This window comes from Cebidichthys violaceus, unplaced genomic scaffold (assembly GCF_023349555.1).
Source record: "Cebidichthys violaceus isolate CVI_PGR_0920_01 unplaced genomic scaffold, fCebVio1.0.p SCAF_17, whole genome shotgun sequence".
In the NCBI taxonomy this organism is placed as follows: domain Eukaryota; kingdom Metazoa; phylum Chordata; class Actinopteri; order Perciformes; family Stichaeidae; genus Cebidichthys; species Cebidichthys violaceus.
The window spans coordinates 9,050,519-9,159,160 of NW_027176340.1; the positions used below are offsets into that span (position 1 = coordinate 9,050,519).

Consider the following 108,642-nt stretch of genomic DNA (forward strand, 5'->3'; position numbering starts at 1 on the left):
CTGAGGCCGAGGTGCCGCTGGCAACATTTGGGCTGTCACAGCGGATATATAGACCCACAGATAACGTCTGGAGTATCTGTGAAACATATGCAGCGATTTTTATTTCATTTCATGCATATTCAGAGACGCTCAGTCCCATTCAATGATGTCTGCAGCGTGTTAACGTGCCTCTGAGACCGCTGTTTATCTGCAGAGCTCATCTGGCCCTGTTGGAGAGCTCCTGCCAAGGTAAGACACTTGACACACAGACACTATGCACTTCTAACGTCTAACACACGTCACTTTAAAAGCAATTGCTGGCATAAGTAGGCTATTTTCAATTCGGATACTTGTGCTTTGTCAGTGTTCTAACAATACAGTACTCACTACGCCAGTGTGTGATTTCCCTGAGCAAATATTTAACAAGCTTCCCTCATTTATAATTAATCAGACAAATTCACCAGGTCTAATAAGTGGCATTAGAAACCTGGGGTCGTAAAAGACCCCGAGCATGGCTGCAGGGAGAATGAATGAAAACTCTTTGGCTCGAAGCACAAACATTAAACCAAAGATGTAAAATTTCATCTTCATTCAACACTATTCCGGCTGTTTCTATTGTGATTCCATTCAATCTTAGCATCTATTTTTACTGTTTAATTCAGTGTGGTTCACTTTTCATCCAAACACAAAATAAATCTGAATAAATAAAGAAGAAGAAATGTTAAATGTTAAAAAGTGGGGGGCCTTGAATGCACCACATGGATGGTGTTTCTATATGGAGCAGTGCTTTGCCTCCGATGTCCGTCAGCTAATGATGGTCAAGTCAAGCAACATGGTTTCATCGCTTCACATAACAAGCTCAGGGTGTCAAACAGTGACTCGCATTAGTCAAATTAATTCCAAAGAACATTGTTTCTTTTTGCAGTAACACCAGCTCCTCTTGTGTCTCTATTGTTCTCTGCTGAACAGACCCTGCTTTGTGCTGGAATGTCTGCATTGTCAAGTGGCACTTTGACTGCTTTATTTAGATCTTTACAATGTGATGGGGGTTAGCGTAGATGCCTCTGCCCATATGTCTACTTATTTCATTCTCCGATACCTGGCTTAAATGAATCAACTTTACAGTTTTTCGCTCAATCGCTTGATGCTTTTCTCTCCATTTTAGAGCCAAGCGATCAATCCTTAGTGTGAAATTATCCGGTTTATTCATTATTCCTGTGGTTTTGATGTTTTATCCGGAGCCCTGTCTGTCTCAACTCATTCCTCCATTCATCATCTGAAGTCAACCACTGAATTTTTCATTCTTTAAAATCACAGCGCCATCGCTGCAGCCAGTTAAGAACATTTGCCCGGCACACTGTCCTATTTGAGAGGCCGCTTTCTGGATGCGCAGTGAGTATTTTCAGACAGTGAAAGTCTGCCAGCTGACCTTTCGTGTAATCGTGCAGGTCATACGTTTCCAGAGTGGGAGACTTTTACTTCACAAAAATCATGTTCATACTTTAATGTAGCCTTTGTTAGACAACATAGATACAAAGCAAAGCTTCAACACAAAAAAACGAGAGTTCCACTGATATTTAACTATTAACAGTGACAGAGGAATGTTCTTTGAAACCAGGAGGAGGAGGTTGAGGAACAACAGCTCGTAGGTATCAATTAGGCTAATGTTGTAACAGGACTAGACGGTGGTGATTTCTAACCAACCTAATCATTTTAATTGAATGCATTTAACACCGTGGAAGGATGTTACAGATTGTCTAGATACAATAAAATACATGTAAATTACACGTTGTATTTCCTTCTTAGGTCAGAGAAATGCTTGTTGTTTTTCCCCGACCATCAGTCTTTATGCTAAGCCTGGCTAGCTACCCAAACAAGTACTCAACACACAGATTGATATCAACCTTTTTTAAGCAAGTACAAGCACAGTTCACCAAATGGTTAACTTTCTCTTTTAAGTCGTCTTTGTCATTAGCAAGCTTTTCTTTTTCCTTTCCTGGTCTGAAAGCTGCTAGCTTAGTGCAGTTGGTATCTGTTGGTATGTAATGGTTTGTCTTATAAATGTGGAGGCTGTGGCCAAATCCCAATGTCCCCCGTAAACCCTAAGCCCTGAACCCTCAAGGACTTAATTGACGTCACCTGGTAAGTGGTTGAGTGTGAGAGGCTGCAAGGGCTCAAAATGGTATAAATATGAATGGGACAGCACTTTGCTGCAACATATCACGTTACCATGAAAACGACAACAAATAAGATGTATAATTGTGAGTATTTATTTTATACTTTGTACTCCCTGATTTGAACGTCTTCAGGCTCTTTCCTCACAAGATGAGAGGTAATTTCATATAATCTATTTACTTGTTTTTGTCAAAACATCTTCGATGACAAAAATCAAATATTTGATGGATAAATAAATAAATGTCCTCTAATTATCAGTTTATTTTTTGTTCCATCTTTAACCCTTAATGTTTCTGTGTAAATATAATAAGACAGGCTGAACACACGTGAGCTGTCCTCTTTGTTTACTTTTTTTTTTTTTACGTCTCCATGCGTCCACTGGTTACCCCGTGTTTAACGTCACATTGCTATGACGTGTGGGTAATTCCCTTAGGCTAAGTCAGCATACCATGCTGATTTACGGAAAGGGTTCATAAAGGGCTCAAAATGTCTGCCAGAGAACCCTCAAACACTCGATGATCTGACAGTGGGACATCCCTAAACCCTCACGGACTTCGCGGGAGCGCGCCTCAAAGTCCGTGAGTCCGTACAGGGGGACATTGGGATTTGGCCTGTGACAATCAGCTGTTGTTCTTAACAATTCTTAACAAATATCTAATTATTCTAAGTGACCCTTAATATCTGTGTGAAAGGCAGAAGCTCTTATTTCACCTCCATTACCTATTACATGTGTAGAATAATGCAGGAGGGACATTTACAGCTGCATAGCAGCAGCTAAAATCCCAGCTCAATAAAAGAAAAGTTCTTTAGCACATTAAATATTCACTACTATTGGCTCATCCAATACGTTTTCAGAGCACTAAACCAATTCATCAACCAAATCAAGTCCTACTTTGCTGAAAAACACTATATCATGAGTGTAGCCCTGAGCTATGCAACAGTGTGAATTCTTCTAGGGTTCATGCTATGATCGATGTTTTCTCTGGATAGTCCCCCCTGTGTAGACAATACAGTTAGTTGTTTGACTCTTTTTCATCACCTCTAAAGTGGGATCTCAGCGAGTGGGAGCTCAGTAAATACATGCAGAGAACAACTCAAAGCAAAGCAAGGCCAAAAGAAACGGCATGCCTAATCTTAAACTCTCTCTTATCGAGTTGGGGAAACATTTTGAAACAAATCTGATTTCTTTCCAAAAACGCATGCGGGCACCAGCAAAGCAGAGGTACTCAGAGGTACTTACAGGTCAGAGGAGGGCATGTACTGCATTTTGCACATGTTGAGAGGGAATTTATACAGTAAGTTTGGTCAGTTAGTGCTGAAGATGAGGCACACAGCATGAGACAGATGGAAAAAGACAAAATACAGACAACAATTAGCATAGATATCTTCTGCATAGGAGGTGAAATATTTTTTAAAAAGGCCAAACAATGTGACAACTGGGGGTTAAAAAGATTTATAAATGTGTCTATAATTGAAGAAGAATTAAAGGGTGGAAACAGTTCCACTTATTCAGAAGGAATTGTGTTATACGTTCCACTCATTTTTTTTCATTGTCTCTTCTCCACAGCTTTGAAACATTTTCAAAACAGCAACTCTTCTCAGCTTTGTATCAGATTTGCAAATGAAAAACCTTCAGCAACAGTTAAACTGGTATTTGTTCATGGTCATTGAATCACAACATGCACACCTTTGTAGGAGGAACCTAAGAGTTATGAGGGGATTTACTGGGGGGGAAGCTAAAGAAATCGATTAGTCACCTTGAGGATTACGAAATGAAACTAAAGTGAAGATTCATTGAACTTTGAAAATAGTAAAAATGGATCCCATCTGAACCACAGATCACAGCTGTGATTTTTTTCTACCATCATGGAGATGGTTTGTCGGCATGCAGGTGTTAGCCAATAAGAACTGCTGTTATGTAACCAAACAGACTACATATTAACAGTCTAACTAACAATATTAGCAGACCTTTGCTACAGAAGTCACCTCAAGTGAACTGTTAAGGATTCAAAGTAGGCAAACGGAGAAGTAAATGTTAAACCAATTGGTGAAAAAAGTTTTAGTTTTACTTTCTTTTATGACACCAGTATAAAACATCTTTGTGAATTCAGCAATAACATTGATGTTATAATTGTCACAAAATTGATTTATTATGTTTTTAGTTTCTTTAATACCACTTTTTTATTATCCAATTAGATATCGGTTGATGAACGGCTTCATAACCACTTGCAAGACTCCTTATGTGTGACAAGATCCTCTTGAGTACTAAATTAAACTGTTGCTGACGTTTTCCATTCACAGAGTTGACACAAAAATGTTCAGCACTGTTGATGTCAAATGTTTCAAAGCTGAGGACAAAATATCACGTATAATTATATTGATAGACTTTATTTATACGGCACCTTTCATACAGGTGGGAGTAGTTCAAAGTGTTTTACTGCGATGTGAAGGAACAAGAGAATATATAAAAACAGATTAAAATGTGCAAATACTGCACGATAAAACCAAGCAATAAAACAAAGGAAGGCACTAGAACAATAAAACATGTAAAAGATAAGTATAAAACAAAAGAAAAGCGATAGCTAGTTAAAGGCAATACGGAATAAATACGTTTTCAATTGTCTTTTAAAAATGAGCTTCCCTCTCTTATTGCCTTGAGTAGGTAGTAGGGTAATAGTTTTAGTATAAGAAGGCTGAGCTGCCGATTTGCTTATTAAAGTAATAGTTTTAAATTTTTTTAAAGTCAGCAGAGGATCTAAGCGGCTGTGAAGGGTCATAAAAAGAAGAATTAGTTATGTGAGCCGGTCCAAAGTTATCTTCTTTGCTGTTTTGTTCTCTCCTGAACAGATCCTCGTCTCTGTAAAACGTGTCAAATTTGAAGCGGGGTTTTGTGACTGAACATGGCGCCCGCCGTCGGTGGTCCTCAAGGCTACATGCCACCCGAGGGTGGCTGGGGATGGATGGTGGTGGTCGGGGCCTTCATCTCTATTGGCTTCTCCTACGCGTTCCCCAAGTCCATCACTGTCTTCTTCAAAGAGATCGAGGTGATCTTCGATGTGACCAGCAGCCAGGTATCCTGGATCTCTTCCATCATGTTGGCGTGCATGTACGGCGGAGGTGAGCCACGGCCCAGAATTCAACCTGTTGAACGTCGCTTCACACTTGACATTCAGCACATAAAGACGATTTATAGATGGAGTCAGTCACCGGCTCTTAGCGCAACTTGTAAAAGATTTACTCCTGGAGTGTTAAAAAGCCGATCCCATTGCTCAGGTACAGACTTGCTTTGTAGCCTTTCAGCCTCAGTCTGTCCACAAAGAGGCCACAGATCCTCAAAGTTATAGTCAATCAAACATTTCATACTGAGATAACACTGTAACCCCTCTGTTGAACATTTGCTTACCAAAAGTGCAACATTTTCTGTGTCTGGAGCACATGAATGGGTTTTGAGCCGTGTTCCTGCACTGATGAGGTGAATTATCTCATCAGTCAGGTGACTGAAATGCTCCATTCATGTGCGTGATATTCAACACGGAGAGAACCGAGTTCAAAGGAGCTCCCCTTGTCCCTCAAGACCGTCTGCTCTGAAATCAAACCGCCGCACTTCTCTTTTCTTGTGATAAACCGGGGGAAAAAATTATGACTTGGGCATCTTTTTCTAATCTCTGGGAAGTTTTTGGAAAGTTGCTTTAGTGTGCCAAAGTGATGTGAAGTGGAAAATATTAACACCGTATAAAACTACTGTATATCACATTTTCTGTGAAATATATTTACAAGATCTGCAAGCAATAAAATAAAAGTGGACACAGTATTGTATTGCTAGTATTGCATAATGTTGAACATATTACTCTTCGTTTTGTGTAAAAGCAAGTTGCGCGTTACAGTACTGCATGTCAAAAGCGAGTAAAACTTCATGTTCAAGTTCAGCCCTCATTACTGTACAAAGTAAGTACGCTAATAGAACCAATGCTGCTTATTGTTCAGCAGCACATTCCCTGCAGTGATAAAAGGTCACAGAGTTGCTCTATGAGAACATCCGATTGTTCTTCATTCGTCTGTCACTTCAGTGTGTTCAGTAGCACTGTTTATTAGCTTTACTCACCTTTTCTCAAGGCTGTAAAAGAGAGATATGTGCCTGTTCTGACACGTTATGAGTCCTATTGGACTCAACATGCATATTCAGGTGTAACATTGTTAATTCATTCAAATGTTGAGATGTAAATATACACAGATGAAAGCAAGCTATGCATGGTAATTGAAAGCTAGGTGATGGAATGTTTGTCCGCACCGCGAGCAGATGACAGCTGAGTCTGTTATCGTACAATAAACATTCCGAGCACATCAGCGGGAGAAGTTCGTTAACAACCTACTGTTGCACACCTCTGTACTCCTTCAATGTTTGATTCATTACATTCATAATATTCTACATTGGTTCGTCTCCAACCTTTTTATCCCGAGCAACCCTTCCTGCAAGGCGGAAGGAAAGAACTCATTGTTAGTGTGGAGACCGGCTGCATTACAATTTAAAAACCCTTTGTCTTGCACCGTGCAGGCAAATGAGTCTGGACAACCTCTAAACAAAAACTGTCAGTTTCTATTTAGGTCCGTTGGGTCGTTCAGGGATTTGGCAGGAAGGCAGAAGTGTCTTCCGTGTGGGTCCTCATACTCATTTAGGCCGCTTGTTAGATGCTGAGGATGGAGATGGTGTTTTTGCAACGTGAACCCTCTGCACATTTTAGTAATTTGTTTACAAGTCATACTGATTTTACCTGAAATTGATGTTGAATCCAAGGTGCGTGCATATTAATAAGTTGATTTACTGTTACCTCATTCTGTCACTTTTTCTTTGGAGCTAATGTACCAGGTAAGGTACTAAAATTGGGAAAAACTGTACGTAATAAGATACCAGTTTTCAACACACACACACCAGTCCCTTCAACCCCCCCAATCAATCAAACACACACACACACACACACACACACACACACACACTTATACACCCACCCACTCAACTAAACTGAGCTTCTTCCAATAATCATTTCAAATGCATTTAGAGTCCATTTAAGAAGAATCCACCAACAAATTATTCCTCTGTCAATTTGTATGAATCTCTGAAACAAATAAATGCTTATTTCATTAGCGCCGTCATGGTTTTTCTGACACATCGCATTATTAATGGCACGAGAACACATCTACTGCAGTGCAGCACTGACTAAAATGATTGCAGAAGTTGTTTGAATTTCCAGGAGCCACAGCTGTGGCACTGGAGCCCTCTGGTGGTAAAATAGAGGCCTGTGCATTGACGATTACATAGAAAATCACCGTCGTTCAGCATATAATATCTGTGTGTTTTTGCTTTTCAGGTCCAATCAGCAGCATCCTGGTGAATAAATATGGGAGTCGTCCTGTTATGATAGCGGGAGGATGCCTGTCTGGAACGGGCCTCATTGCTGCCTCTTTCTGCAATTCGATTCAAGCACTGTACCTTTGTATTGGTGTGGTGGGAGGTACATCATTTAACTTTATATATTTCTAAGTTTGGTCATGAGTCACTTTCTTTTTTTTTTCTTTTCTTCTTTTTTTTTTTTTACTGTGCACTGTTGCCATCTAGTGTTCTTCAAAAGTAAAAATACCAGGAAGTAATCTCCAAACAGTTAAATGCTCAAATCCCTTTTATTTCAACTAGATGTCAAATACACTCACAGGTTTTTCTTATTGATTATTTTAGGTTTGGGATTAGCCTTCAACCTGAACCCTGCTCTCACCATGATTGGAAAGTACTTCTACAATAAGCGGCCCATTGCTAATGGCATCGCTATGGCTGGCAGCCCCGTCTTCCTGTCCACCATGGCTCCTATGAACACCTGGCTTTTTGAGAAGTTCGGCTGGAGAGGAAGCTTCTTGATCCTCGGCGGCCTGCTGTTCAACTGCTGTGTCGCTGGTTCCCTCATGCGTCCCATAGGACCCAAACCCAAACCCGCAGAGAAGAGCACAGAGAGGAGGACTGTAGTGTCGACCTTTAACAGCTTCATCGACCTCTCTCTGTTCAAGCACCGGGGCTTTATTCTCTACATTGTGGGCAACATTGTCATGTTTTTCGGTCTCTTCGCGCCGCTGGTGTTCCTCAGTAATTATGCAAAGAGTAAAGACATCCCTAAAGACAAGGCGGCTTTCTTACTGTCTGTGCTGGCTTTCGTGGACATGGTCGCCCGGCCCTCAATGGGCATTGTGGCGAACACCAAGTGGATTCGGCCCAGAATACAGTACTTCTTCGCTGCCTCGGTGCTGTACAACGGTGTTTGCCACCTTCTAGCGCCAATGTCGGTAGACTACAAAGGCTTTGTGATTTATGCCGTGTTCTTTGGGTTTGCTTTCGGCTGGCTGAGCTCGGTGCTGTTTGAGACCCTGATGGACCTGGTGGGAGCCCAGCGCTTCTCCAGTGCCGTCGGGCTGGTCACCATTGTGGAGTGTGGTCCTGTGTTGTTGGGACCCCCTTTGCTTGGTGAGTACATCGCCTTCTAAATGAACTAACGAGTTCACCGTCACCTATTTTAATTTGTTTCCTTGTCTCGACGGTGACTAAACGATCATGCGATGTGACTCTTTTCTCTTCACAGGGAAGTTCAAAGACGTGTATCACGATTACAGGTACACATACCAGGGCTGCGGCATCCTTCTCATCGTCTCCAGTTTCATCCTGTTTGCGGGGATGGGACTCAACTATCACCTGCTGGCCAAAGAGAAGGAAGAGGAGGAGAGTAGGACCAGGGTGGGAAGCACAGAACAGAAGCCCTACAGGGACATTGGACACAAGGAGATGGCAGAGGCGAGGAACACAGAAGACACTGTCTAACATTCTGTACCATGTTATGTGACATTTTTGTTATATTGAATCTTGTCAGTGAGGCATTTATACATGAAAATAACCTATTTTCAGTTCTCTTCTGTTTTATAAGGAATTGTTTTTGAAGACCAAGCCCTTTAAACTCTAATGAACAATCCACATAAAATACTTCTGATATTCATTTAGCGACTGTTATATGTGTTGAGTAGACTATTTAGGTTTGCTTAAGTTCTTATGTCACTTATATTGTATGGCTGTTTTGAATTATTTTAATCTCAGGTGGTATCACTATAACCTTCCTGCACCACACAATTTCTGGTATTTTAACCTTCTAAAATGGAGCTCAGATAATAACATTTTTCAATAAGGAACATGCAAAGTGCAGTGCTCAATTAAAAAAAGAAAATAAGTAATTGCAAACACTCTCTGTGAAAGTGCATAATTAGTATAGTATAGTATTCACCTCACCATGCTTGCCACACTACAAAACTATTTCCTGCTCTCAAGGACCGTCTGGTTCTGTGCACTTTTAGAAGGTTTGAAAACATCCTTGGTGCCACTTTCACGTCATATATTCCACAAATATAGTCATACTAATTATCTAAGTATTTCTCTTTTAAACAAGCTTTGGTTGGTCCATTTGTGATGATGAATGATGGGAATTATCTATAGTTCTGAGGGCGTTAAACCTTGTTGCAATGATATAAAAATGTGCCACTGACCGCAAGTTACTGTATATTAACACGTTATAAAATCCAATAAACTGTCATTCGACAAGAAGACGAAAGTCGGCTTTATTCTGTTTCTTAAAAATCTGGGATCAGAAAAATGTTTGTTCTTTAGAGCACTAACTACACCAGTAGCATGCCATTAACCGTTATTAAACAGACTGGCTGGAGGAATAATTTGATTATTGGTTATATTTATTGTGTTGTTAGACAAATGCCTCCACAACATTTAGTCAGTTTATCAAATTATGCTCTTGCCATTATATAACAACCACAGTCAAAATAAATAAATAATATAAAGTAGGCTTAATAGAATATTTGCATGACAATAATAACTGCTGACATTATTTTTTGCTGGTTGACCATTGTAATCTTAATGTGCAAAACTGATTATGTATTGTTGTTGGTATCAAAGATACAAATTGGTACAATACTGCGCTTCTCATTTAACAGAATGACATTAAACCAGCAGAACCAAGGCTTCACTTGGTGGCAAAGGTCTATGAATTAGGAAGCAGCTTTTCAGCACTAATCAAGTCCTCTTGCAGCATAAATTAATTTAAGAAAATGTGGAAATTGAGAGAATAGTCCAGAGAGTGTATCTCTTGCCTAATACGAACTAAGTTCTAGTAATTATATAACAACATATGGCAATTTGGGTTGCTATAATGTTTGTAGAGAATGGCAGTAGTAGTATCTTAGACAAGACTATGGTGCAAAACGACCTGAGCATCGGTCCTACGAGTAATGTATACAAATATATCACCTGCAAACTCAATCTGATGCAACACTCTATATTAAACATTAAACAGTCATGCTTTCCCCATTTGAGGATTTTAAAAAAAAAACGGAATTTCAGGGACACAGACAGCATTTCACGTTTTCATTTAATTGTTGCCTTGGATAATGCATGTCCTTGTAGTAATCCCTAACCAAAAACGAGGAAGAACCAAGGAGCCCCAATGTGTTTAATGAGACCATCTAATGACTCTGGAACCTTCTCTTCTTCTGTTTTTAGATTTTACTCAAGGTTACATTGATTATTTTCAAGTGACATGGCCTGACACTTAAGGAATGTATGATCATGAACCTCCAGGCCTCACCTCATTAAATATTTGCTTTTTTACAACTAACTTTTACACTTCGTAACCCACAATAGGCTACATATGTAGTTCAATAGTTTATATGGGGGGGTAGGCTTATAAACCACACGTGGATCCTTTGATGGACCGTCATTGATGAGACAGCCTATAGGTCCCTTATCTTACAGATAGAATATATGCTTTTTGTTCAACAACCATCTGCGGGCAGTTGAGCATCTGGAGAACATAATTTTGACCTGGGACTTGGAAGAAATAACAATCTGGATCTAGCCAACTAACACATAAGTTCAAACGGTGTAATTATGGATTCAGACCTCAACCTCAACAGCCATATCGAGACAATTACAAAATCAGCCTACTATCACCTGAAGAATATATCAAGGATTAGAGGACTTATGTCTCAACAGGATTTGGAAAAACTTGTCCATGCATTTATCTTCAGTAGACTGGACTACTGTAACGGTGTGTTCACAGGTCTCTGTAAAAAGTCAACCAGAAAGCTGCAGCTCATTCAGAACGCTGCAGCTCGAGTCCTCACTAAGACCAAGAAAGTGGATCACATCACTCCAGTTCTGAGGTCTTTGCACTGGCTTCCTGTCCAACAAAGAATTGACTTTAAAATCCTGCTGTTGGTTTATAAAGCACTGAATGGTTTAGGGACAAAATACATCTCTGATCTGCTGCTACCTATGAACCATCCCGACCCCTTAGGTCGTCTGGGACCGGTCTACTTTCTGTTCCCAGAGTCAGAACTAAACATGGAGAAGCAGCGTTCAGTTTTTCTGCTCCACATATCTGGAACAAAGTCCCAGAAAGCTGCAGGTCTGCAGAGACCCTCAGCTCCTTTAAATCCAGACTGAAGACTTTTCTGTTTGCTGCTGCCTTTGATTGAACCACATTCAAGGATATTAATCAATTTCTGCATTTTACTACTAATGTATTTTATTTATTAAACTGCACTGCAACTATTATTCTGTTTTTAGCTTTTTAGTGTTTTAATGACTGTTTTTAATGTTTCAATGAATGTTCTTAATTGTTTTTAAATCTCATTTTCTTTTGCATTATGTTTTGATGCTTTTAATGGTTTTAGGTGAAGCACTTTGAATTGCCTTGTTGTTGAAATGTGCTATACAAATAAACTTGCCTTGCCTTGCCTTCAACGCTAAGAGATAATCTGAATTATGCCCTGTTGTCCGATAATGGATATAATCTTCCAATGTAACACACAGGTCGAAATAAACCGTTAATGTAACGTATTAGAATCCAACAGGACGATTCTAGCACGCGCCCACATAAGGTCGTCAGTTTGAAACCGTTAGCAGTTAACCAACGGTTTGTCATGGTCATAGCAAACACCACAGCGGACTAACGGTATCGTTACCCGGCCGTTACTTGCCAAAAGAACGTCCTGTCAACTCTATATGGTTTGCCGGAAAGATATTCTAGTATTATTTCCTAGGAATTACTAAATTACCAGGTAAGTGAGGTTAGCTAACATTAAATAAGTTAATTTCAATTGACGCCAGTTAACTTAATAATGTTAGCTAGTAAACGGAATTGCTAGGAACAAGTTAACGTTAATTAGCTTAACGTTAGTTCGCCTAGCCAATGGGTCACCGTTAGGTTATATATGTCATACTTTATATAGCTTATATATGTCATACTTTCCCTCATGATAATGTCCAAATTTGCAATAAGAGTTAACGTTACGTTACGTTACAGCTCGGTAAACTGTGACGTCACTTCACGTTGGATAATAAACTCTTGCTCGTTTCAGGATGGAGAGACCCCGGGGATTTAACTTCAAGCTGTTGGTACCCTCCAGGGGGAATAACGGACAGGTATCTGCGGTTCGACCTCAGGAGATCGTAGAGAACGGTGGTGATTTCATGAATACATTGCAGCAGGTAACTTTAACTTAATTAGCCAACATTCAACCACCAGTAAACATTAATAAATACCGACAAGGTAAAACACTGCTGCTAGCTCAGCACTGACACAGTCTTTCAGCACGGAAATAATTAAGCCACATTCTTTTCTTTCAAGCAGTGGGAGTCTTTGACGTACAGTATGTGTTCTTGTATGCACTGTTATCCTTGCAGTAGGCTGAATGTATTAATGAATAGATGCAGCTGTCTGAGAGGCAGTAACCATTAACACAGAATACAGGTGATGACTAAGCATTTTGCTGTTTTCCCCTAGGGTAACAGTACAGGTTTTGTAAAAGAGCAGAGCATGTCTTTCACCCATACAAGTGTGGTTGCTCCAACAAAACCAACTAGACCAGGTATTTCCTATGAAACAAAAAGTTGGCAATCTATCACAAAGTCTTATAATAAATTGATTATTGTCTCTCCTCTAAAGAAATCCCCAGGATGAAAGTTGTGCCACCAATGGAAAAGGGCGAGGTAATATTTTCATTATACAAAAAAATGAGAAGCATGAATAGGAAAGATTTGGCCTTTGCAAAGTGTTAATTCAAAAGCATGTCAATTTGCTTTTGAATTAACTTAATTTGAATATTGTAAATATCCCCCAGAATATTTGCAGTCCCGGGCAGCTGTACTCCAAGCTGTTTGATGAAATGGACAAAATAAAGTGTTGGAAGGTTAAAGTTGACTCTGACACTGTGCAAAAGGAAAGGAAACTCCAAGAAAACAAAAGAACAATTGAAACTCAGCGCAAAGCCATTCAAGAACTGCAGGTATGTATCCTCAGCTGTCATTCTCTCTCTCTTCTTAATCAAAGGATTATTGATAAAAGAGGAACAGCATACTCTAACACCCCTTGATATCTATAGTGGTATGTATTACGTCTGTTCTGTCTCTACAGTTTGGAAGTGAAAGTCTCAGCGTAAAGCTGGAGGAACAGATCAGTGAAAATGAGGAGTTGAGGAACAAGTAAGTGTTTTGTTTGAAAATGTAAAATCCAAATAGACATGATAATGTAATTTGTAGATGTATAAATATTTTGTTTATTGCACATTTTTAATACAGAAACAACGCCACGAGGAACTTGTGTAATATACTCAAAGACACTTTCCAGCGGTCAGCTGAGAAAATGCATTTATGTAAGTAAAAGTGCCTCAATAAGTGTCTTAACCAGCCATATTATTGAAGTGTTAAGAATTAGGTCACATTGCTGCATAACAAATTTTACATTTTCCAGTTGAATCTGAAAGAGAAGAAACACATCACCTCTTAACGGAAAACAGTGCGAGTATTCAGGTAAAACGCCTCTATTTCTACATCACAATTAAGTTTTCATTAATAATGATAATTTGTTGGACAGGAGTCAGTAAAACAGTGTGACAGAAGGTTTGATGGTCAGTTTACATGTAACGTTTCTTCTGTAGAAAGTGATCGCAGCATTTGAAAGCCTTCGTATTCAAGCAGAAGCTGATCAACAAGAGATGCAGAAAGGTTGTTTTTTACTATTACTGTAGCTTTTTTACTGCAGGATATTTGAATCAGTCAGGAATAACTCAAAGGACGGAAGAGACATTATTCATTGATTGGCAAGCAAGATAACAACAACCATTTTTTTCTTTTTCCAGTCAAAGAGGATTTACTGCAATTTGAAGATCAAAAAGAAAAATATCATCAGGATTATACCATAAAGGAGAAAGAGGTCAGTAAAATAAAAGTCTTTTCAGATCAGTTTATTTGGGAACTTCTGAAACAAACAGCTCAGGGATTGACGCTCACGTTCACAGGCTGCAGTGCTTCAAACACACATTAAGGAAAAGGAAAAAGAACTACACAAACTCCTGCTTGATCTCCGTGAAACCCAGAAGCACTGCGAACAACTTCAAGAGGCATCAAGTAAGATCATGGTTAGATTTCAAGGTTAGGCGCTCACAGCTGTATACTTTTAGAGTCTTTTATTTTTAGGTTTTAGGTTTAGTTAAAGATAATAATAGTTGGTAAGCAATATGGTTGAATGAACATAAAGGTTCTCCAGGTTTTGTCTAAAACGTTAAATAATCTTTGACTGAACTATTACTAATGTTATAATGGTTCTTATGTCTTGTTTGTCTCAATATTTCAGCATAACTGCTTATTAAAATTACAATACAAGTGGAGAAATTAGGCCTGACTATAAAACATATTTGTTAGTATTAGTACACTTTGTTATTTGAAGGATCACTAGAGAATGATCCTGAAGATGTGGTCATTAAATATTTACTGATTTACAGATGAACAAGCTGAACTTCTAAAAAGCTCAAAACAGGAACAAGAATCCCTTCTCCAAAGACTGAACGCTGCAGAGCAGCACTCTAAAGAAACAGAGGTGAGTGTGTTCAGATTCTTGTCTTTTTCACTGAATCTTTACTCCTTCGTGCATTTTCTGCTTTGATTAAACACAAGTCCTTTCCCTTCAGAAAAATCGTGAAGCTATTGCTGCAATGCTGGCCCAAAGCAAAGAAGAATATGGAGAGATGATTCAAAACAAAGACTTGAGCTTGCTGGAGCTCACTAGAGTTAAACATCAGCAAGCAGACAAGCTGGAGGAGATTCAGACAACCCTTCAGGAGCTCCAGAGTTCACTAGCAGCAGAGATGCAGAGGTAGAAATAACTTGTGTACATTCAGAGCATTTTTCTGACCAAATACAGCTTCTCCTCATTCCACTTTGTTCCTGTCACAACCCACTTTAAAGGACCAAGGAACTTGAGGATACTCTCATGGCAAACAACAAAGAACTTGAAAGGAGAAACACACTTTTAGGTAAGCCTCACTGGGTGAAGTGTGTAGATATTTCTATTTACTGCTCTTTCAAGCTGAATAAACATGTTTTACTCAACAGGAGAGAGCAGGAAGCAGAGTGCAGACAAAGATGAGCAGATCAAAATCCTTGAAGATAAACTGGTAGGGTGGATGTTAGTTTTCTCAGAGAGTGCATCCTTTGTTTCTCAAGCAGTCATATTAGCTCGAACACAAGAGACGAGAACTTAAAGACACTCACAGTACGCTTTCGTTGTTCTTAGGAGAGAGAATCCAAATCCGCTGAGTCCATGAAGGGTACGATTGAAACCACTGAACTCAGAGTGGAGGAACTCACAGCTGAGCTGTCGAGGGGAACTGAAGAAGTCCAGCTATTGAAGGTGATACACATAGATACCTCATGTCAGAAGGAAAAGTTATGTCCATACCATAGTCTAGTACAGATGCACGAGATAACATTTTTTGTCTATAAAGGATGAAGCAGAGATGGAGAAAGCAGAACAGGATCGACTGAAGAAGACCTTAGAAGCTGCTGAAAATTCACAAGAGGATTTAAAGAAGAAGGTCACAGTGACAGAGGTTTTTACGTGGTTTACTTCTCATCATCTTTTACCCACAGCTCACATCTGTTTTTGGAAAATATCTTTATAATAGAAAAATATTGAGTGATATTGTGTGTATACACAATACATGGCTTCACCATGTTATGTTTTTCCATTTATTCTCAGATCAAAGTGCAAGAGCTGGAGGAACAGTTGAATACTGAAATAAATAAGAATAAAGAGCAAACCTTTCAGATAGAACAACTGAGGAAAGACTTCACGCAGCATAGGTGAGTTCTTTATAGCCATATTTCATTCCATTAGCATATCAAATATTATATTAAACTGTTGTAAGTTAATGTCTAATGTTTCATTTATGTATTTTTAAGAGTAAAGTACAAAAAGCTTTCATCCACCTTTAATGAGCTGCAGTGTGAGAAGAGAGCCATTCAGCGGCAGCTTGATGTCAAAGCTATGGAGGCAAACATGAAGATCTGAATTATCCTTTCATTTGCTTTTGTACATTAGCTGTTTGCATTAGCTGTACGCTTTTGTTTTTTATTACTGACTATCATATGAATAACACATCTGTTTTGACTGATCAGGTGAGTGAGGAGAAGGTCGTGAAGCTCACAAGAGAAATTCAGAGACTGGAAGAAGAAAACCAATGTTTACAGTGAGTTTCTCACTTTAGAGACAGAAAGAGGTCTGACATTGTGTCGTTTTCACGGTTCATATTTTTATATTTATATTAAATAGAGAGGAAGTAAACTCCTTTAAAACCAAAAGCCAAGGGACATATCAGGAGACCGAGACTATGCAGAAGAAAATAGAAGAAAATGTAAGTATGCCAACTAACCCAATCATCAACAGTAACACAGGTTGTGAAGTGTGAAAGGATGATTTATCTGTGATCTTTGTCTATAGTGTGAACATCTGCGGGAGGAAATTACAGAAAAAGACAATCGGATCAAATCTGTGGAAACAAAGGTTATTGAAAAAGTGAAATGTGAAAAGCTAATATTATCGATAATGTTGTGGAAATAACAAGAAGTTGTTTGTTTCTTAGCTGTGCAAGCTCAGGAAAACATTTGAGATTAAACTTAAAGCCCAAGAGGGATACCAGAAAAAGGTTTGTGACTGTAAAACTAGATTTACAGGACAGGAAATGGTGTTGTATATTTATATATTTTATTTAACAGTGGAATTGTATATTTTCAGAATAAAATACTTCAGAAACAAATAGCAAAGGAGAATGCGAAATCCTGTCAACTTGAAATTGTGGTATGTTTTTTTTAAATTTTCCAGTATGTAATATTGATATAAAACATTGAAATGAATAAGTATAGCCTGGTATGATGTAAATGGTTGTTTTTGTCTTCAGATCAACAGTCTTCAGGAGGAGTCCCAGAGCCTCAAACGACAGAACGAAGACGACCATCAGAACATGCTGAAGGCTCTTGAGTTCAAATCCTCCTTTGCAGCAGAGCTTGAGAATGAGGTTACTTATACAATGTTATGTTATTTACCACATTTTAAGTTCCCCACAATACAAAATTACAATAATAACACCCTTTTTTACAGCTCCAAAAGCTCAGATTAACTGCAGTAGAGGCTGTCAAGAACAAGGAAGACACAGAAGTCAAGTGTCAACACAAGATAGCCGATATGGTCGCACTCATGGAGAAACATAAGGTACGCTCATTGTGCAGTGAAGGGTCTGCCGTCTGAAGATGGTCTTTTCCAGCATGACAGTCGATCCAAACACATGTTGCATTGTGTTAATAGAGCCAGTACGACCGGATGGTTGAAGAGAAGGACGCAGAGCTCGATGAGAACAAGAAGAAAGAGATGCAGGCTGTGGCCTCCAGGAAATCTCTGGTATGTTGCTGACAAATTATGAATTCATGTTTATTTACATATGAATTAGATCAAATCATAAGAAAAATAAAATTGTGAATATCAGGAGTTGGACTTCACGAAGCACAAGGCACATAATGATCAGCTGAAGCAACAGCTGAAGACAGAAATAACAGAGAAGGTACGTCCCTGTTTGAATCAGTTACATCTTTATGGGGCTTTTCACGCGTTGTACTTAACTTTTTGAGAGACAGTTTATTGTTTGAGAAACACTTTTCATTGCTTTTAGGAAACCGTGCAGAAGGAGCTCATTAACCTGAAGAAAGTAATAGCATCAACAAGAGTCACTCAGCTGTCAGAAGCAAGGACCAAGCAGGTACAGCATCTAACAGGAACCGCTGATGACGTTTGTCATCACGTGTATCTGACCAATAATTCATCTTTACATCCCAGTCACCCGCCTCAGACTATAAACAAAGGAGATGTTACAAGACCCCAAAAGACAGCTCTCCAAAAAGACACATGAGAACTCCCTCCTACAGCAGAGAGGAGGGAAGAGCTGCTTCTAAGAAGAAAGCTGTGAGTTTAATCTAGACAGGTTGAGAAAACGTATTATTATTTAAGGCACTTTCGTACATTTTGAGGCGAGTCGGAAATCAAATCATCAAATTGTCTTAACTTGTGTTGCATTCTTGTATAATTGTTGCTGGCAGTTTAATGCATGTCCAAGACAGGTTGAGTACAAATACTGTGGACGTTGTGTATGAGCTCACCTCATCAAAGAGTCCCACTTATAACCGTTAAACAGCATATTAACATAAACTGTGTGGAGAAAAACAACGAGGGCTGTTTTGATGTGTGTGCATGTGCATGCAAAGACTGTGTGTGTGTATGTGCACTCATGTGCAGGGGGATCTGCCCCTCAGTATGCACTGCATGTCAACAGTGAATGAATGCGGTGTGAACGAGTCACTAGAGGTTATTACTGAGCGATAGCTCGCTGCCAAGAGATAAATCTCACTACGATAACATTTTATGTCCTCTGTGGTGAAGCAATCTGACACGGAATCCATCAGAACATTGTGTGGAACAACCCCGAAGACAACCGTTTAATCTATTCATAAAGTAAACCTTGATAAGATGATAAAGACCAGCATAACATGAGAGTTTAGTCACTATTGTAGTGTTCAGAATCATACAACTCACACTGACGCTGACTTTGTATTGAAGGAAACTCACAATGAAGACGTGAAAGCCCCAAGAAGCTTTGCAAGCGGAGTAGGCGGAACATCAAACATCAAAGTAATATTCAGTATTTTTCTGAAATGTTCCAAAAATGAATAAAAATAGGAATACTTTTGCTGACATTGCCTCTTTGAATTCCTTTACAGTCGTACAGAATAAGGACGCCTCCTTCTGCTGTGAAGGCAGAGCGCTGGGGGAAGAGCACCATAGAGCTCGACTTCAAGTCTGACAGCTCTGATCAAAGCGATCTCTTGGTGAGTTCTTCTATATATTATATATATATGTGTATATATCAGAAGAATACATTGTGATCATTTGTGCCAGATTGCCAGTAGAGCTGATTTGGCCTTCTCTTTTCTTCTCGGTAGATCTTTGCAAGTGCACCTGCACCCACTTTCTCCGCTCCACAATGCAAAGGCGACATCTTCAGGAAGGTAACGCGCTATTAGAAGATTCGGTGTATGCATTGTATACATGGACAAAGAATAAATAATCTAATAGTTTAATAGTTTATATTTAAAAGAATTGGATCTACATGTTTCTTACAGATTCAGAGCCCTGTCACTCTTAAGCCACCAGGGAACTCCTTGAAGATTGCTGCAATGAAAAGAATGAGGGATGCTGGGTGGACTGCTGTCACTGGCTGTGACAAAAAAAAGAGGATGACCAATGAGAAGATATTTGCATGAATAGTGTTATGACGGGTCAGATAGACAGTTATCATAATAGACAGGTTCAGATGTTCATTTTCCAACTTTGTTAACATACATATACAGCACTGTTAAAGATCAAATAGACAGTATTAATGATAATAGCATGCCAATGTATTTCTTAACATGCGTAGAAAGTAGTTTTATGGATCAGTTCAACTGTTGTTAACCACAGAAAGATTTCGGTGTTCATGTTCCAGCTTGTTTTTGTTGGGTTTGGAGGAGAGTTAAGAATTTGTTGTAGCGCTGTCATGTTGTATGATTTGTCTTTACTTCTGTTCACATGCAATCTCATTTTTCTGCACAAGTTCATATTGTTGGTGTTGGAAATGGTTTATCTATGTATTACTAACTTAATATATTCACGTTTCCAAATATTGGCAGTGATATAAGTAAAATAAATGTTCACATCGATCAGCATTGTCTTTGTTTGAATGTTCTCTTCCTCTCTGAAGACAGCCTGTCATGAAGAATTTAGATTTGTACTAATTAGTAGAAAATAAGAAGCATAAAAGGAGACTGTGGGAGCTCCCGCCTCCTTAATGAAGGAACTGGAGACGAAATTGAGATTGGTCTGCTGGGGCTGTTGGCACGTTGTCGTATATTGGATGGCCGTCATAAAGTCCTCCAGAAATGACAAGTGTGTCATCATCTGCCACAAATTCATCTGCTGAAAATGAAATAGGCATTTTTAATTGCTAGTAATAGACAAAATATAATTTCCTGATTGCATGGTGAAGGGGAAGGCCTTACCCGTGTCACCAGTGTTGTTCAGAGGTTGATGCAAGTATTGGATTTTATGTTTGCATCTGTGGAACATGAACACAACCATTGCCAGGGCAAACACTCCAAGCACAACGCTGAAGACGATGGTCATGCTCTTTTCTGAAATGTTTAGTCTCAAACCTTGTAACACAGCCAAAGAATGATATCAAATTAAAGTCATTCACGTGAGTTAAACAACAACTTACATTGCGTAATAAATCATTAATAAAAGCTGGTGCTTACCTTGTGTGGTTGTGCCCATTGATCCTGAGGTTGTGTTGACAGTGTGAGATGAATTTGCAGTTGTGATCACTGTAGTATCTGTTGTACTTATGTAACCTACTGTGGTCCGTGTTGATGTTGTCAGAGCAGTAGATGTAGGAGTGTCCGGAGTCGTGGTTGTCGGTGACGTGCTGTTGGTTAGAGGAGTCCCGTTGGTTGTTGACTGAGAAGTCTGGAGAGGACTCGTGCTCTCAGGTGGAGCTGCTGTAGCGTTGGGGAAGGTTCTGTTGTCCCGGGTCGTGCTGGTGAAAGGAGTCGTGTTCTCCGTCGAGTTTGAGATGACAGTCATGTGTCCAGTAGAGTTAGATGAAGGTAGCATTGTTGCTGTGAGCGTCATGTTTAAATCAGGGGTTGTTATTGCTGGCGTGACAGTCACTTTATCCGTCTGTGTTTGTGCCACAGCAAAAGGAATGGCCAGAAGATAACAAGCCAGGGTAACAAAGATGGTGTCCATGGCCATTTAGTTCTGTACTGGGAAACAAAACACAGGCTGAAAAACACTTGAATACATACATTTATGTTCCCCTAACATCTGTGCAGTGAAAACAATACCCTAAACATTGTGTTCGACCTATTACTAGTAGGTCAAATGCGTTACATGAACAGATCTGTTGCAGGAAGTAACTTCAGACACACTAAACGTGACTGTGTGTACACACAACTCTGATGGAAACTTTTCTAATCTCCCTCTTAAGGGAGAGCTTGACAAAGTCCAAACCGTGAATAATGAGGAAATGAAAGATCTGGCTTACCTTGTTTTGTTCATATAAACAGAGACTCGGTTCACTTCCCTGACAGCGAGTCTGCCTCCATGCCACTGTCGACTCCTCACTTCCTATGAACCTGGACCAGCTCGTGCTGATTTGCTGGCAAAGTGGCAGGTGAAAGTGGGCAGGTTACTTCTCTGTGAACTTCCTCTATTGTATGTTTCCAAGGAGACAAAGGACACAGCTATTACCTAGACCAAAGCTCAATCTCTCTCTCTCTCTCTCTCTCTCTCTCTCTCTCTCTCTCTCTCTCTCTCTCTCTCTCTCTCTCTCTCTCTCTCTCTCTCTCTCTCTCTCTCTCTCTCTCTCTCTCCTCCCCCTTCTTGCTCAGTTAAAATAGATTTTACAGCCCTGAGTGGAAGACAAACTGCACTGCCAAAGCATTAACTACACTGTACATTTATTTTCCTGTCTTCCCTCTCACAAACATACAGAGGTCATAATACAGCCGCTGGAGTTTTCTGTGCTGAATGTGTGTACTTGTGTACGTGTGTATTCAATCAACATGGTTGAACTTTGTACTAATTGTTTATTAACCAGTAGCATTTATGACTAATTCATACAGGTAATTCATAAAGATTGCACAATTTCCAGATATAAATAACTAGGCACTGAACATATACTCAAAAACAAATAGCCATTGTTCCTTCAATACAGTAATGCCATCACGCATATTGTAAAATATCAGACAGTATTATAGTGTGCCTGTCATGAAATATAGGAGGGCAATGTTCAGAATATACAGCTAGCAGCCACTGGCAGGAAGAACAATTGAACAGAGGGCAATAATAGTCAGGTTGCCACATTGCTGCTCAACAGGAAATGGGAGCAGCTCAGTTATAGTGGAGCAAAAGATGTGGCAACCTTGTGTTATTTTAAAAACTCTTTTCCTTATTGTTCTGATGAATACCACAATAGCTGAAACGTCTTGGGTTTCATTAAATGATTAAAATGTTCCACCAAATGTTGCAGAACATTCTTACTGTATATACTGTATATATATATATATATATATTCCTTCTGTTGTTTAAGCACCTCAGTAGGGTAGCAACATAAATAGGCATGCTTTTGAATTTAAAAGTTATGTTTTAGTTGTGCCAAGCTTTATCACTTGTTGTCAAGCTCTTTCTTAATTTAAAATAGATTTTGTATTTTGATTTAAGCAGCATGTTTAAAACACATCATAATTCATGTCAACATAAATAGGCTCATAGCAATAATGTAGTTAAAATTGTTTGTTTTTGCAAATCAAATGTAGCAGCAGATCAACTGTGACTTATCTTCTGTATGTTTATACAAAACAATTGCATTAAAATGTCTCCACGAAGAAAGAAAAGAGCGTATCGATATCGCAGCGTTACAGTTTGGTGGCGTTTTCAACATCTTTACTCATCGGGTCAAAGTCTTTGAATGTTGAGTCGTCAGCTTTCAGATGAAAGTCTGCTGCAGCCTTTTCTGTGACGTCTGATGCCTGTAGTGGGTCGAGAACAAACCGTTAATAACGTGACAAAATCTACATATGTACATGTAATATATCCTTAATATTCTACCAGTTATCTAACAAAAGGGTCAGTCTCCTACCTCTGATTTACTACAGTAGCTGAAGCAGATCAGGTCGCTCTTTTTCACAAACAGGTTAGGGTTCATTTTTTCTTGCTTGCATCCACCTAAAAAGAAATAGAGACATATTCTGACTGTTGTATGGTATATTTAGATTATTATCTTACATATGTAGATCATATATTAATGTGTGTCTACAGTGGAAGTAGAGGTTAGTATATAATGCCTCACCTGTGATCATGCTCACCAGCAGGCCACCCACGACTGTAGTCAGAGTACCCAAGAGAGACAAGTAGAGGTAGGACAGAGAGTACCAGGAGTCTGCCAGAGGTGGCCTCACACTGACACACGCAAGAATATCATTTTAGTGATCGTCCTCCTGCCACTCTACACATGTTACACCGACATGATCGCCACTGCTTTGTGATGATTTACTGTATGAACTGCATATTCAGTGACTTTACAATTATACCAAACAGAGAAAAAAAACAGCAAATCTTCTTGTTTGAGCCTGGAACCAGAGGATATTTGGCATTTTTGCTTCATAAAATAAAATAAAAATACATAAAATTGTCTGTCGATCGACTAATCAGTTACCATAATCAACCAATTTTTGCAGTTCAGGTTTACATGTACAGCTAGACAGCGTTTTTGGATCCTAAATGCATTTTAAAGCTTATAAAAAAAATCTATTTCTGAAATGTAGTCCAGAAAAGCAGTTGGGTGCAGCAGATTTGATTACATTTAATTAAGTGTATGGATATAGTGATAGCATTGGAGCATTCATATAGGAGCAGTCTTACCTTGGTGACAACCAAATCTATTCTGTTTTTTACTGTAAAAGTTTATGATGTTTCTACTTTTCCTGACGAATTTTCTTTTAGAATAAAGTATTTTGTATAATTTTTTTAGTTTTTATTAATTTGCTATGACCACATGATGTGTTTGACAGCTTCGTTAGATGTACAGTGACTCACTCAGTCTGTGAGGTCAGAGTCACTGCACTGGTCCACGGAGCTGGCGTTGTGTAGTTCTGGCCCACTGTGCTGTTGCAGCCCGCAGTGCTGACTTGGAGAGGATTTGTCTTTTCACTTGTCGGTGGGAAAACCTGGCCTCCAATCCCCACCCACAGAGTCAACACCAGACCCAGGATCATTCCCACAAGTCCTCCCTGCAATGTAAATATGGCTGCAGGCAAATACTTCCTGGATGTGTCACAGTTGTTGTATTGTTGAAAATACTCACTATTGAATTGGATGTGCGGAATAGCATGCCCAATAGGTAAAGACCGAGGAGAGGCCCGCTGATCATGCCAAATATGGACAGAGCTGCCTGAAAACAGAAAGCTATCAGGAGGCTTGTAGTTCCTAATATTCAGCTCTGGAAGGTGCTGTAGAGCAACAACAGACTGCAGTCCTATCAGTGAATGGTGGTTACCTGCAAAACGTCTCCCATCACTGAAGCAACTCCAGCCATCCCAATACACAGGGCACCAAAGAACACACCTGGGGGATGTTAAAATCAACATTATCAAGAGAAATGATTTAATCACAAACAACCTGCAGATGTTCTTCTGTGCAAATTATACGGCAGGTTAGCTAAACTTGTTCTCAAAGTCTCATACACATTTAAATGTTCTCATGTGATCGATTTAGTGAAAGATGTAACTCAGGTCTGAATTTTGTGTAGTAAAATAGTGATTTTTGGGCTCAATGTGTTTTGAAAAGACATATTGACTGCAGGGTATCTGCCAGTCTTGAAACGTCTTTTTTAAAAGCCTTAAGAAAAGTCCTAAATATTTTCATAGACAGTAATCATAGTTCTAAAATATTTTGTATCCGATTGCAGGCTGTTGGGAGCCGTTAAACATACGTAAACTAAAAGTAGGATAGTTTCGACAGTGGACTCTGCACGCAGGAGACTGATCGATCTCAATTAGCACTATAAGACCTATAGTGAGTACTGTCACTTCTGTTGGCTACAGTAGCTTTGAAGCTTATTGTCTTTTAACAGGCTAAGTGTCAGCTTTAGCAAAACCTTAAATAACATGAACCATTTTAACCCTTTTATTATCATTGGTGACCCTATTTAATGTTTAACGTCCTGAAATAAGTCCTTGGTATCTTATTTAATGATTTTTCCTAATTTAATGTGGAAAAACTGGGTTATAGTTTCAATGTCTTGTACGCATTTTGTACAGATCAGTATATAAACGTCTAAAAGTGTGTACAGCAGCCTCTAGACCATTTCTCCTGGTGCCCTGTTTGCTCTTCCTTTTTACTCTGTCTCCATTGAAATGTACCTCTAATCAAAGGTTTTCTGCCAATGATGTTTAGTCACAGCTCTTTTACAGTGAAAGTGACAGAATGTGTTTGAGACTGAGGATGAGGTTAAAGAGGACCCTGATTACGAGGCTTCCTCCTCTGGTGAGAATGAGAGCGCTGGGGTCGACCCTCCTGCTGTCTCTCAACCCCCAGCAGTTTCTGTTCTCTCTTCGTGTCCAAAAGTGGACACGTTTTCTTCCAAAAATGGAAAGCTATCATGTTCCCTCTCCCCACTTGAGCTGAATTTGGACAGCTGGAAAGACTTGGATGTGACCCACCTAAAAAGCCCATGTTGGGTCACTCATTTTTTTTGCAGGAGCGTCCAAGTCAAATGCTGACACTGGAAGGGCAATATTTTCAGCCACCTCCGAAGACTTTCTGTGGTTTCTCCTGTGTCATACGCTTTGTGACAAACTCGCAGCAACTCAGGATGTATGGGACAAGTGGGTCCAGCGATGACCCTTTTACAATCCAGGCCCCCGCATGGAGGAATATCTGGTTGTATTTCGTGGGCGCTGTTCCTAAAGACAATATATACCAAACGGGAGAAACACATCCTCAAAGTACATGCACCGTGTGATGCACAGTCCAGCTATGCTTGGAATATACAGGTTACACTGGGAAACTGCATGGGGGAGAACCTGAAGAGAATATTAAACGGCCAACCGTTTTCTGCCCCTCGCCTTGGCCACATCATCCTCAGTGTTTTTTTACCTTACTTCCAGAATTAGTCGTGAAACAGATATAAAATGTTGTTGTGATCACAAAGGGACTGCTCTATTTAACATCTGGCACTACTCTGTAATAATTAGAACCTTGTGAACTTGTTTGAACGCATAATGGGGCTACGCCTTTGATCTTACCATCCCACATGATCCTGTCTGGGCAGGTTTTTCTGTTCACTGACGAAGATTATTGCAGTTTTAACCACTGTTTTTACTTTGTGACCTGTGAAGCCTGCTTGAAGAAAAACTCTTCACAAATAAGGATTTAATTTTGTCGTTGGGCTGTCAGGCTATCTGGTGTTAACCAGTTCATGTCGCAACTCGTGCAGTGGAACTGGAAGCACTTTTAACTACCTCTAGAATAACAAGATGAGATAGTAGTTATCTTGGTGTCTACTGGTATCTTGTGAACTTCAAGGAGTTATTCTGTATGATGATTACTGTTGTATTTAGCATCAGAATGTACAGTGAGCTCGGTAATCAATGAGATAGGGAAAGGTTTTACGGAAGAGCGTTCTTCAGAACTGTCTTTCCTTAGGGTTAGTTTGTCCCTCAGATCTTTACGCTTCTCTGATAACTATTCATTCTTGGGCGACTGTGAAAGTGTTTTGTTAAACTTACTCAGGCCCATGTTCATCCAGTACACCTGCTTCTCTGTGAGGTTTTTGAAAACTGGAAGAATTAAGTCTTCCACAGTGACAGCAACAAGAGCGTTAATGCTGGAAGACACCGTGCTGAAAACAAACAGTAAGCTATTAAGTCTTTGCACAGAACAGGAAGACTGATGCATGTGAATGGCAGATTATAGATTACAGATAGGATTAGTCTCAGGTAGCCGGCAGATGACGTGGACTTTTCACAATAAGTAACATAACCCAGGTATTGCCAGCTCATTCTTTCCTTACCATTGTACCTTATCTACAAGATCGATCCTTAGCAGACACAGGCTATTTAAAATAATGTAATTTCCTTGTTCGTCTCAGGCCTCACCTAAGAGTACCACTGTATGCGGCAGCCACAAACAAGCCGGGGATTCCAGGGTAATCTGCCAAAATATCCATCACAAGATAGGGCAGCAGCTGGTTTGCAAACGTAAGCAAATCGTAGCATTAAAAACAATACTTTGTTACACAAAAAACGGAATGATGATGATGATGATGATGGTGATGATGAGTAAACAGACAATTGCAGCTGCAGTTACCTGGTCGTGGGTGCCTACATCCCCGTTTGTAAATGGGTCACAGTTCTTGTAAATGGAGAACATGGTGAGGCCAGAAAACACAGCCAGACTCACAGTTACCCACAAGCCAACCATGTTCACGTACAACGACCTGAGAGACAAAAAGAAGACTTGTCGGTGCACGGTTCGTGGCTCACGGCCAGTAAGGTGCTGTTTGCATTGCATTCCAGGAACGCTCACATCTTGGCATGTCCCAGGGTTTTGCAGGAGATGTAGCGTTGCACCTGGGACTGGTTGATTGAGTAGATAGACACCCACATGACGCTGCCACCGACTATGATGGTCCAGAAGGTATGTCGCTTCAGAGGATCTGGGTCAAAACTGATGAAAGTGAACAGGATGTGAATGTGTTGAATGTTTGGGGACATCAACAGGACAAACGTCTGGCAGTCTGACACTTTTGAGGCAACAAGCAAACAGAATTGATATTCAATCTCCCTTCCTTGTATACTAAAGCGTTTACAGGAAACAATTATAGGAAAGTTAAGCTAATTAGTTTTGCTGTGGCTGCAAACTAATTGATTTGATTAATGATTTAAAAACAGACGAACATCAAATACGATCTGACACAACTCTGCCTGTGAACATACTCAAAAGCCTCTAGTCGGCCTCCTTGGCCGGCGTCCTCCCAAATCTTAGTCAGGCCTCCCTGCAGTACAGCTCCTCTGGCTATAACGGCCACAAAACCTGCCAGCATGATCACCATCTGTATCACGTCCGTCCAGATTACTGCTTTCAGACCGCCCTGAAACAAAATCCATGTTGAAGCCAGCTTATTATTTCCAAGTACTTCCAATTAAAAGCTAGATGAGGCTTGTGATGTTAAAATGTGTACAATTATGCGTTGTCATGCAGAGAAGACGTGGATGCTGCTATGTGCTTGGACTTGAGGACTTCAGTCTATGTTTGTATGCATTATAGACCTCTTGTAGACTCTTGGATACGCAGGTCATTTGTTCAATACAATACATAATATTCTTTAGAATGCACAATACCAACCAAAGTGCAGTAGAGGATGCACACCGCTCCTGTAGCCACCAGCACTCCCCAGAGATCAAGTCCTGTGACTGTAATCACAAAAAGAAGCTCCGTTATGATTTCAAAATAAACCTATTGAGACGTAACGACGTGTGACAGTGTTAATAACCTCAAGCCAAAGTCTCCATAACCTCTCTGAAATGGGGTATCTATCTACCTTTTTTTTTTAACTTTGCACAGGTGATGAATATCCACTTTTAAAAGAAAAACACATCTGGTCACCTCTTTCATTTTAGGGTCAATCTGTCTTTAAGACAAACATGAGAGAAGGACAACTCATGACAAATGATGTCAAAAATACCACAGGTATACCAAGACTATACCGTCATACAAAGTGCTATTTATACATAGTTGTTTGCTAGACAAACAGTATAGACTCACTTTGATTTAGTGCAAGAGCAGGAGCATAGATGACCAAACCGGTGTAGAGGGTCTGAAAACAGATGCCACCATTAGCTGATTAGGTGGGAACACAACAACCATGTGATTCATGTTAATCTTGATATCTACAATTTTACATAAAGTCAAACAGGCCGGCTTTTTACCATGTTACATATACCATGTAAATTATAGATGATTGTTCCATTCTTCATGGTTTTGTACTTTTGGTTTTAATTATCTAAATACGAAAAGCAGTTGAATATTAAAAGCATGTTTTAGTTACCGTCTGTACGATGTACATCGAGGTCCCAATTATCCGAATGGGCCAGCTGAAGCGCATCTCCAGGTACTAGGAATGAAAGGAGAAACAGTCAGACATCATTAAACTGTTTACACACATTGGTTTGGTTTATACGTTCATAAAATATAAAAGACGTTTGTTTATTGGTTCATGTTTCTCTTTTTTTAACGTCAACGTAGGCACACCTTTTGAAGGAAATACTTTTACAGCAGTTGGATTCTGTACAGCGTTTTATAGCCATTCAACCAAGATCACTTTAAATCTACTACACTGGACATATTATTTGCCACATTAACTTGTAAAAGTCATGTATTTCAGTTAGCATGCTTGCTTTGTTGATGTTTACATTTGAAGTTATTTGGTGCTGCACCATAATACAGTCTGTGACATTTCCTCACCTCATAGGCGCTGGTGATCCCCAGTCTGTAGAAAAGCGGGACGAAGATCTCGGCAGTGATTGCCGACATGATGGCATAGGAGAAGCCGAAGAGCCAGAAGGCAGTTCCGAACCGGTAGGCCTCAGTAGGTGTGCCAATGACTGTGATGCCAGACATGAAGCTGGCAGTGAGCGACATGGCAACTGGCACAGCCGTCATTTGCCGTCCACCCAGCAAGAACTCAGCGCTGCTGGTCTCCTTACGGCTCCGGATGGCCTGGAAAAGGCCGATGCCCGCTGCCAACAAAATTGTTCCGGCAAACACCACATAATCCCACACAGAGAAAGTGGCCACTGGACCACCTGTACCAACCATGATGAGTTCAGTTTTCTAACACTTCTCTTCTCTCTGAATTGTCGTTAAGGACGCTTCTGTATTACCTCAACTCCAGTTGTACAATACCAAGAGCAAAGATTAACACTGAAGACTGACTGAAAAATGATTTTCAGTGTGTTTCACAGTCAACTGTGAGACGTGTGAAAATCAGCTGCACTCATATTCAAAAGTTTCAAACCTTCAACAAAGAGAAGCAAAATCCAAGGAGTTCAGGGTTTCTATCAACCATAAGAGTCGCTCCGACTGCAGAATGAGATACTTCAACCACTGGACATCTCCTGCAATTGTCAGCAGTCTGATGTTTTCGGTAAACTATAAAGATTAGTTCACTTTAGTTAATAATCCATCAAGGTCACACGGTTACAGTCAGTAATTTCAGTGATTGTAAAAGATCCTGAGGTTTGTTTGGAGATCTTCTGTTGTCTAGATGTGTATCCATTCACCTCTAGGAGGGGTCTTTATACAACTCCCAAGTTACTCAGTAGGAGTGTTGTATCGTGAAGAATTTCAGGAGGCAGGGCAGGTTCAACCTTTATGCTTGTCACTTTGGGTCATGTGATTACCATTGCTTTACTTAGCACATCTTTATCTTTGATTATCATTCCAGCGATTTATAGGGAAGCATGTCATTTCAAACACAAAAACATGAAGGTGTCAGGGGGGGAAATGTAACGACAACGGTCAAATAAATAGTAGATGTAAGCCACAGGGACATTAATGTGAGCACAATACATAGGCATCACTACTTGTAATATTAGTAATTGAATGAATAGAGATTTTATGGATAATTTCCTTCAAGTCACTCTTGAAGAGAAAATCAGCTCCAGTCAATTCTTCGAAAGTTAATGTAAAATGGCACATGTTAATGTTTGTGAAGGGGAGGAAGACCTGGGGAGAAGCTAGGAGCTGCTAAAACGGACAAAGACTGGACTTACACTCACTCACTGTATTCTGATATTCTCTGGATGCATTGTTTCTATTCACACTATTAGAGAGCGACGACCCTTGTGATTGAAATGAAAAGAAGAAAATCAGTCTGTGCTGTTGAATGCCAAGAACAATGTGCTTGTAGGAGTCTTGTTGAAGGAGATATAAACAAATGGCAATTAAAAACAACTGCATGCTTCACAATTATCACCTAATGTATCGGAGAGACTTTGAATTGCCTTGACAATCATTAAACAAAAATAGAGATAAGGAAATCTCTGCATGTTCATTACAAGTTAGGACTGTGACAGTTTGTGAACGTTTTGTGTGCACATTGCTATCTAGATTTCTAACCCACAATGCACAAAGCATCTATGTGACATGCGCATTCAGAAAGTGCATTGGTGTTTTGCTGCTCAAGACGTGTTTTTTTCTTCAGTTAATTTTTACCCAAATAAGAGACAGATTAGGTTTGTTTTGGAAGATGAAGTAAAAGTCGGTTTAAAATTGAACGTCTTTAAAAGATATGCATTCTTCCATGCACAAATGAGGCTTTTATTTATTTTTTTGTGACATCTAGTGGACACTCTTTCAGACCGCTTTGGACAGAGTCAGATACAGATTTGCCCAGAGGCTTTCAGCTGCTGCACAATCCATTCTCTTGGTTATTGTATGGACTTTGTCCATGAAGGAAATCATTAATTCATGTCATCCACATAATGGACTTCACTTTCAGTTATTCCTGAGATTGAAGATAGCTGCTACCTTGGATACAGGTGGATTATAACATGTTTGCATAAATACTGGTCAGCGGGGATGTTGTTCAGACTCACTGCACCATCGGGCCTGCAGGTGCCCACATCTCTTGAGCAGGTGACCCACACATGCAGAAGGAGAACTCATGATATTTAAGATCCTAAACGTTTCATCCTCTCTATTCTCTGGTTGTCAGTTCAGTCTCTTTATTTTTACTTCCCATTCAGGTCCCACATTGATTGGGAAAAAACATAGCATTGCTTGACATGGAGACTGCAGCGTTCACCTGCTGGCTCCTGTTTCTGCTGTTCAGCCCAGCTGTTCCCATGTGTTTTCCCACCGACTTCACTCTGTACGTGGAGAGGCCAGAGTGTGACTACTGTGTTGCGATCAACACTACCATCTGCATGGGATTCTGCTACTCAAGGGTACGTATGTCCTAGATTGTCATTTGTTCCTTCAGATGGGGAAAAAGAACAGTGAAAAACCGTCATACAGAAAAATTGCCATGTTGTATATGATTATTGAGAAGTTCACAGTTGTGTTTGATATTAGCTCAAGTCAAATAAAAAAACACTATTCTTGGGCCCATTTCTTTTAAATTTTCAGTTGAAAACATGCCCGTAAATAAAGTTTTGTGTTCTCAAGGAATTGAAAATGTATTGTTGATTGATGTGTTTGTCTCTGGTGAGCAGGACAGCAACATGAGGACTGTAGTCGGCCCACGCTTCCTTATCCAGACAGGCTGTACCTATGACAAGGTGGAATACCGCGCAGCAATACTGCCCGGCTGCCCCATCTCCTCCAACCCCGTCTTCACCTACCCAGTGGCCCTCAGCTGCCACTGTGGGGCCTGCAGGACCGACAGTGACGAGTGTGCGCACAGGGCCAGTGTGGGGGGAGCTAGGTGTACCAAACCAGTGAGACGTGTCTACCCGTACCCTGGCCAGAGCACCTACATGACCCCTTTCTGATTCCTCTGTTGTCATCAGCTTGTTAATGTTACCGAGCTGAAACTGCATGAACAGTGAATGTTTTGAGAAGAGACAAAGGTCATCCTTTAGCTTGTTATGGATACAGTGATAACTGTCCATGCTGTCTGCTCTGGTACTTGTTGTACCAGCCTTTTTAATTGTGTCTTTGTTGCCCAGCGCGTCTGTGCTGCAGCTCTGTTTCTCAGTTTACAATGTGGGGTTTGATCCCGGTGAGCGTTTTTGTCGGCGTCATTATTTATCCTCCTGTCTCGTGTGTGTGTGTGTGTGTGTGTGTGTGTGTGTGTGTGTGTGTGTGTGACTGCCAGACGTATTATGTTTACTCTGACATGGATTCTCTGAATACAACCCAATTAAAGCTGAAGTCTCTAAATAGCTCTTTGACTAAGCTGTGCTTGACTTAATCACATCCTGTGTTGACGTATACCGTAGCTTTCTGTTTACGAAACACACACAAGGCCACGACGCTCCACAAAGTCACCCCAGGATAATTTCCTCAACAGTCACTGTGGAAGGCACATGATTGTTGACTCGCGTCCTCTTATTAAATGGATTACCAGTGGGCCACAAATATCACACACATCGCTCAGAAGAGTCACCAAACACCAGAATTACAGTGTGACTTTGTTATCTGCTGAGTAATTTTGTCTCATCTCAGAGCTTATGTGTAGTTTCCCATTCTCAAAGGGAATTTGGGAAGACAGCTGGAGCTTATTAATAGCACAGCAGTTCAGAGTGGGAGAATGCATCATGAGTTCATCATGTGGATCTCGGTGACATTGCTCTCTGCTTACATTATTTTACCATATACACTGAAAGTGTCTCTATGTTGATGAAAAAACGATTGTGTTAGGACAGTCACTGTATGTAACTGAACCCTATTGGTCTCATTTTGTTGGTTCTGCAGCTCTGACATCTTCTCGCATTTAGCAAAATATAAAATAGAATAGAAGGCTGGTTAAAATCATTGAATTTGAATGGATAGCACAAAGAGCTGTCTCACTTTTCATCAGTCAACAGGAGTGACCACCAGCATTACTCCCCATATCAAGTTATGCCGCTGATGCCTGACAGGACTTTATGAAATGACAAACCTTGAAGCAACTTTGAGGAGGAGATGTGGTCTTTGGGGCAGAAGTGGACCAAAACTAGTTCCAGCTCGCGGTATGGGGGAGAAGTGTGGATGAAAAACCTGTTTGTTAACAGCTGAGTCACTATCACCTTGAAAGGAAGCTTGTGCAACTTCTGACAACCCGACACTCTGTTTAACCTTGCAAAGTCAGCTGACAAAATGTCCGTTCTGAGAATTTTTGTCCATTGTTTATGTCTTTGTCTATCAGTGTCAATATGGCTTCTCTTCCTTTGACCCACTTGTGTTCAAATGTGGTTCATTTTATTAGATCATACACCCATATAATTTTATGGGTGTTAGTATCTTTATGGGTGTTAGTATCTTCATTATAGTGGATATATATATATATATATATATATTTTAATTGTGCAAAGAAGTGCCATTTTTCCATCTCATGAATGAAAAACATGTCCTGGCTACAAAGCTCTATGCTCGAGCAGGGCTTTACTCATAAACCCACATACCTGGAGGGCTAATTATGCTGTAAATTTTATACGAACACTTGACCTTATATAACTCTAAAATCATCAGACTGGTATGGCACAATGATTTGAGTCACCCAGCTGAAATTCCCTGTGTGTGGTGTTTTGAAAACCCTAATACCCAAATGGAAAAAAAACAGTGGATGAAATGGAATTTGCTTCCATCAGCAGAGCCAGCCATGTGGCACACATACCGATCACCCTCATTCAGACAAACCCTACAGTTTGTTTGTGTTGTGTTTATTCAACTAGAAACAATGTGAGATTCTTCTTTGGACCACGCTATGGGGACGGCAAAGTCTGTCGGTTGGTTGATTGGTTGGTCTGTCCACCACTTCAGTCTAGACTGAAATATCTCAACAATACTGGATGGATTAACATCACATTTAGTTCAGACATTCATTGTCAGTTCGTGATCCCCAAACTTATCTTTTTGTGTCTTTAGTTTTTTGTGTTACAGATATATCTACCCGATGGATTCACAAAAACATTTTATGCAGACATTCATAGTCCTATACTATGTCCAAATGACTTTGTGATCCCCTCACCTTTCCTCTAGCACCACAGTGAGGTTTACATTTGTGATTTTGAGAGCAATGTTTCCGCAATGTATCCCATGGTTTGCCATGAAATTTGGTACACACATTCATGATCGCTTCGGGACAGATTGTAATAACTTTGATGAAACCTTAAGGTTTCCTCTAGCACCACCATTAGGTCAGAATTTGTATTTGTCCAGTACTTAGGCTGATGACCAAATGCCTGTAAAACTAATGACATTTCCATCATTTGCAGCTCTAGCTCCTGTTCACAACATGCTAATGTTAATGTGTCAGCATTAAGCTCTCAGACCCACTGTGCCTATGTACAGTCTAACAGAGCTCCTAGTAGTTGGCTGGACCTTGTAACTGTGCCTTGGTGATGTTGTAACAAAAGCATACACACTATCCATGCTGTAAATGTTCTTCAGCATCAATCTTGTAAGTTTTTCTAGTGAACAGAATATATTTTTATATAATTTAGATTATCTAAAGATCCTGAACATATACAAAATGGTCCAAAAGCATTTACAAGAAAGAGGGCAGGTTCCCCAGTGTGTTTAAAATGTGTGTCAAACCAAACCAAGAAGAACCAGTTTCAACCCTAACAAAACCCTTCTTGCCTTCAGCATTTGCATTGTAGTTTATAGGTCACACCCAAGACTTAGCCAGAACAGTAATTGAAACCTCTTCGACTGACCAGATGGTTATAACATTGGAAATGCCCCTTTGAGTAATTTGATAGGCTACCCTTTGTTCCTGATTTAACCTAGAGAAGAGATAGATCATGTTCGTCTCATCACATCAATACTTTCTTTTTTAAACAAACATTCACCTCAGGTGAAGCCACAGTTGTGCTTTTTTTTTCAGCAACACTTTCCTGCTAGATTTGTATGGTTCCCAGGCAACTCCTTATACACATGGTTGCACACAGACATACCTGTGTGAGTTCAGTGCCTCACTTGAGGACACCTTAACAGAGACAGGAATGAGAGTGTGGTGGAATTTGTTCAGCTTTGTCGTCCTTGTTTTATCTCTTTGCCTATTTCTGCGTATGTGTCAAATTCCTTGTATGTGTACGTCTATCCCTCACCCAAGGATGGCATGAAGGGGTTACATCCAACTACTTGCATTGAAGTAGCAGTACCAGAATTTAAATCTTACAAGTAAAATTCCTGTATTTTAAACCCTTGGTAAAAGTTTGTATTAATATTATCAGCAAAATGCAGTTAAAAGTATCAAAACTAAAATAACTTATAATGCAGGAGAAAGGTCGCTGTAGTTGTTTTATCTTACATTATTGCATTATTATTAGGCTACTAATACATTAACATGTAAGCAGGTAAAGAGGGAGCTAAATGTAACTATGTGATGTACTGTTTGGTAATTTATCTCAAAGAATGTATTATATTCTCTAAACCTACGATGCGTATTGTAGGTAAAATAGAATCATTAAAATAAAATAGCAACTATGACTGTCAGATAATGGAGGAAAAAAGTTAATTATTTCACTGAAATGTGTAGAAGTACACGTACTCAAGCGCCTCATAATTGTTCTTTAATGCATTGGTATGCTTAGGTACTTTTCACCTTCAGAAGCATAGATTAGGATGATGTCATCTCTCAATTTTACCAGAATGTTCTTAACACCATGATGATCTTAACTGTAGATTTACAATGGGACTTGGACTATTTTAGCCTCAAGATCCAAGGAGACTGTGCCTTGATCCTTCCACCGACTCTAAAAAACCCCCATCTTTAAATGTCCAACTTTAAGCATTTGTATTTATTTGACCTTTAATCATAAAAATTTAAAGAAGTGTTCGGTGAACAATGGTTTATTTCATAGTCCACCCTTTACTATCTTTGCCACTGTCTGATTGGTGGATAGGTAGATTGACTGACAGGCCTTCCAATGAAACAAGAGAACGTTCAAAGGAGCCAATCAGCTCTGGGCATGTAAACTGGCTGAGCGTTGTAGTTCCGCCCCCCTAATATAAACTCAGTGGAAATTTCCACTCGCTCTTCTCACCGCTATATCAGCAGACAGACGGCGCCCGACTCAGACGGAAACAGAAACAGCGACTTCAAACAACCTTACAGAATTACTGCAAGACAAACTTTTTGGTGAGTAAAGTTCATACTTAGAATTTAGTATGTGTTCAAAAGTCATTAAGTTATTCGAGGTAGCCAGCTTCTTCGCTTTTAGAGTCGGTATTGCTCTCAACGGGTTTCTTTGCGAACCTAACCAACGTTAACAAACCTGAAAGCAACGGATCTTCACTTTTTCCTCTTTATGAGACAATACTGTATGTGAATAGATTGTACGGTTCATCTCTATATATTTAACTATTTAATTATTTTTTTTGCATAACATGGCGTATGAATGCAGAACAGGTTTTATTTGAAACGCGATAAAGGTTAACATTTGCAAAGATAACGGAAGCTCTTTCTAGTTGCATAATTGCATTGACTGTAGCGTAGCCCCATAAAATTAAAGTTTGCAACAAAGTAGATCTTATTTCACGCTTCAGTTTACATGTTAACGTTACTTGGAAGTCTATCTACATGAATGGAAGTTGACAATGCCCATGTATGGTGTTCCGGTATGCGAGTTAGGGCACGCCCACGGGTTGTACTACTCATTCTGTAAGTAGCTGAGCTCTCTCGTGACTCTGAGGTGCTTTACATAATCTAAAACCTGGGCTGTCGGTGGGATAACCTCCATCCATCGAAGAGTCTGAGTACTCCGGAAGCTGCTCAAGTCTTTGGAATAAATCCTCTCGTTTTCTCTTTTGTAGGACTCTATTCATCGACTGAAGAACACTTGGATATACATCACTGCGTTTTACACTTCTGTGTTTACTTATTTCAAAGTCATCATGTCTCAGAAGCAGATCAGGTGAGTCTCCTCTCCTCCATAAAGTATAATTATATTTAATCAGTTTCCATTATTGGCACCAGAGCTGAAATGAGACTAAACATGACATTTAAAGACATTACCATGGGCCTCAGGAAAATGTGATGGACATCACAGTTAACCAATGGATGGCTTGCATCTTAATCGGTGATTAAAAACATTATTGTCATTATTGATTACTCAACTGTTTTTTTTGTTGTTTTTTTTATAATTTTATATATAATATGAAAACTGTCCACTGTTTCCCAAAGCCCGTAATATAATGAGTTTACAATGCTATGAGAAAAGTATGAAATCCTCAACATTCAGAAACTGTCATTGATTGATTTTTATTCCAGGCCTTTTATTATAGGCCGTTTTAACAGTTATTGATGAATTTCCACATTAATGTATTGCCACTCTTTGTTTTTGCTGTCTCCTTTTAGCCTCCCAGCGAAGCTCATTAATGGAGGCATTGCTGGCATTGTTGGGGTTACTTGCGTCTTCCCCATTGACTTGGCAAAGACCAGGCTGCAGAATCAGAGACAAGGTCAGCAGGTCTACAAGAGCATGTAAGTGTTTTTAGTTACTTTTTGTCTAACACGACAACTTCCCGTTTGCCAATTGACATTGTAGCTACTGCTACGCCCACGTATAATCCAGCTGCTTAGCGCAATGACAGATACAGGGCATTGTGATGGATGGATTGATGTATGGATTCAGTGAAAAACTTGACTTGACGGACCATGACGACTACGAGTCATTCTCAATCCCCAAATACCTGTGAAGGGTGGAAATGTTCTGCTCCATTGACCCTCTGCGCAATTGTCTTGTGTTTACGTAGAAGAGCCATCGTTCACTGACTCTTGATAAGACAGTCGTGATAAATAACCGTTGATTTTCCTTCAAATAATCAGGCCCTTTGTCAAATGTTTCTTTTAAATCGGCCACTTTAAATGAATCGGACTGACGATGTTTTCTCTGTTTCTTGTTTTGTAGGGTGGACTGCCTTGTCAAGACAGTCCGATCAGAGGGGTACTTTGGCATGTACAGAGGTAAGAGTTATGCTCACCTGAATATTAAGAACCGGTAGGCTTGAACATGTAGGAGAGGATTAAGTGAAGGAAAGAGTAAGAGCTTTCTGTGACGAGGTTGAACATTGCTTAATTTGTTCAGATACAGTGTGCTTTGATGGCATGCATTGCTTTAAAGTATAATTATGACTTAGAATAATGGACTAAGTTATAAAAGAGAAGTGGCCAAAGCTGCTCATGTTTTTATAGCAGCGTTGATATATATTGTTTTTAATAGCATTTATGCAGTAAGTAAGAAAACACTGTTTAATTAATGATCACTTCATTGATTTGATGTCTAAAAGAAAGATAAAAATCTTGTGGACATAGTTAAATATGAGGAAAATGGAGACCTATTTATTGTGGGTCTCTGCTTGTGTGAGGAAAGCTGTTTGTTTGCATCTGTGTTTTTCATATTACAGACATGGGTCCCCCTGGGATATTGAAGGCTAGCCGATAAGGCGCAGCCACGCTGGAGGCAAATCATATGATGGTTCTTACAATATTGCTCTATTTAAAACTACAGGCACACGTTTTTGTTTTGCCATCTACTTGTTCTGTGACTTGACTTCTTGTTAATAACTCCTCGGCTGTCTCCTTCACTCTCGTGTCACCTTGTTGTAGATCCTCATTTTCTTGACCATGAAGATGTGTCCCTGCAGACTTTGGTTGATCTTAAAAATATGACTGGTGGACTAATCTGTGGTTTATGTTTTGCGCAACAGTCTTACAGATCAGCATCTAAGTTTGCTCAAAGTCTGCACACACAGAACATAGTCGAGGATTCAGTCTGTCCTTTCACTTCACATCTTTTCATTGTTGTCATTAACTACTCACTGATGTGTCTCCTTTCATTAGACACAGACTTACTTTCTTAAAGTTTTCTCTATACAAAGAGGGCTCTTTTTTTGTCTGACTCGCTGTACTTCATAGACTTGATGTTTGCATCTTCCTCTGGTTCTTCATTACCCTCATTTCTTCTCTTGGAACATGTTTTTTTTTTTAATTGTCACTTGTCCCCCCCCCCCTCCCCCCTCCTCCATTCATGTCTGAAGCTACTTTAAATTCATGATTTGTCTTGTCTGTGTGTAGATAAGCTATACAATGGTCTAATTGAATTCTATTGTTGTAATGCTAGTGGAAGGAAATGTTCATGTGCTGAGTGAAAACTTCATTGTGACTTGAATGCTAACTGCGTGTTTGTTTTTCCTCAGGCGCTGCTGTAAATTTGGCACTAGTCACCCCTGAGAAGGCGATCAAGCTGGCTGCTAATGACTTCTTCAGGCATCACCTCTCCAAGGACGGGTAAGCAGAACCATCTCATGACATCATCATCATCATCATCATCATCATCATCATCATCATCGGGAAATAAAGTATCATCAGTTCTGATACTTAATGTGTCTCTCCTATCTCTTTACAGAAAAGGGCTGACTGTGTTTAAAGAGATGCTGGCAGGTTGTGGTGCTGGCATGTGCCAGGTTGTTGTCACCACCCCCATGGAAATGCTCAAGATACAGCTGCAGGATGCAGGCAGAGTTGGTGAGGATCATATATTTCATGTGGAGTATCATTCATGCGTGTCGTCATTGTGTGTCGTGTATTAAAGCATGTTGTCTTTTTTCCCAAAGCGGCCCAGCAGCAGAAACCGGTCATGATGTCCCCCACCAAGCTTGTGTCCACTAACACGGTGCTCAGACGCTCCTACAACTCTGGCGCGGTGGTCTCGGAGCCTCGAGCCGTATCTGCCACACAGATCGCAAAAGAACTCTTCCACAAGCAGGGCATCCAGGGCCTCTACAAAGGGCTGGGGGCGACGCTGATGAGGTAAAACAGCTGATCCCTCCTGAAGAGGAACCGGGTCGACTTGTTAGACCAGTTGCTCCTTATCAGGTTTTCAGTCTGAAACAATGTTTTGTTTTATTTCTTTCAGGGACGTCCCCTTCTCTGTTATCTACTTCCCATTGTTTGCCAACCTGAACAGGCTGGGCCAACCCAGTGCTGAGGAGACATCCCCCTTCTACTGGGCTTTCCTCTCAGGCTGTGTGGCAGGTTCTACTGCCGCTGTGGCGGTTAACCCCTGTGACGGTGAGTTTGAGAGCCACAATATGCCCTGTTTAGTTTGTACAGGGTTACCTCGTGTCCTAGAAAAACTGGAAAACAGTTGACCAATTTTCTGGTTGTTGAATACCCATGGAAAATAAATTAAATTGTTGAATAATGCTGTTAGTAAGTCATTTCTCAGCTCGAAATATGATATTCCAGATGGTGATTTTCTAAATTGGAGCCATTGACTACCTGTCTCTTAAATCAGACTTCCACAGAGAGGAATATATTAGTGGCCCCATCCATTATTTTTCAATTTGCTAGAACATCTCTAGAAAAGAGTAGGAACCCTGTAGTGGTAGTGTTATGTTTCAGGAAGGAAATTAAATATTTTTTATTTTTCCAGTGGTGAAGACTAGACTGCAGTCACTGAACAAAGGGCCCAGTGAGGAGACTTACAACGGAGTTGTGGATTGTGTGAGGTAAGACGGTTCACTTGTGTGTGTGTGTGTGTGTGTGTGTGTGTGTGTGTGTGTGTGTGTGTGTGTGTGTGTGTGTGTGTGTGTGTGTGTGTGTGTGTGTGTGTGTGTGTGTGTGTGTGAGAGACTATAAACATGAACTCCTCCCTCTGGTTCTCCACAGTAAAATAATGCGAAAGGAGGGACCCTCTGCCTTCCTGAAAGGTGCTGGCTGTCGAGCTCTGGTCATCGCTCCTCTGTTCGGCATCGCTCAGGTTATGTACTTTGCCGGAGTTGCCGAATACATCCTGGACAACACGTCTCTAAACCTCCTGTCGGCGTGAGAGCATGTTGACCTACTGGCTATGCATTGGACCTTCTGAGTGTAGATGGTTGAACAACTGGCAGCTACACACCATCTGATTACTACAACAACAATAATCTCGTCAGAAAGGCTAATGAAGAGCTGTGATTTGAACTTCTGACAGCTGTGTTGCACTTGAACACTTTGTGATTTATTCAGGAGGCTGTGGCCAATGTTTGCACTTGAATCTGTTGGCCTTCCTGGGCTATGGGGACTCAGAGTTGCAGTGTTATTCTTTCTTTGTCCCTGAGACAGTCCTGTTTCCCTCTGTGAGGGACGGGAGCTCACTCCATCAAATAGATACACTTCTTCCATGTTATCACTTTTCATATTTAGTATGCTAGTTTTTGAATTACTCAATGCAGCAGCTTGTACTTTTGTATGTTTTTTTTTATTATTATTTTTTGTTCCTTTTCCAGCGCTGCCTCATGTTACAAAGCCTTCGAGTGGGAACAAAGGCTTCGAATGGGGCACACATGGGGCCCAATTTACACAATATACAGCAAAGGGATCTTTTTTTTTTTTTTAAAAGAAATACACTTTCAGTAATAACTTTTGAGTGTACGTTTAATTTCACTGATCATGAACCTTCCGACTGACATTGGACCACATGGTTTGCTAAACCATGAACGTTCCCGTTATATACTTAATATCAACCCAAGAGTTGATTAGTAGTCTGTGAACTGCAGTGTTTGTATCTTACTACCTGCAAAAACTTGAGATGCAGTCATGCACATTATATGTATGTTTGTCCACGCAACCTACATGACCTTTACAATAACGTTATGCATACTGAACGTAAAATGTTTTTTGGTTTATGCCTTAACAGAGCAGACATGTCTCTGATTGGAAAAAAAAAACATTATTACTGTGACTGAGCATGGAAATATGACTGTTGCAATGTTTTGTGATTGCTTTTTGTACATAGCGTGTGTGTGTATATACATTAAACTTTGCCATGTACTCGTTCTGTGTTCATGTATTGATTTGACTACTCATGAAATGTCAAAATAACAGTTAAAAAAAATTAATTTAAGCGAGTAAGTCAGCCGGCCTCCTTCAGATGATTCTGTTTGCCAATATTTTGTTTTAAAAGCCCTGGGTCCTCTGCTATTGTGGTCCTTTATGCGACTTTGCATTCCCCTGCATTACTTAACTCTGGTTTAGCATTTGAGTGACTGCCATTTCCTGTCACCTGACCTCTACATTCATGACACCAGCTCTGCTTCCACTGCAGATGCCTCACAAGAAGCAAACTAGTGATTCAGACCCTTCAAAGTGTGTGTGTGTGGGGGGGGGGGACACACACAAACGCATCAATAAAAGCACCCAGTATTTAGTTTTTATTACAGTTAACATCATGGCAGAAACTATATTATGCTATAATTCACAACTTATTGGCACAGCAACAAAATTTACATCCAAAATAATTCACAAAATGCAAACTAGCTCAGTGTTACAGTTCACACGGATGTACAGAAGTGTTATTCATGACCTTTAGATGAATCTGGAGATTCACGGAGTGGCAGTTTATCATCAGACCTTCTCTAACCCTTTGGGTTGATATCACATCTACACTTCCTCTATTGTGCTTTAAAGTAGAAATACTTGGCAGTGGTGGCATTGAGCCAATATGTACATATTGAAATCACAAGATATAGGTAAATAGTGCCGCCAGACGGAAGGCTTGTTTCCTGTTTGAACTAAGTAGGCACATAATGGAAATCTACTCGGCAAAGGTCTGCTAGTCCTCAAAACATTCAAGCACACAGAGTAGTATTGATCACACAAAACGGGCTAGAAAGGGCACAAATAAATCAAGTTAACTGCAGGTGCATAAAATAGCTGTCCATATTCACAGCACATTCCTGTGTCAAAGAAGTCGTCGTGTACTGACTAGTAGCTTGCAGTGCAGCGCTGTGTGACAAAGCTGAGGAACGTCGCAGAGTTGTGCCAAAAGCAGAGCATGTGTTACGTGGAGGAGTGGAGACGTGATCATTTCCTGTGCTGGTGAGTTGAGAAGGTGTGAAGACAACGATTCCAGCGTATCGTGTTGAATTTGGCCCAGTTGACACCTGGGATGTGTTGTACTCTCTCTTTGTGGTGTTCAGTGAACTCCCCCACCAGATCACTTTGGACTATGACAAAATGACATTGGAATGTAACTTTGGCGTTTCCTCTTCAGACGGGTTTTTATGGAGGGGTCAGTGAGCGAGTGGTGGGCTGGCTGGTGGGGGGGGGGGGTTCAACTCACCATCTATATAACCTCCCTGTTGTTCCTGATGGCACAACACAGAACCATACTGAAGATCATTCCTATGATCTGAAATCAGATACACATTTCGGGACATGTTAAAACACGTACGGAGCTTCATGTGAAGTAGCACAACCCAGGGCAAACGGTTAGAAAGTAGATTAGAAAAACATTTATTTAAATGCAAATTACACTTTTTGGAACTTCTCACCATCACTCCTGCAATCCCAATCCCAGTGTATCCAACAATATGCAGCTTTTCATTGAAGAACTCTGTTATTGCAGTGAGGCAGTCCTAAAAACAACAATATTGTTATGCACATAACCCTGTTGATGCAATACCATACTAATATTGAAGTGCAGCAAATCGTCTAATCTTAAACCAGCTCTATGCCGCCATCATGTGGTACAACGTGTTATAGCAGGCACAAGATTTTACCTGGGTGTCCTCCTCTGCCTCTGCACAAAGTGCGTTGGTCGTGTCTGATGTGGAACCTCCGCAACAGTTCAGCTGTAGATGTGAAGAGTGGAAAGATTAGAATTGTGACGCTGGTGGTGTTTATTGTGACAAGTTGTACTCACAATTTTGTGGTAAATGGCCACGGTGCCATTCGGAGTGGAGACGTCAGCGATGGAGCTGCTGTAAAACTTTTGGACTTCCTCAACAATCTGTTATTGAGATATGATAACAAAAACATCACTCAATTGTATTTTTTCTTTTGTAAATTTAGAAGATACATTACAATCTGCTTTTTAAAAAAAGAATGACTAAAGCGTTTTACCTGTTCCTTGTTTATGAATCCAAACACTCCAGCAGCAATCTCTGCTCCAAAGATTATTAGAAGACAAGCAAAGAACTGCAGAACAGAAGAGGCTTATTACAGCCTTATATGTCTTTACCTTCCGTACAATAAGAGTTTGCGACACTTTATTTTACGGGTCAGTCATTTCTCTCTAATTTACTAATATTGAGACTGAAAGTTCATTCTTGGTCCATAAGTTCCTAATAATTTCCTTGGGAGTTTGCTGGAAAGAAGTATGCAATTTATTACTACTTCACTGCTACTTTACTAATGGGGAATATAGGAATGTCCATTTAAACCAAAGTTAATATTAATGTATTAATAGAAACTTTATTCTCTATATTCATAGTTGTATGTTTGTCTGCTGACATCACTTTAAACTGCTGTGAACTGACTAAAATACTCTTGGAATGAATTAATACCAATACACCAATCAAACTCTAATTCCCTTATAATTACTACTGAATTGCAACTAGAGCTCATAGAAGTTACTTGGAATTTCTAAAAAGGACGATACGGCATTAGATTAAATGGAAATTAGAGACCTTTAAAAAGTCATCACCTCACAGTATAAGTTTAAAGCTAAAGGAACATCGAAACACGACACTGCTGTGTGTGAATATAAAACCACGAGAGCAATTCAACTCACCGATGCTAGAAGACACTGAGACTCACGTACAGCACCAAAACAACCAAAGAACCCGACGATCATCATCAACCCTCCTGCACCGAGGAGGATGTACACAGCTGAGTGTGGAGAGAAAAGGCAGATCGATTATCACTGTGTTTCTCTGTGGAAATAAATCAGGAAAAAATCCACCAATCCTGTAATGTTCAGGAATTAATAGCCTTAATAGACTCAAGGACACATAACTGCAGTTCACAGCTTCAACTGAGGGTGGCAGCATGGTTCAACTGTTTTCTTGAATTTGCTTAAGCAGAATTTGTATTAAAGGGCTGTTGTATCAGCAGAAAAGTGTAGGTGGAAACTCCCAAAATTCAGTCTAATCATCAGCCCACTCCTTTAGTCCAGCCACTTGTACATTTTAAAGCTTTGAGTCAAGATGAAAGACATCAGAATCTCAACTAACCTCATTTGGATTTGGATTGGTGCTTAAAATAGTTCATCTTTGTTATTTTGGTGTTTCATGAGTCTTAGATGAATGCATTAATATGTCAGATTAATGTTTAAACTGTGTCCTGGTGACGTTGTCATTGTGCCTGAATTAGGTTACTTACATGAAGTTATAAAAGCTCCAGAAAATTATTGGTTGAATCCATGGGCAAATTGTGAGACAATTGGCTCCCGGGCACAGACATGCAAAAGGCCCCACCACCTCCCCTACATAGGAGCAAGACACACCGACTTTATAGTTGTTTGGCCTCTTTTTGTAGTTGTTTTGTGTCTCTGTGGTGTTTTTGTGTCCCTTTGTAGTTGTTTTGTGTCACGATGTAAATATTTTTTGACCTTGGTAATTTTGCACCTTTTTGTAGTTGTTTTGTGTCACTTTGTAGTCATTTTGTGTATCTTTGAAGTTGTTTTTAATTCCTTTTCATAGTCATTGTGAGTCTCTTTGTGTCTCTTTGCAGCTATTTTGGTCTCAGTGTGTCTCTTTGTAGTTGTTCTACCTTTCTTTATGGTCATTTTGAGTCTTGGTTGGTTCATGTCTGTTTGAGTGACATTTTGTAGGTGAAGACGAGGGGGGCCCCTGACACTTTGGGCCTTAGGGCCTGTGCATGATAGACCTGTTCAGTAATCCATCCATGGGTTGGATGGATGAACGTTTAAGACAGTCCAATAACTGAAACCTCTAAAAATAAATACCATCTGTCCGATCCTCTCAGTGTGTCGAACAAACAATACGGTGGATTCTGTCCTGCAGCAGGCGAGCTCCAAATAGCTGGAAATTCTTCTTATCTATGTCTCAGCGGTGCAGTCAGACTGTATCACGATTTTAATTTGAATTTAAGCTGATAGAGCTACAGAGTCTATTGAGAAACAAAGCTTCCAGTTTACTCTTTATTCAGACTTTGTGCATTCATGGTGCTGCAGGGTAAAGCGGTACAACAGATGCCATCTGTCTGGTAAAAAGCCAAATCTAATTTTTCGATATCTGATTGCTGAAGAGTTAGACTACATCCCCCAACCGTCTCAGCTCCCCATGCGCCTGGATGTCGTCACCTCCCTCGGTCTGCTCCCCTTCTCCCAGCCCTCACTACTGAGCCCTTCACGCTGTAACTATACACCGAACCCGTCCCAGAGGTCCACGCTAAGGGTCTAGTCGGTGACATAGACAGCAACCACTGCAGCGATTTAATTAATCCACATGGGGGGGGGGGGGGGGGTGCAAGCTGTTGTTTTCCTCCTGCTGAACAAAAGGAGAGGTAAAGATGAGGCCAGTAGCCAAGGGCGGCTGGAAACAATGGATACGCTGCTTCAAAGCAGAGCGTAAGCAATGGAAAAAATAATGGGCCATGACAACTTCTACTGTATATACAAAGTGTCCACACAACAAGTGATCTTGGCTGGTGCTGTTTTCAGCACTTCCTCTCAGTGAGGCCGGCACAAATTAGCAGAACACTTCCTCCTTGTTAATGCTGGCAGCAGGTTGCTGGTAGCGATACATATTAGTGTAAACATCTCACTGCCTCTTGAGTTTCTCTCCGTCTGTAAATGCTCAGAATGGATATTTACACGCACAGAGCAACAAAGGTGACCGAGTGGAAAGCTATAGTCACCCATAGGGAATGCTTCCACTTAAGTTGTTATGGTGTCACTTTGTTCAGTCTCCTTGCTGGAGGTGAACGTAGGCAGCGGCACTCCACCGTCCTGCTCATGATATTTGTTTTGTTGCTAAGACTCCGCTATAAGACGACCGACCCTCCGCAGGATGTTTCAGATGTATGGATTCACTGATGACATCCAGCAATCTGCTGCCGTCTGTTGTTGCCCAATAAGGGCAGATCAACACCTGTGCAGGAAGAATTCAGACAAATGCTCCATATTATGCACTTCATACTCAATATGTGTATAGTTCGATGTACTTGGAGGTTGGAGATACGTAACCATGGTAACCTGCGCCAACCTCATGAGACCACACGTTGATTTGAGAGAATCATAGTCAGTCTGCACTAATCTCAAAATATACTACGCCTAGCAAAGTCAAATCTTTCACTGAAGTGTTGTTGACGTCCGACAGCTGTCCGCTATTATGAACATTGTTGTTATTGTATTGTGGGATATTTAAGTGGGCGTATTGTCCCTAAATAGCATGTTATTATGGAATTTTGGACGCAACCAATATTTCAGTCCTGGTTGATTTATTATTTCTATTTGAGTAAAAAAATGGTGTGCATTGTTACAATTTTTGTGTATATTAAATGGGGAAAAATTGTAATACAGCATTTCTTTCTATAAATGTCACCACAAACACAAAGTTCGTAATACTGTATATATATATATATAAATGCTGGGCAATGTGGACATTAACCTGCAAAGTGACTGTATCAGGAGTGAACTGTACACTATTTGGAATGTGTAGTGAAGTACAATGAAGTACAGTGAGGTACGTGAGTAAATTAACACATCCAAAATGTGTGTGACAAGTATACAGGACGAGCTCTGTGATATTTGCATGTCACATGAAACGAAACTGTAGAGAAATTATCTCACCTTCAGTAGTTTGCATAAATGGATGAGAAACTGTGAGAACAGAAGTGTGTTGTAGCTCAATAACATGGAGAATAATATCCTGTATGCTGTGTTTGACCGCATTTATGTCCAGTTGATATTGTTGTTGTTTTTTTGTATCTAGTAACAGGCTGTATTTGACTTTGGCTTTTATCCCTTTCCCCCACTCACATTTCTACAAGCTACTGTATGAAACATGACTTTGTTTCACACAATGATGCACTGCATAGTACAGTATTATGATATACTAAATTATATCTTATATTATACTAAAGGAGTCTTCAGGATAGACTCCTGTCACCTGCCCCACCCTGCCTGCGCCTCATGTCCCGAGGGAGGCAGCCAGCTCTGTGAAAGCACAGCAGAGAGCAGATGAAGTGAAGTCACCATTTTAGGTCATGGTGTAAACGGGAGTAACAAGAATAGGCTTCATTCTAATCATCTGCTCCTACGCAGAGAGAGAGAGAGAGAGAGAGAGAGAGAGAGAGAGAGAGAGAGAGAGAGAGAGAGAGAGAGAGAGAGAGAGAGAGAGAGGCCTATTGTATGGACTACTGCCCCACTACTACACACTGAAGGGGGTTTGTCCACTCCACTGTATGTTTTAATCACCTATACTGTATGTTTTATTGTGATTGATTATCATTAATCTAAAGCAAACCTGAGCACAAGGTGCTACGGACTTAAAGATCTTTCAGCAAAGAGTCGAGCAGCTCATTAATCAGTTAGAGGCTCCGATCCATTTGTCACCGCTTGAACATCTCTGATTGATCGTTTTGTAGAACTCTGCTGAGAGGAAAAACTAATCAATACTTGCAATTCTCTCCATAACCCATAAAACAGAGCACTACCACTAATGGTGCGTGTCGATAATCGTTTGACGTATCCTCTTTCACTTCCCCCCCGGCACCATATGTGCCGTGAGTGGCAGAGCGAGGTGGCGCATTTTAAAAAACGGGCCGAATAAGTGAGGATGTCAATGATGATCAAAAACACTCGGAGAGTGAGTTTCCGTTGTGCGATGTGTGGAGGAAGTGATTCAACATCACAGTGAGTTTAGGGTGAATAGTGCCTGTTAAGCGTTCATTACTGCTCTCTAACACCTGCTGCCCCGGAATGGTCCTTGGCGGAGGGGAATCCCCCTCGGGTAGTTTGTTGTAAATGATTATTACAGCGCACCATACAACCGGATGTCATCAGGCATGTAATCTGGTACTGCCCTGAGATCTCTGAAGACGAGATTGATTGATTTGGAGCCATTTTCACACCTAAATTAGAATCATTTTATAGCTGAAAATGTCTCTTAATCTACACAGAAATACACAGAACTGGCACTACTTAAAGTTAAATAAAATGACTTCACTGAATCAAGAAACATCTCATCCCAATACAAATAAATAAAAAAATTAAAATCATTGGATTTCTTTATCTTGCACAATATTTTAGGATCTGTAGATGTCGGGTGAGGTGTGATTGGAGGACGTACCTATGAAGAAGGTGTCGGGGGCGCCATCACCCGTCAGCAGCTCCTTTGTATCTGGGTCAAATCTGAGCCAAAGTCCCACAGCCAGCACCAACAGGCCCGACAGCTGAGGAACGATACGTTATTGAATCAATATTCATGTCATAATTACACACGTTTACAGAATATTAAAGGTATGTAACATTTGGCAGCATCTAACGGTGAGGTTGCAGATTGCAACCAATTGAAACCTCTCTCATTGGCCAAGCATTCAGAACAAGCCCCCAGGAAGAGTGCCATGCTTGGAAGAAAATTTTACAATGTGGCCAAACAGTGGAATGACAATTTTCCCTTGGACTTACATTAGGAAAGAGATGGCTGTAACTCAGCAAAGTTTTTTTTTTAAGTAAATAAACTTCCCAGTATGAACGGATGAATACACCTTACTTAAATGATTCAATCCTGAAAGTAAAAAAATGCACTAATAGCCCGGTTATTTTCCCTCCTGTGTTCATGTGAATGAGCCCGAGAACAAGGCTGGACCGAGGTCTGGGAGGCGGGGTTAAAGGAGGAGCTAGTGCGCTAGCTTTATAGGCCCATGGATGTGGAATATCGTGATGGAAGATATGGCTAATTTTATCGGAATGTTATAAGTCAAACTTTTTTTGCTTCATGCGCCACAGTGCAACTTTCATAGGAATGAACAGGGCTCAGCCTCCAACACTGTACCCAATTCTCTTTATACAATCATGGTGAAGGAAAACTATATCATATTGCATTTCTGCTCATAGATCCCCCTAAATGCTAAACACTGGTCCTTTAATTCACAATTGGAACAGTCATGAATTGTCCTTTTTTATTTTTAGGATTTTAGTGTCTCTGAAGATCAGCTCTCAGTGGTGTTGCTCAGATATCACTTCACAGTTAAACATTGAGGCCCATCACGTTTTTTTTTTTCTTTGGCTCCTCTGTTGATTAATATTCTGCTGGTAGCGCTCTCGTCTTTGTCTCGTCAACAGAGTGGCTCCTGAAGCTCACTGTCCGTGTTTTTCTTCTGTTTATTCCCAACAAACTGCTGCCAGAGATGTTAATGCATCGCCTCTTTAACGACCAAAGGTTTAGTCTAAGTTTAGTTTAAGTTTGTTTAGACTCTTAAAAAGGATCATAAGTTTCACGTGCAGCCAAAAGAACATTTCTTTTGCAAAAGACATTTTTGTAATGTTGTTAGTGGTCATACGTTGAAGTACAGCCCGAGTTGAAAGAGAGAGTATCAGGTGGGATGTGCACGATGAGTTTGTCACAACATTGAGAGGACATCGTTGCTCCCTGTTTGACCAGAAATAAACCAATCGATTGAAAGGTGTCACCCTGAGAACGTTTATCCGTCCGACCTTCTACATACAACAAATAGCATTATTTGGTTACTGACAATTTTATATCCACTTAAGATACATATGAAGGGTATTAATACTAGATGTGTATGTAAAAGTGGATATTAGAAATTCAGTTTTAAAACATTGTACACAATAAGTCTAAATGAGAATAAATAATTAACAGATTGAAAACTAAATTACAAACATTTTTCTCTTACTTATATGTGATATGATATCCGTTAATTAATTTAAACTTTAACAGTGAACAATCAAATTCTGAGGAAAACATAAGTGAAGAGACTGCAAGAAATGCAAGAGAACAAATAATTGAAGGAGGAGAACAGCAGCTCATGTTTCCATATGGACCGTCAAAATATCAGGTCTTAACGGTAGCATCTATGATCCATCTCCCATGGTGCATTTCAGCCACAGGCTGTGCCAGCCTCACAATGCTTGGGTGATGTAACTCACACTGGCATTGGCTGCTTGTTTGGCTCTGCACCCCAAAATGACAACGTACTGTACGCCCCTTTTGGCTCCGACGACAACAGCTCTGCTTTCAGTCCCCAAACTCCTAAACAAAGAGGCCGCTGTCCGTTTATGTGACACAAGTGATCGTCTTACAGAGCACAGATGAGTCAATGCAGCCGTTTAGATCCCAATATACTGTATCATTTAGCAGTAAAACATGAGCATCCATCCACGACAACTGCAGAGAGTCTGTGACAGCACGTAATTAGTCAATTCATCGCTAAAATGGATCAGCAACTACTGTGCATTGTTTAAGTCATTTTTCAAGATAAAAATGCGAAGCATGACCTACTTCCAGCTTGCATGTGCTGCTCTTATTTGTTTTATGTGATAGTAAATTTAATCTCTCTGGATTTTTGACTATTTTTCAGACAAAACTAACAATTTAATGACATCACCCTTGGCTTTTGGAAAAGGTACATTAGTCTCTATTTTCAGATATTTTATTGACTAAACGATTGTTGAGGAATCACTTAGTTGCAGCCCTTTCATTTATTTGTGATATTTATTTTAATAAATTTACTTTAACCATGTTGCAAGCTAAACTAATGCTGAAATGACACAAGGGAGCCATTTAAACACAATACATGTACGCAGAGGATTGCAATGGTTTGCAACCTGAGAGTCAAGACCCCCAATGGGTCTTACCTGTCTACTTTTTCAAAATAAAACCGCCTGGAAAAGAAGAATCCGTCTTTCACTCTTTAGTTGAACAGGTTGCATGTATGCACAACCCTTGGACATCAGCTTTGTTTTCGAGGGGTTACAAGCCCAAACCATGTTTCACAAATATTGCCATCATCTACACAGATAATATTCAGATGATAAATTACAGCACAGAAATTGAAACTGACTCTACTGTAGCCGGAGCCACAGGTAACCTTATCAGAGTAGATTTTATCAAGCATATAGACCAAAACAAAACCTTCCATGGTGTTCCCAAAACAGATTAACCCTGTCTGTTAAAAAAAAAAAAAAAACACCACCCTGCCCAAACCCTTAGACCTGATGCAGGAAAGTCACAGCACAATGCCAGATCATGAGATCAGATCACTGAGCAGTGGGTGTGTTGGAAAAGTGGCAGCACACTGCAGAGCTGATGCTGCAGGACGACCGAAGCACATTACTACATACATAAATCACATGAGCGTTAAAATGGTTAGTAGTTTACAGTCTCTCTTTTGATTTACTCATTCATTTATAGAAACAGTTCAAAAATAGAGGCCACTTTAATGGCTGTAATGGGGGCATTTACAATGGATTTAAATGATGATTGATGACATAATGAAGGATTGTTTTAAGGACACAGAACAGAGTCTGAGATGAGTTTGCGCCACGCAGGTGGATAGTAATCTGCACAATGAACTCCCCAGTTTTTTCAGTGTAAGAGCTTAATTAAAAAACATATCTAACAATAGAAAAGGACAGACTATATGAGCAGCGTGTTGACCATGTAAACACTTCAAGAAGGCGGAGCATGAGCAGGTTTTTTTTCCCATGCAAACAAAACTTGATCGTTTAAAATAAATACATCAGACGTATACGACGTGACAGACACGACAAAGATTTCAAAATCAGCAATAACGTTGTTTCCATGTTAGCGAGCGGACTTACCCAAAAGATGAAGTTGAAAACGAATAGCAGATATTTCACGCATTTCATCCCTCCCTGGACTTTGCTCATGATGTCACCTGATTTGTCGATATTTCCGATCTCTGAACGTTGTTGTTCTGCAAATCCTCGCGGCTCCCAGTTGGACATCAACCATGCAATGATGATGAAGACCTGCACAGCTTCACCATCCAAACACGAGAACATGCGCACAAAGCTGCACGGGCTGGCTGGCAGCTGCTCGCACGCTGACTTTCACCGCCCATCCGCGCGCGTGTGTGTGTGTGTGTGTGTGTGTGTGTGTGTGTGTGTCGTGGTACCCAAGGTGGTGTTCAGGGACGATCTGGGACCCCCCGGGGGACACTCCGGGAAGTCCCACAACAACACAGGGAACAGGTTTAGTTCAGTGTGTGATATCACCGCTTGAAATTAAACGCAGTGAAAATAAGGTAATATTGTTTTTCAAACGTTGAATCAAAAAAATTAAATCCAGCAAGAGCCCTGATTAATCACATGTTGTGCTATACACCTTATTTGAGAAGCAAACGTGTGGATGAATAAATACCAAATTATATAATCTATGTGGACGGGAGATGTGAAACTGGTGTAGAAACAGCCATCTGCTTGCAGTCTCTATTTTCTGTGCTACTTTTGAGTAAATATAATGAATTTAATGATCAACTGACCCCCAGAGGTCCCGCTGAATCAATCTGCATCACCCGGTACGTGCCACTGATATCAGTGTTTATTATGGACATATGGGAACTTGTGTAAATATATGCACCCAAGACACACAGCAACCTGAGATTAGTCTCATATTAACAATGGCAGTTATACCAGGGCCTTGGATTACATTTGAAAAGGAACCTACTGATGTTCCCACCTCCAGAAGAATTTGACTTGAGTTTACCAGTCTACATATGTTCAAATTATTTGAATTTTTCTTTAAAAAGAAATCTGTTAGCTATCATAATTAATCAATAATATTATCTGTGTTTAGGTCTTAAGCCTTACCTCTTAATTAAGACCTACCCCTGGGAAAAAACACCTAAAATAACACCCAAAATAAATCAGGAACAGCTCCACAACTATAAGGCTTATATTCATATGCTGGGGCTACTTTGAAAGGCAAGAAGCTGAGGAATATGAGTTGCAAGTTGTTAGTGAATTGTAAGTACCTGTTACATTATTATAGTTCATCTAAAAGTTTACTTCAAAACACTATTTAATTTCAAATAACATCTCCCATAGACATTTAAATAGTACAAACCCAATGCATAATGTATGTATGACTGAAGAGCTCTATGCTATACAGGCCAACACAGATAATGGCAGGGCCCTGCCATTGCCTGTGACATATCCATATCCACAGATTTGTCTCAGTAAGGCGAAAAGATTAATGATTGTACAATGATTTTTGTATCTTGGCCCACGCTGTCCATGCGATCACAGCTTTTCAGACATGAATGCGCAATTCGTTTTTGAATGCTTTAGAAACCAGCAGTCTTAAGAATCTACATTTGAGTGCATATTTTGCCCGTCAAATCAAATTGTTGACAGGGTTTACAACTATTTATTAACAGTGCAATACGTACTTGACTTCTTTCTTTACAGGGCTTGTATAAAGGCAATAGAAAAGTCCATGAATATGATATAAAAGTTTACAGTTAATAACAATTGCTCCTTTATGGTGTTTTGCAGGATTTGTCTTCTAGCTTCTTGACATTACATTTTGTTTGTACGCCCTCTGGCGTTTCGGAGAATAATGCAACGAACAGGCGTTGAGCATAAATGCCCTTTTCCGTGCTCGTAGCTCGCGAGCATAAACACAGCTTAAGATGGTTGCTGGCACCCAAAGGCTCACTGATTACTGTAGAACCGTAAGTAACACAAATCTGCTGTTTCGGTGAAAATAACACAAGTCCTGGCGAAGTGTGTGCATGAACACAGATTTATGTCAGTGTGACTGTAAAATGTGAAGTTTCAGCTGGAAACGAAACAATGTGTTTTTTGAGTCATGATGCGTTTAGGTGCTGTAGAAGGCTCGTAATTTCTGCTATCCAGTGATACCAAACATCTTATTGTATCTTTTAAAGAAAACTTGATGTCTAGATGGTAATCCACAATCGAGTGGTGCAGGGATGACTATTTTTTCGGCCAACCCTGGAAATCACCATCACATTGGTTCCCTCGACAAAAAGCCAATGGGATTTTGACATTGGATTTTGGATAATTGCGGAAAATAAGCTCTGAGGCAAACACAAGGTCACTTACAAGTGAAAATATCTTGTGTAAACCACAGCGCTTAATTCAGGCATCTAACCAAAAACCTGTTGACTTTGAGACGAGGGAATTGGACGTGCAAAAATGCGAACTCATTTCTGGGTTTTAGGCCTCATTCCTGCACCATTGTATTTGCAAAAAAAAGTGCAAAAATGATTGCAAATCGCTGCCTGGCGACCTCTCCTAACCATAACCATTCAAGGTCAATGCCTAAACATAACCATCCTGCGAGAGTTCTGCAAATTGTGGATTCCCATCTCATACGACTTTATTGTTTAAATACTTTGCAATAAGATATAGTTTGGACAATTGGTTTACACATTCTGAAAGCTGAAGACCTTATATTTTCAAAACAGTACATATCTGCAACATGCATATCTTCTAAAAAAAATAGATCTTCCATCTCAACTTTTCTTAACTACTGTCTGCACTGCTGTCATGAAGAAACTTGTGAAGGGGAAACAGAAATACCTTTCTGTGTTAATATGCAAATTGTACTTGGTAAGTAAGCCAGTTCCTGTGAATGAAGGCCGCATATGAAGCTCCTCTGTGTCTTCTCTGCCAGCCGGAGGGGGGGGGGGGGGGGGGGGGGGGGGGTCAGGCTGGGTTCACTCGCTCTGACAGTCAAGCTTCTCATGTTTGTGCCGCCTTTGTTTGCTGCTCTGGTGTGGGAGGGAAACAGCGACCCCCTGTTCTTCTGCCAGAGTATCAGTGAGGATCAGATCATGAGACACATCACATCACCGCCTCTTTATTTATCAGATGACAACTCCAGCAAGAGTCAGCAGATAGATGCATGGATGGATGGATAGATGAGAAAGATATGAGGGATAGAAATGATTAATAGTTTCAATGTAACCCTGAATAAGATCACTGAACTGCATCAACGATAACCTAATATCAGTTTGGTCATCCAATCCTGTCATTGAATTCAGGACTGTAATTCTCACAGTGGAACTACAACCAAACTGAAACCATATCCTCGGAGTATAATGGAGTCAGAATCCCATTGTCCCTCACCCTCCTCTGCTGTGCTTCATATGTAAATCTGCAATAACGTAACCTGATCTCCATATGGGCAAACTGTCATGCTTATGATCCAACAGACATCAGGGGTGACAATCAAAATAATTTTGGAATTTTATCCAATGAGGACCAACCATGCTACTCAATTGATTATAAATAATGAAACAGGTTTAAAATGATTGTAGTAGACTATTATGAAATACAGGGCCTGTATAGTAATTTATGAATAGAATTTTCTTGAGTCTTGACAGTGTGTAGCAACATCTGAAAACTTAAAACGAAAATGATCGTATATGTGCATCTGTATCACCGAGAGAGTGTAGCAGAATGGAAACCTTTGGACTAGACCGACACATTGAAGTATTATGGGACTACATATTTGATCAGATCAATGTCTCCGTCTAGTGGACAGATGGAGATGTAAAAGTTTGAATATATGCCATTACATTTCTTATGTTAAATTTGAATTATATTTAAAGTAAACAAACATTATTACAATTATTATATATTTGTTAAAATAATCATACTTATAAGTTATTTTGACAATGCAATCTTAGCTCAAGTTCTAGCTTTTTCTGGAGCTTTCAACCACATCTTATTGTCTTAAAGACATACAATTATTATGTCAAACTATATCCGAGGTCAAGAATCACGATCAATTTATCATCGTTGTTTTCTTTCTACGTTTGCTTTATCTTTTTTTTGTTTATTTTTTTATCCCACTACATTGATTTTAAAGCTCATTGGTCACTTTGCAGACTAATTAATACAAAATATAATCAATTTATAAATTATTATGTATTAATAAAGATGTCAGTATACAAAGTAGTTCAAATAACTCCAGCTGCAAAATTAAAATGATGAACACATTGAACATTATTTATAATCCACTTATATAATGAACATGATTCTGAAATTAGCCATTCTGCATAATGAGTCCTACTTTTGATATGATATTGAATGCAGGACTTAAGTTATACTACGCTGTGGTATTGGTATTTTTTACTTTTGAAAGATCTAAGCACAACATCTTAAAAGATAACACGTTGTGTTTTGCCTGAGCCTTGAACTCAGCAGGACGCATGCACAGTCCACATAATCACGAGCTACTAATGCCCTATAACGTGCTTAGAAACATTATCCGTTCCAAAAATAACTTTTTACATGTTTTATTAAATTGATGAAGCCTCAGTGCTATTTTTTTAGCATGAATGTACAACAATGTGTGAAATTATTCCTTTTTAAACTCTCTTACTCCATAAAGTGTCTGACCGGAAGTATTAAATATATCATGTTAATAATTGATCCACAGTCTATGATCTGATCCAATGTTATGAATTCTCATTTGAAGACATATGAGACGTGTTTCCTCCTCTGGCCCCTAGAGGGCAATGTTGTATTTTATTTAGTAGCAGTGCTTTGGAGATGAAGTTTGAACTAAACTAAGTCACAAGTAAACTAAACACGTTGGCTTTAAAAATGGTATTTATAGTTGGCAGGTACACAGCTCAAATTGGGATACTTCTCTTAAAACTCTATAGTTCTCCAGAAACAGCCTCTGCAGCGTCTTTGTGTCTGTTTTACCTCCAAGCTCTCTGACATGTCAGCTATGATACAACGATTGGGATTTTAGCCTAAAAAAAATAAATCTGTAGACACTGACAGTATTCCTCAAGTACAATTTGTTGTGCTCTGACAATACTGAAATGTCACTGCCAAAACAAAGAAAATAGCAAGCCATGATATTATCAGCTAGAGTTAGCTGCTGTATCACAGGCTTATTCATGTAAATGTCGCTTTCCTTTTGTTTCATATCTCCTGGAGAAAAAAACACAAAGCAAAGCCAAAACACCGAATTACTGCAGTAAAATGAAGCCACATGGCTTTTTCTCTTCAGGCCAAAGAACTAAATTTATTTTTCATGTTAAGGGGTTACTCAGTCCTCGGTCTCCATGAGGAACAACAACAGACTTAAAAAACACACACAGTGCATGTATGTAAGCGTTTAATAAATAACAATCAACAACATTTTAACAAAGGGTTAACTTATATCAGACCTGGGTCAAATTGTATTTCCAAAGTGTGTGTGTATGTGTTGCGTCAGTCTGCATGTAGACTGACGCAACACACCCGAGTGTGCTATAGGAATATATAATAGGTGGCGGAAAAATACCCATAATCAGCATGATTGAGTTGTGATGCTAAAACTCTGTCACTAGCTCAGCTGCGGTTTAAGGTCTCAGCTGTAAACCTGAGTCTCCATAATAACAACACATAGTTTCTAAAACACCACTGCTGTGTTATTGCAAGCTACAGTGTAAAATGCACTAGTTTAGTTTAATAAACCCAGTTCCTGTGTGTTGTAGTGGTCACTTGAATGCTAGAGGTCATCGTATGGTCTGAATTAAACCTCCTGCAGAGGTTGAAAGGAGGTTAAAGGTCATGTGGAACTGCTCTGTAAATGATTAAAATACAGACTGGTTCCGGTGGTGTTTTGAGTGTATTTCCTCAGCAGTTATTCATAATGGAAAATCTTAATTACTGCCTGTGAGTGCGTGGGGTGGATCTCATAAGGTAACTTCATCATTATACGTTTGGTTTTGGTTTAGCTGTGGTTCAGCTGAACCTGGGCCTGTATTTATCAAACCGCTCGAGTGAATGTTTGGAAGTTAAAGATAAAAGTAAAAACCTGCATTGTGTAACACTGACTGTAGCTAGATGTGGCTGTGCTTTGGTTGTTGTTTTTATGAAAATACTCTGATTTTAAGAGCACTCCGGACGTCTCTTCAGAGAAGATAGAGGACAGACACAGAGATGAGGGCACAGACTTGTTATTTGATTGTACAAAATGAATTATGATGAATAATTCGATAGCTGTAATTCAGAAAAGGGTTGTCTTATTTACACTCTATTTGAACATTTGAGAGGATATTTGTTGCCTTTTTTTAGAGGTGCAAACTAGAAGTATGAAGCTGGCTTGAATTTAGTTGGAACCCATTTTCATGCATCTTCAATGTGATAATAAATTCTCCTTATTATATGATTTACCTTTTATACCAGCATCAGATTTTCCTTCCTGCTCGAGTTAGAGTTTATTTTATGTTTTTCTATTATTCAATCCACATGTATCGATTCCTATTTATCTCTTTGAAATATATGACAATTGTTGTTAATTGCTACCGGAGATATGAAGGATTTCACAAAATCACTGAAGCGTTGCTCTTAAAGTTTACTCTTATAAACCGGAGTAAATGTGTCATATTCTTTACAGTCATTGAAGAACTATGATTCCCCTAAATTAGCTTATAGAGCATTCTTTAAATCCGCCTACTCCACTGATTTAGCGTTGCAGTCCAGATTAACATTGACAGTTTTGAAAAAAAAGGGGAAAAAAGGCTCAAAATGTATGCAGCAGAACTAGTAACATTGTCTTTTTATTCCATGTATTCTTCTTTGTTATCAAAACCTGCATTACTACATTACCCACGTGGTACTACCCACAATGCAACACTAATGTAGCCTCCAGCCGCTGGCCTCGAGCAGAGATGAGGAGCGGACTGCAGAGGTTTGGTAAGCTTGCTTTGTAACTCCACACTCTTTTTAAAAAAAAAATGTTCTTCTCTATTTTCAAACTTGACGTTTTCGACTAGCAATGACTCAAGTGACATCACACACTTTATCAGCTTCATCTGGAGCCACGGTAGGCTTTATACAACTCATTCCACATCATGCAGAAGTACTGAAAGCAGACTTTGATGTGTGAAATCGGTGGAGTTCCCCTTAAAGAGTAATTCTTAGGCGCTTGATAAATATGGGCCCTGCGTGTTTTAAACCTCTGCAAAATGAATCTGTTCCAAAACGCAGCTCAGACAGTCTGATACTAAGTGACACAGCAACAACCGCTTAATGTTTGGTACACACCAAACAGCTCAAAACAGATACTATTTGACCCAGGGCTGGTGTATATACATGCAGTCCTGATACTTTGACATAAACCAATAATTTACTTTGTGCAGAGGGTGGGAAGTCTTTGGTGATGAGTATATCTGTGTTTCTACTGTATTTGACTGTGATGCGCGTGGAAAGTCACTTCACTGCCGCCATGACTTGCGGCTCAGCACGCACACACAGGCCACGTTGATGCGTATGAGCCTCCACGCCACCAGCTTCTTGAACGAAGTCAGCGCTCGCACAAACGTGTGCGAGTTGGTGCAGTAGGAGTTCCAGTGTCGGGCATCGATTCCCAAACAGCCAGAGCTGCCCGTGCGGGCGCTGTGACACGTCGTCTCGAAGAAGTACTGCTTCTTGTTGACATTGTTGATGTTCACGTCCGGCAGCACCGTCACCTCGTTGCCCGAGATGTCCGTGGCTTTGGTCTTGTTGCCCACCCAGACGCTGATGCTCTCACACACCGAGTAAACCCCGCGGTGCTGAGGCTGCCCGGCTCGCCTGCGGGTCCTGCTGCTGGCGCCCTGCGACTCAGCTGGCTCTGCATCGGGCGGCTGAGCGCTGAAGAGCACACGGGGGGAGAGGTAGCGGCGCCTGGTGAAGAGTTTGGGGTCCACCGTGGGGATGGAGTTGGGGTTGTGGCCTGGACCCCGCTGCTGAGCTGCTCCTCCGATGGCGGCCACAGCCTGGGCACTGAAGAGGAGGAACAGGACCAGCATGGACGACCTCATGGGCACACAACCTGAGGGCATCAACAGGCACAGAAAGCACTCCATCATACACAGTACGATGTGTTCATCACACAGTGCTTTAAAGAAATACTCTCCGGGGCCTTTTTTGTGTTTCTGGTGCAGACGTATGCACATCTCGTCCTGTATTTAAACCAGGTGCAGAGGAACACTTTCAATGGAGAGTAGTTAAACACCGGAATTGAGCTCTACATACTTGTGAAATGTCTTTAATCCAAAGTGTGGCTGCTCCCCATTCTTCCTTCACAGTTTTCAAGGTGCAACATGTTGGACTGTAAGATTGACCTAACAGGAGCAGCTTCTTCTTTAAAGTGGAAAACACACCTTGCCTAATACCGAGGCTTTGATACTTAATGCTCATTGGCTTTGCAGTAACTGTCTTTACAAACAGTACATACAGATTTCTATGTCTCTTATAATTTTACAGGAGATCTACAGGGATTTCTTGGTCCGTGTCCACTTCCCAGACATATATATATATATGTGTGTACTGTTTTGTTGGCTATGTATTTTTTTAAGGTAATTGCAGCTGTATGCAGCACCATTGCCCAGGTGGAATTTCCCCTCGGGGATTATAAAGTATATCTTATTTTATATTTGGACAGTATTGTCTTATTGAACACAGTGGCAGGCTAAGACCACATGTCACAAACAATAAATTACATTCACTTTTTATTTTACAGGTACTGTGAACAAAATAAAATTAGTTTATAGTTTTTCATTCTTTTTGTGGATGAATATCTCTTATTTTCTGTGTTCAGTGTCTTTTCCATAATATTATGGATGAATAAATTGAAGCTTTTTTTGGAGAAGTTTGCTTCCTGATTCCAAAGATATCCATGATCTGATCTGAGCTCAGCTAAGCTCACAGCTTAATATCATCTTCAAACTGTGTTCACAGACACGGAAAAGGAATCAAATGATGTGTCTCTGTAAGCAGGAAACATATAGTGTAAGCCTCCAGAAACAGAACTGAATTCCCATTTGTGGAGCAGTGAAGGATATTTCATAAACAAATAGATCTTGTATATATTTAATAAGTTACAAGATAGGAAGGAAATAGGTATCACGCTACACACAGCCAATCTAAGAGATGCAGTAGTGACATCCCATCAGTTTCCCTTTGCATCACACTGTGACTCCACACACCACAACATCTGTCCTGCATACATGGACAGGCATGTTAACACCTGCGATGGCTCTGCTAGCAGGCTCTGTCAGGCAGACACATTATATGCTATGTTCCCCTCAGGGGGTCAGGGTGAGAGCTGGTGGATTTAAATTGTTGGCACAACAAATCAAAAGAAAGATCATGGCCTGTTCATAAGTACACGTTGTGAGCTATGATTATACCGATGTGAGGTCTGTTCATTTCAGGTTAGTGTCTCTCCTCACATCTCGCCTCTCTTCCTGTGCGCACGCCAACATTTGGACATGAAATGAATCATTACTGCAAAACATTTTTAGGAAGCCAGTTAGTGTAATTCCTATAAACAGAGGAGATCACTGTAGGGGAGATTGGTCTCTGTTCTGTTTTTGGATCGCTTTAGGATACAACAGGATGGTTGCGTTACAGTAGGGAGCAGGAAACATTTATCCAGTGGAAAAAAAAGCTAATTTTTTTTTGGAGACAATCAAAAGGCTGATGAAAAAGGGGAAAACATTTTTTTTAAATGAGTGCAGCGACCCCCTAACGGCAAGATCTCTTTAGAAAAGGGTACAATGCAACAAAATCACTGACGATGAAAATGATCTTGCCGTTATCTCTTTTTTTTACAGAGATTTATACCAAGTTACCGCAATTAATTTGAAAATTATTATTAAATGAATGCCTGAATCAGTGTGCCTACAGGACATGCATCATATTCATATGAACATCAAATATGTCAGCTATTATCTTAGAGGCCCACTGGAGATTTGAGAGTGCAAAAATGACAACTCTGGTATTGCTGGTTTGCTGGAATGGTTTACTGGGACGACTAATTGGAGCACAGCCTTAATTAAAGGTTATTAGTTACCCCTGTGTGTTTCCTGTGATATAAAAATATCCGCAGTGACAAAAACGAATATGTACAAAAGACTGTTCAAGGACGGCACGAGGCCCGTATTCATCAAACTGCTGAAAGTAAAAAGAAACTAATTTCTTACAGCTTGAAAATGCTTTTTGTAAGGTGAACACCTTCTTATAAAATATGTATTTTTGTTAGTGCATTTATCAAGGGAGCAATTAAGAATAACGCTTGCACGCATCTTCATTGTCAATTTGGTATTAAATTGACCTTTATGATATGATTTGTCTGATGCACCTCATCCAATCCTATAATTCCTTTTTTTCAATTACAATTTACAATACATACATATAAATACAAGTAGGGATTAAATAATCGCTTTTAAAAGCTACCCTGGAGATATTGAGGATTTCACACAAATCTTGAATTGCACAGCATTCATTTCCTTATTTTAGGCCTGAATCTGATGAAAAACTGTTCCTGCGATGACTTTTTGACCAAGACGAGTCTCCACTAAACAAAAAGTCTAATTGTGTTTTAAACGTGGCAGAAATAGATCAAATGAGGAATATTCACAACTTGTTTGATGTTGTGTTCGTGACCCGACACAATGTTTGGTCTATCTGCTCAGCCATAGACTATGAATATGTCATTTAGTGCACTTCTTCTTCTTGGAGACCTTTTCAGTGTCTCCACGTGAACTGTAGCACGTGTAGCGGCTTCTAGAGGGCGTGATCAGAGCTCACTGTGTCCTGGGCTCCTGCCATCAGGCCCGGCTGTGGCCCCCATCCAGCGCACCTCTGCCCTCCTCTGCCTCCGCTCTGTATCCCTGTCGAGAGACAAGCACAGAAAGTGTTTTCCCCGGCTCGTAAAAACCCTCTGTAAACACATTCTCTGTGAGACCAATACTGGGAAGATAAAGTTAGTTATTCCCGCTCACCAGATCCTCACATACTGAACATACCGAAATAAAGGAGACAACCTGTATAATGTAGATTATCTAGAGTGGAAACATGTCGGGTAGCTATCAATATCAATATCAACGCTGTAAATTCTGTCAGCATTCCTCAATGAGCGTTGACAGGTTTGTTGGGACTTAAAAGATAGACATACACAGCAAGACATTTGACATTCAAAGATTATTGAGGATCAAGAAGAAACCAGATCATTCAGGAATTTTGTATATGAAGCCACATACACACACCAGAGGAGTTGTCAACACTACATAAAATCTTTTAAATATATGTATTGCTGTTCGTTATCTGTTTTGTCTCTCTCTGTTAAATGATTTCATCAGACTTGATTTCTTGCTTCCAGAGTGCCTCAATACATTTTTGTGCGGTGATGAAACACAGCCACTGTTCCAGGAAGATTATCCATCACGGTGAACCAGAAGCCTTAATTTTGTCTGCTCATTTTGTTTTTATCTTAATGTCACTGTGCTCAATTGTGCTTGTGTCAGCAGACTACGTGTTATATTACACCTTACTTAGTGTCAATCACCTGACACACATAGAATCAAAAGCTAAGAAATGATCCTCGAAAACTTCTCACAAAACTCGATCCTGCTCGTGTATATTTTTTTTAAATTCAGGATATCTCTGGCAGTGGTTACTTTCAAGCATGGCTGAGGAAGTTAGAAACAGTGAGTAGCCAACGTTATGGCTCGCTTGCACAATGACAGGAATGTAAGCCGTACATAAACAGAAGTAAATGGGCTGTAAATCTAAATGACACCAGCACACTCCTGTAAAGAATCCACGCCGGCACAGGAAGTGTTCTCGCTTTACGGCACCTCGACAACGGTGGTCTTTCTGGCTGTCATGGGAATATAAACCTGTGACCTTTCAATTCCAAGTTGGGCTGTTTATCAAATGAGCCACCCTGCTTTTGAGACGCTGTTACCCGTTTCCATCTTTTGTGCAGAATCCAAAGCGTTTAACTGCTGGGCGACCACAAAGAGTAAAGACTTAGCAAACTGCTGCTGGTGTAAAACCTGATCCGAACAAGACGCCACCTCCAGCTGTGTATTCCAGGTTTCATTTTCACCACTGTACTCTTCTGATGCATGTTTAAGGAACATGACTGAACTGAAAAACTGTATTTTAAAAAAGTGCATAAAGGACATGTATGTGTCGGCAGCTGATACGTACAATATACACTTTATGTTTATACATGCATTGAATGCATCCACATTCAGTGGATGGTGTTTTTTTATGGAGATTAATTTGTTGTCATTGTGTCATTTAAAGGTGCAGTAGATGAAATCACAACAGCTACAGTGCTTGCATGTCGACAGTCACGTGATGTGGTTGGAAGCTGGATAGTTCTAGAAATGTCTCTACTCATTGGCTTTTAGAATAAAACCTCACACAAGCCAGGAGGAAAAATCCACTAAATTTACATAAAAGCAAAGATCTCACAGATTTTGCTTCTTTTTTAATCAAATTATTAAACTCATGGGCGTTTTCTCTTGCCTTCCTCACCGCGTCTGTGTGTTGCTATGAATTGAACAATAAGAAAAACTGGAGGAAAAAAATTCGTGACTGCTGAGCCTATATGTGAATTAATTGAAGTTGTCAAACTACTATATAATTATTTTAGGGCTAGTAGTGTACAAGAGTGGACATTTCTTTTGTTAAAGTCACCTAATCTTTTTCACATTGTGGTACAAAAGCAAAAAACAAGTTAAGACGTTACATTGCAGTTTTACTAATTAGAAGACAGGAATGGAGAAGAAGCATGAAGGTAAATGTGATTAATGCAAAAAATACCTGAGAACGATGAAGTGAATGTCTGCAGTGTAACAGATCCTGAACATGATAAGCGATTACGGATGATGGATGGATGAACTTAAATAATGTCTATATTTATTTGATCTTAACGGTGACTCTACTTGATCATAGGTCAGCAACTTTAGGCTACTTGATCTGCCAGTTAACACCAGCAGCTATGAGATTTACATGTTGTGTATATTGTGTCACTAAAGCTAATATCTGTGTAAAGAGGGGAGTTTTGTGAAAATGACAAGATGTGAATATTTGTGCTTCATGCTATTATTTCAAATCTGCAACATTATTGTTTTACATATAGCATGCAAAACAGCAATCGCGTTTAATGGAAAACAAATGTCTCAGTTATTTTGGGGACGAGACGGGTGTAACAGCTACTCGGTGGTTAAGAAACATGCAGTCAGCAGTCTCGTCCTGCAGCGAGAGGAGAATGGCAACATTCATTCAAGCTACTAGGTGGGCTACAAATATGCACATAATGCCGCTGTACAACATTAGTGTGCACTGGGGCATCTCACATCGCACTACTCGTTGAGCCTTGAAAGCAGATGGGCTGCAGCAGCACACGGCCACCTGATGACTGGAGGGTGGAAAAATGCTGCTTGGTCAGATAACGGTGATGCTGCAACAGGGAAGGAGGTGGTGGCACATGTTAGGCCCCTCTGTGTATAGTACTAGTGGTTCTGGTTTGACTTTAGCTTCCTGAAAACGCCTGCAGCTTCCTAGACTTAACACAATAAAACACCATCGGGATGATGTTGAACAGGATGTTTGCAGCACAATGTGCCAATGATAACACGGCAGAACATGCTCTTGATTCACAAAGAGAATTCCCAAGACCTTGTTAAAACCCTGCTGGCTGTGCTGGGGTAGGGCTCTCCCCTTTTTTATTTGAGTCAAAAGTTGAGAAATGTTGAACAGCAAAAAGCCCTGTTTTCTATTTGCTGCTACGAGTGCAACAACTGTATTTCATGCTGCTAAAACTGCACACAAGTTCCATTCCTACAAGTGCATTTTATTAGCAGCCTCTTTAGTCTATGTCTTCACTTTAATTGTGATTGTGTCTCAATATGTTTTGTAGTACATATTTATGTATGGTGTATAATGGAATTAGAATTTATTTAATACTAGATACAAGATTCATATAGTATGCACATACCGTATAATCTAGTTCTTCGTTCTCATACTTACTTTTGCTGCTGTTAATTTAAGTTATAATGGTGCTTGTGCTGCATTCAGGTACTCCATTCTCATCAACTGTCGTCCTTCAACGTCACTTCAGGCCGGGGAAACAAACATTTTGGACCACCTGGCTAGCTAACTCCCCAAAAAGGTTAATGGACTCTGAGATGCCGAAGATCATCGCTGCGCTTCATCAAGCTAAGTAACTTATTGCTGCTTATGCTACCTATGATGCTAACATGCTTATTGATGTTTTGGCTTTGTTTAGCTGTGTTTGTATGCTTGTAAATCATCAAGCTATGAGGCTTGCCAGGCTGCTTTGTGTTGTTTTGTTTGCTGACTGTTAATATCTGCTATGTTATGTTTGAATTGTGAGTTCCATTACTTGTTGTTTCTGAGCATAATTTTTTTTGTTGGTTGTTTCTGGTCTGAAAGTATTTTAATGCTGCTGAAAGATTATACTATTCGTGTTTAAGTGCTGTTTTATGGGCTGGATGTCGTTTGTCTTTGTCTTAACACATCCTTAATGTGCCTCAAAACATTTGTATTGCTTGCTGCATAACTTATGAGTCTTAGCTCTGCTGCTGTGTATCAGGTGAATATACCCTTTTTTTTTTTACAGCAGTTAATTTTACCATTAACAGGAACAAAACAGGTGAAAATAATTACATTAATGATGCTGTGTTGCATTTATGTGCCTCAGTAAGCTATACCACCTACAGCCTTGTTGTTGTTACACCTGTTTTCTTTGCTATGATAAAAATATTGAACTGTCTGCCTTGAAAATGGTCTATTACTGGGTTTAGCTCCATCTTGATTAAGTAGATAGTATAATTCTGGAATAGTTAAAGGTGTTTTAATTGGTAGCCTATAAAATAGCTGTTGCCTTGCCAGCATGTTGAAGGTGCTCACCAAAATGTCCAATACTCTCAAAGCTTGAGTTGCCCGGGTTCTCCTGTAGCCTCCACATAATAGCTGCTGTCGGCATCTGTGTCCAACACAATTTGGGGGATGAAGTTTAGAATAAGTTCTGCTCAGTCTTTGCCATACCGAGCTTGGCGCATGCTTGTTGTAGGTGATGACATCCGAGCGTAGCAGCTAAATATCTACTTTCCATTCTGTCTTCACATAATAAATCCAGTCTGTGTGAGGTAACTGACGGTAATGGGGCAAACCTGTGTGCTAGTTCAGGCAGACAGTTTAAAGTTGGACTTCTACACTCGTTCATTAGAGTGCACTCACTGCAACAAGCTGCATATCAGTCATATGCACAGTTTGCAGTAGAGCTGGGACATTTCGTTGGTTGTTGGTTGACAGAACATTAATCGGCAATCATTTTTTTCCACAAACGATTCATCGTGTTTCAAAATAAAAATGGCAAACATTTCCAGGTTCCAGCATCTCAAATATAAAGATTTTTGCTACTGCTGTTTGTTTTTCTATCATGAAAACTGAATATCTAGTGTTTTGGACTGCTGGTTTGAAAAATCAATGAATATGAATACTTTTTCTTGTTCACTAGGGAATTGTAATATTGTGGTCTGTTTAAGCTGCCTGCTCTTTTACTCTGCAACTGAGTGCTGCTGCCCATGTCCAAACTAAAAAATAAAACATTTCAGCGTCACCTCAGCATCCAACTGTAAGTCAAAGTATTCCTGGGAGAGAGTTTGTTATTATCACGTCCCAGTCTCTGTTGTTCTCAGCTTGGTGTCTTGGTGTTTTTTGGTGTTGTGCTTGTGGAGAGTGATGCATTACGCTGACATGTCTTGTTGCAGGACAGTTTGGGGCTCCCGTATAGATGCAGGTAGGCAGCAAAGGCAGCCAAAACAGTTTCTCCCTTGTCGGTGTGAATTAACCAAATCAGTTATTTGGTCTGTTAGCCCTGAATGGAGAGGCCACCCACAACCACTGACCTACAACTCATTAGCGCTAATGGAGTCAGTCTGGGATGACTTGACAAGCAGCCTGGTGGCACACAATCCAGCCTGCAGACCAAGAACAATCTACCTCCCTCTGAAAAAAAAAATGGAGGCGGCTTCATTCATATGGTAAAAGTCACACAGCCCTTCTGGTAACCTGATCCACCAGGGCTGGCTCTCATTCAAAGAGGAAGGGAGGTGCAGGTGACTTTATCTGAAAGCCACCACTGGGCTTTGAATGACATGCTGCTCATTACGTTGCTGTGGTCATTCATGCAAAACTGCATAGCTTTGTGCTGAATTCAATCCCTCAAACTCTGAGGTTACTCTGGAACGACAGCCGCAGTAAAATGTGGGGATATTTATGAAATGCATGAATACTATTGTCTTTGTACTGATGATGATGATAGAAACTAATATTTTCTTAAAAAGCTTTCTGTCTTTCTTTTCTTTCCTCTCCCCTGGTTCCATTCTTCCACAACCTGTCTGCTCCTCAATCATATATGCTCAGATAATTGGACAGTTCTCCTGTCGTTGGTGTTCTAGCAAATATCCAAACTTTAAAACAGTTAGTAAATTTTTTTTCACAAAATTTGTGCTTTTACTTTGAGGGTTTTACCCAAATGTAGGTCCAAAAGAGAACATTTCTCTGTCTGAGTGGAAATGGTCCATGACTTAGATTCTATAGCCTAACTAATAATGAAACTTTCAACTAACTTGTTCAAATTTAACCAAAACTTTGCACAACATGGTTTGATTATTAATGTCTCTTTTGGGTGTGAAAAATTATCAAAATAAAACGCACATGTCTGACTGTCAATGTCACTGTAAACATTTACCTTCATCTTTAAGGTGGTATTTATCTATTATAGTATGTGAAATCAAATCTTATAGATGGTCATGGATGTAACAGAACTGTGTCCTGGTCCGGACTGCGTGAGCCGCTATTGTCCTGGTTCAGATGTATCGGATAAAAGGAACTTTCTGGTCTTTTCGCAGTCATTTTCTTTGATGTGTAAATTAATATTACTTACACTTCGATGACGATCGCCGAAGAAAATAGACCAGAAAGTGCCTCTCACCCAATACATCCAAACTAGGACATGTGTACGTTAGTAGATAGGCTTGGGGAAACTTTCATCCATTAATCCTCAAATGTTAAATTTTGTACCAATTTCATAAAATATATGGTTTAGAAAATCAATGTTATATATATATATATATATATATATATATATATATATATATATATATATATATATATATATATATATATATGTTTTGCTTTCTATAATCCTGAAATACACTTTGCAGAATGGTTCTTTTGTTTTTTAAAGCAATGCAGACCTCAGTCATCTGAATTTAACAAAAGTTTTGAAATTGCACTCATTTCTAAAAAAAAATGCTCAAACTTTCAAATCATTTTCCCTCCTTCGTGACTACATTGCTAGACTGTCACTGTATTGCTGCTTGCCACTATAATTAGACTTAAGTTGCTGTCGTCTCCTGTTTCTTGAGTCACTCACATTTTAATTGACGGATAGGAATCCATCAATTAACCGTGCACGCAGCTCTGCTGTGGTGATTTCATAGATACACAAGGACAGGCAGGAAAACGCAGGAATGATAAACATCTCTTAACTTGAAGAGTGTTTTCAGCCAAAGGTAAATATGGCATAATTTTGTTGCTATGGCAACTGTACAGTATATTCCTTCCTGAGGGTATTTTTTTTTGTGAGTCACAGAAGTAGGTAGGCCTACATGGTAAGTACAACAGTGCAAGCAGTGGCAATAGAAAGTTGCACACAGCTTCTGTGCAGCTATTCTTTGTTAAATAAGAGGGTTTGATCACATAGTGACTAAAATACTTCTTGTCTCCGGTCCAGCTCAACAGGGTGAATGATAGTTCAGTTCTTATCCTCTCAATGATACTCCCCTCGGCCCTGTGGAGAAATGGTGCTGTCTTGCATCAGGCAGCCCTCGGCGTATTAAAATTGGAATCAGTTTGACAAAAACCCAAGCACACCCACACACCAACATACAGCACAGCATCAGCAGATGATAGCTGGCACTGGGCTAAAGACGGTAAGACAACAAATTTGTGTGGAAGATAAACTGCAGAGAGGTCCGTCTGTCACTGGAACACGGCTGTCTGTGTTCGATTAAATTGTAAAAAGTGTCATTTTATCCAGGAAATACTGGGAAACATGAGTGGACGAAGAGAGAATGCATTACTTGGGGAGTAAATTAACTGTGTTTTTGGTCAATAACTATAATTTAAAGGAACTGTATTTAACATTCTGAACATTAATGAAGCAGCTAATAGCTATATAAATGTTATCCAAGCTTCTTCGCGCTTTGTTTACATAGGCGTTGGCTGTGCGTGCTTGTAGTGCATGTGAGCGTTCCCCAGCTCACGGCCTTCGCTCTGCACTGTTCTCATACAGCGGCTACAGCTGATAACATCGTCCCGTCCGACAGCATCACCCACCCTCCGGTTCCCCCTCAGGTAAACATTGTTGGCTCTGTCAGCACTTTCACCACTGTTAGCGCTGTTAGCACCGTTAGCTATGAGCCACTGAATCGCCGTCGACATGTTGAAAGTCGTTGAGACGCAATCCAAATGCTCCCAATCTCGGACCTTGCTCATTTTAAGATCCATTTTTTAAATATCTAGTGAACATAATGTCCTCTTTAACATTGAGAATAATTGTAGTTTTTGAACAATTCACACACCAGAGCTTCAGACTTGACGTCATGCCCAGTGTTTATTTTCTTTTGTCGAAACGGGAACATATTTAAAGCCCAGCTTTTTCCTACGGATACAACCAAAAACCGCCATAACATATTCCAACACGTTTATTGTGTTGCATCATAATTTTCACATGCTGGCAGACATGCTCACACGGGGTATTGGATGGTGTGCTTCAACACCAATGTGAACATTGCAACACATTTAAGGTTACATTAAGGTTTTGAGGCATACCTGCCTCAGCTTGTCCTTCAGTTGTAGGGAAGTGAAATTTCTTATTTTGTCTTGTGGCAACTAGTCAAAGGAAACATGTTAAGAGGGATAATAGCATGCAATTGAAGCACATAATCCCCCCCCCCCCCCCCCCCCCCCCCCCCGACTGCTGTCCTGTAGTATCTAGTTGTTTTACTCTTATCAGACAACTATGTGGGAAAAAGTTTCCAACAAAATACGACCTTTGGTCGAGAAATGGGGCCTCTGCTGGCAGTCGGTTGTGATTTAAGGCAGATGTGTGAAAGTCTGCCTGGCGCGGAGACCTGAAGACCACATCGGGTCCAAACTGAGACCGAACTGAGTGAAGCCAAAGAGCCAGATCAGGGAGGGCCAATCAGTCGGCAAAGACTGGAGCACAAAGCTTTTAGTGATGCAACAGATAGAAACTTCAGACTTATCACTGAGTAGATACTTTGATTGCAACATATGGATGGCAATAGCAGGCAACTCCATTTGTTTCCTGAGAGAGGATGCACATTCTGCAGAAATATATAATGTAGCTTTGTGATTTAGTATTTATAAGCTAATCAGTTCCCACAAGAGGACTTTACTTCCTGTTGACCACACGGATTATACAGCAGATCAAACGCAACAAAATCTGTTGAACTTCACTACGTCAAACATAAGTGAAAACAGCCAGAGAAAGAATGTGTCATAAAGTGCACAACGTCTTTCTTTATATCGCCCAAACCCAAGGACGTGAAATACAACCACTGACTGACGGAAATAACCACATGAGAACGGTAAATGGCAGATTTAACAAGGACGGTTTCATTACTCACTGATGGCTGTTTGGTCTCGTTGCTCTGAGGAAACACAGCTGACCCCGGTCTCTATACACAATGTAAGTAAACACAACAGGCTTGGAGGAGAAACGGGCTCCACTCAAGTACTCCAAATCAGTTAAATACACTCCTGCAACAAGGACGAAAGCGACGTCGGCATATGTTGTTGTTCAACAATGCGGCGGAAGTTTAGTTTGTGCAGTTTGGGATCAAGCCTTGGCAGACTTCAGACTCCTGAGATGAACTTCATATCATCAGCTGCTCTTATCTAACTTTGGCCTAATTAAGAGTTGAACAGTCTCGGTGACCTGGTGCCGTCTCAAGTTCTCCTGCTCATAATAAGTGCAACCCCACTGATTATTGTTTTTTACGTATTACGGCCAATCACATTATTGGAGGTCATTTCAACAGCTGATCAGATATGGCTTTCAATGCTTGGACAGAACAGCTGCTTTGTTGTTTCTCCCATCACTTAAGGAACATTTTTTGGCCAGACTTTTACATCCTCCAGTGTTCTCACTTGGCTGATGTGGAGCCTATTACTGTCATATTAAAAAAAAGCATGCAGATCATTTCAAAATGAAGTGCCAGACACATCTTGTACATGTCAGGGATTCTGCTGAAAAACATTCAAGACATTTTTACTAGCAGTCCAACTATTTTTCTGTAAAAACATTAAAGAGGACTCATCAGTTTACACTAGGGATGCGTCGATCCCAGTAGCCTATTAATTCAATTCAACTCAAATTTTGTACAGTCCAAAATCACAAATTTGCCTCAGAGGGCTTTACAATCTGTCCACCTACAACATCCTCTGTCTATAATCTGACACGACACATTAGCTTTAACCAGTCACTCCCAAAGACTGGGTTGCAGGAGATTTTATTTGTTTCGCCAAATAAATTTGTAGAAGTTCTTCCATTGTCTTTTATTTAATATTTATATCTGCAGTACACCTTTTGAGCAACATGAAGCTGTTTGTTTTACTGATGAGGGATATTGAAAGAATGAGAGAGCCTGTTTAATTCCACCTACATACATTGATTTGATCTCATTTATAAAGTATTCAACACCTGTATATGTTTTCAATAACGCATGCTAAAAACAAAGTTGTGATTTATCAAACTTATATATTTTTGAAATTACCAAAAGATAATAAAAGGTGATGCAGAAGTGGCAGTAAAAATGGTCAAAAACGGTTAATTTTTTTTGATTAAATTGGATCTTCTCATGATTTGTAGATGAGGCCATTTGGGTAACGATGGTATGTCATTTTTGAAAAGTGTGTCAATAGAAGAAACTGCATTGTTACATAACTGAGTCATGTTGTGGGTTATGTTTTTTCTTCCTTTAGGAGAACAGAATATTTGCTTCATAGTTTTCTAAACTTAGATGACTAGGTTAACTAAAGTGCATCCAAACAAATATTGACAGTGTTCAACAGCGTAGATGTTTGAGAGAGGGAAAAGGATGGTATTGGTATTGGCAGATACTCAAAGTTGCGGTATCGGTATCGGACATGAAAAGACATCCCCTAGTTTACACCGCTGTTTGTGTCTGTTAGCAGAATTACTGAGGAGCACCACTTCAAACTGTTTCAGATACTATGATGGTTTTAAAGCATCATCCACAATATGTTCTTGGTATTAAAACAATTCAGCGGTCCCTGTGTTGTTTTGTCAGATATTGAGTTGTGGTCTGTTGTGTTTGTGGTGACTCTGTGACTTTTTGTGTCACAGAAAGTTCGTAAATACTGTTGTTTTCATTTTAACCAAAGAGGCTCATAGCTTGTCTGTATCAAAGAAAGTACACAGCAAAAGCACCACATATTGTATTTGGACTTTGTCAGATGCTGATCCTCCTTAGATGTAATATTTAATAATTCTTTGTGCAGCAGCTTCAAGTGCGAGACAGCTGGTCTAAACTATCACCTTGTGGAATGAGGACTCCATTTCCTCTGCTGGCTTTTGTTTCCATCTTTGCTTTGACATTTTGTGGCAAACTCTTTCCAAATTGATTGTTTTAAAGTCTCGGTTCACTGAGTGTGTGATACATCTGCATCTTTATGACCAATCAAACCTCTGACACCTTCGTGGCTCTGCAGCCTGTGTTTTCCTCGCTGCAATTGTCCATATCCCTACAGTATATTATGGTTTACACCATCTCCAAATAAATTCACCCCTGCCGTTATGGAAGGTAAATAAAGCGAAGCCACAGAAGTGCCGGTGTGTTTTGTAGAAATGCATATGTGGTGCTGTGTTGGACGTTTTCTGTTTCAAGCAAATTTGACTGTTTGTATCCTGTCACTGTTAGTGGTTGTCTGTTCCCTCGCCTGATTTAGTGGCTTAAAAATTAAGATTCCTTTACTCAATTAGTATATACTCTGTCTATAGAGATATTTATGTTGTTTTAATCTGCTCTCTTCAGTTATACATTTTGAACCAATATTTTCTATATTAGTGTCAAATGTGGTATCGCAGAGTGGTGCTCCTCAACAGAGATAACACTGTTGTTATGTAGCGGTAAGTTTAAATGGTATAGCTTGTTTTTCTTTCCAGGTTTTGTAAGTGGGTACCATGTTCCTTGAACTGGGCCTGAGGCTGCAAGAGATGATGGGACATGTCTGCATGGAGGGATATATGCTGATGCAATTATATAAGAAGTATGGCTAATCGGGTTTGATGCCAGTGAAGGGAAGAATAACACAAGCTTCTGTAATTGTAGGCAATTACAGTCCTGCTCTTTTAGGGGGCAGGAGAGGAGCGCAATTATCAAAATATTCATCTTTTGTATTAAGACACCTAAACATGGTAAGAAACAGGAGTTTTTCCAATAGATTGATTTTGATTTCAAGGTTTTATTGTCATTGTACAATACAGGATTGCACAATTGCTAACCATAAAACTATGTCACAATTTGTATTTGCCTTCATCATATTTATTTATTAGCTCCTGTGTAAGCCTGGGATTGACTGTCATTGAGACATTTTTATTCTGTAACAAAACTGTAACCGTATATCCCTGAGATAGGAGCCTTACGTCCAGGCTACATTGAACACTGTATGTGGACAGTTCACGGAGCGGCTCCCGCACCACTACGCTTCCACTATAATTGAATAAACTGGCGACACCAGGCCTGAGAGCAGCGCTCAAGTGGTACGTAGGCACCACAGAGATCCGCTCTATAAATGTACAAATAAGCCAATCTTCTATCTATTTTTCATGCGAGGTGCATGTGGCCCCTTTCAACCAGACATAGCCTACTGTAGTCTGTAGATGTTAACTCACATATTGGGCTACACAATCAAAATGAAAGCTCAGCATCTTGTTTTGCCTGTGACTCACACAACCCTTCATTGTACGTGTGCTGCAGGTGTAGTCAGTAAGAAGATACGTCAGCTCCGCGAGCAGTCTGCATCCGTTACGTCTTCTATGTAGCCTGGCCAGCTTTCTGATATCTTCCTTGCTATCCAATTGAGAGAACCATGGGGACCAGCACTAACCTGAATTTTTTGCCAGGTTTTGCTGCCAAAATTCATCTTAAATTGGAATTTGAACTTTGAACTCAGTTAAACTTTGGCCTTAGTTGAATTCTTGCTGCCGTCCACTTGTCCATTAGCATTCTGGCATTGACGGGAAGATGAAAAATTTGTGCATCACTGAATTCCTTGGGTTGTGTAACTCTATATGGCAGAAAATGTCAGAAGAAAAAATTACTTTGCTTTCATTGTGGTGCCGCTGACCAAGTGTTGCATACGGCCACCAGGTTATGAATGTGAGAACAGAGAAGAGGTGCAAGATGTAGATGAAAAAAACATTCTAAGAAAGATTGTATATCACTGTTAACATGCAAAGAACCCATTTCTTGAGGTTTGGAGTTGATGACCATCAAACCACCATACTATAAATCCATTGCTTGATAAAAGTCCAGAAAAACTGTCAATGGTTCACTTTTAAGTCTCGCAAGAAAGGGCTGGATCTCATTACATCTCCTTCATAGCACAGTAAAACAGAACCAAAGTTATACAGTCAGATGCTTGTTTTTAGGTACGCAGAAGCCTTTACACCCGGGTTCTATGGACCAAACAGCATCTGTAACCTGTGAGAGCTCAGTCTGCAAGACCCTGTTCATCCACCTGTGGAACACATTGTTCAGCAATGAGGAATGCTGGGGTGCAGGAAAGCTTCACTGATGCACATTGTTGCTCCGCATACCACAAGAGATGGCAAGAATGTGTTCAGTTCTTTTTCCCATCTTCTACTACAAGTCCAACTTCATCACTTTTTGTTCACGAAAATGTAAAAAATGTTTTTAAAAAAAGTGACAGATCTGATAAAGAAAACAATGTCTTATATTTGATCAGATTGCAGTAATAAATTGTCAGTTTTTGGTTTGGACCACAACTGGCTTATATAACACTATTTCCACTGGACAGTTTTCATGTGTTGCTATTTAAACATTTCTCTCAGATCTAAAAGTTAAGAATTTTGTCAACATGGAACAAATTATAATAAGAATTTGGAAATACGTAAATATAAACAGTTTTAAAGGCAGCAGAGTTTGCCCAGCTAATAATTATTTTATAGTCACGTTAAGCATAGATATGCATTCATTATTTTTGCTGGGCAGCACATCTGTTATGACTGGATCATGGAGAGAAAGGTTTAGTGCTGAAAAATTTTGTTGATTTTAAGTTGATGAATTTCTTTAGATTCAAGTTTTCACATTCCCTGGTTTCATCTTGTTATACATGCTGCTTTTCTATTTTCTATCGTTGTAAATTAAATATCTTTGTTTTGTACTGCTGGTTGGTCAAACAAACATTTTGAACAGAGAATCGAGAGAGTATCTACAATAATGAAAATAATTGTGCTAGCATAATTTGTAGACTCCGTGATATTTTGTCAACAGAGTTTATGCCTCACTATTCTCACAATTAAAGATTGTGCTTCCGAGTGTCTGCACGACTAAAGTGTCATCACACCATCTGACGCGGCCCTTCGCGGAGGTCCTGTGCGGCAGGTTTTCACCTGTCCGTGCACATCCAAACTTTTCTAACTACGCGGATAGGTGGAGAAAATATGAACTTAGAGGAGCTTTGAGAATGTGTCCTCACGGCAAACAGAGTACAAAAGATCCGAACGGTTCCTTGTCACGATTCCATGTTGGCTTATGTCCGTGCGACCGTCTTTGCAGAAAGTATAACCGAGGCTCGGAAAGACAAGTCAGCTGAGGATAAGCTATGGGAAAACACCTTCCAAAGGCCCACCACCTTTATAATGAGCACCTTAGTTTGGGATGTTCAGACATATTTCATTACTCTATGTTCAAGTAATCTGCAACACACTATTAAAATTTACAAGACACAGAAGCGTGCATGTAGACACATGGCTTTTATGAAGTCATGGTGCATAAATCCAACATATAGTGAAATTTACAGCATATTCAAAATAAAAATCAATTTTTCATAAAACTTTGCATTCTTGGCATAGTGTTGTAAAAATCAAATGTATCATCTGGCATTACATTAAATTTGGCTTCTGAAGAAATTATGTTGATTTAATTAAATATGATTGTGTTTACTGTTCTTCAGTAGTAGAGTCTATATGAATGATCCACTATTGTGCAATTCACAAGATCGGAAACAGAGGTTTAGGTTTTTATAAATAAGTCTTTAAAGGGTAGTAGACTTTGTTTTATTTTCCTTTTCCTTTTTTTGAATGCAGAAAACAAACAATCCATTTAAAAATGAATACAACAAGGAGTCATGTAGCGTCCACTTTTCTTTTTTCAGTTGCAAGTTTAACCACAACTGCCAAGCATACTGTATGTTCAACTTCCCATGTCAAAAAACACGACCAAAGCTCTCTTTGAAGGGAGTATTGAGCATCAACCGCACAGAACAAGTGACCGTGAGTTCAAAGATGCCTCAAAAGACTGGATGACAGGCTCCGCCCCTCATCGCAGAGAGTAAAGTTGGTCTTGAAATGAAGCTGCCATTGATGAAGATGAACTTGTGAGTGACGTAAAACACTTTAGACCAACCACAGATACATCAGAGACGTATAAGGGGAAACATAAAATCTGCTTTTGTTTTTTCCTTTTCCTTAATTAAGCACCGAGACCACCATCGTCCCTTCAGCTCACCCCCCTCTGATTTCATCACTCTCTTTGTCATTGTAAACTGACTACTGCCTCTTTTGTTTGAGTGCAGAGAAGCCCTATTGATCCTGCAGATTGTTTTTCCTGCCAGTTGATAACAGCCATATGGTTTAGATTATAAATGAGTTTCTCTGTTCCCATATTTACTCTGTATCTCAAATACAGACCCTCTCTTTGTCTGTAAATTCACTATATACTTGAAAGCTATTAAAAACTCTGCAAACATCTAAGAGAAGTATGAATTCTCTCAATGCAGGAGCGTGCAAATGGGTTCATGAAAATATGGGTCCAACATGCACATTGAGGTGTGTTTGAATTCCTATTCCATTATGGCAAATACACAGTATGGAAAAAGAACCTCTCAAAATAGCATAGCAAGTCTTCTCGAGTATAATCACCTGCTATTATGACAAGAATGCAATAATTTGTTTTAACTCTGTGTGGCACACATAATTTGGGTAAAACTACCCTGCAGCAAGCTCCTTGTATCCAACCCAACATACCATGCAAACACAAAAACTGTGCAGGAATGCTTTGAGAATATCACCTAGCCCAAGGAGACGAGTACAGGTCTGATCGGTGCTATTGTAACCCGATGAGCCCCGAGGCTAAGCTTCAACAGCTTGTGAGGGGATGGAGGAGATGATCAGTTCAACCCCAAACCCCCAGTAGCTGTCTAAAACATAGCAATTTTGATAAAAATAGAAATCCTCAGCAGGTAACTGTCATAAAATATAGATACAGAAAGTATACAAATGTGTTTCACTCCAACTTGAAAGCTGCACATCTAAAACTATTCCATATTAATTTTTTTTTTTGTGAATTATGTTTAAAGTAATGCAAACATGTTAAACTACTGTGCACTCTCTAGAGTGGTAAGTTACTATATTCATGCAGTATAGGTTAAGGTAAAATAGTCCTCTACCTCTGCAAAAGCTCTTGCTTCTCTCCACGGACACAAGACTCCCAAGGATCACTGAAATATATTCCAGTTTGTGTCCAATTCCACAAGATGCCAGGGAGGGGAAGAACAATCTCTCTGTCAATTATCCCAAACAGTCCTATCTGAGTCCTGCACTTGTTTGAAAATTGTTCTGAAAGTAAGTGAGAAGCCTCCCAGAGGCTGCAGGATCTGTCTGCCTGCTGCATGCTGCAGGTCCTAGTGCCTGCCCCTCTGTGAGCTGCCAGCAAGGGTTCATAACTCATATGATTAAGTAGTAGTTAATTAACTACCATACTTTAACAGATCATGTATATGTTTAAGTATGGTAGTTAATGTCCAGAAGCTTCCATGACATGAATGCTACTACTGTTGTTATAGTAGGAACTGTGGGTCTACTAGAATAAATAAAGTGTATTTGAATACATGAAAACGATTCTTTGTTACTGTGAACTATACTAATTTAGCTTATTTTTTCTTTGTTTTTTTCTCGAACTCAATCCACTGCTGTTCAGTTGGATCACCACTTTGGTCCAGACTGAAATATCTCAACAACTATTAGATGGATTGGATGGCGTTAATGCTAATGATTATTGATCCCCTGTCTTTTCATCTAGCACCACCAGAAGGTGTCAATTAGCCAATGAAATATCTCTAACTCTAAAATATTGATTGGCACATTGTTTTTCACTCATTGTTCCCAGCAGACGAAACCTACTGACTTTTGGTGATTCTCTGTTTTCTTTAGTACCAATATAAGGTTCACATTTGTTTTTTTAGCAACATTCTCAACAACTATTGGACGAATTGCAGGGAATTTGGTTCAGATATTCATGTCCCTCTTTAGACCAATTTTAATCAATCATCAGTGATCCCTTAACTTGTCATCTAAAATCATTAGGTCAGCATTTAAATGTATCCAATAATTTGATTTATGCCTAAATACCTGTAAAACTAATGACATTCTCATCAGCCTCAGCTGTTCTGTGTGTTTAGCGCTAATTAGAAAATGTTAGCCTGCTGACATTTGCATTTAGCGCAAAGCACAGCTGTCACTAAGTACAGCCTGACAGCTGCTAGCATGGCTGCACACTCTTACTCATGTCAGTTTTATCTGACACTTCCAGTTTGATGCACCCTTTAAAACAGTTCATGCATTTTGCCCATTGGTACTCCATATTTCCATGCTTGCAAATGTTTGTATATTGTAACATTCAACTCTCTCCACAGTTCTTTTCCATTGCTTATACTCCAACATAGTCACTGGTATAGTGAGCATCTTTGGCACAAGAATAAAGTGAACTGAAAGGAATTGGAAATTTCAGTTCTGGAAGTTCCACAACCAAAAGTGGTCTTTATCAGGTTATTAACAAACAGAAGAGACATATTCTGATTATGTAATGCATTAAACGTTTTCGCTGTTGCATTTCTTGTCAGAAGCAACAGCAGATGTTTCACAAAGACAGATGTTTATGAGATCACCTTCTTTTAGCAATTGATTACACAAATCGGAACCTTTCCAAGGAGTTTTTTTTATAAATGTACTAATTTTGGCTGATATTAGTCAATACTGGTGAACGTCTGAACTCCAATACTGGAATGGAGTGTGTTTTCACTCATTCTAAAAAGATGCAAAACTGAGAATTCATTCATTCATTTTCATTTCTCCTCAGAGTTTTTGCAGGTGTTTGTATTCCCCCAGATGTTAAATTGGTGAAATTCTTTTATAAACTGACGTAATTGTCGACACCGACTCTTGTACAGGATAGAGTTACAGAGTGTATTGGTGTATGAAACGCTGAGAGCATGTGTGAGTGAATGGTGCTAATGTTTCAAGAGAAGATTTGATCTTCAAGGTGAGACGGCATAAACTAATCCAGGTGTGGAAAAAGTACATATGTGGCAGTGAGTGTTTCTATGGATCAGTGTGTCCTTTCTCTCTCATCTTACCGCCCACAACAAGTGTTGCGAGCGTCTTTCTTTTTTTTAAATAAGGGCTTCATTGTGTTCCTATTAATGTCACTACCAGCCTTCGCACATCTGGATCCTAATAAGACCATATGGAAGCAAAATCTGTTTAGCATATTACACAAAGGATTACACTCTGGCTTTGATAATTGCGCTGAACTCGGCATGGCTGGTATTTTTAAGAGTGGTCATGGCCATGTTTTAAAAAGCTGCCCTCAGGTTCTCTGATCATTTTTCAGGTAGTATGAGTGGCTCCATGCTACATAAAGGATTAGACTCAATTTGTCATCTATGAACATCACAGTTAGACTTGTCTTTAGGGAATCTGAATGACCAGACACCCATCAGAGAACATTTACTTTAGTGGCTTCTTCCTGCCTTGGCACTACAAGGCTTTGGGGATTTGAAACCCGGCCCTCCCACTGATCTCCTGTAAAACTCATTTGTAGGAGCCTAGTTAGTCACTCAGGCCAGAGCAGACCTCCTCTGCTGTTTATCACAGATTTTGGACGTCTTTAGACATTGGCCGGGAATAAAAATAACGGAGGAGGAAACGTAGCTGGGAATAAGAGCAACTGAGGAGGAAACAAAAGTCCCATGTGGTTGTTTTCTGGGACAGATAGCATTTGATGTTCTTAGAGTTCAGATGTCAACTTACAGCCACTTTTTATATGCTGTGTTTAACCAGACAGGTTGCTCGAGGTAAAGAAAATACAAGTATGGTTAATTCATTGTTTTTGGTGTTGTAGCAGCTTATGTAAGCACAACATGTTTTGGAAATATGAATTTGGCAGCAGCATGTAGCCTGTCCTTGATCATGGGAAACTATGCGTTTGCATTTTATTGGGTTTTATCAGCCTTTGTTATTCCTGTAACTGCTTTTGGTTGAAGGTCAGGATGGGATATACTGTACATTATTGCTTTATCTTATAATCAATGTAATTTGAGCATCCAGATCTGTTCTTATTTAATGGGATGCAGGCCTGAAACGCTGTCTTATTGGTAGGATGAGCTATTCATTGTGTGCATGACAGGAAGAGCGTTATGGCTCATGTTTACGGTAGCTCCTGTGGGGAGATGATGAGGGACATCTGGCACCATGGAAGAGATCTTTCTCTTATTTCAACCTCGATTCTGACAGAAACATTTAAATCAAGGGAACATGAGAAAACGAGGATTCCACTTGAGCACCATTCAAACCCTTTCTTGCATTAATTTTTTTCCAGTCCAAAAATGTCTTATCTGGTATGATTTGAGTGGAACAACATAAAAAAGTTGAGCCAAATAGCCCCCAAAAATAAATGCAACAACAATAGTCATGCCTTTACAATGACTATTCGTGACAACCTCTCGGTAAAGACATAAAAAAAACTAAATGGAAAGAAATAAAATATATGTGGTATATCACATATACACATCCCCTTCAAAACTCTACCAAGGTGTTGCTTAATAGAGTGTGCCCTACCAGTGACATGTATGGTATTTCATGGAGGACCACAGATCAGTTTGTCTGTTTGTAAAAGCAACACTGTAACTCCCAATTACTCTGAAGAACGAAAATGTGCGCACTGTGGCGATCCACATCTGGCCTTCATCAGCCACATCAACTCAGACCCAGCGTTTGAAAAGACAGCTGACTTCGTGGAACTGAGCAGGAAGTAGGGGCTTACTCTTCATTCTATGAAACTTTCAGATTTGATTACTACAAAGACATAGCAGAACAAGTTGTAGCGTAGGTCATCTTCACAGCCAGCTTTAGCTTTCCTGGTCAACAACGGTTGTGTTACACATTGTTCAGGGCGCTCAGTCGCAAACGCCCGAAAACAAGATCATATTCAGTTAAACGGATTATGTGGAACTTCTCTCTGAATTAACAGCATACTGCGTTAAACATAAAACCGCAAAAGTGCCAGTGTTGAACGCTGAAAAGCGGTGACTCCAGATGAATTGAATATAAAACTCAGTAATCAATGTTTCCCTGTCCTGCGGTAACATTTTAAACTTTTAATAAATCATCAGTGAACATTCGCAAATAATATTATAATATTGGGCAGACACTTAATCCAACAACAGTTCAAACAGGGAATAAATTAAACATTTGATCTGTAATCACCTGTTGGTGACTATGTGCAACAGGCCATGTGTTGTACTCCAGTGAGAAGTTTTGTTCGCTGACTTTGTAGAACGCAACTCCCTTAAACATTTAGTGCAGGGTAGGTTTGCAACAATGATATTTATGGCGAAATGGTAAAATCCTGAAAAACACTATTCTTGATTGCAGTTGGAAAAAAATTCCATTTCGCTGTTTTGACTTCAGATTAGCTGTCGTGCTCTCCTTCATGTGATCTTTGGCTCTCTTTGTAATCCATTTTATTTAAATATGGTGAAATAAGCTTGCTATATTGCACTCTGTTGCATTTTGTTCTTCTTACAATGCTTACATGTCACTGTGCTTTGTTCAAGACATTTTTATTACTTCCACACACTACTAAAGCAGTTGCTTTCAGCAGTGCTTGTTGCAGCTGTATGTAGTCGTGAAATAAAGACATAGTGCTGCAATATTGTTGTTATTGTAACATGACACATTTCTATCACATAAAAAAAGTATATAGATATTTGGCACACTCGAAGACATCTGACTGAACTTCAACTGGTGAGATATACATGCTATGCTGCAGCAAAAAGCAGACAGGACAGGAAACATATTTGGATCATGATTAACTGCAGGAGCTGTATTGAACGGTATTCAGTGTTTTATCACACACTTGGTCAACACCCTTTATTAATGTCCTTACGCTCACTGCAGCCAGTCTTCTTCTTCTTCTTCTTTGGGGAGAAAACACGGGCAGGTCATTTCTGCAAATACGTAGTGAAATGCGACCGTAGACACAATGTAATTTACAAAAATTGTCTTAATGCAAATTACTTTTTTCAGGTGACAGCCCTTTTCCAATATCAATGTGCGTGTGAGTTGACTCTGCGTTTGACTCTTGACCTCAGGTTGTTTAATCTGGTTTTAGTTCAAGCATCAATCTTAAACTCGGTCTCAGAGCCAGTGGCGGCCTGCTTCTTCTGCAACTAAACTAAAAGAAGAAAACCTATGAAAGGTATGTAAGCTCTTTTGTGGGCTTATCTCAAGCAAATTGAGCACCTGACCTAAGTAGTGATCTGAAGGATCTGCGCTCAGCCCACCAGCCAAAACCAGGCTAAGCATGTGCCCTGTGACCTCCGGTCCACACAGCCCAGATTAGCCCGGGGCCACCAGGCAGATAGCCTTTCAGGAAAAGGCTCCCCAACTCTGGAGGACAATGGCTGTGTTGTCTTTGACAGAAAGGACCATTTCTGTATTAGATTCAATTTCTTCTCGAACAGAGGAATTCAAAAAATGTCGCCACCATTCTGTAATTTCACATCAGACTGTTTGAGTCTTTGCTATCCAGAAAGCTCATTGTTCTCAACCAGGAATGTTCATCTGAACCCATATCTGCACCTGATACCTCATTTGTTCACGGTTATTTAGAAAACCTTTTGTCTTTTAATTGTTTTATAGGCTACATGTGTTCATAACCTTTTCTGTACTTCCTGTTCAGCCTCGTCTGTGTCCATAACATGACAGAATTTTCAGCACATCTGTGTTTACAGCTGTGTGATGATGATGATGATCGAGGGATCTATTCTCTCTAGTTAGTGTTTGTTTACAAAGGCTTCAGTGTGTGTGTGTGTGTGTGTGTGTGTGTGTGTGTGTGTGTGTGTGTGTGGTGGGTGGTTGTATCGTTCTGTGAGGACTGATGTGCTGATGGTTCAAATGCTCACACCAGGACAGTATTTCATTCACTTCCTTCTCCTCATTTTTTTCACCAAAGGTGGAATGTTGTGAAGGATAAATGCATACAATTTAAATGATCAGCGTAGACACTACAGTTTACAATGTTGTCTGCAAATGTGTCTTTGGTTCATCATCTTACTTTACTGCCACTGTATTACTTCATAGGCTGTGGTGGTTTTGATTTAATTCTGTTAACTACAATTACAAATACTTAATGCAGTCATGAGAGACTATTTTAAATACTAGTACTACATTCAGACTTTCTGACTTTTCAGATCTGCAATGTTTTCAAAGCAATGTTTTTATGCCAGAAACAAATCCTTCTCTTAACATGAATGTTTGGTACTTTCTTGTCTTTTTTGTTTAATTTTCATATCCAATTCTTGCAGTGCTTTTCAGCAGCAGACTCAAGTTTCGCATGGGACCATTTAGGCGTTTCAAAGTGTAATGTTACATGTATATTAATGTGAATAAATAAAGGCCAAAAAATATTAATTGTAATGGATGAGCTTTCTCAAGCAAGTTCACAATTTAAAAATAAAAACAGATGGCCGGAGAAAGAAAATCAGTCCAAAAAACAGCTTCGGAAATTAGTTCACAATCAGTATTGTGCAATTTGAAGCTAATAAGCTTAAACAAAACAATAACACATTTATTGTCCTTTCCAACATCTGCCAGCTGTATTTCACTGACCACACACCCACAGTTAAAGTCAGTGTGTGCATCAGTCATTGTGATCTCAATGCCTGATGATGTACGTCAGTCAAAGTGGCGTTCTGGCCACAATAAGGGTTTGTGATATAGTCTGCCGTTCTCTACGAGGCACTATATCTCTGGCTTGGCTCACTGCCCACCACTGATGCCCTGCGGCAGAGATTCAGTGCCACTGCCCAGCGGTTTTGTGCTGAAGGGTGATGTACTGAACCAGTGGAAAACATAGTTTGACAGAGGAGTCTGCTGTCACATCCATGAATGTTTGTCTGTCATCCAGTTGGAATGTTTCCCAATATGAAACTGGTAAATCGCATTTATTATTCGATGCCATTTCCTCTTATGGGTACAGACATCTTTGTTTGTAAAAGCTCAAGCACCCATTCTCTAGAGAGCAACCCCCGGGTTTCCATCTCAACTGAGTTGTCAAATGGTTTTCCATGATACCTTTGATTTCATGAAACTAGTTTAATGTATTACTCTATTTTTAATCTATGCATTTTAGATTTAAATTTACTCATTTTCAACCACCTACTTACCTAGATTGGAAACATATTTATATTCTATTTATAAACCACATAATGCTTTTATAAGCACTGACAAATCCTTTCAAGTGGTGAACAAATGCATTAGCAATAAGCCACAGAGACGACCTCTGCAGGGACGTCTCACGTGGCTTACAAGGCCATAACACTGATTAACCTAATATAAAACAACAGAAACACATCAGTTTCAGTTTTTGATCTATTACAAATGTCTTTTCTTGACATTGATGTGCGCTAAGGCCATCACATTAACTATGTATTAGCCTGACAGTGAAAAGTGTGCAGAGGAAGATCAAAAGAGCACAATCCTCTCCCTCTATCTCTCCCGTTACCTGTCCAGAACCCATGAAGTCAAAGATTGGCCCTTGAAATCAAATATGACTGAGGCGGGAGACTTTGTCTAAGGGTTGGAGAGGTTTGGCCCCAGGGGTGGGTTAGTGCCTATTATAGTATTGCCCCAAGGCATTGAGGACCCCCCACTACCACACGCACACACGTACACACGCACACTACCAGAGGATCAGGTGACCCTCCAACCTTTGAAACTGTGTATGTGTTCAAACCCACCGCCTCTGCTAAGGACACATTGAGTGAAACACAGGCCTGTGTCTCTTTACTGGGATTTTTTTCTCTCCAGTCTGTTGTGGTTGCAGATACTTTGATGGGATGAATACAGTAAATGCTGCAAGTTCAGTGCCAACAAACTGACACAGAGGAAAACATTTTTTTGAGTCAGCAGTAACAAAAATGAAGCCAACTTTGAACTGATTTCTTAAATATGAAACATATTTCTGCTTATAGTCATCCTAAAACAAAAAAATTACAATATTGACGACGAGGGATTTATTATTACAACTTTTCCCCGATAGGATACCTCAGGATAGCTGCTATTACGAAGCGCTGATTCAAGAGTAGTGCTCAGTTATATCCAAAATTTAGTTTGTCACTAAAATACATTCAGATGTGACTGTTCTGGCCTTTTTCCAGGCATGTGCTTCTCCCTCTTGCAGTGACCTGAGATTTATTGCAGCGTATCTCACTGTGTAGAGATTTACTGTACTCGGACAATTCCATTCTTAAAAATTCTCTGTGAATTACTATTGGAAGCACTAAAATGTGTGTTAATCCACAGAAGACTCTAAACAACTGATACAGCTATGTAACAGTCTTTAGTTATGCTATACACTTTCTATGATGTAGGACCTCATTACCGTATTTTGAACCATCTCTAAAATAAATAAAACAATTGCATGGCAGTATATTTAATAGCTGTGATACTTATTGAATAATCAGGAAATGTCACTACCACTGATAAGTCATTTGAAAATAAGATACAGTGTATATACAATTGGAAGAAAGCAGTTATATTTATGTAGAAAATAAAACTGGTAGTACTCCCATTTAGCCAGTGTTTTGTAAAATACAAAAATGATTTGTATTATATTTTTGATCACTTCAATACTTTAATTTCTTTATCCTCAGGACTTTTCTTTATAGAACTACGGCATCGGAGCGGAAACAATTCTTCCATAATTACCTGACCCGATCTCACACAGCTAAACTTAATTAGGCCCACTTGTAACATGAAAACTAACACGCAAGATGGCGCCCACATATTTGGCAATCTGGACGCCAGATGTGTCCAATCTATAGATGCATAATTCCCAACACGGCTGCACTCAAACACAGTCTGAATTATTGTACATTCTCCAAAAGTTGATGTACTGTAAATGATTTATGGGTATCATTTACTGTGGTACCTTTTTGTATGGAATTTATAGCGTCCCAGTGGTCGTAAACATATGTATGTTTTTCTACAGTATAATCTGCTGGAACATAAATAAGGTTCAAACAGGTGCTACCAATCACTGAATATTGATTGAATATATTATACAACAATATGTTCAGTTTCCAGCTTGTGACCTTCAGTAGTGATTTAACTGTCTGAACCCTAAGCAGTTTCAGGGCGTTTTTTTTGCTCCTGTCATCTTTTACTAACTGTGGCCTTGTTTACCGCCGCAATATATAACTCATAAAACGCTATGGAAACAGCACAGTCACATGCTAGACGTAGAGAGACAGTTTTTTGGGCAGTATGACATCATTATAATGCTATAAATCAAAAAAAAAGAAGAAGAAAAACACAAGTTGAATTTCTTTGACAATTTATTTTACAAAAATTGGAAAATATATACTTCACATTTTTAAAGTACAACGTCTACTTAAAACCTCTCCTGTGCTCTCATCTTTGCTCTGTGTAAACAGCCTGCAGTTCAGTTACAGTTTCACGCACTTTTTGTCATGTGTCTGTTGGTCTTGTCATTCATTGCTTCCCATTTGTGCTGAGTAACACAGAATTTAATGTTTTGTTTTTGGGATCTGGTTAGTGCAAACGGTTTATTTGGTACAACATTTTAAATGAGACAATAAAGTGATTTTGATTAAATATCACTATTTTAATCTTGTAATTGTTTACGTTTCCTGACTGAAGCGTCACGTGATCTGTTCAAGGATGGTCGGAAAGTTGATAATCCAACGATAATGTCTGCTTTTACAGACATTATCGTAATTGGAAACATTCTTTTCCAATTGGCCGGCAGGTTTGGGGGTTCAGAGGGTTAACCTGAAGAGTAAACACAGACCTTTTATGCATCACGATTAACTGCACTTTTGTGTCCTTGGCCCTGAAGTTGCAGTGAGCGTGTGATTTTCAGTTTAAACATCCTTAATCCACTCTCAGGTTGGTGGGTCAGTCTGCCTCATGAGAGGGTTAAGGGAAAAAAAACATTACTAATCCTTTGCTGTCATTTTCAATTAATCTGTCTGTTGTCCGTTTCAGTCCAGCAGTGCTACTGATGAATGCCCACAGAATTGAAACAAGATGGATAAAAAAAAAACACCTCACAAATCAACCAACAGTGTGTGGATTAGCAATCTGCTGCCCTCCTGTGGAGTCATGGTGACACTGTTCATGATAGAATATGATAGCAGATAAAAAAACAAAACATAACCAAATTAGCCCTCCTGATTGTTTAATTTGAGGATGGTTTGATCTAATTATTCCACTCCCACAGAGCTAGTCTCAGTCTCAGTCTTTTAGATTTGTATTACTGACACAATATCTTAATACATGAGTGGTGGGTTTTTTTATATTGTGCATTGAACCTTTTTTTAAATAATTTAATTTCAGTAAAAACTAATACAAAAATGTAAAAAACATTAATTTTTTTCTTATCTTTATTTTACCTCCTCTGCATGTTGCCAATGGATGTATAGCATAACACATCCTGTTTTGATGCCTATATCCTCAGAGGAGCAGCGACAGGGCATGAGGTATGCCCATCCAACTGCTCATTAGAAAGAACAAATTAATCCTCTCAGGAATTTGTCTTCACTGTGCGAGGCCAACAACAACAGATGAACAGACCGGCTGCTGGAAAACTCCAAATTATTGGTTAATTACTTTCTTTGTGGAGGAAGGTTTTTCCCGATCTAATTGTGAGGAAGTAGACTAAATGTCAGTAGCAGCAGCAGCAGCAGCATGTCCTACTGAATACAGCCTCCGAGGCATGAGTGGCTTCATCTTTGTGATAGTCGAAGACTGGAATGCATTATGGTCTGACTGGAGGAAGACGTGGCGCTGTAGGATTCTATCAGATGATGTGCAGCGACTGATTGTTCAGGAATACACAAAGGCTTTACAGAAAACTACTTTACAGGGAATGCTTTATGTATGCTCATCCATAAGGAATTCCCGCATAATAATGATGCCTATATATAGACAGCAGTATACATGTTGATGCTGCACAGAGCCTTACAGGAGAGTAATGTCTTGTTTGATGTAGGATGCAGTGTTGTGAACGTAAACACTGATGGATCAAATAGTTTTCTGTCAGTTTCCTTTTGTTATTGTATCAGCTGATTCACCATCTTTTTATAGTACATCAAATGTTGCAGCAGGGATGTACATCACTGTAGTCATATGTGGGGCTTTATAAATTATAAAAAAAAGCTGCTTAAAGTTCAGCTGTGGTATTGACTCTTGTTTGTGAGGAGGAAAGCTCCATGCAGATAGGTGGAGCAGCACTGCTTTTCACATCCTGTTGGTTTCTTTTAACATAATTGTTCTGTCTTCAAACTTCAACTATCCTCTAGCGGCCATTTATAACAACGCCACGTACTGGAGAAATGATTTGTTGTTGTGTTTAGTGAAAGTAATTAACAATAACACCCTGCCATCCTCTGGTCCATCATCAAACAATCACTTACGTCTCACAGCTCAGCGTTGGTTTAACTTAGTTTAGGTTAACACAGAAACCAGTGTTTCCATTACAGTCATTCAACAGCTGTGAGCCGCCGCAGCAAGGAATTCTCCACCTCTGCTAAAAAAGAAAATGTACAAATGAAAGTCATAAATCAGCTTGTTTGAGGGAATCCTTTCACCCACTTCCACCCACCACTGTTAACGGAGAATTAACGGGGAAACACTGGAAATTAAACCAAAATACTTTAGGGATCAGGGTTATCATTCATTGTCCATTACGGTAACAAAGAAGTTATTCGCTATTCTGCAATTTGGCAAAACCCCCCTTTATGTTCAGCAACCATTGCGACCATGATAACAGGCACTAACATCCTTAATCTGCTGTTAACAACGTTGGCTCAGAAATCCCTGATAGCTGTCATTTTTTAAAGTAGCAACAAATGACAGACAATTTTGTGTTTTACTTTGGAGTGCTTTTTATTCTCCTGTGGTTGACTCAAACCAAGCTGCATTATAGAGCAGTAAATAATGAAGCAGCTCCTGAAACCCACTGTTGTACCCACAGCTAGTTATGAACTAAAAAATGAAATAAAGATGTCACATTCGAGAAAGTCCTTGTGTCACTTTGTAGATTTACTCTGACAGTAATGATAGCTAGCGCCTGGATGGTACTAAATTTGGGTGGCTTATATCAATATTAAAGTGTTATAAAATCAATAAAGTAGACAATATCATTTTTTGCAAAAAAAACAAACAAATAATTCAGTTGCAGTTTCTTCTTACTACTTATCAAGATGAACATATAGTACCAATATAAGCCTATAAGCCTAAATCAGCCAGTTCTGTTGGCTGATCCATCCAACACAGTCTTGATGCTTTGATTCAAAATCCAAGCAGACGTTACTCTCTGACCAAAATCAATGGAATAGTGAAATGAGCGTTTTGCTTTTGGAGGGTTTTTCATCACAGAAAATTGCTTTCGATTCTCCCGGCAACCTTCAAAAGAAGAAAAGAAAAGAAGAAAAAAACACGTACTGATGTATTTGCTTGGCAATGAGCCGGCTGGATCAGGTGCAGGTAGTAAACAACTGTGGCAGTCCCGAGTGCGATTACATCACGTAGCCATTATATATCAATATGCTTGAATCATGCGGCTGAACATTTATTTATTATGTCATTATATAACAGCTCTATGTGAAGTTGTTTGTTGTATCAAAGAACAGAAACAACCAAGATAGATGAGCCTTGATGGCTTGGAGCGAGAACACATAATACAGTCAGCTCCCCCTTTTGCTTTGTGAGTTTTTCCCCATTTTTCTCCCTTTTTATTGGAGGCATTTTGAAAACTTGTTCCGGCACAGCTCAAATCCTCTGTGTGCGCTGCGTTATAGATCACTTAAAAGTGGCGTCAGAGTGGTCTGGCCTCCTTGTGACAGGTCAGAATATTTTTATCTATGTCCCATCTGTGCACAGATTGTTCTCCTTTTCATAAATCATTGAGCTAAGGCAATTGCACAGGCGGGAAGGAGTGAGACCTCCCCCTGGTGTGCCAGGAGCAGCCACTGTGTCCAATATCTCTTACTTGTTTGTTTAGTGAGATGTGCCGAGAGAACAAATGTGAGCGGTATCAAACGTGACACATTTAAAGTCTGAGCGGATGTTTTATGGAAAAAATTTGTCACTTTCTGCTGTCTTCATTGTGCGCATGAATTACTGTGTCTGTGTGAGTGCCGCTCCAGTAAATGAGTCCAGCACGCCTCATGTTTTATCACATTTGCACAAATATGTTCGCTCAAGATAACAAACCATGCTCTGGATATTGTCCGTGTGTGTGTGTGTGTGTGTGTGTGTGTGTGTGTGTGTGTGTGCGTGTGTGCGTGTGTGAGTGTGTGAGTGTTTGGTTTTGCAGTCGTGGAAAAGCTGTATTTCAGCTTTAAATAGTCTCATGTGTTGATAACAAATCTTGGTATCTTTGGCTCATCAGTGTTGGCATGAGAACATTATTTTGCCATCATGTTGAATTTGATTATTACGATTACCTTTCTGCCCTGAACTCAAGTTTGATATTTAAATATTTTTGAGCTGACTTTTTTATTCGGTTAACCTGTTAATCCCCAAAGACCTGCCGGTGAGTTAGTCATTTGAAACTCACACCATGCAACAAAACATTGTTCAAACCCACAGAACTTTATTTTAAATTCTAATAGCTCCCAGAGTTTCTAAAAGACACCAAATATGTCAGGCCAAAGTTTGTAGAAATGTAACATGACATCTATAATATTTTCATGGGGTTCCATAGGTTTGGCATTGATTGTTGTGATTGAGATGAGATTGAAGTCCCTTATACGTATGTTTTACTTCTTATTATATGATGATCATTATCTCCTTTTGTTCCTCACCTGTGCTGTCTTCTTTTTGTTGGACAGTTATTAAACATGCAACTTGTGAAGAGTGCCTTTCCTCAGGGATGCACTAATCATTGCACTAATCATTATTGCTGTCGATACTAAGCTCATTAAGTGGATCAGGTATTGGACACAACGTGTACAATCCAGATTAAATACAACTTCTTTCTCTTCAGTGTCGGTGTGAAATCCATTGTTTCTGCTATTAGTTTCATTCGTTCAGTCACAGCGGGCCTCTGATGACTTTAGTTCCACATCAATTCCTTGGCCTCAAATCACCTTAAAAATAAATAATTTCCAGTGAGTTCTATGCAGTGAGGATACAGATTTAAAGAAATCCAAAAAAATTCTGATTTGGGTGTCACTCCCTTTTTTTCGCCTCTGCAACGGACTGCCTGGATGGAGTTTCTTCAAATTTGACACAAACATTCTCTTGGACTCAAGGATGAACTAATTTCATTTTGGTGTTAAAGGTCGGAGGTCAATGTTACTGTGACCTCACGTACAACCCATTCATGTAATGTTTTAATGGGGTGCGTTGAGCCAATTTCTTCAGATTTGGAACAAATGTCCACCTGCATTCAAGGTTGAACTTACTAGAACTTGGTGGTCAAAGGTGACTGTGACATCAAATAATATGATTTTGGCATAACTAGTGAATTCATATGTTTGGATGAAAGAATGAAGTGATGACATTTTGGACAAACGTGAATGTAAACTGCAATGACTGAGCTCAGGCGAGGAGGCAGATCTCTTGAGAAGAAATGTAACATCATATATGAAGTTATGTTCTTTTCTGACTAATGCTTTTTCTTCAATGCCAGAAAATGAACTGGCAGTAATACTGAAAACCATGAATTAATTTAAGTAATTTATCAAGCGAAATTACCAAGTGTTCTCTGGTTCCATCTCCTCAAATATGAGGATTTGCTGTCCTACTGTCATTTATATTATTGTAAATTGTAAATATCTTTGAGTTGTGGGCTGTAGGCCAGACAAAACAAGCAATTTGAAGATGTTTTTCACTATGTTCAGTCATTTTATAAACAAAATTATTAACCAATGAATCGCAAAAAAAAAAGAGGATTATTATAATACAGAATAAGCTACATATGATTCTGTCAGACAGTACGGTTCCAGCCTTAAAGTTATGTAAGGGGAAATAAAAGAGCCAAACTGAACATTGAGTGGTGAACACTTGATACTGATTTATAATCAAATATGTTTTCCATGAACTTTGAACCCTGAGGCCATACGATATATTCCAAAACCCACAAACAGACCATTTCCTCTAAATGATTAGTACAGTAATTGGCTTTATTTCTATCACCTTTGATCACTGCAGCCCAAGTCAGTGCAAGCACCAAACCTCTTAATAGAGCCAATAAACAAAGACTTCCTCGGATTTATGGGCACACTTTGGCAGTGCACATCCTGTCAGCAGCACGCTGCCAGCGGTGGAAACACTTGTCAGTGATATACGTACACGCGCACCAACACCACTTTGCATGTCACAGGCTCCAGATATACTACTCATTTAAAGCCAAAAACAATACATCCAGCTAATGTGTTCATAATTATAGGGACCCAAGTGGGACCAGAACAGAGCTTTTAGAGAGATCCATCTGTGATGTTGCACTGAGGATTGCTGATGTCTCTTCAAAGGCGTAGTGTGTCTAATGAGGACTCACGCTTTGAAGTCTGTCCTCATAAAGCTTTCTGCTTTGTTTGCTTTTGTTTGGATTTTTGCAGAAAAGATGAATTGCTCGTCCATTTACATTAAAAAGAAATGAAGGGGAAGCTCACATCACGGATGGATGATTGGATTTGATTGTTGTGGTTTGGTAATTGTAATAACCCCTTAAAATGACATAGTGTGGTTAATGGAGGACGGTAGACCCCTACACACCGTGTTCTTTATGCAACACACAAAGATGAAGCACCTTGAAAAGCAGATACAGGACGTGTCCTCCGTTTTGTACTTCTGGAAAATGCAAGAGAAAAATCTTTTTAATATTGCAGCATTATATCATTGCTATTAGGCAGAAATGAATACTCATTATAATTCAGATTAAATTTGCACTACAACACTCTCCTCCTCCATAATACATTGCATCTGTGAGCTAACACAGGATGCGTTTTTCACTGGGTCTTTTCCCACAGCTGTGGCCAGGCTCCCTCATCATCTCCACTGACCTGGACCATCACCTCAGTCGGGCGTTATCAGTTAATATTTCAAAGCAAACTGATGCCGGGGTCGGTAAATTGTCCTGTAACACTGAGTCATGCAGGGCTGCTGTTGCTAGCATTCCGATTTGTGGTCGTAGAAATAGTAATTGCAGAATCAAATTTGAGGTGTGACAGGCAGAATTGTCAAGCAGGTAGTAGTAGACTCTGTGACGCCACCAATACGTTTCTGAAGAGTCAAAGTGAAGCTCGAAGTGGGCGGCTCCGGTCATCGCCATCTTGGCAGTGACGACGCAGCCTAATCCAAAATCTATAGGCTGAGAAGTGAACCGTGGATGGAGCCGAAGCAGGCCGAATGAAGACTAATTGCTGAAACAAGCCCACCTAGCTCAAAACTACCAAGCTAGCTAAGGCTAACCAGTTCAACAAGCTAGGCTAAGAAGCCAGGCGATATGCAACTCTACGTTGCTAGCCCGCTAAAGTAACCCTGGGGTCGTGTTGGGCCTGGATGTCTGTTAGTCCAGGTGCTAACATATAAATAAAATTATACTAAAACATTAGAATTTCACTCACCAAAAAATACCAGAGCACAGACTTCTTCAATCATCAATCAATTTATTTGTCACATGAAATTGACCACAGTAACGTTACAACTCAAGTGAAATTCAATCCCTTCAGCTCCTTCAATTTGTGTATTAACATTATCGTTATTCACCATAAAGCAAACACCTCCGCCTTTCTTCTCCTCAGAGTCCTCTGTTCTCGCAAAGCGGTATATAGAAAAAAGAGTCACTGTTTAATTGCGCTGTCCGGTAGAGGTGGGTGATATGTCCTAAAATGTATATCACTGTATTTTTATTTATTTTGCGATGACGGTATTTTATGTCGGTATTAAAAAATGTAAAGGGATATTCCACTCAAAACATAATTCTACCTCTTTTCACTCTTTTGACAATGTAAGGGAACATATCTTAAAATATGTGTTCATTGGCTCTAAATAAACAATGAAAATAAGGTAGAGACCTACAGTATGTGTTTTGGGAAAAGAATGCCCATAATGTAAATGTACAGCCACGGCCTTAATTTGCATGACTGTAATCCTTAATAGAATTTAAATGAGTGAGTTGTATGAAAATGTACCCGCTGTAGAGTTGTCATGAACATGGATATTAGCAATAGAGACCAAAACTGTTTCAGCTGTAAATTTGGGAATTTTAACATGGTAACATCCACCTGTACAGTTCAATGCCGTGTACAGAATGTAAATTGTCATTAGGGCGGGGCGATGTGGCCAAAGTCTTTTATCACAATAAATGTCATGTCATATCTCCATATTTATCACAATAGGTTTTCTGGTAATTCAATAAATAAATGGTCTATATGAAATAACCACATGGTTTTGTATATAATGACTGTATACTTAAATACTTAAGTATGCATATTATCGATTTTGACGACCTAATTGTGCATCACAATATGTAGATATATGATGCCATTGAAAGACGATAAATTAGCATATTGATTAATCGGCCAGCCCTTAAAATATCATAAAATATATTCCCTGATCAACTGATCTTCAATTCATAGTTCATATCACATTTTTTCAAACAAAAAATTAAATCCAGGCTTACAACCTCATCTCAATCAATCAATCAATCAATCAATCAATCAATCAATCAATCAATCAATGATCAATCCAGGGTACTGATTTAATACTTTCCCACAGGATGTTTGTGCAATCTGATAGAGAAGTGGGCAATATGCATTACATCTTTTATCTCTGTAGCCTATATGACAGGGACCTAAATCATGTGAAATGCAATTGAAAAGCATCCATTGATAAAATGACCAGATGGAAATGACAAATCAAAGTACTTCATCACATTAATGCAAAAATCCTGTAATCCTGTGTATGCAACATTTTCATAAATTGCCAGTCCTCCTCATTAGATAAAACATGGCTTACAGCGGCCGGATGCAACTGGAAATATTAAAGGGGCATTCCATGGATTCACACACAAAATTAGTTTGTCACGCAGACTCGTCTAGTCATCTGTGGCCTTGGGAGGGGCTGAAAAATGACCCTAATGATGTCATCAGGGTTATGTTAATTTGTGCTTGGAGATGGCACATTTATAACAGAAAGCCTTAGTTACAAACCTGGAGATGCATATATTCAAAATATGTATTTGCGGTTGCCTTTTGGCATATGTAGGATCCAGTGTTTAAGAGCTTGACTCTTACTAAAGTCTGGATATGTTTGACAATTCATTATAGTCTTCTGGTCTGTTTAGTAGTGGTCAGATGATCACACAGGTTGAAAACAAGCCAACAGCCAATTTATTTGAGGTAAAGCTGAAAGTGAACGCACCTGAAATGTCTTTCAGTGTGCACACAACTACGGCAAGAATAGTAAGGTTGGTTTATGAACAGTGAAAGATGTTTACGATGGAAGGTTTGTGTTATATTATATTTTTTCCATCCATGTGGTTTTGTCTTCCAAATAAAGTCAGAGGAAACAAATTGTTTCCTATATTGGTGATTATATGTTAAATACACAATATGTGATGAATTAGAATTATCCTTTCAGAGATGCTTTTTGTCTCAGAGTGCTCTCATCTATACACCCTTCCTACAGTCTTATAGCATGTGTCAGGGGGAAACAATTGGAGTATTAATGATGTTGCTGTCATTGTGGCGATGGGAAGATAGTGAATCACCAGTGGCAGGAACATAAAAAAAATGTGCTCTACCTGGGGCTGCAGACGAACCTTTGATTGGAAGACAGCATCTCTGACAGACAACCACATCATTATCTGCGGTTGTGTGGTGGTTTTTAAACTTGGGTCTTTTCTGTATGTGTGTGTCTGTCCCTGCGTGAGTATGTGGGTAAACTATTTGCATTCATGCACGTGAGCATACACGTGTGGCCGTATATGTTTACTGTAAATGCTCACTGTGTTTAGGTTTTCCTCCCTATGGCAGGAAATGAGAGCCAAATAAGTAGGATATATCTAATCCTGCTTTGCATATCGTCCTACTCGTGTGTGTGTGTGTGTGTGTGTGTGTGTGTGTGTGTGTGTGTGTGTGTGTGTGTGTGTGTGTGTGTGTGTGTGTGTGTGTGTATAAAGACATGTTAGTGTGTGTGTTTGTGTGTATGTATATACATGTGGGGGTTCAGTTGCTTGGAGAGCAGTGTTTAGTGGGCAGCAAGCTGTGAAATTTAATCTGGAAGTTGATTTTCACAGCCTGAAATACAGAGCAGGAAAATTTCCTTTGCTTTATCGATGCGCTGGAATCCCCACTTTTACCATGGTTACCATGGTTACCACCAGCCTGCCAAAATACCATCAAAGCAATGTCACCATCTGTCTTCACACTGATACTAGTTTTACGTGCTGTAGTGTTGTTGGGCAACAGGACCTACAGGACTGGTATTTTCTTTCTCCTTCTTTTACACCTTCCTCCTCCTCCTCCTCCGCCTGACTATCCTTCAATGAAGACAAAAACAAAAGATACAAAGTTTAAACAATAGTTTGGCCCAAAATATCCAATTTATATGGGACATGTTTTTCTAATGGTGGCCCTACACAGTATAGCAGCCATCCAGATTAATTTTGTTTCTACACAAAAACATCGTTGAGACTTTGCAACGTTGTAGGTCTATATGAACTTTGACATGTCTTTTATACCTTGGTATCTATCCTTTTTAATACTGTATTGTGGGCAATGTTGCGACTTGATAGGCCGGACTGCCTGATAGCATTATTGGGTTTTAAGTCATGCTAGTGTTGCAGTAAAATAGCTCAACATCTACTTGTCATATAGTGATTTTGGTGATCCCGACTTGTCCAGCACCACCATGAGGTTGACATCTGAATGAAATATCTCACAACTACATACAGCTATTAAAAGTAAAAATGTGTCTAAGACGCTTGCAAAACTAATGACATTATCATACATTCTCTAAGCTGTATTTTGTGTTTTGTGCACATTTAGACTTTATTGTTTTTATTAAAGTGTGTGTGTCTGTGTTTTATGCAAAAATACAGTATTCTGTGTGTCAAAAAGTGAATGGCAAATTTCTTCTGCTATATAGTAGTAGTAGTAGTAGCAGCAGCAAGTAAATACATCTCTATTTAGCATTTGAAAACAATATCAATTGCTCCCTCACATTTAAAGACGGATCTTGACAGTCTGTATAGACCTGTTGTGCACATCCCTCACAGTACACACATTGTGTATGCTTCGCATATGGATTTTCCAGGAAAGGTCAGCATGCCTCCGGGGAACTTTACTCTGGAATACAGAATTTCTCGCTAATTGACTGTTTGCCAGCACAATACGTGTATTTATGTGTAACCCAACTCTAACTAAATATCTTCTTTTAAATGATGTTAGGCATGAGTATATTCTCTTGTGCTGAGATACTTGGAGACTCCCACATCTACAGAAGCCAAGAAAGCCGAAATTAAATAAGCATAATGTCTGGTGTTGTTTATTGTGATAACCATTTTAATTGAGTTCTTGCTCCTCTTCATCCTGGTGATTCCTGCTGCAGCCTGCTACGTTCCCAAATGAGCCATTCTGCTATCTCTCACTGTGATTTGGCAGCGAGACATTCACAGCTCCACTCAGGAGTTACATTAGTCAGCCCATCTGCTCCTTACAAACTGTGGTTCGCACTTCAAACATGTCTCTCGCGCCGGCTACTGTAGGAAGGTGCAAGCCTGATAACTTTCAGAAATAATACACCACGATGCCATTTCTAAGACGAGAAAAGAGTGGAAGGAATAACATTTGTTTTACTTTTTCCTCCCCAGCTACATTCATACCGTTTATTCTGTTGATCAAATGCTGATAACTAAATAATAATACTTGTTGAATGTGTAGTGTTGTAGAGTATTCCTCACTTTAGTTGTGGAGCTACTTAGCGTAATTTCAAGAGCAGGACCACACCTCTAACACGCCTCTTCCGGTATTCCTATAAATACCTCCCTAACCCACTCTTCCTGTCCCGTTTACGAATTCCAAACCCCACCCTCCCAACCCCTTTTTTCCTCTTCCTCTCTCCCTCCTCTCTATCTTTTTTCGTAGGGTCCTGAAGTGGTTCGTCGTGCCACGGCGGATCCTCCGACGTAGCTCCCCACAACCCATTTGACCGACTAGACGGAATCAACGAACGATACTCGACAAGTCACAAATAAAATTGTTAAATGCATTCAGTTTGATGGTGTGGTCCTTGCTAGTGAATCATTAGTCATTTAATTGATTAGTAGATTGAGAGAAAATAAATCTGCAATAACACTTTTAGTCATTAATCCAGCAAAAAAGCCAAAACATTTGATTGTGCCAGCCTCTTAATTGTGAGAATTTGTTGCTTTCATTTGTTATACATCATAATAAATCATTGGGTTTCAGATCATACGTCAGACATCTGATGACATTACCGTGGGCTACAGGAAATTGTAATGGGTTTTTTTCTCACTGTTTTCTTAGGTTTTATTGGCCAAATAAGAGATCCCTACATATTATTTGATGAGGATTTTCTTTTTTTTTGTTGCAGCCTTAATCAATTTGCACCGTATATGAGAGTCTGGTTTAGTTCCTGAATATATTTTGTGGACGTGGTGATTAAAAGTCATTACTATTCAGGTGTTGTCTCTCACTCTGATTCTGTTAAACAAGACAAGCCTATAGAGATGGGTCTCTCTTGACAGAGGGCGTCTCTTGACTTCAGCCCTGTGTCCCCCTGTCTGTCAACCTTTTGACAAAATACACATCTAAACTCAGTCCACAATCAATTGAAGAGACTCTATTAGCATCCAGGTCCATGCCTGCGGTCTTTCTGCTACTGGAAACTAACTCCTCTCAGGTCAGACATAAAGCAATGGTCTTTTTTCTGCGTAGCCCCACCAATCTATTACTGTGACAGCATGTCATGCAGGGGCCAGAGAGCTTGTTCTCCCCAGGGATCTCTAATCCAGGAAGCTGGATCTTTTTCCCCAACATACGCCCTCCTCCTTGCCAATGACCTTCCCATTTCACTGCAGGGATGTCGTTTGGAATAGCAATGACACATGCACCGCGTCGCAGGCCATAGCTGGTGCTGTAATTCACGCGACTTGCGTTGCGTGATCCCCGAGGAGAGCGACTGTACCTCAAATGCCAATTTTTACCCACCTTGAGTGGAGAGGAAAAATTCATATTTGATGCTCCCCAGGTTGTTGAATGTCAGATGATGCTAATCAGAAGTATTTATCATTCAGTTATGGGGTTTGTGTTTGAGTACAAACATTTCATTTTTTTTATTCTCTGCCTACATTTGCAAGACAAATGTTTGTCTTGGAAAGTCTGTGTGGTCTGGTTTCTGCTTTTGTGTGTGTTTTTGTGTGACATGTGCAAACACAATTATGCACTGTATTTAAGTAGGCGCTGGTAAGTGGCATGTCTGTGCTCTGTGTTTTGTGTGTTTGTTTTTTTGAAGTACAACCATAACATTAAGGCACAGACGTTGATGAGATGCAGAGTTTAATTCCCTCGTCGTCTTCCATGTGTGTCACGCTTGTTTTATGCATCGCTTTAGCAGCAGCTGCTCGCATTTCCTTGGTGGTGAAAGACTTCCCGAGGCGTACAGAAATTCAAATACAAAATCTTACCATAAACAGAACAAATATTGTGACCCATACAAATACAACCACTATTGTATCTCCTTTTGCAAACCCTGTTTCCAAGATATTTTGTTGATGTACTATTGATTTAAAACTGCAAATATAATCTTACAGAAACATGGTGCCGCATGAACCAGGTTTTTATTCAACATAAGTTATTTGCTCGGTGGCAAAAGGTTTTTCCAGAACATATCTGACAAAATATTATTATTTTAAATACCTGCAAAACAAATGACATTCCCATCAGCCTCAGCGGTACTTTGTGTTTAGCCGGCAGCAACCTCCGGTTCTGAAAAATAAAGCAAATGTGTGAGTGCCTTAAACTTACTCTCTAATAGCCATCAGTTGGCGATTTCTCTGTTTGCAAAAAGAAGTCTGAATGTATAGAAGTTTATGAGAAAATGAGTCTACTACTCCCTTGATTTATTTCCTCAGTAAACATTGTGAACATGAGTTTATGGTTTCAATCACTAGTTTTAAGTCTTCTTCAATACAACATGATGTTCATTTAGTTAATTATGATCCCATTTAGAGTAAAATTGCTTTATCACGTGGTTACCTTGTGATTGACAGGTCAACACCACGTTGTCTGGTCTGGGAGTTGACTGGTTTTTGTCTTACAACTTTAAACTTTTCACTGTGGGTTTTCAGTAAAGTTTTATTCAGCGTTTAGTTGTACTTAGCTCCACCCTATCATGTTACTTCTGGTTGCCAAGATGGCAACGGCCAAAATGCCCAACTTGAAGCTTTAAAACGGCAGTCCACAAACCAATGGGTGACATCACAATGACTATGTCCACTTCCTATGTACAATTCATGGTGTTTAGTGCAATTTGATAATAGTTAGTTAGCATGCTAATAGGCTAAACCAAGATGTTGATACCGGTAAATATTACCCGCAAAAAAATCTGCATGCTATCACTGTGACATCATGCTCGGCTGCTAGCGCACTATGGTTGTGTTTAAGCTCACAAAGCACCTCGTTAAGGCTTGGGATAGATCAGAGAAGCCAACACTGACTTGAAGCACAAGACCGGTTGTGTTTACTTTATTAACGTTTAGCCAAGACTAACCTTTTCCTAATGTTAAACAAACACAGGACAAATTTGATCCAAAAGTTCTATGCTTTGCACGCTCACCATCCCCTCGACCACCTCCCTACAACTGGTGTTCAGTACATTGAGGTAGCACTTCCAGATAAAACACACATAGACAATGCACATATAACACTTTCCCAACGTGCAAAACAAATTAGTAGTATACAAACATAATTTCTATGGCACGGTTGCCTTTTTTTATCATCCGATAGATTAATTACACCGTTTATTACATTGAGTTGATTGAATTTGTCACCTTCAGCATTTTACAGGATATTGACTGTCAGAGTTTTCAAAAACTGTTACATTACTCATCATTTAACCCCTCGCCTGGCAGCTTCACATTGTGGCAAGAAAAAGTGTTGTTGCATTATTTATGACCTTGGCCTTCACGTTGACTCCTGATGGCTGTGGCAGCGGACAATGTGAATGTGTAATGATTCTGTACTGGCAGGGCTCACAGCCAGTGCATGACTGATCGATAGATGCCCGTCTCTCTCTCTCTCTCTCTCTCTCTCTCTCTCTCTGCCTCTATTGATCAGCTAGTGTGTGTGTGTGTGTGTGTGTGTGTGTGTGTGTGTGTGTGTGTGTGTGTGTGTGTGTGTGTGTGTGTGTGTGTGTGTGTGTGTGTCTGAGTCTGAGCCAGCCTGAACAGACTCACTCCTCATTACTCAAAGAGCAGTCCAAGCGTTGTCATGTTTGATGGAAACCAGCCCTTTTTTCCCTGACACTGTCCACAATGTTAGAGGATGACAAATGCAGTTCAGATCTTTTGAAGGGATTATTATATCAAATGCCCTCGTCTCCCTCCAGACCAGAAGCACAATGTAATTTGTAACGTCACTTAAAATTGCAGCTTCTGCCAGCGTTAATAAGTCATTTTATAACTTACCAGACTGATAAAAAAGACTATCTTTAGCTGCCTTCAGCTCCAGAGGTTTGGATACATAATAGGCCTTTTTTTTTAAATCTTCAGCAGGCAGCTAGCAGAATGGGCTAGAAAATGGACTGAATGACCTTGTGGAATAAAAACTCTATGAAGCAGTTATTAATGCATGTGAGATTTGGAATATGCATGTGCGCAATGAGGTCAGTGTCTAAGGGAAATCTTTGGCTCATGTTCACGAAGACAATAAATCACCTGTATGCTGTGACAACAAAAAACAGATAGACTTGGTATCAAGTCTGACACCTCGGCTCTCACCTAGATGCTATCTGCATGGGAATTCCAGTATAACAACAGCATTGTTAAACCCACACATGCATTCAGTCCCATAACAATGTAATCAGGAACTTTAATGGCATGTAGAAGTCTGTCAGCGGCTGTGGCCGTCAATCATCACAATCCCCGAACGTTCGTATTATTCAAAGGTTCATCCAAACTACAGACCAAATCCAAACATTATTTTCTCAACCAGTCTGTGTTTACAAGCATAGCCCAGAGGAATTTACATTTAATTTGTTTTCAGCTATCATATTTAACAGGAGAGTGAATTGGATGAAGGAAACAGAGAGGGAAAAGGGAGTTTTTTTAGCCAAAGGCTGTTCGATAATGACTGTTGTTACAAAATGAAAGTGTGTCTCCTGCCTGGGGTCGAAGCTTTCTATCTGTTAACTTTTTGTTGAGCCGATTCTTCAGTGTTTGATAAGCGGCCTTGTAGTCAACACTCAAAAAAACCAACAGCCTGGTTCCTTTTAGTGCTGATACGTAACATGTTCATTCCTCAGCAGGAATGTGAAAAATAGTCTCTGGTCTACTGCATGAGTTGGACTGGAAATTATGTAACTTCTTCAACTTAACTCCTTTTCTCTTTTAAAAAACACTTGATGTTTTGTTGCCATGGAGACAAAAACAAAAGAAAAATATCCCGTGCTTACTGAGATGCAACTACTGGGAGGTTGTTAGTAGCAGCAGGATTTTTTGCTGCAGATGACAAATTTTTTATGTCATCACATTTCTATGCAGCGATTGTACTGTGTTTATTTGAAAGAAACTGTAATTATCTGAAAATGAGTCAAGTCACATGAATCTGTTTCATCACACAGACTCATCAGTGACAAGACATATTTATATTGACAAGTCTGTCTTTAACCCCAAGATTAACAATTGCAAAGTGCAGCTACAGCATGAATCAAGAAAAATTATGTACTGTCCGTCTTATCAGCATTTTAATATGTAATAATAATAATATACTAACAAGTGTCTCTTTTGTATGTATGGATATGGTTAACACATACAACAGTTATGCTCATTATCAATTAATCTGTACATTGGTTTCTCGATGACTCAATTAATCATTTGGAAAATAGTGTAAAATACCCATCACAGTTTCCAGGAGTCCAAGCTGACATCTTCAGATGTCTTATTCTGTCCGACTAACGGTCCAAAACCAAAAGATATTCAGTTCACAACTATCTAAAACTGAGAAAGCAGCAAAACGATCACTCTGGAGCTTCGTAAATGACTAAATGAGTATAATTAATGATTCATTTTCTGTCACTCGATTAATCGACTCATTGTTTCAGCTCGAATGTGAAACCTGGTTCAGGTTGGGTCTGTTGGGTCGGAGGGGTTGAGGTCAGAGGTCATGGGGTCCTCTCACTAAGATGACATCAGGCGTGATTGGCTTACTACTTTACTTATTTTGTATGTTTTTATTTTTAATGTTTCCACCTGTTTTTCCTCACTTGAAGACCTCCCAGCTTTCTCCCTCCTATCTGAAGAGCCTCAATGGAAATAAGCTTTTAGCTTTGTGTTTTTTCATCCGTGACTGTTGCATTGTACAGGGCCGTGTTTCTGCAGTCTTGTATTTACTTTATTAAATGTGTTTATCTAAGATGTCCTCAGCAGAGGTATCGGCCTCTGTGGAAAATATAGCGACTCAGATCTGACTGAGGAGGGACAATTCAATCCACCTCAGAGCTGCAGAGAGGAGACAAAGAACAGAGGGGAAATATAAGGTTGAAGGACTGGTGGTGCTGTTTGTCACCTGTAGGCTCTCACTCAACAATCTTTGAAGTCAATTGATGAGAAGTGCAACATTGTCACTCTGAAGTTCAACTTCTTTGGTATTGCGTCTTTGTATCACAACGTGCGTCAATTAATTAAAACAAGACATGAGATGTGAGAACGGCTGTCAACACTGTAGCAATAATTATATTCAACACGTCGGAGGTTAGATTTTGTTTCGGCGGATTTTTTGTGTGTGTATGTGTAGTCACTCCACACTTGATCTGGTAATTTAGGGTATTTTTAGCCATACTTTAACAATATATGTGATGACTTGGTAACAGGGCAATAGATACAACTGAGGACACTGAAATGATCTCCTTGGTATTGTGCCTGAGCAAGAGAGAGGTTTTGTTTCAACATATTAAGTGGTCTTTCACCAGGAAATGTTGAGTCCTGCATTCTGGTAATTTTTTTATGCAGCAATTTTTAAATGTCTTTATTTATATAAAGGAAAACGCAAAATTCAGGCATCAGATCGCATTCAAAAATATTTAAAATATTCAATTTCCCGCACAACTTTCCTCATATAGTGATCCCTAACATTTACTCGGTTGTTCTGGGAAGTAACCTCTTCATGTGGCACCTATTCACATCAATGATACATTAATTTATTTTAATGAATATATAAACCCCTGGATTTTAATAGCTCATATTACACATATCCGTGCTCTCTGAGAAGTTGTAATATTTTGAGAAAAAAAAAACAATATTACAATAAAAGTTGTAATTTAGTGAGAATAAAGTCATAATATTTCTAAAAAGAAAATACCTGTCCTATAGTGATGTGCAGAATTGAGCAACTGCTTTAACACCACTTGGACAAACAACACGCTGAACTGCAGCACACTGCAACACTAGAATCAGATATTAATAATGACAATGTGTTGGGGAATATATATATATATATATATATATATATATATATATATATATATATATATATATATATATTATAATTATGGCATTGTGCCTGAGAGTTTGAGGGTGTGACACAACCTGAGGAAGAGTAAACATTATAGTTACAGAATGAATACATGTGGTGTTTCGAAAGTCTTCTGATTCATTTTACAATCCTCTTTTTGTACTGTCTAGCAATGCAAAGAAGTCTTTGAAATAGCATTGAGATCATTGTGAAGGGAGAGAATATACTATATATATATATACTATATATATATATGCTTTAAGCTTTTATGGTGGCAAGTTTTTGTAAGGGGGTGGGGGGGGGCTGTTGAATGTGTCTAAGGAGGGTCCAACATGTAAGAGTGTTTTCAGCCTTTATTTTGAAACAGGGGCTAATGTGCTTTAATGTATTACTTCAGCTCTATCAAAGCATGTTTTTCCTTCTATACAGTACTCATCCAGACAGTGAGAGGTTTTCCTCACTTTTTATTTTCAGGCAACGCAAAAGAGGTCAATAGGTTTTTTAGATCAATGTCATTGGCTTTAAGAGGATTTTCTCAGTCAGAAGATGTTGACATGTTTGCACAGAATAGAGACTCAGCTTTTCCTTTTGGGTTTGACATGTTGAAATTGACCAATGAAAATAAAAAAGAGAAGATTGTACATTAGCCTTGAATCCCATTTGAACTTGTTAACCCCGTGCACGTGCTACATAAGTCACAGACAGCGACTGATGCCTTTGATGAAGCTCGTCAGTATGAATTAAAAACAACACTG

General features: G+C 39.6%; 8 protein-coding genes across 14 annotated transcripts in view; 4 read left to right on the top strand and 4 right to left on the bottom strand.

Annotated features, from left to right (window-relative positions):
* The window catches only part of slc16a1a (solute carrier family 16 member 1a), a 10,199-nt gene extending 395 nt beyond the window's left edge, over positions 1-9,804 (top strand). The window contains exons 1-6 of the mRNA XM_068712495.1: positions 1-228; positions 1,297-1,371; positions 5,002-5,271; positions 7,518-7,661; positions 7,883-8,656; positions 8,772-9,804. The exon at positions 1-228 is cut by the window's left edge and continues 395 nt beyond it. Coding sequence (XP_068568596.1) covers positions 5,055-5,271; positions 7,518-7,661; positions 7,883-8,656; positions 8,772-9,007 — 1,371 coding nt within the window. The 5' untranslated portion in view covers positions 1-228; positions 1,297-1,371; positions 5,002-5,054 and the 3' untranslated portion in view covers positions 9,008-9,804. The remainder of the gene's footprint in view (positions 229-1,296; positions 1,372-5,001; positions 5,272-7,517; positions 7,662-7,882; positions 8,657-8,771) is intronic.
* A 2,405-nt stretch (positions 9,805-12,209) lies between these two features.
* sycp1 (synaptonemal complex protein 1) lies at positions 12,210-19,891 on the top strand. 3 transcript variants are annotated; one of them, XM_068712490.1, is made up of 34 exons: positions 12,210-12,306; positions 12,607-12,736; positions 13,032-13,116; positions 13,194-13,237; positions 13,369-13,533; positions 13,662-13,729; positions 13,826-13,899; positions 13,998-14,056; positions 14,185-14,251; positions 14,386-14,459; positions 14,545-14,653; positions 15,028-15,122; positions 15,214-15,398; positions 15,491-15,558; positions 15,638-15,699; positions 15,819-15,935; positions 16,030-16,134; positions 16,284-16,387; positions 16,487-16,577; positions 16,703-16,773; positions 16,857-16,938; positions 17,025-17,087; positions 17,167-17,229; positions 17,319-17,381; positions 17,482-17,598; positions 17,682-17,792; positions 17,886-17,978; positions 18,064-18,138; positions 18,247-18,333; positions 18,411-18,536; positions 19,188-19,259; positions 19,349-19,456; positions 19,571-19,636; positions 19,751-19,891. In XM_068712490.1, exons 2-34 carry the CDS (start codon positions 12,608-12,610, stop codon positions 19,889-19,891), a joined length of 3,039 nt encoding a protein of 1,012 aa, XP_068568591.1. In that variant the 5' UTR covers positions 12,210-12,306; position 12,607. The 3 variants fall into 3 exon arrangements, with proteins under 3 accessions (XP_068568591.1, XP_068568594.1, XP_068568592.1); XM_068712493.1 differs by lacking the exon at positions 18,411-18,536; XM_068712491.1 differs by lacking the exon at positions 17,167-17,229.
* si:ch211-105j21.9 (sialomucin core protein 24-like) lies at positions 19,879-21,923 on the bottom strand. Of its 3 annotated transcripts, none has more exons than XM_068712500.1 (4): positions 21,712-21,923; positions 20,921-21,425; positions 20,666-20,818; positions 19,879-20,579 (listed from the first exon to the last, which is right to left on the bottom strand). In XM_068712500.1, exons 2-4 carry the CDS (start codon positions 21,417-21,419, stop codon positions 20,452-20,454), a joined length of 780 nt encoding a protein of 259 aa, XP_068568601.1. In that variant the 5' UTR covers positions 21,420-21,425; positions 21,712-21,923; the 3' UTR covers positions 19,879-20,451. The 3 variants fall into 3 exon arrangements, with proteins under 3 accessions (XP_068568601.1, XP_068568600.1, XP_068568599.1); XM_068712499.1 differs by having other exon boundaries at positions 19,879-20,582; positions 20,921-21,430; positions 21,712-21,920; XM_068712498.1 differs by having other exon boundaries at positions 19,879-20,582; positions 21,712-21,919.
* Positions 21,924-22,235: 312 nt separating this feature from the next.
* slc5a8l (solute carrier family 5 member 8, like) lies at positions 22,236-30,544 on the bottom strand. Its single transcript, XM_068712494.1, has 15 exons — positions 29,694-30,544; positions 29,278-29,343; positions 28,995-29,046; positions 28,575-28,642; positions 28,166-28,320; positions 27,756-27,896; positions 27,537-27,666; positions 27,326-27,414; positions 26,957-27,069; positions 24,724-24,791; positions 24,532-24,618; positions 24,264-24,457; positions 23,518-23,627; positions 23,308-23,393; positions 22,236-23,197 (listed from the first exon to the last, which is right to left on the bottom strand). The coding sequence occupies exons 1-15, from the start codon at positions 30,045-30,047 to the stop codon at positions 23,084-23,086; spliced, it is 1,827 nt and encodes a 608-aa protein (XP_068568595.1). The 5' UTR covers positions 30,048-30,544; the 3' UTR covers positions 22,236-23,083.
* Positions 30,545-31,841: 1,297 nt separating this feature from the next.
* On the top strand, positions 31,842-32,965 carry tshba (thyroid stimulating hormone subunit beta a). Its single transcript, XM_068712501.1, has 3 exons — positions 31,842-31,868; positions 31,979-32,179; positions 32,447-32,965. The coding sequence occupies exons 2-3, from the start codon at positions 32,018-32,020 to the stop codon at positions 32,723-32,725; spliced, it is 441 nt and encodes a 146-aa protein (XP_068568602.1). The 5' UTR covers positions 31,842-31,868; positions 31,979-32,017; the 3' UTR covers positions 32,726-32,965.
* A 3,968-nt stretch (positions 32,966-36,933) lies between these two features.
* On the top strand, positions 36,934-42,699 carry slc25a55a (solute carrier family 25 member 55a). The gene is made up of 10 exons (XM_068712496.1): positions 36,934-37,023; positions 37,698-37,798; positions 38,242-38,367; positions 38,795-38,850; positions 40,083-40,173; positions 40,292-40,410; positions 40,500-40,695; positions 40,802-40,956; positions 41,321-41,396; positions 41,557-42,699. Exons 2-10 carry the CDS (start codon positions 37,779-37,781, stop codon positions 41,714-41,716), a joined length of 999 nt encoding a protein of 332 aa, XP_068568597.1. The 5' UTR covers positions 36,934-37,023; positions 37,698-37,778; the 3' UTR covers positions 41,717-42,699.
* A 357-nt stretch (positions 42,700-43,056) lies between these two features.
* Positions 43,057-53,732, bottom strand: tspan2a (tetraspanin 2a). Its single transcript, XM_068712497.1, has 9 exons — positions 53,462-53,732; positions 49,968-50,070; positions 45,443-45,540; positions 44,773-44,847; positions 44,573-44,659; positions 44,430-44,501; positions 44,202-44,285; positions 43,991-44,059; positions 43,057-43,874 (listed from the first exon to the last, which is right to left on the bottom strand). The coding sequence occupies exons 1-8, from the start codon at positions 53,663-53,665 to the stop codon at positions 43,994-43,996; spliced, it is 789 nt and encodes a 262-aa protein (XP_068568598.1). The 5' UTR covers positions 53,666-53,732; the 3' UTR covers positions 43,057-43,874; positions 43,991-43,993.
* A 5,023-nt stretch (positions 53,733-58,755) lies between these two features.
* Positions 58,756-80,396, bottom strand: ngfb (nerve growth factor b (beta polypeptide)). 3 transcript variants are annotated; one of them, XM_068711752.1, is made up of 3 exons: positions 80,264-80,396; positions 64,220-64,302; positions 58,756-61,457 (listed from the first exon to the last, which is right to left on the bottom strand). In XM_068711752.1, exons 2-3 carry the CDS (start codon positions 64,260-64,262, stop codon positions 60,859-60,861), a joined length of 642 nt encoding a protein of 213 aa, XP_068567853.1. In that variant the 5' UTR covers positions 64,263-64,302; positions 80,264-80,396; the 3' UTR covers positions 58,756-60,858. The 3 variants fall into 3 exon arrangements, with proteins under 3 accessions (XP_068567853.1, XP_068567852.1, XP_068567854.1); XM_068711751.1 differs by lacking the exon at positions 80,264-80,396 and adding an exon at positions 66,784-66,829; XM_068711753.1 differs by lacking the exon at positions 80,264-80,396 and having other exon boundaries at positions 64,153-64,282.
* Positions 80,397-108,642: the final 28,246 nt, after the last annotated feature.

Coding starts and splice junctions, on each gene's coding strand:
- ngfb (XM_068711751.1), bottom strand. Junction 61,458..64,219: donor TGGCAGGAGCCCAGGACACA/GTGAGCTCTGAT, acceptor TGATGCCCTCAG/GTTGTGTGCCCATGAGGTCG.
- sycp1 (XM_068712490.1), top strand. CDS start 12,608: ATGGAGAGACCCCGGGGATTTAACTTCAAGCTGTTGGTACCCTCCAGG. Junction 16,135..16,283: donor AGAAGGTCACAGTGACAGAG/GTTTTTACGTGG, acceptor ATTTATTCTCAG/ATCAAAGTGCAAGAGCTGGA. Junction 16,939..17,024: donor AGAAGAAAATAGAAGAAAAT/GTAAGTATGCCA, acceptor CTTTGTCTATAG/TGTGAACATCTGCGGGAGGA.
- tspan2a (XM_068712497.1), bottom strand. CDS start 53,665: ATGTTCTCGTGTTTGGATGGTGAAGCTGTGCAGGTCTTCATCATCATT. Junction 50,071..53,461: donor TTTTCAACTTCATCTTTTGG/GTAAGTCCGCTC, acceptor ATCGTTCCTCAG/CTGTCGGGCCTGTTGGTGCT. Junction 45,541..49,967: donor CCCCGACACCTTCTTCATAG/GTACGTCCTCCA, acceptor CTCCACACTCAG/CTGTGTACATCCTCCTCGGT.
- si:ch211-105j21.9 (XM_068712499.1), bottom strand. CDS start 21,419: ATGGCCATGGACACCATCTTTGTTACCCTGGCTTGTTATCTTCTGGCC. Junction 20,819..20,920: donor AATGGGCACAACCACACAAG/GTAAGCACCAGC, acceptor CTGTGTTACAAG/GTTTGAGACTAAACATTTCA. Junction 20,583..20,665: donor GAACAACACTGGTGACACGG/GTAAGGCCTTCC, acceptor TTTCATTTTCAG/CAGATGAATTTGTGGCAGAT.
- tshba (XM_068712501.1), top strand. CDS start 32,018: ATGGAGACTGCAGCGTTCACCTGCTGGCTCCTGTTTCTGCTGTTCAGC. Junction 32,180..32,446: donor TGGGATTCTGCTACTCAAGG/GTACGTATGTCC, acceptor TCTGGTGAGCAG/GACAGCAACATGAGGACTGT.
- slc5a8l (XM_068712494.1), bottom strand. CDS start 30,047: ATGGTTGGTACAGGTGGTCCAGTGGCCACTTTCTCTGTGTGGGATTAT. Junction 28,321..28,574: donor GCATCCTCTACTGCACTTTG/GTTGGTATTGTG, acceptor ATTTTGTTTCAG/GGCGGTCTGAAAGCAGTAAT. Junction 23,628..24,263: donor ACTCTGACCTCACAGACTGA/GTGAGTCACTGT, acceptor TGCGTGTGTCAG/TGTGAGGCCACCTCTGGCAG.
- slc25a55a (XM_068712496.1), top strand. CDS start 37,779: ATGTCTCAGAAGCAGATCAG. Junction 40,174..40,291: donor CATCACCTCTCCAAGGACGG/GTAAGCAGAACC, acceptor ATCTCTTTACAG/AAAAGGGCTGACTGTGTTTA. Junction 40,957..41,320: donor GGCGGTTAACCCCTGTGACG/GTGAGTTTGAGA, acceptor TTATTTTTCCAG/TGGTGAAGACTAGACTGCAG.